Source organism: Sarcophilus harrisii, chromosome 1 (genome assembly GCF_902635505.1).
Source record: "Sarcophilus harrisii chromosome 1, mSarHar1.11, whole genome shotgun sequence".
Classification (NCBI taxonomy): domain Eukaryota; kingdom Metazoa; phylum Chordata; class Mammalia; order Dasyuromorphia; family Dasyuridae; genus Sarcophilus; species Sarcophilus harrisii.
Genome location: NC_045426.1, coordinates 367,514,085 through 367,658,263, shown reverse-complemented (window position 1 = coordinate 367,658,263; position 144,179 = coordinate 367,514,085). Strand labels below are relative to the sequence as shown.

General features: G+C 36.5%; 2 protein-coding genes across 2 annotated transcripts; both read left to right on the top strand.

The window, feature by feature from the left end:
* The first annotated feature begins 74,345 nt into the window (after window positions 1-74,345).
* On the top strand, window positions 74,346-99,333 carry LOC100928703 (urea transporter 2-like). Its single transcript, XM_031946009.1, has 9 exons — window positions 74,346-74,793; window positions 77,405-77,582; window positions 79,628-79,817; window positions 84,539-84,667; window positions 89,800-89,992; window positions 94,498-94,645; window positions 95,423-95,557; window positions 97,252-97,301; window positions 97,752-99,333. The coding sequence occupies exons 1-9, from the start codon at window positions 74,620-74,622 to the stop codon at window positions 97,932-97,934; spliced, it is 1,380 nt and encodes a 459-aa protein (XP_031801869.1). The 5' UTR covers window positions 74,346-74,619; the 3' UTR covers window positions 97,935-99,333.
* A 5,792-nt stretch (window positions 99,334-105,125) lies between these two features.
* Window positions 105,126-142,537, top strand: LOC100934401 (urea transporter 2). Its single transcript, XM_031946008.1, has 11 exons — window positions 105,126-106,025; window positions 114,168-114,293; window positions 120,156-120,238; window positions 123,375-123,537; window positions 124,512-124,701; window positions 126,136-126,264; window positions 128,212-128,404; window positions 130,837-130,984; window positions 131,641-131,775; window positions 136,966-137,015; window positions 140,517-142,537. Exons 4-11 carry the CDS (start codon window positions 123,390-123,392, stop codon window positions 140,715-140,717), a joined length of 1,194 nt encoding a protein of 397 aa, XP_031801868.1. The 5' UTR covers window positions 105,126-106,025; window positions 114,168-114,293; window positions 120,156-120,238; window positions 123,375-123,389; the 3' UTR covers window positions 140,718-142,537.
* Window positions 142,538-144,179: the final 1,642 nt, after the last annotated feature.

The window sequence follows — 144,179 nt, the reverse complement described above, 5'->3', positions numbered from 1 at the left end:
CATACTACATGAGATCAGGCCAAAATATAAACAGGTTCAAGGAGGTTTGAATGTATTTACTGATTAAACAATTAATTTCAATATAATTAGGGGTATACTAGTAAGTGTTTAATGATTGACTTCTTGGGGGGGAGAAATGTCAGCATAACACATTTTTAAGTTTAATCTCTAAAATTAACAACTTTTCCATCACTTCCTTAAGTCTACATAATAAACAAAATATATATCAAGTCTGATTTGTAACATTTGCCAATTTCTGAGACATAAATACTTATACTGAAAATGTTAAAATTTGATCTTTGGATGCAATTTGAGCTGGCTCCAGCACACCCTTGAAAGTAACACTATAGAAAATGAAAATGAAGAAACTACATTAGATGAGATAATATTGATATAAATAACTCACCAAAAAGTGAAGGGATAATCAATCCAGAAGTATTTGTGGATCACCTACTCTTTTACATTATGTTAGGTGCTATATGCAAAACAATAGACATGTAAATCATAGCCCCTGCTTTCAGGAAGTGTATATTCCACTGAAGGTGGCATTTATACCTCTGAAGTAGTTAAAGAATCATTAAACACTAGGGGTAGCTAGGTGGTGCAATGGATAGAGCACCAGGCCTGAAGTCAGGAGGGCCTGGGTTCAAATCTAGTTTCAGACACAATGCTTTTTGGCTGTGTGACCCTGGGCAAATCACTTAACCCCAATCGCCTCAGCAGAAAAAAAAAAAAAAAAAAAAAGAGTAATTAAATGCTAAACCCATAGTGGTTATTCAGTCATATTACAGTCATGTCTGACTCTTCATGACCTCTTTAGAGTTTTCTTGGCATAGAAACTGGAGTGATTTGCTATTTCCTGCTCCAGATCATTTTAAGGAAACTGAGGCAAACAGGGTTAAGTGACTTACCCAGGGACACACAGCCAGGAAGGGTCTGAGGCCAGGTGAATCTCCCTGATTCTAGGCATGGCTCCCTATGGTGCCTTTCAGCTTGGTACTGACTTTTAAGTGCCACAGAAGCTCAAGCAAGAAAAAAGAATTCTGATCAAGGAGCAGATAAAATTCCATAAAGAAGGTCAGACTTGGGCTGGGCTTTGAAGGAAAGACAGGATTTGGAGAAGGAGCAGGAAAGCAGATATGAGGAATGTAGTAAGAAAAATCAGAAATGAGACTGTGTTTTGGGGAGAAAGGCAATAAAAGGAATTAGATGTTTGTATAGAGTAGTGAAGGAAGTAAGATCAGAAAGGTCAGGATGACAAAGGTCTTCATGTCCAGGCTCATCAGTCATGAGGGAGCCACCTTAGGGTCTAGGACAGGGAAGAGATAATGAAAGTGCACCAGGAGAAAGTACTCCCTTAGATCAAACAGTGGAGTCCACTAGAGAGAAAAGGGCAGGTGGTCCTTCTAACTCGCTGCTCACTTAGCATAGCAGAGACATGATCCCCTTTTCAACTCACAGTGTATAATCCCTCCAATGACCACCAGAATAAGTTTTGAATCATACCACTTTGCTTGTTATCTTTATTATTCCTCCCTATGCTAAAAAGTTGCTCAGATTTGTTATAAAAGAGTCTCTGAAACTCACTGCCCTCGGCACTTTCCAAAGGCATCCTTGGATAACTGAGTCCTATCATGTTTGAAAGCTAAGCCCAAGTGCCTTCCGGGCCGGGACATGGTGGTCCTAAAGCCCAGGTTCCTCCTCCTCCAACCCCTCTCCCCTCACAGTCATCCCATTTCCTAAAGATGTGGGGTTTCAGGAGCCCATCTCATCACCTTCCTTTTAGTCTCCTTGTCAGTGTTCCTTCCCTCCTCCAAGCGTTCCAAGGTAATTTTAAAGAATACCTCATTTAGCTTTCATTTGCTCTGGCCTGGCTTCCCCATAAATCAGAACTGAAGGAGAACTTGAGAGGACTGAGCTAATCAAGACTTCAATCTCAAAAAATGTTTAAATATAAATCAAAATAGTTGAAGGCTCTCCAGAGCTTCAATTTTCTTTGAAAGCCTAGTTTGTCTTGCTTGCTTTTTTTCTGCTCTGAATTTCATTCCAGCACCCTCAGTGACATTTCCTAAGTATTTTTAGAAGTTTTCTTTGAGTGGAGCATGAAGCAATACAAAAGTGACGTGTCTCTTGACCCAGGCTGGGGAAGGGAGGGTCTTCTGGTGTCTCTTGGGAACTAGAGAAACTTCATATTTCAGAAATTGCATCCTGACAAAGCATGAACTAATGGAATTCAAGGGAAAGAGTTCTGGCTCCAGAGTCATGGGACTTGGCTTCAAGTCCCCCTCTCTTGTCTTCTTGGTCAAGTCACTTAATTTCCCGAAGTCTTTGTTTGTTTATCTCTAAAAATAAGGGATTAGACCAGATGAACTCTGAGATTCCTTTCAGTTTTGTGTTTAAATTTGGTTTAGGTTTCATTTGGTTTTCAACTGAGGAGAGCCTCAACAAAACATGACTTTTGTTATCTGTCATATAATAAATCCTAAGCAGTTTCTCCCAGTTCTTTCCTTCCCTCTAGCTTTAGAAGCCATGACTTTGTGATTGGGGGTATCATTAAATCTCTTAGTGTCTTCCTTTTCTTTTTCCCCCTCTCCTTTCACACCATGTTTTCTAGAACACTTCTCTACAATGGACCTAAAACCTGGACTAGAAATTTCCAAGTATTGGAGTATAAAGAACAAAACAATTCAGTTTTTAAACCAGTATCCTTTTAAAACCTAATTAAATTTAACCCTTTTCCCCTGAGAAATTTAGAAATGAAGGCAAGAGAGATAAAGATAAATATAACATAAGCACAGGTAATCTTCTCTGCTTTTTTTAAAGGAACAGAGGGAAATAAATTATTACATCATCACATATTAACTGAGCACCTACTGTGAGCTCAGAAATGCACTAAATCCAGTCCTAATCCCTGTTCCTAATTCTAGCTAGATGGGGCCTATTATGGGCACACTGAATCCTAAATAATCAAGTGGTTGATTTGTGTAACTTGAGAATGTGTTCAGGTAGCATCTTTCTAGGAATGAACCGTTCAATAGCACCCTGAATAGACCCCTGTCTGTGGAATTGAAAGGAAGAGTAAATTGGAGGGGGGAAAGGTGGAGAGATATGAGAGATTGAGTCTCTCTATCCAAAGTATTAAGCTCTTTAAAGTTTAGTTTAAGAAATATGATTCTAAAAGTCTTCTGGGTTAATTTCTATACCAGTAATAGGACTCTTTACCCAGCATGACTGAAAAGTGGGTTAACTAGCAAAAATATGGTACATTAGTAAATTAGATCATTTAATGGAGCCCCTGGAGGCAAGTCTTGAATTTTGGTAAAACATTAACTATAGAAATGTTAATAAGAATTTTCACTGTGTCCATAAACGTTACATAATCATATATAACTATATAAAGTATTTGACAATTTCAAAAAGAGTTTAATATAAATTGTCTCATTTAAAATATTACAATAGCTGTATAAGATAGACAAGGCAGATATCAATCCCATATAACTGGAAAGAATACTAAGTCTCAGTAAGATAAAAAGTTAAGTAACTTCAATAAAGTTAAGGAATTTGTCCATAGTCACTCATCACTATTTTGTCAGTGCTAGAAGGTATATCTCTCAACTTGCAGTCCAGCATTCTTTTCTATTTGACCATGCTAACACTTTGTGTGGTATTTTATAATAGGCATAGATGTTTGCAAATAAACCCTTTTTGCCTCCTAACTCATAACTAAGTTTGCCCAAAACAAAAATAAACAACAAAAATAGAAATAAAAATAACCCCTCCTCTCCTCAAAAACCTTCAATGTGTCTCTATTACTAACAAGAAAAAGTTTATATTTCTCACATTAACATTCTTCCCAATCATATCCTAAATCTGCCTATTGCTTTGACTAGATTTGAAGGAGACAGTCACAGGGCAAGGGAGGAAGAAGGGGATGGTTATGGGATTAAGAACTATATGAAAAGAAAAAAGATGATAAAATAGAAGCTAGAGGACATCACAATTTTGCTGTGGGCCAATTTTAACTTTGTACAATATTGTGTGAAATACAATATTTTCTTTTGAGGCAAGATGCTCTAAGAGATGACAGCAATCACTTTGGTTTTTACCTAGGGGTTTAGTGGAACACATGACCAGTGGTTCATGCATATGATATTTTCATTTTCATCTAATCCCAGGAAACATGGCAACCCCAGATTTTAAAAAAAAAATTTTTTTCAATTAACAAAAATTATATTTTCTATTCTCCCATCTCCAACTTAAAAAAAAATGAGAAAGCCCACTGTAGCAAATATGTATAGTAAAGCAAATCAAAATCTTGCATTAGCCATTTCCAAAAAGAAAAAACAAACCAAAAAAAAAACCATTTCTCATTCTGCACCCTGAGTCCATTATCTCTTTGTAAAGAAGTGGGATAACTTACTTCAACATCAGTTTTCTGGACTAATTGATCCATTAAATTGGTCACTGCATTGATCAGAGATTTTAGGATTTTCAAAGCTCTTTGTATAGTGTTGTTTATTTTATGTATATTGTTCCCCTGTTTTTCCTATCTCATTCTGTATCAATTCATATAAGTCTTGCCAGGTTTTACTGAAACCATCTATTTTATCATTTCTTATGGCATAATAGTATTCCATTACATTTCTACACCATAACTTTTTCAGAAATTCCCCAACAATGTACAATCCCAAATGAAAGAACACAAAATAACTCTTCCTAGTGTGCATTGTAAGTGTTACAATGACAAAAGATAGATCATAAGTGGTTTCACATGTCTAGATCAAAACTATTTTCTGGGTTATCGAGTCTCAGCTATTGATCAAATGCTTATATCAAAACAGAAACTACAAGATTTCAGATTCAAAAGAAATTTCCATCTGTTAGGAGTTTCCTTGTAACCCTGCCTGAAGGCAGAGGAATAGTCAAGTTGGCTTTTTAAGATTCCAGTCTAGCTGTAGGATTCTGTGATTAAAAACATCTGACCTTATCCAGGAAATGCTCAATAAGCAGAAGTTTTTATCTTTCTTCCTGCTTACTGACCTAAAGTATGTCTGCAATATGGACATATACAGCATGGAAGGACAGAAATAGCCTGAGAAACTAAGAAAGCCAACTACCTGGTCAAATGTCTGTGCTACCAAAGTCAAATGATTTTCCAGTTCTTGTTCCCAGGAGACTGTGAATTGTGACCTTAAGTCAGCCAAATGGCCTTTCTCTAGCAATGGATAAATAACAAGCACTGTACTAGGCACTGAAATCTCAAGGGCCTTGCAACACAAAAGCTTATGACTGGGGGAGATGCTGAGAAAGGAACAGGCTTGAGTCCTACCTTCAAGGACCTCACACTCAGATGGAAATGTGAAAGAACTGCTGAATCTTTCCCAAGCTGAGCACAGAAGTGCTGGGGGTGCATATTACCAAGATGAATAGGACAATCAAAGCCAGATGCGGTTGATAAGGGAAGATTCCATGACGAAGGTATTGCCTGAACAGAGCTTGGGAGGAGAAGGGATCTAGTTTGATGCAAAGAGAATAAAATCATTCAGACATTACACAAGCTGCCAGTCCCCCAAATTTAAAATCCCTCTTCACCTCTGCCTTTTGTATATAACCTCTCACTCTCTTTGAAGCTCAGCTCCTTCAAGATACCTTTCTTCTCCCCATTGTTAGTAATTAATTCCCCATCATCCCTAATCACTTTGTCGTATTTGTGAATAGCCAGTATTGGCTCATCTGTGAGCATCCTATACCTCTCTACCCATCCACCCCAAATCCCATTGAAAAGAAAGCAATTTCATATCAGGGATTGTCTGACTTTTGTTTTTGTGCTCCCCAGTCTATGGAAAGGTGTCTGGCACAGAGTAGGCACTTAATGAATGCTTGATTGATTGATTTATTGATTCAGCATGGAAAAGGTTATGTTGGTGGATGAGGGCAAACTTGGGTTCCAGTCAGTAGGAACTAAACAGTGCTTAAATATTTTGTAAATCTTCCATCTTACTGATGCAGTCACCAAGGCAAGGTCTTTACCTTTTCAAAGGTTCTAGTCCTGATTTTGTTGCTTACTAATTGTTTGATATTGACAAGTCACTTAATTAATAGCTATTATGCTTGACAAAGTGCTTTCTTCACAACAGTGCTATAAGATTGCTATGGGATTATAAACCTTGTCTAGATGGAGAAAATGAGGCTGTGAGAGGTTAGGTGATTTGCCCAAAAGAGCACAGGTTGTTTTTCTCGGAGTTGGAATGTGAATTCAGGTCTCTGTGATTTCCTCCAGTTTTTCATGTTTGTATTTTGTTTGTATTTAATTGTTGCATATTGTCACTTCATTAGATCATAAGTACTGTCTTTAGCTTTTATTTTTATTTCCAACACTGTCATAGGTCTGGAGTTGGGTAAACCATATCCCAATTTTTGAAAGGGAAGAGAAATTGGACTTAGTAAACTATAAGACCAATGCTCAGCAAAACATTCAAGTGGATTATTAAAAGTATGGTTTGTGGAGATTCTGAAAGGTATTCATCAACAAGTAATGATAAATAATGTAAGAGGAAACTTTTTTGACAATTACTAGACTGATAAATCAAGGAACATCTACAGATATGGTAGATCCACATTTTAGCAAGGTTTTTGACCATTTCTGCACAGCAGTATCCTAATAGAAAGGCTGGAGAGGTGATAGATAATAATGTAGTTGAGTATTCAGAAATGGTTTGATAACTAGACCCAAATTAAAGTGATTAATAGATTCTTATCACCTTGTAAAGCCATATCTAGTAGAATCCCAGTAAAGTGCTACTGGATTCAGTTCTTGAACCTGTGATGTTCAACATTTGGTTCCTTCCAAATCTGAAATGCTGTTATTTCAACAATTTTAGTACATATTAATACCAACTAGCTATGTGATCTTGAACAAATTATTTACATACTATGTGGCTTTTTCTTCATCTGCAAAATTATGCATGCAAGAGACTAAAACATAAAAGGTGCTCAAAATCTCGCTTGGGAATATAAGACATACATACAAGTGCTTAAATTCTTTAATAGATGTGGTTACTAAGGTTAAGGTCCTTAATTTTTAAACCTGTATATCTCTTACGCATGATACCTATACATTCTCTATGTTCAGAGGAGGGAAGGACACCAGCTCTCCTTAGTAAAAGAACTAGAAGACTGGATGTAGAATAAAAAATTCATTTTTGGACATGACCAATTTAGGAATATATTTTGTTTGTGCTTACTGGAGTTCCTTGCATTTCTTTTATTTTCTGTCTTTTCTTTCTTCTTTCATTTTAGTTAATGAGAAAGAGAGAAAAAATGTTTGATAAATAGAAAAAGTAATTGAAAAAATTTAAATTCTTGATAATAAATTGAATGCTTGAAAATAATTTAAATAAAAATTTAAATGCTTGATAGTAGAAAAATAATTTTGAAAATATTAAAAACACTTTACAAAGAGCATCTCTCTTCAATAAAAAAACCTTATGTAGAAAACTATTCAGTGACTACCTCTTCTCTATAAAAGACAATTCCATTTCTTTTCCTGGCCTGGAGTATCTGTACTCTGACTTCAGGCTGCTGACTCGGTCTGATTTTTATCTACTCTTCAAAATATCCCTCATCTTCAACAAGGTTGATCACTACTGTCTCTCACAAACATATCATGCTCATAACCATTCCGTTCTAATCTTTACCTTCTTCTTTTCAACCACCTGTTTTAGCAATCAATAAATCAACAATTTATTCAATTCCTACTGGATGTCAGGAACTGGAGATAAAAGAAAATAATTCAACAGTCACTTCCCTACATTCTATTAAGCCCACCTCCACTATGAAACTTTCCCTGAAAAATTTATTATGTCAGCCCTCATTTCCTCTTCTCTGAAGAAAATTGGGTACTGAAGATACCACACAAATTTAGTGCTTAATTATGAATTTTCTTGTAAATTTGTATGGTTTATCATTACTGTAGTTCTGTTAGTCTTATCTCCCTAGCAAACCTCCTTGAGAGTAGAAATCCAGCTCTTTCTCTCCCTCCCCACACATGCACAGTCCCTAACAATGGTAAGCATATAGTAAATGGTCAAAAGATACTTATTAGTTGATTAGTCAAATGTACTAATTATTTGAAATTTAAAGAAGCATATTCCATATAAGGTACAGAATAGAAGGCTCTAAAATAAGAATGAGGAAGACATGAATTCTAGTGTTAATTCTGTTTTTAGCTAGTTATTTGACATAGACAAATTAAAACTGAGCTAATAGATCCCATTTATATAGCACATGACACTTTACAAAGCCCTTTCTTCACAACTGAGGCTCTGAGAAGCTATTTGCCTAAGATTGTATTTCTCAAGGTTGGCATCTGAATTCAGATCTCTATGATTCTCTCCAATTTCTCCTATATGTGTCTTGTCTGTACATAGTTGTAACATGTTTTCCCTCCCATTATACCAGGAGATCCTTGGAAGTAGACACTGTTTTTTGCCTTTATTTTTATCTTCCAATACTTAGCACAGTCCTGGCACATAGTAAATATTTCATAAAGACTGATCCTCCTCCTCTTCCATTCCAATCCAGGGTTTTGTCCATTATGCTACACCAAATTTCAACTCTCAGTCTCTTTTCTTATTATCAAAAAGTAGTTAATAAGAAAACATAGGCTTCTTACTTCATCGGAATATTGTAAGGATAATTTAGGATATTAGGCTTGGAAACCTTTTGGAAAGTCTAAAACTCTGTGCAAATTCAAGGAATTAATGTTAGCTACTATCCTCATTATCATTATTATTATATAAGAGACATTCAGCTCTTGGAGATAATGATGTTCTGTAGGCTTCAATTTTATGCATCTTATTTAATCTCTAGTGGGTTTTAATATTTACAATCATGTTTAGCAATGTTCCCTTCCCAAGGACAAAAATAACAACAACAACAATAATAATAATAAAATGAAATGAAAATGGGATAATAATGATAAAAAATAGTTCATACTTGTATAGTATTTTAAGGTTTGCAAAGCATCAAACAGATGTAATTTCATTTCAATGAATGAGATTAGATTTATGGTCCAAAGTACCCCTTTACTTTCAAGCGAATGCTGAGCTTTAAAGATATTGGGAATTTGGAAATGGTCTAATTATCCAATCTACTCTAATAGATTATTATAAAGACTTTAATACCAAATCTAGCCTCAAGGGCTGGGTATGATGAAAGGGAAGTCATGAGATCTATGCTCTTACCTTCAAGTCAACATATATAAGTTGCTCCCAGAATGTTAGGACAGTTAGGTGACACAGGAGATAGAGTACCAAGCCTGGAGTCAGGAAGATTCATTTGCTGTATTTTAATATGACTAAGGATACATACTAGTTGTGTGACTCTGGGCAAGTCACTTAACTCTGTTTGCCTCAGTTCCCTCATCTATAAAATGAGCTGGAGAAGGAAATAAACCACTCCAGTATCTTTGCCAAGAAAAACCTAAAATGGAATCATGAAGAGTTAGACACAGCTGAACAACAACTGAATTATAACAAGATTCTCAGGACCCTTGTGTCTAAAGTTATTCAGAAAAATTTACTCTAGTCAACCATTTCAGTGTTTACCAATCTATTCTATCAAGTTCAGTGTTCCTTTAAGATGTTTTGGGGAGCAATAATTCCAGAACTTTACAAGACTTTGAGAAGGTACTGATGTGCATAGTTTCTTAGCCTCAAATGCATTTTTGATCTGATGCCATGATGATTCCATATTTACTGAATTCTATTCTCATTCTCTCTCTCCTCTTCCTTTCTCTTTACCTCTCCCTCTTTTTTCTCTCCCTCTCTCTTCCTCTTTCTCTCCTTCTCCCTCTCTCTTTTTTTTTCTCTCTCTGTCCCCTATCTCTCTTTCTGTCTGTGTGTCTGTGTTTGTGTGTCTGTTTCTTTCTCTCTCTCTCTCTCTCTCTCTCTCTCTCTCTCTCTCTCTCTCTCTCTCTCTCTCTCTCTCCCTCCCTCCCTCCCTCCCTCTGTCTTTCTCCATATATATGTGTGTTTCATCTTCACATCTGTCTTCTTCTCTTATACTCTGGGAAGTATATTAAAACATTTTTTCTAGTTTAATACCATTTTATAGAAAAGGAAAGTGAAGTGAAATGATTTGTCCAAGGTCATATAAATGGTAAGTGGAAGAGCTAGAACTGAAATCCAGATCTGAAACCAATTGCTTTGTTCTTTTCACTCTACTTCCCAGCTTTTCTGACTTTTTAAAGCAAGTTTTCCCATCTGCCTTTCTCTTCCTTGCCTCAAATTTCTCTTCTGGTTTGATTGAATTGGTGAAACATCTACATACACCATGGCCTCGGTTTTCCTCAGCTTTCATCACTGGAACCCTGGCTCTTGAGCCCTCTGCTTTGGATCTTTTCCCTTTGTCATTCTGACACCTTTTTCAATCATATCCTTCCTGAAATACCTTTCCTTTCTCTAGACTCCACAGGAAACAGTTCAATTTCAACTTCATCTCACATGATTTTTTTAAAAAATACTAAATTATGATCCTACCAATTGGAGTCAGAAGACCTAGATTCAAATCCAGTGCTTAGCATTAAATTATTTAACCTTTCTGAGTCTCAGTTTATTTATATATAAATTGTAAGGTATTTTAGATGATCTCTAAAGTTCTGCCTAGCTTTAACTCTTATAAGGAAGTAATGTCATGGAAAAACAAAACAAGCAAACAAAACAAAAACAAAAACAAAACAAAACAAAAAGCATGACCTTGGACTGACAAATTCCACTTTTGACTCTTCTAGGTATCTGATCATTACCCCATCATGTACTTTTCTGTCCATTTCCTCATCTGTACTATGAGAGTCAGAAGAACAAGAGTATATACCAACAGCATTGGTCTCAAGTGAATCATGTATCATATATTGCTTTGCAGATTTGACAAACTGACATACAAATGTCAATTAATATGGACAACCAATCCTTTAAAAATCAAATGCCATCTCTTTCAGGAAACCTTCATTTATCTGATTTGGAGAAAGTTTTCTTCCTCAGACTTCACCTAATGATTTTGTTTTTATGTCTCTTTAAGGCCTTTATCACAATAAATTGTATATTTCTATTTTCCATATTTATGCCCGGCATATAGTAGTTGTTTAATACTTGCTTGCCAATTAATTGAATGATTGCTTGATTTACCTTATCTAACTACAAGATTGTAAGGTTCATCACTGACCATGTCTGGTGACCAACAAAGAGCTCTGCAGACAGAGTTGGTGATATTATAAACCAAACAGTTGTTTAGAATTTGCATAGGAAAGAGCTAGGAAATTAGATCTGGAAGATGGGTGAGAGGAGATTCTGTGGGCCATGCTACTGCGTGTCTTTGTAAAGAGCCAAGAAGAAGACTTTGTCCCATGAGTAATTGGGAGTTATTAAAGTGTTCTGAGCAGGAAAGGCAGACAAACCAATTAAAGCTAAGCTTTAGAAAGACTAAATTTGTGACCCTGTGGAGGACGTTGGTTGGATGTGGGAGGGAAGTAGAAGACTAAAATGAAAAGGCAGAAAGCCAAAATGAATAAGAGAAACATCTGCAAGTATCTACAGGTTAGGAGGCAATTTTCTTTTTACCCACTGATTCATAAGCAAAGAGAAGTTCCAGTCACATAGAACTTGAGAAAAATAACCAAAGTGGCCCCATGTCCCAGTCCAGATGATCAGCCAGCCAAGCTCCCACTTGTCAGCCTTTAGAAAACACAATGCTATCTGAATAGACACCCAAGATGCTTAGAGAGTCATAAGGACAGCTCCTGGACCTTTTGGGAAAAAAGAAATCTCAACTTCCCTAACGTTCATTTTTTAACTTTTTTAACGTTTTGCTTGCAACATGAGATACTTTTTTCTGCACTTAAAAGTCAATAGAACTTTGATTCTTGTCCAAATTCTGTAACTATGCTGTGATCTCAATAGTGTAATCCTATGTGGAAAGAGTAATGGTTCTGCTGTCCTAGAATCCCAACTGGATTCTTAAGCCCTTCTTAAGCTAAACCCCCTTTTGTCCACCTCTATTCTTATATTGTTCTCTTGCACACGTACTCTTCAATTCAGTGACACTGGATTCTTGGCTGTTTCATGGACAGGATACACCATCTCTCAGCTCCAGGCAATCTCTCTGACTGTCCCCTATTCGTACAATGTTCTCCCTTCTCCACTCCAACTACTGACCCTTCCTGACTTTCCATTAAGTTCCAATTAAAATTCCATCTTCCATAGGAAGCCTTCCCAAACCCTCTTGATTCCAGTGCCTTCTCTCTATTAATTATCTTCTATTTATCCTGTATATAGCTTTTTTTGTATATATTTGTTTGCATGTTGTCCCTCCCACCATTAGATTATAAATAAGCTCTTTCAGAGTAGGGAGTGTTTTTTGCTTCTTATTTAACATTTATTTAACATAGTACCTGGTATATAGAAGGTGCTCAATAAATATTTGTTGAGTTGAATTGATCCTGTCACTACAACCTCTTTAGAGCTCAGTTTCTTCATTTGTAAAAGAAGAGCTTTGGGCTAGCTTTATATGGCCAGAAAAGACAAATCATTCTCTACCCTTCAGAATCTATTAAACTACTTACTCTCTCAGATGCCAAACTTCTGATCTAGACTTTGTTTTTTAAAGCATGAGGCAGCATTTTAAAACGGCACCTTTGGAGTAAAAGTGAGGAATGTGTGTGGGTTTTTCTCCCTGATTAAGGCCTCTGACTCATAAAAAAAAAAAAAAAGCCAGAAATCATAAGCCACATATATAAGGAACAATATAGAGTGATGCTTTTTATTTAAAAGAAAACCAGAAACATAAAAATATTCTAGTCATTCTGAGTCACTGTCACAAGAGTTCTAATGCTGGATTTGAATCTTGCCGCAGTTATCTATTAAGATCTCAAACAAGTTAGTTAACTGCTCGACGTCTCTATTTTCCTATCTGTAAAATGGGGATAATGATGATATTTATACTAGCTACTTCCTAAAGTTATTTTGAGAAAAGCACTTTTTAAAATTCTAAAATACTATTGAAATTCAAATTATTATAATCTGCTGAACCATTTAGATGAAGAAACAAAATCTGATTCAGTAAATTATCAACTGAATAGAATAATGGGATGTTTGAAAGGGACCTTAGCTATATTCAAGTCCATTAGTTACAAAGTGTGGTCCAGTGATCCCTGAAAGTCCTGGAGACCCTTTTAGGAGGTCTTGGAGGCCAAAACTATTTTAAAAATAATACTAAGAAGCTTTAATTTCTAACATGGAAACTGTCCAACTCCATTAGACTATGAACTCTTTGAAAGCAGGAACTGTCTTTTGTCTAGCTTTCTATTCCCAGAACAGTGTCTGGCATATGGTAGATACTAATAAATGTTTATTGACCAACCAACAATGTATTTTTCTCTTCTGTTAATTCTATTTCTGTCCCTCCTATCTCTTGCATTAGTATGCAAGTTCCTAACATCCCAGATTCTTTATTTAATCTTAACTTTGAATGTTGTTGAAATTGATGCTTCCTATGGGTTTAAAACTACTTTCTACTAAATTAGTAAAATTCTGAAGGTTTGAAATCATTCTGTTCTCTCTACCACTATAACAGAGGTGTGGTTAGTTTACCCTTGGTGCTTAATAAAGGAATCTTGGGCCTTAGAAATCAGTACAGACTAGTACCCATAGTCTGATCTCATTAAGTGAGGTATCATGATTCAGTGGACTAGGAGTTAGGAGACCTGAAATATAGTTCCAGTTTTACCTCTAATTTGTTATGTGATCTTAGATAAAGAAGAGAGAGAGAGAGAGAGAGAGAGAGAGAGAGAGAGAGAGAGAACACTCTACCAAGCTACTTCTAGGAGACAAATATAGCCTTAATATCTTTTTAAAAAATGATTAAAGGACTTAGACCCATATAATTAACAAATATTGATTCAAAAATCTTAAATAAAATTTTGTCAAACTATAGCAATTTATTTTTAAAACCATTCATTATGAACAAGTTAGATTTATACCAGAAGATTCAAGATGGTTCAACATAAGGAAAACAGTCAACATTATCATATTTTTAAAACACCCCAAACCACATAATTATCTAAATAGATGCAAAAATAAAAAAGCCTTTGACAAAGTACAACGCTTATTTATGCTAAAAACCCTACAAAGAATAGACTTAGAGGGATCTTTTTTAATATTATAAAAAAGTATTTGTTTCAAATCTCTAGGTCTTAATTCTCTCATTTGAAAAAGGGAACTAACAGCACTAGCATTTTCTACCTCAAATGATTGCTATGAGATTTAAAAGAGGCTGTGTATGTGAAAGAGCTCTGTGAACTACGATTCAAATGTAAGATTGTATTTCAAGTTGCTGCTGGGTTTGAAGGAAGGTAGCATAAAGTATAATTCTGTACAATGTTGCAGCAAGAGGTAGTGTGTTGTGGTAAGTAGAGAAGCAGTTTCTGAATCAGAAAGACTTGGGTTCAATATCTTCCTTTGATATATACTAAGACATCATCCTAGACAAGTAATTTAATCTCAGTTGTCCTAAACAACTATCTATGACGTTAAGTTGAAGAGCAATTGTCTATCTATAGTAGATGGAAAGGTTCCTCATATCAAAGTAATCACAGTTCTGGAAAATAAAAATTGGAGGCATAAAGATTCATATACCCAAAACCCACTCAGAAGACAGAAAGAAAAAAGAGACATAGGGAAATAGAGATAAATCTATATACAAATAAACATAAATACAAACAGAAAAGATACACGGAAAGAGGACAAATACATGTTCAAAGAATAATGTCTCCACCTTGTGGCTATTTAGGATTTCACCATCAATTACTTTTAAAGCTAGGATGCATTTTCACAACTGTAGGCATAAATGGATATATCACCTCTAAGAGGATGTCCCAAAGACAATATGAAATTAAGGTGAAGAGAGGATGTAGTACTACCTTAACTGGGATTACTATCTCCTCTCACCCACTGAGCCTTCTCTTTCAGATCCTGTGCCACGTGCATCAGCTTATTAATTACAACATATTCTTTCCTGTTTTCAATACGTTAGAATGAACGCAACTAATGAATACCCAGCTGCACTTTTCCCTCTGCTCCACATAGCAATTTAGCATCAGAAATTGCGCTCTTTCCAAACCGGGAACATTTTCCTCCTATTATGTGGCTGCTGGAGAGAGTGCTTCAAGCACAGATAATGAGGCTTGATTTTCAGAAGCTGGAAAGGAATTGGATGTGTTCAGAGCGGCACGTTTTGATTAACCAGAGAAGTAAACCATGACATAAGAACTCAGGACACATAATGTAAAACTTAGAGTTCCATGTACTCCTGAACCAGGAGTCTGGATCCCTACTTTCCTGTCCTGGTGCTATTGCCAGTTAGCTGTGTGTGGATAAGTCATTTATTGGACCCAAAAGAGTCAGAAGGCCAGGCTACAATTGGCTCCAACATTGGCTCCAATGTTTAGCAAGATATAAAGCATATTTATCATAGTAAAGAGGCAGTTTGTTGTAGTTCGTAGAAAGTCTGCTTCTGAATCAGGGGGGACTTAGGCTTAAGACCTTTCTTTGATATGTACAACAATGTAAGGCTGGATAAGCTGACTAACCTGTTTGGTACTGGTTACAGGAAAGCTTTTATTTCTACAGACAAAAAGTAATTTTAAAATGATAGAATATTGAAGCAGAAATGACCTTGAGAGATCATTTTGTCTAGTACTCTAATTTTACAGATGAAGAAACTGAAGACCAGAGAAAGTAATTTGATCAGTCATTGACTCTTATCAAGTAATGATACTATTCTAGATTTTGAACCTTAATTTTTTTAATCGTAAAATAGGATTATCAACATTTGTATTGCTTCCCTCATAACATTATTGTGAGAAGAGTACTTGAAAGACCTAAGTATACTCAAAAGGCCTAAAATTATTGCAGGAACATATCTTATTTTTGTTGTTAATAATAACAAAATGAGTTAATCCCTATAGTTTAGTTATATAGTTTATATATATATAATATATATATACTCACATACCTATAGTTATATGGTATAGTCATAGATTTTAGTTTCCTTATCTTTTAAATAGTTATGATAGCACTTGGCATAAGAATTAGGGCTTAAGAACTGTCATAAGGGCAGCTAGGTAGTACAATGAATAGAGTATTGGCCCTGGATTAAGGAGGACCTGAATTCAATTCCAACCTTGGACATTTCATAGCTGTGTGACCCTGGACAAGTCACTTAACTCTACCCCCACCAAAAAAATGTATATTTTATTCTTACTTGAGAAATCATATCTTCAAGGAGTTTTAGAAAACAAAAAATTCTGGACCAAAATAGAGAACAGGCAGGCAGTAGAGCAGAAAGAATATTATACTTGTTCTACACCCAACCAACTGTGGGTTTTGGACTTGGGTTTTGCCACTTAGTATCTTTATAACTGTAGGCAAGTGATTTAATCTCCCTAGTCCAAATTTTCTTCCACTCTAGAAGGGCAGGATTAGACTACAAAGGACCTGAAGTTTTTAGACAGTAGTTCTAAATCTAGAATCCTATGGTTTTCTGGTCTGAGTTAATGACTTTGATAAAATTACTTCCTCTCTCTTATCTTCAGTTTCCTCATTTGTAAAATTAGAAGATTAGATAAAATCATCTTTCCTTTCTGCTTCAATATCCTATCATTTTTATTACTTTTTAGTTATAGAAATAAAAGCTTAAATTAAATGATGTTAAGTTATCTGATTCTAGAGATTTTCTTGCCCTACAATCTAATCGTGGGTCAGTGTGGCCTGAATCAGTACTCTAAATTATTTCATCTCTACACATCTGGCAAATCAGTCAACCCACAAATGTTAATTGAGTGCCTTCTGTTTGCTGAGCACCCTTGGGATACAAAAGAGATGCAAGCTACAGTCACTGTTGTGAAGGACATCAAAGAAAAGAATGACAAAAAATGAAGGACAGAATATAATTAAGAGCCAAATTAGGTGGCAATGTAAATCTGTTAAATATTGTAGTAATTTAGAGAAGAGAAGGTAGATAGTGAGAGCTAACACAATCAAAGAAAAGACCTGATGAGCTGCTGCTTTAGCTGGGTCTTGAAGATGGGCAGAGGGTTTTGGAGAAGCCCATTGGAGGGGCAAGGGAAGAAGGGTATGAGCTGAACCATTGAGGTAGGAAAGAGCACAACATGTGCAGGGAACAGGACAGATACAAATTGGATTTCACTAGAGCTTTTTTAATTATAATAATGTTAATTATAATAATTAATGTAATAATAATAGCATGCATATCATAGTTTAAGGTTTGCAGAGTAGTTTAATATTATTTGGTTCTCTCAACAATTGTAAGAGATAGGGCCTATGATCCCTATTTTACAAGTAAAGTAATTCAGGTAGAGAGAATTTAAGTTAAGGATCTCTGTGCAACCTAGCTGCCTAGGAATATAATCATCTTTCACTGGAAGCATAGTCATCCTTCAGGGTGTGGGGGTGGGGGGGGTTGGGGAAGAGGAGTTTGGAGTACATAGTGTGAGAGACTTGGGATCAGGAAAACTTAAATTCAAATCTTGCCTCAGACATTGCCAACAATATTATCCTGGGTAAGTCATTTAACCACTGCCTTAATCTCTTCATCTCAAAATGTGGATGATAATAATAGCACTTACCTTACAGGATCATTATGAGGATCAAGTGAGATAATAAATATAAAGTGCTTTGTAAGCCTTGAAGAGAATGCTTGTTATTATCATTATCCACATCCTTATTACAATTGCTATGGTGTAATAATATTATTCCCTCCAGAAACTTAGAATCTCATCTTATCCATTCACTTTATAAGGAGGTGAAAATTGAAGCTTAAAGAAATGAGGTGGTTTGTTCAAAGACACGCAGTAGTAGTTTGACAGGACTAGATTCTACCTCTTTTGGGGACCAGGTCCTACACTTTTTCCAGTGCGAAAATGCATTTAACCTATGATCTTTGGCCTCTCTCTCCTGCTTTCCCCCATTCCACCCATTATTTTTCTTAATGCTGCCATCCTTATTGGTCTCTGTGACTCTATTACTATCCCTCTCTCGGACTGTCTCTTCTCTGTGAAATTGGGGTTAGAGTAGTTGGCTCAAGGTCTCTTGAAACTCTAGATTTATTATTTTTGCAGAGAAGGGACTGTCTTTTGCCTTTTGTACCCCTTAGGTTTTTGTACAGTTCCTTAGTATAGTAGGCAGTGAACAATGTTTATTGCATTGAATTCTTTGGGTCTCAAAACTACTTCCTAACTAATTTAGGGAAACTCCAAAGGCTTAAAATTAAGCTATTTTACCCCATAAGCAGAGACAGGAGTAATTCTCTGTCCTATCTACCTTTTGGCCCTTGATAAATAACAATACCTCTTAGTGGATCTCGGCCCATCTTTCTCTGGATATTAAATTTAATTCAAAGAACTTGGATAAAAAATAATTTCAAAAAAATAGCTCCAACCTGAAAATAGCTTACAGTGTATATGTAATCTTTTATGAACATAATTCCAGATTTGTAGGGAATTTAGTAATATGCAGCACAGCCCTGCCTTTTACCCAGGAGTAAGTTACCTAGAAGTTGGTCAAGAATTGAGTTGCATCAATGATCATTTGTTCAAGTTGTAACAGCGAGTATCTGACCATCATTTGACCACTCACTTCCATTTTAAAGAAGATCAGTTGCTTTTTCTCAGACAACCAATCTCCTGGGCCAGGCTCACACAGACAGTGAGAATCATACTACATCAAAATTGACATTGCTTGACTAGGCGTTCTGTAAATTGATTAGTTCAGTTGGCACTAGTAATGGGGAAAGATGGGATTATCATCCTCCCTTTGAGATGTAATGCAGCTAGTCCTCCAGTAAACATTGAAGCAGGGTCAGTCTGAGTTGCAACCATAAAATTGACATAGGTTGTCTTCAGTACCTCCTTCAGTGACCACCCCCAAATGACAACAGTGGATATTTTCTTTTCTTCAAGCCCCATTGCCCTCCTATCTACCTCCCCCTATCAAACCCTGCTCTCTAGAAAAGAGCTATCTCTATCATTTAATGCCTTAGGAAGTCACTTGTGACCCCTTCTGGGGGCATTTACCACTTAACCCTTTTTTTTTGCATTCTAGGATAAACCACCATATTCTCTGTGCTAGTAATTTGAGACATCAGGTCGTGCTCCTTTTTGGGGTACCTCAGGAATCAAACCATGTCACAGCCAGCCCCCTTCTCTTTCAAGTTAGTCTTGTGTCTGAAACAATAACAATAATAATAGCTAATATTTACATGATACTTTATACAAAGTACTTTACCTATATTATCTCATTTAATTCTCATAACCACTCTGTGAGGGAGATGCTACATTATTATCCCCATTTGACAGATTAGGAAATTGAGGCTTTAAGAGGTTATATGACTTGAACAACATCACACAGCTAGTTAATGTCTGAAGCAAGATTATTCAAATCTTTCTAACTCCAAACCCCATATTCCAGCCTCTGTGTCACCTAGCTTCCAAATCAAATCAACATGATTTACAAGTCCCTGATAATCCTCCATAGTGCCCATCATCCCTTTGGGGAACATAAATAAAACACACTAACCACCCTGAAGAAAAAAAGCTTACAAGCTAGTTAGGAAGACAAGGTATAAACATTCTTCTCCTTCATCTGAATTACTAATGTAATTCAACTATATTTCTTGTCTTTTTGCTCAGGGTAATATTAATAATGATAACTCACATTATGTAGCTCTTTAAGATTTACAGAACATATTCTTCACAACAATTCTTCTAGACAGGCACTGCAAATATTATACTAGTATCACTTTATAGATGAAGAATATGAGGCTCAGGGAGGTTAAGTAAGTTGTCCAAAATCACACAATTCAGTTCAGTTTAAGAAACATTTATTAAGCCCTTTATATATGCAAGGGACAATTCTAAGCAATAGCACTAAGAAAACAGAAAAAAAGTTCCTGCTGACAAGAGCTTAATTCTGCTCAAAGGAAACTGAATGAGTGATGGAACAAGTCTCCTGATTCAGCATGAGTTAGTAGAAAAGAACGTGGTTGATTTGACTAAGTCACCCATTTTACACATGAGAAAACAGAGACTTTGAAAAGTCAAGTATACTACCAACAGACACATAACTGGAAGTGTCTGAGACAATATTTGAACCCTCATTTCCTAACTCTAGATACAATACTTTATCCACTTTAAAATTCTTTTTCTTTCCTGTTTCCCCTTCCCATAACCTTAATTTATGATTGTCCCTCATATACAACCAAGCCCTCCCTATCCTCCAAGTCCTAGCTTAAATACCACCTTTTCCATGAACTTCCTTCTCTGGTAACTTCTCCAAAGGTTCCCATTATCTTTTCTTATTAACTATTTGCATTTGGTATAATCATATACAATGGTATAATCATACCATTGTTCCTTAACCATTCTATATGACCTCAATGCCATGTTAAGTTTCTTGATGACAGGCTCCAAATCTCCTACTTCTTTTGAAATCCTTGAAGCATCCAGCATGTTGTGATCCCTTAATTTAATGTTTATCTAAATGGGCATAATTACATAGAATTTTACAGCTGGAAAAATACCTTAGAGATCATCTAGTTCTGTCCTATTTTGCAGACTGGAGATGGGAGGAAATTGAGGCCCCCAGAGAAAAAGTTTATCTAATATCATGTAATGTGAAGTTAGTGAAAGATTTAAGACTTAAAACCAGATTTCCTAACAAACACTTGATTTATATTCTTTTTACTTCCCCTCCTAAAAATATACCCAAAACAATCCATTCAATTCTTTAACTGTATATCAGGGTCAGGAGAAAAGGAAAAGCATTTGGGAAGGGATACAGAAAAAGTGAAAAAGGACAGTGGAAAAAAGAAGAAAAGTTTGCATACTTTTTGCTTGGAAAGGAAGATGTCTACTTGGACAGGACTGATTTACCCATCTGCAATGATGTCCTCACAGCAAAAAGACAATGATAAAGACATTATATCTCCCCTATGAGGGCCTTCAGGCTTACCACTTTTGACAGGTCCATTCTTTGAGATCACTCACAAATTAAAAAAAAAAATTCATAAGGGACATCAGTAACCATCTATTCCAGTCTTCAACTGAAATTGATCCTTTCTTTAACATCTCCAAGAAAGAGTCATCTAGTTTTACACTGAAAATATCTTAGAGATACTAAAAGAGAAGTCACTATATTCCAAGACAGACAGTCTGCTTTTGGACAGCTCCTATTCTTAGGTTTTTCCTAACATCAAATATGATTATGTCTCTGCCTCTTCTACCCACTACTCTTGATTCTGCCTAGGGTTAGATACAGCTAATCCTTCTATGTGAAAATCATTTAAATCCTTGAACAAAACTTATCATGTTCCCTATGATTCTTCTCCAAGCTAAATACCTCCAGTTCTTTGAACTGATCCTCAGATGGCATAGATCCGGGGTCCTTTCAACATCCTGGTTCCTCTCTTGGAGATGCTCTGTTCCTAAAATGTAATATCCCAAACTGTACAAACTCCTCTAGATATGGTCTGTCCAAAGCATTCTACAGAGATATCACCTGCTTGTTTCTGGAAGTTAGGATTTTCATTATAAAGCCAAAAAATGACATTATCTTTCTTTCCAGCCACATCACACTAATGCTTATTCAGCTTGTAGTCTATTAAAGCCTCCATATCTTTTGTTTTTGTTTTTGTTTTTTAACTGCTATTTAAATATCTAATTTGGTTTAACTGCTATCTATAGCAGCTCTATAGAATGCTGGACCTGGAGTCAGGAATACTCATTCTCATGAGTTCAAATCTGACCTAAGTCTCTTACTAGCTATATGACCCTAGGAAAGCCACTTAATTCTGTTGGCTTAAGTTTCTTCATCTGTAAAATGAGCTAGAGATAGAACTGGCAAACCACTCCAGTATCTTTCCCAAGAAAACCCCAAATCAGATCATAGAGAGTTAAACATGACTGAAAAACAACCAAATAGCAACAAAAATGTGTTCCACATATTTTACCTTTTTTTTGCTTTTTGCAAAGGCAATTGGGGTTAAGTGACTTGCCCAAGGTCACACAGCTAGGAAGTATTAAGTGTCTGAGAACAGAATTGAACTCAGGTCCTTCTGACTTCAGGGCTAGTGCTCTATCTATTGCACCACTTAGCTGTCCCATGTATTATACTTTTGAAGTTGAATTTTTAAAATCCATTTAAGACTTTAATTTATCTCTACCAAATTTTATTTTATTGGGTGATCAATTCAATACACTAGCATGTCAAAAAAATTTTTTTTTCATTTGGCATCTATTATGCATTGTATTAACCATTCCTCCCAGTTTGGGGTCATTCCAAAATTTGATGTGCATGCTATGTTTGTCTTTAACATTTTTATCAAGAACTAGGATAAACAGCATGTACCAAGCAAAGATTCCTGAATAAGTCATTTAACTGGTGTTTGCCTGAGTTTCCTCCTCCCTTTACTTCCCAGGCAAATCATTCAATCTTTGCCTTAGTTTTCCCAACTATAAAGTGAAGAAAATGATAGTTCCTGTTTCCCAATATTATTGAGAACATAAAATGAGACAATTTCATCCTCTGAACTTTCTTCACTTTGCCTTTTCCTATATTTTCTCCACCTGTCTTTCAGCTTCTTTTTGTGTGTTACCTTTCTTCATTCAAAGATAACCTCCTTAAGGGAAGGAACAATCTTTCTTTCTCTTTGTATTTATATTCCCAATTTAGCTGTGGCATATAGTAGAGTTTTTAATAAATACCATATCATATATATATGGGGTTGATTTCAAGTGTTCTTTGGAAGTCACATGGAAAGGTTTCCTTAGACATTGGCATATCAAGGTGGTTATATTTCAGTTTGAGAGCTGAATTGAGCATGAGATGATCTGAGCATGAACTGCAGATTTTCTGCTGCTAATTTCCCTCACCTCCAATCGGACCGGGTATTCTCTGAGGCCCCTATCTGTATGGACTTGGGTTAATCATTTAAACTCTCTAGACCTCATTTTTCTTATCAAATAAAAGGATTGAACTAGCTAGTGTCCAATGTTCTTTTGGCTCTAATACTTTGACCTGAATCCCTTTCTGAGAGCAAGTTTTTGAAGGCAGTCTCAACTGAAAACAAAAGAAGGAACACACAACAGGGAGCATACCAGTAACAAAAATGCTATCCACTCACCTTCCTTTAATGTTTTCAGGTTTTACAAAATCCTATGACATAAACATTATATAGGTATTTACGTATAAAGAGGTAAATTTACATTTATAGATATCCAGGTCTCAAGGGCTTAAGTGATTTTCCCAAGATGACACATAGTCAGTGTATGATGCAAGATTCACATTTAGGTCTGCTCATGATAGATTCAGCATGTTTTGCATAATCTGGTACTGCCTCTCATATTTTTGACTGATTCCATTATTTTGCCTAAGTTATGGTGAATTGGAACCAAGTTGATCTTTGGCCCAGACATCACAAAGATACCAGGAGAAACTTTTGAGATTAAATATGGCTAATCATCATTCATTCATTCATTCACTGTTTTTGTCCTTCTTTCTTAGAACCATGATATTAGGGAGGTCATGATTTGACATGAAAGTGAATTAGATTTAAGTGAGGAAAGGCTGAGCAAAGTCACCTACATCACTTTCTCTTCAGAACCATCTGGGTCCAGTGGCCAGATATAGATCATCACCACCCTCTAATTGTAGCAGACCTCATATAGCTGATAATCCTCTAAATATGGAGGTTTCAAGGAAAAATTCCTCCTATACAGTCATCAAATATGACAAATAACAGCTCAATCTTTGCTGAATTCAGCATAGTTTTCTATAAAACAGTATTGGGATGGGAAGAGAGACAGATTGGGTTCTAAAAGAGTTTAGGAAGCAGAGAATCTTAGTTCAAATCCCAGGGCTATGTCACCTACTATTTCTGAATCTGTTTCCACATTTGTAGAATGAGGGCATTGGTCTAGATTATCTCTGAACTCTGATAATTTTCATTCAAGTCTGTGATCCTATGGTCTATTTTTTTAAATGTCTAAAATTCATTTGATATTATAAATGAGCACATTTATAATATCAAATGAATTTTAGACATTTAAAAAAATCCATCATACACCAGAAGTCAGTCCTTTTTACAAAGCCTTGATCTTTGCAGCTGAGTAAAATATTATGTTAATGATGACCAGTTCAACCTGAAATCTAAAGGGCCTGCCCATTTTACATTGAAAAGATTCTCTAGAATTATTATTCATAGATTTGCATTTATTGAAAGCTCAAAATAAAGGCAGCCTGATTCTTTCTCTAAGTGATTACTATGCTGTAAAACTACACCAAGTGCCACAAACCCAGGAATGACTTGAGAAGGCGTGAGTGCTCAGAGAAATGCATTACCTTCTCAATATGGGGGGGGGAGGGGAGTTAGAAAAGGAGAGAATTTAGAACTCGAAGTTTTAAAAACGAATGTTAAAAATGTTTTTACATGTAACTGGGGGAAATAAAAAAACTAAATAAAAGAAAAAAAGGAATGGGGCAGTTGGCATTAGTTTCAGAAAATTGGAAAGAACTTCTCAGATCTCTTTAACATATGAAAATTTTCCAAATTTTTCCATTCCTTTGAAAGTTCCTCCTGTAAGACTAGAATCAAGACAAAAAACGTTTTAACTTAAGTTAAAAACACTTAGTTTTAGAAGAATGTTATAACTGCAAGTTTTTCCATTCTTAGTGATATCTAAGAACATTGATAATAGCAACATTCAATTATGAAATGCCTACTGTGTTCAGAGCACCAATACAGGAACTAAAGGAGGTACATTTTCAAGCCATCTGGTTCATAATTCCTGCCTTCATGGAGCTTACAATCTGGAATGAGGGGTATGGTATCCATGTCCCTGGAGTACTTTACTGGCTATGATATCCATGGACCAAAACTCCATGTAATTTGGAGGCAAGAAGATAGACAACATAATTCTTGGAGGTCCCTTCCTGCCCATCTAGATATAATTCCATGATAAAACTATTAAAGGACTTGAGATGGTTTAACCTCATTTCTCCTATTCTAAATCTTATACATATATTATATGTTTAAAAGAAAAAAAAACTCCAGCTACTTTTTCCAAATCCAAACCATCATTGCTTTGCAGAAAAGTGAAAGCCAACAGCTACAGGGCACTTTCATCCAGAGGCAGTAGGTTTGGGGGTTGTTGGGAATTTGGGGGGGGGGGGTTTGGGGGGTGTCGAGGGGAATATGTTGTTTGCTTTGTAGCTTTTTTTTCATTTGGGAATTTATCTTGGGGAGGGGGTTTGGAACTAGGGGATGTAAAGTTTGATGAGTGAACAAAAACAGACACCTAAAAAGACCCAGCTACAGTTTTCTGACATACAGAAGGGTAACCCGAACTCCTCTCATTACGGAGCATATTTATGGCAGATCATAACATTAAATTACAACTCAGCCGCCTCAGCCAGGAATGTGTAACTCTCCCCATGTGCTTCTAATTAAGCCCGTTTGAAGTTGCTTTGGATATTTATTTGTGGGGGATTTACTGCACAGAACGATTAAAGTTTGTTCTTATTAGGAGTTCGGCCTTGTTTTGAGGAGGGAGAGGGAGAGAGAGAGAGAGAGCAAGAGTGAGAAAAGCTGCAAACGAACTCTGAATTAATATGTGTATATATACATACATACATGCATACATATATGTATATATATATACTTTTTTTTAATACAAGAAAAACAAAAGGGCCCTTTGTTTTCAATATGGTTAGAGTCCAAAATCTTCGACTGTAATTTTGTTTATAGGAAATCCTTTATAATGCAAGTTTAGTGTTTCCATATGGAATTCTCCTAGGACATTTCCCCACACCCCCTTCCCCCTCCACTTTTTTTATTTGGATAAGGCAAGAGAAAAGTGACTGTACATTCCAAAGATTCATAGTCATTCCGGATCAAATTCAATGGATTTTGGCAAGAGTTGAAAAACACAGATGCAGCGTTTTTGGTCTCCTGCTGAGCTGCCTCCAGCTGTGAGTGTCTGGTGGAGGCACTTTGTAAAATCATGAAAACCCTATTAAATTCATGAAATATGATATACTGTATTTTCAAACTAACTTTCCATTGAACTGTCCACGAAGATAGAATTTAGCTAACTTGCTTAAGAAGGGGAGGTACAAGGGTGGAAGATAGAGGAGGGAACCCAAGAAGTGTCGGGAATATTTTTTTTAGTTGTTGCAAACATTTCTGTGTCTGGGTATGAGACCTCCCTGAGCCCTTAGGAGAGCCAGACTTTGATTCTGCTCTGACCCAGGGCTGTCTTTGTTTTTCTCCTCCTGTCATGTTGTTGCAAATCAGACTGTGACCCCCAAGTGCCAGGATGAGTAGAATCATAGATCCTCAAGACTGAGGAAGTTCCTCAGAGATCCAAGAGTGGAAACTACCACCAAGGATCATAGGATTATTAATAGATAAAGCTAGCAGGGACCTCAGAGGCCAGCATTTTACAGAAGAGGAAACCAGGGCTCAGGGAGACTTACTAGGTAGGAACTGTACTGCTGATTTTGGGATAAGAACAAGAACTAGAACCCTTGTCTCCTAATTCACAGCTCAGTGCTCTTCCCACCACACCACATGCCTCCCCTGATAATAAAAAATGTTGTTTTACATTATAGTTATTAATTTATAACTTTTTTCTACTTTGACCCAAAGTGAGAGAAGAAAAGAAAGAAAATAATGCTTTTCTTCACATATACCACTTTCTGTCGCTCTGCCTCTCTCTCTCCATCTCTGTCTGTCTCTGTGTCTGTCCTCTCTCTCTCTCTCTCTCTCTCTCTCTCTCTCTCTCTCTCTCTCGTCTCTGTCTGTCTCTCTCTTGTCTCTCTTGTCTCTCTGTCTTTGTCTCTGGTCTGTCTGTCTCTGTCTGTCTCTGGTCTCTCTGTCTCTGTCTGTCTCTCTGTGTCTCTATCTCTCTCTGTCTCCATCTCTGTCTCTTTGTCTCTCTCAATCTCCCTCTCTCTGTCTCTCTCTATCTCTCTCTGTCTCTCTGTCTCTCTCTCTCTCTGTGTGTGTGTGTGTGTGTGTGTGTGTCTCTCTCTCTGTCTCTCTCTGTGTCTCTGTTCTCTCTGTGTGTCTCTGTTCTCTCTCTGTCTCTGTCTGTGTGTGTGTGTGTATGTCTGTCTTTCTCTCTCTGTGTCTCTGTTCTCTCTCTCTGTCTCTTTCGTTCCTCCCCCCCTCCCTCTCTCTCTCTCTCTCTCTCTCTCTCTCTCTCTCTCTCTCTCTCTCTCTCTCTCTCTCTCTCTCTCTCTCTCTCTCTCCCTGTTCCTCCCCACACTATGGAACAGACCAACTTAAAGAAGTTGGATAGTCTTAGTTCATTTCCTATTGGGCTATAATTCACATCATAAAACTATCGCATGTTTATTTTCAAACAGAGCAGGGCAAGGGCTCCCTGGAGGTGAATCGGGTTTGTTTTCTGGAAACATCCCCAGGACATGGGCAATTGCAGGCGCTCACGTGCAGAGAACACAGCCTTGCCTGTGGCGGGAATGAGATAAGTCCAGCTTCCAAGAAGTCCTGCAGGGCCCCTCTGTTCCATATGTCTTGGCACCCCAGTGACTTAAAGTAGCAAGCCTAGTAATGGAAGGATATACATGGAGACTATGAATCACTGGCTTATTGTCACAAGGGCCCCTTAAATGGGAACCACACACACTGAAAAACATATATTCCCCTACATCCTCCTACCCAGGGACAGCTTTAGATGTAGTCAGAGCTGGGGGAGGGTAACAGCAAACTTGTGCCTATGGGAGATGGTCTTTTGGGGAGAGTAATAAACTTTACCAAGTCTTCCTTTAAACCTGTAACATTTTAGTTTGAATGCGTTTTATCAGATCATATTAGTCTACTGGGAAGAGAGAAGATGAGGTAACCTTCAAAATTAGCTCAATCTTGGGATTGATGTCCAAAGCAAGGGAAGTGACCATCACAGTATACTCTGTCCTTGTCTCTACTCTGGAGAACTACTGAGGCCATATTTTGGGGGCGAGAACATTTACAAACTGCAGAATGTCCTGAGGAGGGTGCCAGGATGATGAGGGCACTGAAGGCCATGTCATCAAAGAATTCATTGAAAGAACTAGAAATTATTAGTTTGGGAAAGAAAAAATCCAGGGAAGACATGTGTGGATCAGGGTTTCAAAGTCAACAATAAGCATTTATTATGCACTTATAATTGTACTCCTACCCTTGGATTCCTGTCATAAGTTTTTCCTGGCCCCAGTGGACAGAATTAAAAGCAATGGGTTGAAGTTACAGAGAAAGTGATTTGGGGGTTAAAGAATGAGAAAAGGCTTGCTGACAATCAGAACTATAAAAGAGTGGAATGGGTGGGCATGTAGAAGTATTGTGCTCTCTCTCAGAAGCTCACATCTCTAAAGCTAGATTTCTCTAAAAGGAAATCTAATTCAACCACTTTATTTTACATAGGAGAAATGGAGCTTCTAAGATTAGTGACAGCCCTAGGATACACAAATAAGAACATTCAGGTACCCCAGATCTGAGGGGAATGAGAAATGTCATCAAGATCTATTCAGCATGAACAACATTACATTTACCTTCTGAAAGAGTATAAGCGTGATGGATTATTGTTCTGTTTCTGTATTTGTTAATGTACATTTTGGGTCACAAGAATTTTCTATGGTATAGAAAATAAGCTACTGCCCTAGACCTGTTCTTTTAAGAACTTTTTTCTAGAAGGAATCATGTTACTCACTTTGGAGAGACTCTAGATATTAGGAGAGGAAAAAAAGGAATAAATATTTATGTAGCACGTACTATGTGTCAAACTAATTGCTTTACAAATATCTCATTTGATCTTCACAACAACCTACAAAATAGATGTTATTATTATTATCCCCATTTTGCAGTTGAGGAAAGTGAGAAAAAAATTAAATGACTTGACCAACATTACCCAATAAGTAAATATCTAAGACCATATTTAAACTCAGATCTTCCTGATCTCAGGCTCCAGTGCTCCATCCATTGGGCCACCTAACTATCTCTGAGTTATGTATAAGCCATCCCTATGTGCTATTTTAGAGGTTTTCAGTGGAGAAGGTAGACGGCACAGTGGAAAGAGAAGCAGACCTAGAGTCAGGATGATGAATTCAAGTGTGATCTCAGAGACTCACAAGCTATAGAAAACTGAATAAGTCACTTAACTGAATTTCCTCCTTTCTTTCCTTCCCAGGAAAGTAATTGAGTCTCTGCCTTAGTTTCCTCAACTGTAAAGTGAAGAAAAGGATATTCCTGCTTCCTAATATTATTGAAAGCATAAAATGAGATAATTTCATCCTCTGGACTTTCTCCACTTTGACTTTTTCCATTTATTTCCCCCATCTGTCTTTCAACTTCTTTTTGTGTGTTCCTTCCTCCATTCAAAGGTAACCTCCTTAAGGAAAGGAACAATCTTTCTCTTTGTATTTATATTCTCAGTTTAGCTGTGCCACATAGTAGAGTTTAATAAATATTCATTGGCTTTATTCCTCGATAAGGACAAGAATGAATGAGAAAAAAATTTTACTTTCTTATTTGGGGTCAATCTCCAGCTCCATGAAAGTCCAGCCCTAGAATCCCTTTTGGTGGAGGGGGCCCAGTGGGCTGACAGTCACACCTTGGTAGCAAAAATCAGGATTCCAACTCAGATCTGTGACTCCCAGTTGATCTCTGGGTAAGTTTTTCCCCCCACTATTCTATATCATTAGGGGTCTTCTAGTAGAGGTTAAATGACCACTTTCAGGGATATAAGAGGGGAATCTTATTCTGATATATAAATTGGATTAAATGTCCCTGAGGTCCTTTGCAACATGGAGATTTTACCATTTTTGAACAAATTATCTCATCAGTGACCTTATGAATAAAGCAAACTTGTTATTATCCATATTTGCTTTGGAAACTGAGATCTAGAAAACTAAAAAGTAACTTACATGGGTTCATACAGCTATTAGCAGACTCCAGACCATATGACTTTGTTTCTCATTCATTACCCACTATTCTTTCCTCAGAAATGTGAAGTCTATACCAACAAAAGTCAAACTCAAATAGAAACACAGCTACTAAGCCAGACATAAGGATCCCTGCAAGGGGGCAGGAGGAAGCCTCATATAAACTTAAAAAAACACATGTTAACATTATTTACATCCTATTGTGTTTTATTTTGCTAAGTATTTCCCAATTACATTCTAAACAAGTTCAGCCCTACTCAGAAAGCCTCATGTTGGACACTTCTGGTTTCTACCAAATTAATTGTATGTACCTGGACTCTCTAGTTCCTTAGCTGGGGGTACCCTGCAAATACTCTTTTCCTTTGATACCCTTCTAATTTTTTTAGCTCCACCCCCCACATCAGTACCTTGCCAGTGTTGTTGCTCAGGCTAATAAGTAGTCTGCCCCTGTCTATCTCCCTAAAAACTAAACCTCACTCTGCCAGCTGCTTGAAAGCATTAATTAATGAGACAGCTCTTTTCCTGACAAATGAATTCACCTGAGTTAAGAGAGTACAGTCTTTCCTGATTGGTGAGAGATGCTCATTGCTAGCCTCCCCTGGACCTTGCCATTCTGTACTCTGGATATCTTTCTGCCATATGACCAATCACTAGATAGATAGATAGATAGATAGATAGATAGATAGATAGATAGACAGATAGACAGATAGATATTTTAAGAGAGGGGGGAGATCTTTATGCCTCTTGCTCTGGAAACAATAATCAAATCAGAATTAACATTCCTTCATATTCCATGTTGCCACTCACCATCCCTGTGATTTCCCAGACCAATATATCCCTCCCGGGCCATGACTATCTTCCCCTGTTAGGATGTAAAATTCCTTGAATCAGGAACTATTGAACTTTTTATGTGTGCTGGAACAGAGTAAGTACTTAATCAATGTTTTTTTTTTCATTCCATCAATAAATCAGTCAGGCAGGTTAGTCTGAAGAGAGGCATCCATGCTGAGTGTTATGAAATGCTACATAGAAGGGAATCAAGAAACCTCCCAAGATAACTTGTGGCAAAAACATGATGTGCTCTGGGAGACTGTCACAGAGATGGAGATTTTCACTTCATTGATTGATAAGGGTCCCTACCTTACTTTCAAACACTCAGCATATAAAGATCAGAGCTGTAAACTCTTCCTCATGCAAAATTACATTAATTAATACATAAGAAAGCCATGGAGATATTTGGCTTGACAGGTCCTATATATAATTTCTTTTTTTAATTTTTAATTTTTAAAATTTATTTCTTTTTTAATTTCAGAATATTATTAGAAACCATAAAGGTTCACATACCTATCAAAATTAAACTCACTCACTGGACTCCCCTCCAGAAGAAAAATGACTTTGGCTAATAAAGGTATCTTGAAGATAGAGCTGTGTCCATATTAAATATCCTGAAAATGTATTTCAAACCCTGGTAGGGTAGTGAGGAGAGATTAGAATAAAAAGGAAAGGAGCTAGAGATAGTCAGAAAGGGAATTTCCATGATGGATTAAAGCCAAGGGGAGCAACAGAGGAGGTGGACAAGTGAGAGGAGATCATTTATAATGGAAGAGGTGGGCTGTCTCATCTAAGGTTTCCCTGAGAAAAGGCAGTAAATCCTGCCACAACATTTGTGTGTGTGCAAGCACGCAAGCGCATATGTGTATGAAGGAAGGAGCCTGAACTCTTGGGACTCAATGATCTTTCACTGCTTGTCACCATGCGACACTCAGTGACAAATGAGGAAGGAAGGTGCTGCAAGAGACTGAGACCAGGTGCCATGGCCATAAATAGCGGGCACTGGCTGACCTAGCAGCAGGTGAGGGAAACGTTACATATTCTCTTTCTCAAAGGGAGAAATCTAGACTAGGAAGAAACTGCCGTAACTCTTCCTACTACTGTACTGCAACAAATTATGAAGGTCCTTTAGTTTTTCCTTCCTCCATACCAGAACTTTTCTCCTTTGTCTTGGCATCTCTCCTTCCTCAAACCCCCAGACCACAGCTTATTCTAATAACTCATATATTTCTTTGCTCTAATCCCACTACCACCAATTTAGTAAAAGCTCTCATTAGTGACTATCAACAAATCCTCTAAGGAGCTGATAATTAGCAATTTAGCTAACAAGACATAATACCTCCCATGGGCATTTCTGTCTTAATAGAATATTATAGTTGAGAGAAACCTCAGAGGTCATGATGTCCAACCCCTATCTTCAGCATCTTGACAAGCAATTATTTGGCCAAGGGCACATGAAAGCTAAGAGGATACCAGGACCTTAAGGAATAATCCTCAAATGATGAAATGAAAGCCAGTAGATATTTGGGAGGAGGGAGCTCAGTCCACAGATGATCTCAATGTATTCATTCAGAAAGTATTCCTGGATGTACAAAGTACTGTCCTGAGAATGGGGGAGGGTGGAAAAGGTGATAACAGACACATGTAAAATCTTTGAGGGGCTAAAGTCTAATCAATGAAATAGGTCATTAATCCACCTAGACCTCCATAGCATTTTTCCTTTTAGTAATGTTCTTTCTTGCTTAAACTTCTGATATTCATTCTCTCTCTCTCTCTCTCTCTCTCTCTCTCTCTCTCTCTCTCTCTCTCTCTCTCTCTCTCTCCCCCACTACTACTCCTGAATCTCCTTTGTCAGCTCCTCATCTTCTTCCCAACCAGAGTAAGTCAGTATTTCTCCCGATTCTTAAACCTTTTTCTTTCCCTTTCTTAAAATCCTCTCCCTAGTTAATTTCATCAAATTATATGGCATTAGATATTTTACATAGTATGGGAATTTCTAAATCTACATCACTTCATACAATAGTTGTAAGGATATGATAAATCACTAATTCAATTAAATAAGCATTTATTAAGAACCTTTACTAAGTAGGCATCAGGATAAAAAGGCAAAAAGAAAACCAAAAAGTCTGCCTCAAGAAGCTTTGATTCTAATGTTACAAAGCACTTGGAAAATATTAAAGCATTATATTAATGTTATTATTATAATCATTATCAATATTACCTTAGTTTTATCTTCTACAAGATTTAAACAAAAAAAAAAGTCCTGGAAAATGTCATCATTGTTTTTATAATTTTTTAATGTACTACAAAGTATCTTGCTATTGGGTTAAATAACTGCTTTTTTTTTTTTTAGTTAAATAAAGCATGAAGCTATAAGTTCATCACCTCATTGAAATCATCCTTGCTTGGTACAATCCAGGATCAGATAGATCAATAAGGATTATATACATCTCATCCTACTTTTTTGTTGTTGTTTTTCTGACGCTTCATGTTCTAATTTGGGGTGTTCTGAGCAAAAATACTGGTTTAATTTGCCATTTCCTTCTCCAGCTTATTTTATGGACAGGGAAACTGAGGCAAACAGAATTAAATGATTTGACCAGGGGTCACACAGCTTCTAGGCTTTTGAGACCAGATTTGAATGCACAAAGATGAGTCTACCTGACTGCAGACCCAGTGTTCTATACACTGGACCACTTAGCACCTTTTTTATTTCTTCTCTACATTTCTGTATTTTGAAAGTATTTTCCCCCATGATACTTGGAGATTACAAGTATTTTAAAGTATGGTAACATTTGTTTAAAACATTATTCTTAAGTGTTTATGGATAGGTATTAGTTCAGTCTATGATAATGGTCCAATTCCAGTATAAATAAGTGGTTAAGTTCTCCAGGATATTCTAAGATCTCTATTTATAGTATGATAATTTGGCATCTATCAATCCATGAAATACATATTTTAATGCAGAATTCTAGATACTAAGACAAGTTTTGCTAAGTATTCTGTAAGTGCTAAGATTTTACAAACTGTAGGGAGGGATATGTTCAAGTTTCTATATTTGCCTTGAATCTTTAAATCTTACTTGATCTTTAAGTACTGGACTCTTTAAGGATAACCTCTCTGTAATTTCTAGTCCAGTGATTTGATCCTGAATTACCATCATAAACTCCTCCATTTCCACAAACAAGTATATAGCTCAGCCATTTATTCAGAGCCTCTTTGTAAATATATTATAGATTGAGTTCATATAAATGTCACCCCATGATTCATTCTTGGATTTTAGCCATTTCATAGATTCTTTAGACTTAAGACACTCTCTGCTGTCCTCAACAAATTCTATGGCATAGATCAATTAACAGCTTTTATTGCTGTTAGGTCAACTGGTGTTTTCTTGTTCTGACTTTTTTGTTTCTGACCTATTTACCTCATGCTCTAAGAATTTTATCATGTCTTCCTCCTTTGGAAAAAGAAATTGTTCATCTTCTTAGATAGAGCTGCCTTGAAGAAGAGACTAAGGCATATGTAGGAATTATCTTCATCCACTAATTCAGAGTGACCTCTAGATTCAAGGATGAAACTTCTCCTTAGTATGTATAAAGAATTTAGCAATTATTGATGCCAAATTTCTGCAAAATGAAGGAGCTGTTTAATTTGTTTCTCACTAATGCAACACCATCCATGGATATCAAGTGATTAATAAGATGTCTCAGTTCAACTCTCTCTATAATTTGGAGCCCATATAAAATTCTATTTAGTAGAGAAGTCAGTTGATGTAAATCTTAAAAGAACCACACTGAGCTAAAACTCTTTCCCCTGAGAAATGTCACATTTTATATCTATTCTTCTTGGCAGAATATGGGCAGAATGTTTCAAATCAAGAAGTTTCCACATGTGCATCAAATGTGTTAAGGTTCTCAATATGCTTAGATAAATTTTTCTATAGCTATAGATATAGACATGGACATGGGTAGATATTCACAGGGTAAATGATTTATCCATGAGTGCGGAACTGAATCAAAGACTGTGATACTCAAAAAAAAAAAAAAAAAAAAAAAAAGCAATGTAAATATTTTGATACTCTGAGACAACTTATTCATTAATTACTAAATTGATAAGTTATTCATTATTGTTCTTCATAACCTACCTCACCCCCTCCACATACCCTTCAATCCAGTGACACTGATATCATTCTTCGTGTTCCTTGAACAAGACTCCCATCTCCTGACTCTTGACATTTCCCATCAACTGTACCCCCATTCCTGGTATGTTTTCCCTCTTTAGATCTACCTACTGGCTTCCCCAACTTCCTTTAAAGCCTAAATAAAGTGCCTCCACAGGAAGCTTTTTTTGATTCCATTTACTTCTAGAGGCTTTCCTCTGTTTATTAATTCATATGTACCCTATATATACCTGGTTCGTACATAATTGTTTGCATATTGTTTCCCCACCAGATCAAAAGTTCTTTGATATTAGAAACTGTCAATTGCCTTGCTTTAAATCCTCAGTGAATAGCACAGTGTCTTGCACATTGGAGGTCAAAACATCAAGTTTGTATTGACTAACCAACAATTTTGCCACATTCTATTCACTCCTCAGTCTACTGTTTTCTTACAAGTGTTTATTGATTTTAAAAATGCATAAACTACAGTGTGCAGGTATTGAAATGTTTTCAGTGTATTTTTTTAGTGATACAACTCTAAATTATTTGTACAAAATACACAAACATTATTTACCTATAGCTGGAATAGTCACTGTGGTTTCACATTTTGATTAATAGATATGTGCCTACCTTTGCTTTAGAAATTTGGTATCAACCTTGTGTCTAAAGAAAGGTGATAAATTGACTTTCCAGCATGTACTGTCAAACATTTGAACTAATAATTATAGATCTTCTCCAGTCTCATTGCTTTTCAGTTTTTTTCTGTTGTTTAAAAATTTTCTTTATTCTGAACTTAAACAACAAATAAAGTGGGCATTTTCATATACATACTAGGATAAAATAAGAGTATTGTACATGAAAATGCAAATCTCTATTAAATAAGTTTTGCTTTTCTTTTGTTTTTACAATTTTAAATTAATAAAAATATTTTTCTCTCCCTCTATTCCTCTCTCCCAACACTAAAAGAAAAAAGACATGTATAGTCATACAAAAAAAAAAAAAAAGACCCACATGGGTCATGTCCAAAAAATAGATATCTTAATCTTTTTCCTAAATCCATCATCTCTCTGACAGAAGATATATAGCATGATCTATCAGTGATTCTGAGGGACTATGTTTTCAAGAATAAATGGAGTTCTTAAGTTTTTCAGAATTGCTTTGTTTTATGTTAAATTTATATTGTAAAGGATTATTGTCCTGGTTCTGCTCCACCACTCTAAATCAGTACATAAAAGTTTCCCCATATTTTCTGAAGCCATCTCTTTCATTGTTTCATATAGCTTTCTATTACGTGTACACATCATAATTTGTTCAATCATTGAATAATGTTGATAATTGATGCCTTAGATTCTACTTCTTTGCTACCACACACATATACATGAGTAGTCAGTATTTAATATTGTTTACAAATGAGTCCTTTTGTTCTCTAGTCAATTTTGGGGGGCACACTAGTAGTGATATTGCTGAATCATTTGGGAGCATTGTTTAAAAATGCTTTCCAGAAAGGCCAGCCTAATTCAATTTCTCTGGAATATCTCATTTTCTTTTTTTGGTTAACTTTATCAAACACATGAGTATGAAATAGAACCTATGAGTTGCTTTAATTTGCATTTCTGTAGTTATTAGTGATTCAGGGTATTCTTTTTTCATATGATTATTGATAGCTTGTTTTTCTTCCTTTGAAAAGTGCCTATAGGTAATTATTGACCACTCATCAATTGGGAAATGTGCTTCCCAATTCTTCAGAAGCTAGAGTTTCAGTCATTTTCCTTGACAAAATTCTTCAGTCATTTATCACGTTAATAACCTACAAGCTTTCTGTTTTCCATTTAAGGCAACTGTGGTTTTGTGTTGGACTTCACAAAACCATGCAGACAAGAAATTTTCCATACCTCCTTTATCTCTGATTTATTTTTCAAACATCTGTAGTAAAGGTTTTGACTGATGCTGAATAAATGATTTTGTTCTTTGTACTACTCAGACTCCTTGTATCATCTTAACCTTTAAATTTTTTTTCTTCAATGGAAATTTACAATTTCTGTTGGGTTTTTGTTTTGTTTTATTTTTTAGATTCTTTTCCACATGCTTTTTTTGCTGACTTACTTAGGCAATATGGCATTCAGATTTTCTTTTGGGTATAATAGCTAGATGTTGATGTAATCTTTCAAAGTCTTTTCAAAACTCTTCAACTGCATTTTTGAATTACTTTCACCATAGCAATATTTGACCCCCTACCCTTAAGAGGTATGCTTGCATTGTTCTGCCTTTCCTCCTGTGGTACTTATTTTGGAAATGGTTGATACATATATTGTTGTGTATATATTCTGCAATATTTTTACATTTCCTATTAAATGCTGTGGGAAAGCAGGTTCATTTATGATGATTATAACAGACATAATAAGTTAGGTTAATAGAGTGTGATTCATTCATCTTTCCATGTGGAAAAGGTGGGAAGCCTGATTCTGGAAGAATCATGAAGACATGTAAGGGGAAGTGACTTGGAGAGATGTGTAGCAATTCTGTAACTGGCTTTGGTTGTCTAATGACCTGTTAAAGAGGATTAGCTTTCAGAGGCATTGAGAAAGACCTGTCAGCTCAGCTACCTTCTCTTTTCTCTCATTTTCTTTTGCTTTCTTTCATTAGTGCCTTAGTTCATAGTGTCTAGTAAAAGACCATGATGATATTGGGAGTTACTAAAGATTGGAGAGTCACCCATAAAAATCTGGGACTCGGAGCCTAGGCAAGATTTCCCAACTTGCATAGCATCAATTCCCCAAGCATCAAAAAGCTTTAAGAGTGTTTTTAAGTGTGTTCTTCAAGACACTAGCCTAGCAGTAGCTGAGATGTGGGTTCACCAACAGTTGTGTTGTATCTAAATGTAAACTTTTTAGGTACAACAATATGTAGAAATGGAGCTAAGGGTCAATCTACTTCCCTAAGACCAAGATGGCATAAGAAAAAGTATATATGTCTTAAGTTTCATGGAGGAAAGTGGTTTGTATGCTTGTTCTTATGTCTCTGCAAAGCTTACCTAATATTAAATTGCCAAAAGGAACTAGAGTACTAGTTGTTATCCCTCTAACAATGGGAAAAACTCAATCAATGAGAGCTCTAGCTAATCATACACACACACACACATACATCTATCTACACACACATATATACTCACATGTGCATTCATGTACATACAGAATACTCCTGAGAGGAAAGGTACCAGCCTTAAGGTCTATCAGGAAAGGCTCTTTGCAGTAAGTAGAATTTTAGTTGAGACTTGAAGAAAGTCAGGGAAGTCAGAAAGCAGAGATACAGAAGGAGAGATTTCAGGCATGGGTAATTGTCATCCAGTGAAAATAACTGCAGTTGGGAGATGGAATGTCTTGTGTGAAGAACAACAAACAGAACAGTGTCACTGGATCATAGAGTCTATAGAGGATTATAAAGATATTGAAAAGGTAGAAAAGCACCATGTTCTGAAAGGCTTTAAAAATCAAAAAGATGACTTTATTTTTGATCCTAAAGCTAATAGGGAAACACTAGTAAGTATTGCATGGAAGGGTAACATGATCAAATATTACCATGATAACAGTTTGGATAATAACCTGAAGTAGGGAGATATGAGGTCTCGTGGGACTCATAGCATTATGATTTATTATCAGTAAATGTTTGATTTTTTTATCTATCTTATATATACCCAGGACCATGTAAAAATTTCTTGGGCAAAAAGGGGTTGTGAAAAAAAGGAAAATATTTAAGAAACCCTTATATAAAAAAGATGTTGTGAAGGAAGAATTAACAAATTGGATGTGAGAAGTGCAGGTAAGGAGTTAAGAATAACACACATTTCAAATCTGGCTAACTGGGAGGATGGGGATGCCCTCAAAAGCAATAGCAAGGTTAGGAAGGGGCAGAGGGAAGAAAATGAATTTAGTTTTGGACACATTGAGAATAAGATGTCTGTAAGACCTCCAGTTTGATATGTTCAGTGGTTGGTTGAAGATGAGAGACTGGAGGATAAAAGAATGATTATGGCTAGATAAAAATAACCTGAGAATAAATAAGCCACAAGTAATTAACTTTGACCATGGAAGTATAAACACAATTCAAAGTCTTGAATGTTCTGTGTTTTTCCTTCCTAGGAACATTAACCCACTTCTTTAGCCTCTGACATGCAATACTTTTCTGGATACACCTCCCCATCTTTTCATCCCAACTTCTCCCAGTGTCTTTTATTTCTAAGATTACTTCCCATTTTTACTGCATTGTACATAGTTATTTGTATGTTGTCTCTTCCCTTAGAGAGCAGGTTCCTTGAGAGCAGAGACTGGAGTTTTGGGTTTTTTAATACCACCCGCCCCCCCCCACACACACACACAACTTAGCAGAGTGCTTGGCATATAATAAGCATTTAATAAATGCTTGTTGACTGACTAATTTGGGTTATTGTTCAGTTGTTTTTTAGTCATATTCAACTTTCCATGACCCCTTTGGGAGTTTCCTTGGCATAGATACTGAAACAGTTTGCCATATCTTTCTTCAGCTCATTTTAGAGATGAGAAAACTGAGGCAAACAGAGTTAAGTAAAAACTAGCCTAAGCTCACACATCTAAAAAGTGCTTGCAAATTTGCCTAAAATGTAGATTACACTTAAAAATGTATCATATGGACATTTTTCCCATAGAGTGGGATGTTAAACCTTTACCAGCATACTCCTAGTTATTATATAGCTTGCTTTCTTGTGGTACCAGAACATGAAGTGTATTTCTCACTACACTATCCTCTGTGTTAAACCAGTCATGTTGATGGTTTTGAGTAGGGGTAGCCTGCAACCTAATATCATCTTGTCATTTTCATAGATTCTTAGGAGCTGGGTGCTAACTAATCGCTGGTATTGCCAGAATCCAATTGGCCATTATTTCAGAGTCCCTGTCAGATCTTCACAGCTATTATAATGTCTCAGGGAATAGCTTGTATTGTACCCCACCAGCCACCTTAGTTGGCATTCTCTTTCTTTTCCTTCCACTTGCCCCACCTCAATGCACGAGTGACAAGTTTGGCTTTATTATTGTTATCATTCATCATCATCATTTTCTTGTCCTTATCTTTTTACATAATAGTTCAGACAGAAACAGCATTGTTATCCTGCTATTTCTTTTTATATTTTTATATTAGTGAACTATTGTATGGGTAGAAAAAAATAAGTGCTCTTTGTAATCGAATAAAAACCTTGCATTGTAAACCCATTTTCTGCAAGCCCACTGAAATCATCTTCAGGACTTATTTTTATTTTATTGTTGTTGTTGAGTTGTTTTAGTCATATCTAACTTTCCATGACCCTATTTGGAGTTTCCTTGGCAAACATACTGGAATGGTTTGCCATTTCTTCCTTCAGCTCATTTTAGAAATGAGGAAACTGAAGCAAACAGGGTTAAGTGATTTGTCCAGGGTTACACAGCTAGGAAGTATCTGAGGCAGGATTTGAACTCAAATTCTACTAACTGCAGCACTGGTGGTCTATTCACTGCACCATCTAGCTGCCATTATTTGTATGACCATTACTGTTACTATTAACAGTATTATTATTTTGATTGAACCCATAATTTTATCAGTATTAGGAACTCCCAATGAGAAGCCCTATTAATGCATAGTAGCACCTTCTCTGTACCATGCAGGTAACTGTGAAAGTGAATGACTTGCCCAGAATAACAAGTATGTACCTCTTTGTATGTGTGTGTGTGTGTGTGTGTGTGTGTGTGTGTGTGTGTAGATGTACATATCCAACTGAATATTGTCTCCTTGGTAGGGAGGAGAGCAGACAGGGAGGATGTATTTCTCTGTGCCAAGATGTCCTGGATCAAAACATATTTGTAGTGGCTCTTTCAGAATTGTCTCGGGTACATTCTTTTGAAGGTCCTCAGTGGAGGCAAATCTTGCCATTTTGAAGGTGACTTTGTCTTTGAAAGCAATCCAAAGTCCCCCAGGCCCAAAACTGGTAAGGCAGACAGTCAAGCTGGGCCACACCTTTTTGGATCAGAAACTGGGAATGACCCATAAAATAATGAGGCTGATTCTCTGTAGCTCATAAAGTGACCCTAGAAGCAGTTTCCAGAAACAATTTCTGAGCAAGAGCAGCATCAATAGAACACACCTGCCCAGCCTCCCAAAGGGGGGTCTCAAAGGACAGCAGCAATGTGCCCATCAGCTGTTAAAAATGTGAGCCATTACTAGATATGTATGCTTGTTAGAGAAACTTTCTACTAACATTATAGTTATATTTTAGTTATAAGGGTGAAGAGAACCCAAACAGGTTATTTTTCTCTGACCTTCTATTTTTTATCTGCAAAATGAAGGTGCTATTCTATAACCTCTTCAAACTCTACTGATTCTAAATTCCATGGTCCTATAATATATGCAAAATAAGTACCCTCTTTGGTATTTTGTATAAACTGAGCTTCTATCAATAACTTTCAGAATCTGAAATTACAAAAGCAGAATCAACACAACTTGATCATTTATGGTCATCATAATGATTCTGATGCCTGATCAGTCAGTAAGTATTTTCTAAATCATCAGAATTAAACTTTAACATAGTGTTATGAATAATTTACTGTGTTCTCATTCTTTGAAAAGTGATAGTTCAAATAGGGCATCTATGGTAACTTTCTTCTTTAAAGAATATTAAGTTAACCAGGACAATCTTCAGCCATACCAGATAACAGAGATGGAAGAGTTGGATCACAATTGTTTTCCCATTTTATGCTTGGGAAATCTAAGATTCAGAAATGGAAAGTGACTCACTGAATTTCTCACAGCACATAGCAAATGAAAAGTTAGAATCAAGGTTTCTGAACTCATTGTGCTTCCTTTCCAGGATTCCATAGGAGTACTGGGATATTTCCTGGTTTAAAAAATGAAGGTTTAAAAAAAAAAAAAAAAAAGCTGAGAGAGAAGCAGAGTTAGATCAGTGGTATCAAATTCAATTAAAAACAGGGGCCATTAAACAATACATAAGGATCCCTGCAGAAGCATATTGACTTAGAAAAGCACATATTAACAATATCTCTGTTTTATTGCATTTTTATTTTATTGTATTACTTATTTTATTCTATTGCATTTTAACATATTTTTATTTATTTTGTTAAATATTTCATAATTACATTTTAATCTGATTGGGGCCACTCTGGAAGTATTTTGGTTTATATGTAAGGACTGAGTGTCTGACATCTCTAGAGAACAGGAGGTCCAAGCTATACTAAGGCCTAGGGATACCAGGACTGGAGGATATCTCTTTGGACAGAAAGGAAAGGGAAACAGTTGACACAATGAAAAGAGACTTGAAAGAAGGTCTAGTTTCAATTTTGCTGCTGATTATCTGGGTGACCATGAATTTCAGTCTCCTTGCTCATAAAAATGAGTGGATTAGATAAGATATGATCTCTAAGACCTATTTGGATTCTAAGGACCTAGGACACAATGGAAAACTTGGTATTAACCAGGTTTCATTCACCTCTTCTTCTCTAACCAAATATGTTGTTCATTTTTCTCTCTGAGTCTCCTTCTGCCCTGCCTAGAATTACATGCCGGGGTGTGCAGCCACCAATTGTGGAGGAGCGGCCATAAAACCATAATGAGCCCAGAGATGCCAAAGTGAAAATGATAAAGAGAAAGTCATAAACATTCAAATAAATATATAAATATAAATGCATCCATAAACTGAGCCCTGGAGGTATTTTAAACACATAATATGGCTGTTCTATCTCTTACTTTGCCTGGAACAGCTTTCAAAAGGAATTAATTTAATTCTCTTGTTCACCCCACCTCAGCCCCTTACAGGGGTAATAGCTAATAACGAATACAGATAGACTCTCCCTCCCCCTCAGATCCAAGGACCATTCAAAGCCTCCCTCTTGCATTCATTACGATAAAGGAAATGCATTGAATTCACCCTGGCCAAGGTCACATGACTATACACCTCCCTTCCCTTTCTGTTGTACAGATCTAAATTAGCCCAGGCTTCCACCCTGAGACTTGCTGTGGTTTATATGGATGTGGCTACCTCTCTTTTGCCCTGATTAATGTAAAGGGAGGACAGGGGGTTAGTAGAAAATCATGGATAATACACAGCTAGATAGTTTAACAGCTGGGCACCAGGCAAACCTCTTACTCTCTGCGCTTTCTCTTCCTCCTGCCACAGGATGACATCTGGATTGAATTATAATACTCACATTTATAAAGTCTTTTTTCAAAGTGCTGTATGTGTGTGTGTGTAAAGATATATTCTGTATTGAAGATATATATACATATATGTACAAAGATAGATATTAACATATATTCAATACATATTAAAGAAATATATACATATATGTGTAAATATTTTGTGTGTGCATTATATATACAATTATACTATATGTATTCGATATATACATCTCTTATATGTATACATAATATGAATGTATATGTATACATCTCACATATGTAATCTTTTTTCCCTATTCTTTTTACTATTTCATCATATCTGTGCCTATATGTGTATATATATATATATAATGAAATAGTAAAAAGAACAGGAAAAAAAGATATAAACATACATATAAACATATATAATATGTGCAATTATATAATATATGTAATGTAGCAAATGTATTAGATACATTTGCATATTATTATATAATATATTAGAGATACATATCTCATATGTATTTGATATATATTAAAGATATATATAAAATGAAATAGTAAAAAGAAGATATAAATATACATGTGTAAATATATGTGTTGATTATATATACAATGTATATGCAATTATACAATATATATAATGTAGTAAATGTATTAGTTATGTGTATATTATATAATATATCAAAGATATATATATATATATCTCATATATATTTGATATTAATATGTATGAATTTGACATGTATTAAAGATATATATAAAGAAATAGTAAAAAGAACAAGGAAAAGAGATATAGAGACACATGTATAAATATCTAATATATAATATGATAATAATATTATATGTGTTTATTATATATACAATGTATACACAATTTTGCAATATATATTGAAGTAATTGTATTAGATACATTTATACATTTATTATTATATAATATATTAAAGAGATGTCTATATATACATATATAGAGCAGTACATTTCTCTTTAATATATATATACATGTATAAAAGCATGCATAATCTCTTTAGATATATATAGATATGTATGCATATGTATATATTTCTTTTATACATTATACACATTATATCTCTTTAATACATGATATGCATGTATTTTTATACTTTAGTATACTTATGAGTACTATAGTACATAAGGTATATATATATATGTATATATATACATAAGATAGATACATATAGTACATAAGATGTATGCATTTGCATACATATGTATATTTATATGAGTTGGATATACCATATATAGATTTATATACTTCATGGCTTTATGTACATTGATCTTTCAAGTGAGGTGCTATCATTATCTTCTTTTTAAAAATGAGTAAATTGAGGTTTAGAGAAGTGATTGTTCTGAGTTACATATCTAGTTAGTGTCTGAGCTGAGAGTAAAATTCTAAGTGTAGCAATTGATCCATGAAGTCGAGTTGCTTTATCAGTTAAGTGAAAAAAGCAAAGGACTGGCAGTCAGAAAATTTGAGCTGTAGTCCAGGCTCTGCCACTAATTTAAGATATGGCCTTGGATTTAAACAAATTTGCCCAACTGACCATCTGCTAACACAGAATTATAAGGTAATTAGGAACCTTAGAAACTAGGTAATGTAATGTTTTCCTTTACAGATAAGAATCTATGACCAAAGAAAGAAATGTTTCACCCAAGCTCTCATAACACAGCTAGCAGCAGAATCAGAACTAGAACCCAGAGCTTTTGACTCCCTGTGTGTTCTCACTGCTCTATATCAGTGAAGTCAAGCTCAAATAAAAACATCTCTCTAGGTCATATATTGATTTAGACAACTACATATTAATATTATTTATGTTGTATTTTTACTTATTTTGTTAATCATTTTCCAATTACATTTTAATTTGATTTGAGACTCATGTATTAGGCTAATAGCCTAGAAAAAGTAACAGCTAGAAAGTGGTGGGTTTGACACCTGTGTTCTGTACTGTTAGTTAAAAAGTTCAGCCATGAATAAGCTGTTGCTGCATAGATCCATACATAATATTTACCTTTTCTATTTGTTTTGGACTTGGGACATACTTGAGGGACCACAACCTACTCAATTCTGTATGCTGAAGACCAAGATCATACTTGAGCTGTTTAACATCACCCCTTTTGGATTATTCCAATTGGAATGCTCAACCTCCCCATTTTAACTCACCCTGTTTCATTTCATTTCACCCATTCATTTCAAGGTAGTAAAAAGGAACACACAGCTGCAGGTTGCAGTTCTCTCTGTTGTTTAGTATACATTATTTAATACATAATAATTTTCTGCTGTTGTTTTGGCATTTTTGAGAACTTCTTTCATTGAATTATCACTGTAGAAAAGAAGGATCACAGATTCAGGACTTAGAGGAACTTTAGTGGATATCCAATCTTTGTTGTTGTTTAGCTGTCTTTTGGTTGTTTCTGATTCTTCATGACCCCATTTGGGATTTTCTTGGCAAAGATACTGAAGTTTGGCATTCCAATTCATTTTACAAATACAAAAAACAAGGGGACAACTTGCCAGTCACTTAGATAGTAAGTGTTTTAGGGATTTGAACTCAGGAAGATGAATCTCCTTGACTCTAAGCTAGGCATTCTATGCACTATGGTGCCACCTAGTTGCTATCAGGTTTTTATAGAAAAGGAAATTCAGACCCAGAGAGTTTGCCTCAAAACAAGCAGTAAGTGATATAATTAGAATTTAAACCCAGAGCCTCTGATTGCAAATGCAACATTTTTTCCACTGTAGGACAGTCCAACATTGTGTGACATTCTCCTATCACCTGTCAGAAACTGAATAAGCTGTAAGTCAGAATGAGGTCAGCCAGCAATGGAAAAATACTCAGTGCAAATCTTTGTATATGTAAGAAGAATTTAAGACCAGTGTCCACGTTGTGTATAAAAAACAATAAAACTCCCATTCACACACTTATGTATGCTCTTGGTCCACATCACTGACCTTGGCTAAGAAGTCATATATTAAATGAACTTAAATGACCTTGGTTTAAGTCCTTATTCTCCTCCCTATATGCACCTGGACAAGGCAAGCCATGAGCCTCAGTTTCTACATCTGTAAAATGGATGGATTGGATTTGACTCATTCTAAGGTCCCATTGATCCTTGTCTTAAATCTCAACCTTTGCCTCAGAATATTACTTGCTGCCTAATCTGATGTCTCACTGATACTTTAAGAACCTTTCCCATTCTCTCTGCACATCTCTAAGATTCCTCGTAGCAGTCAGGAGCTTCAGAAAGAAACCTCTGCATTGTCATTATCATTAGCGAGTGCTAAATAATTACATAGATGAAAAGAGGCATTATATTGTCATCACAATTTTATTCCACTAGTGTGCAATTATATCCCATGTTCAACTCTTACCTGATGTTCAGAGTCAGATTCAAATTTTCCAATTAGAGGGAATGACTATATACAAATAGAAGGATCCATATATAGTATTGTAGACACTCCAGGGGGGTGTCTGTCTCTTTTTAACTAGGTTCTTTTTCTATGCAGAGCCTAGCAAAAATAAGGCAAAATGATTTGCTTTGCCCTTGAATTTTAAGGGCTAACAGAAACTGGGCCTGTTCACTCTGCATGGAAGAGAGGAAACTTCATTAATTAAATTTGTAGAGAGTTTATAATCTCAGATACTAATGAAAGAAACAGAGATGCCACACACATTAAAACTGTTCAAGATAAGAAAAGGCTATAATAGAACAAAAACCATCTGAAGGAACCAGAAGGAGTAGATGTTTTCAGGCACCAAAGCCAAACAGATTATAATGCTCTGGTCATTAGTTTTATGGCAGAATACAAAGAAAAGTAACAGATAGTGTTAAAGTAGTCACCAACCAAATTAAGACGTTCCTTAACCAACCTGATGAGTTTACAGAAAATGGGACATTGTTTAGAACCACTCAAGTAGAATTTTCCTATGAAATGTGATCCTGTCATTGTTTTTGCCCTTTCTTCTTGAAAACGACCATGACATCAGGGAGGGCATGCCATGACATGCAAATGAATTGAATTTAAGTGAGGGAGGGCTGTAGAAGGTCACCTGCCTCACTTTCCCCTCCAGTGCCATCTGGGTCCAGTGGCCAGACATAGATCAAGATGACTGGAGATGGCCCTAATGCAATGGGAGACCTTAGTCTTTAACAGGTCTCAGTTGGACTGAGGCAACACCTAATCAGTGATTAAGGCTGAATAATAAATGAGGCAGAGAATAGTCTCTTTTACACGCGTTACACACATTACACACATATTACATTAGAGTTATCCCTTCCACATTGTGGAGGGTTAGGATGACTGGCGCCCCTTGCAATCTGGAAAATATGCATATTTTTGGCCCAGCCTTCATACAAGAGAAATCTGAATTTTTTTTTTCTTTTATGGAGTGTTTATAGTATCTTCTTGTAAATTTTGGGTTGATATTATACAATACTATACATATATTTTATGCATTCCTGAGTTTCTAAACTTTTTCTTTGTCATCTGCTTGTGTGTTGTCTGTGGCTTCCACAAAAACTGCCAAAAAATTACCATTTTATTTCTTATACTCAACTGCAATATATCAAAACTACAAAGGGGAAAGTCATGATGTAGAAGGGACACCTGCAATTCTAGATTAATTACGTCTCAGAGATAGAAGACTGTGCTGATGATAGACTCACAAACCTTCAGACATCCCTCTTTGTGTTCTAAAAACATGAGCTACTCCATCAACAAGATTTGGGAAAGCTACTTACCACTGAGGGTAGGATACCTAATGAATGTTTCAGAAACAAATGTCCAGCCAAGAAAAGTATGAACATTCCCTGACTGGGGGAAAGGGGGAGAAGAAAGGAGTCTCAGAATTAGAAATTCCTACAGTAAGTAGGATTTGAAGTGGGTTTTAATGGATGGACAAAATCCATAATAAAAAAAAAGAAAAAGTCCTACTGATGATCCAAGAGGTATTATTGAGGCAGTGTATATATAGGGAATTTGTATAGGTAAAAAGGAATGAAGAGGGCAATTAGGTGGTACAATGAATAGAGCACCTGGCCTAGAGTCAGGAAGGCATGAATTTAAATGTGACTTCAAATATTCAGTAGTTGTGTGATCCTGGACAAAGCACTTAACCCTGTTGGCAAACCACTCCCGTATCTTTGCCAAGAAAACCTCTTATGAGGTCATGAAGAATTAAACACAACTGAAAAAAAAAACAGGATAACAAAAAAAAAGTGAGGAAAAGTAGGAAATCTGGAAAATGCAGAGATATAATCCAGTATTCACATCATTTTCAGCTAAGGTATACTGCTCTCTTCACTAATAGGCTATGTTAGTTTTGAAATACATTCCTCAAGTTCCCTGCCCATGAGGAGAAGCTTTCCTGAATCCTGATTTAACCTTTACTTTAGAGCAGGGACTTAAATTTTTTGAATCATGGATCCCTTGAAATCTCATGAAGACAGGACCACATTTCAGATGTGATCATCCCCCACTGATAGATGATAATAAAAAATGATAATTACTAATCCATAATATAATTTGAAAAATGGTAACTAAGTCCCCTTCATTTCTCCTTTTCTTATTAGTCCCCATGTTTTATTATTACTTTGTCTAATCTGAGAAAGTAATCCCTTAGTACTCCCTATAATCTTTAAATGAATTTAGGTAATATATTTTTCTTTTTTTTTTTTTTGGCCTAACTATGAACAATAAATGTTTCTTTTATTTCTGTAAGGGGTTCTTAATTATTAATGTATTTCTATAAGTCCAAAGTATATCTTAATAAGTTAACTCTACAGGTTTTTTATGTATTTGAAGTTATTTTGAATACAATTTCTCTATTTCTCTTTTCCTCATAGTTTTGGAAAGAATTGTATTAAAATATTGCTGATACTTGTGCTTATTTTGTATCCTACTACTTTAAAGCTATAAATTGTCATAATTAATTTTTGCTGATCCTATGGGGTTTTCTAAGTGAAGAATCATGTGATCTATTAGAGATACTTTTTTCCTGGTTTATAGATTTATTTTTTCTCTTCTAGCATAAATAGTAGTAAGGAAGGAAAGTATCTGTGTTTTACTCTGTGCTTACTAAGAAAGCTTCCAGTAAGGAAGCTTTTCCAAACAATACTAGTTGTTTGTTTTAGATATGTATTTTAATTTTATTATTATTAATTATTATTATTAAAATATATCAGCATGGAGAACTCTTCACCTGTCCATGATTGAATAGCTAAATCTTAGGGAATTGCCTGAGGCAAATAACAAGTGACTTAGAGTCACAAAAATATTAAATGTCAAAAGTAGAATTTAATCCCATGATATTCTTAATCATCCTATTCCATTGATACCACTATTGTTCTGTTGTTGCTAATCATAATAATAGAAATTATCCAAACAAAAACCTGTACAGTATAAATGAAACTCAAGGTCTATCACCCAATGATAACTATGGAAATATGAGGGAAGGAAATGATAAACATTCTTAAAGAATATGACTAAAACAGAGTTTCTTTTGGAACAAGAAGATATCACTTAATATACCATTATATTTGTCAAACATAACTGAAAGGGGTTTAGCTCTAATGGAGTCTGTAAAGTAATTACTCAAGGATGGAATCAAAAAGCCACCCATAGGCAACATCCACATGAACTCATCTAACAGTATGTCAGCAAAGAAGCATATATGTTTATGAAAACCTAAAGGTTTATAATAACAATTCATGACCAGGTCATTGACACAAAAATTACAGAAGTGCTATCCTCAAAGGACCATAAATGTAGTGAGCAGGATAAATAATGCAATAAATGATGGAAATAATGCAACACTTCCCTAGGCTGTAAAAATTTGACAAATAAGAATAAAGCATGTAACTGTAAGAAAATTATTGATTCTGAAATCAGAGTAAGACCTGAAGTCACAGAGTTCCAAATTTAAACCTAATCTCAGACACTTACTAGCTATGTGTCCCTAAGTAAATCACTTCATCTCTGTCTGCCTCTGTTTCTTCAACTACAGAATGAGGATAATAATAATATCTATATCCCAGGACTGTTGTGAGGATCAAATGAGATCTTATTTGTAAAGTACTTAGCACAGTGTCTGATACATTTTTTGTTACTCAGTCACATAAGTCTTGTCCAACTCTTCATGATCCCTTTGAGGATTTTCTTAGCAAAGACACTGGAGTGGTTTACCATTTTCTTTTCTAATTCATTTTATAGATGAGGAATTGAGGCAGAGTGAAATTATTGCTCAGGATTGCACAAGCTAGAAAGTGTCTAAGACTGGATTTGAACTTATGAAATTGAGTCCTCCTGACTCTAGATCAAGCACTCTATCCACTGTATTACCTGGCTGCGTTGCCTGGAACAAAACAAACTCTTAAATGCTTCTTTCTTCTCTGCCTGCCTGACTTCCTTTCTACCTGGTTTGAAATACTGTTTCTGATACTTAGTACTTATGTGACTTTGGACAAAAAACTACCTTCTCCCATGTAAGATGAGACTGTTAGACTAGATGATTTCTGGGATCCTTTTTAGCTTTAGGACTTTAATCCTATGAATACTTAACAAAATATGATCTACTGTCATTAATTATATATGAGAAAATTCTACCCATCATATACCTATATCTTTCATTGAAGGAGAGACAAGTCCCAATGCTACCAAAAAAAAATCTTAAATTTGCATGAGATACTCAACCAGTAAAGTATCCAGACCAAAAACCAGATCAAAGTATCAGCCACATTCTCCTGAATAAAATTTCAATCCATCAAAATTTAAGAATAACATTTTCAATGGAACTCCTATTCCTAATGGTCACATTCTACATAGTTATTGAATTTTTTTAACTTATCAAATTATAAGAGGGTCAAAATCACATGGGAATAGTATAAGGTGCTTCTGTTATCTATTGTTGGTGGCAAACCAAGGATGCTCTCAGTGAGTCAAAGAAGATGAATTTATATTTTAATACTTTTAGTAATTACAAAAAAAGTATGTTATCTAACTGTGCAATAGTTTGTAGAAAAATAATAATAATAATAACAATAATGGTGTAGCAAGTTTTCTCAGAACTATTTTTTATCTGAAAACCACTGAAAAATATGCAGGTAAGACAATAATAAAATGATAATAACAACTCATTTTACAAAGTGTTTTAAGAGTTATAAAGCATTTGCTTCACAGCAGCCTTGTGGTTGGGGTAAACAGTCCAAATATAATTTCCCACATTTTATATATGAAACCAAGGTCCCAGAAATGATTCACCTGAGATCTGGCAGCTACTCAGCTAATTAACAACAGAGCTTATAGACTAGAAATATATTCAGATCATATCTGAAGAATTGTATTCTATTATGGACAACATATTTTAAAGATGACATTTACCAAGTAGAGTGTGTTCAGAAGAGGATGACGAATATGATGAGGAGTATAGAGAAATACCCTATGAGAAATGGTGTAGTAAAATAGAAAGCATGACCGGTAGTCAAAAGAGACCTGGATTTGAATATTTCTTCAGATACTCAATTTTCATGTGACCACAGGCAAGTCATTTTATCTCAATTCCTTTAGTTTTCTCTTCTGTAAATAGGAATAATTAGCAAGTATTGTAATACCTATCTGGCTGGGTTACTGTAGGGATCAAATAAAATGATAAGTTTAGAACATTTTGAAAACCTTAAAAGTGTTATATAAATATCAACTATAGTCTATGACAATCATTTTTAAAAACTGCAATTGTTTAACCTGGAAAAGGGAAAACTAAGTGGAGAGATGATAGCTGTCTTCAAATATACGAAGGGCTGTTATGTACATAAAGGAACAGACTTGTTCTATTTTAATCAAGAAGCTGGGACCAGAACCAAGACTCAAAACTTGTAAAGAAGAGAATTTTGGATCCACTGAAGGATGAACATTTTAACAATTAAAACTAGCTAAAAATGGAATTGGCTGTCTCCTGTGGTCATGGACTACCCAATGCTGGAGCTATTTAAGTAGAGTTCAGAACTGTCAGGCATATAAAAGTGATTTTTCATTGAATGAGTGGTAGAACTAGATGATCCCTAAGATCCTTTGCAACTCTAAGGGGGCAGGCAACCAGAATTTAAATGCCTACTATATAGCAGGCATTTGTACTAGGTGCTTTAGAATTGTCATTTGGTCCTCCTAGTAACTCTGAGAGGTAGGTGCAATTATTGTTATCCCCTTTTTTATTTAACGGGAAAGTGAGGCAGGCAGGAGTTGATTGGCTTGTCCAGGGTCACACAGCTAGTAAATATTTGAGGCTAGATTTGAATATATATTTTCCTGACTTTAGACCCTTTGTTCTGTCCACTGAACTACGTAGCTTCCTTTAAGTGATTTTAGAAAAGCATGGTTTAGGACACGGGACACAGACCTGGAAATCACATTTGAGTACTAGACCAAGTACAGACTCTTCCCTACTCTGGATCATGTTGTTATGCATTCGTTTCAGCCATGTCCAACTCTTGGTGGCCCCATTTGGGGTTTTCTCAGCAAAGACACCAGAGTGGTTCACCATTTTCTTCCCCAACTCCTTTTACATAGAAGAAAACTGAAGCAAAAATATTAAGCTACTTGCCCAGAGTCACTGTTAAGGCCAGATTTGAATTCAGAAAGATAAGGCTTCTTGATTTCAGGTCTAGCACTTTATCCACTGCACCCCTTAGAAGCCCACTCTGGGCCATGATTTCTTTTGATTGCAAAAAAAAAAAAAGGAGAGAATGCAATAGAAAGAATGGCACATTTGAAGTCAAAAGACCTGGACTAGAATTTCAGTTTTGCTCTATATCCTTAGACAAGTGATTTTATCTTGCTGGGTCTCAGTCTTCTCATCTAAAAAAAGAAAAGGAATCAACTTCCTACCTCTAAATATATGATTCAGTAACTGTACACCTTTTAAGGCTCTTTCCTATTCTCAAATACTATGATTCTGACCTATCATATCGGTTCTTTCTACTATGAAGCAATGGAATTTTATGTTTTATATATATATCAATATATATGTATATATATACACACTCATACATGTATACATACACACATATCTATATATTCATATACACATATACATATATATATACATATGTGTGTGTATATGTGTGTGTATATAAAAGTCTTATTAGCTAGTAGAGGTCATAGAATCCAAAACACACTCAAAAAGAATCCCCTCTATTCTATTCTTGACAAGTAGCCATCCAGGCCCGTCTCAAACATTTCCAGTTAAGGTTACTCTACGGACTTACATATAAGCTGATGCTAAGTGAAGTGGGTAAAACCAATAGAACAATGTACACAGCAACAATAAGATTATGTGATGACCAATTGTGATGTATGTGTCTCTTTTCAACAATGGATTGATTCAGGGCAATTCCAATAGACTTGTGATGGAGAGAGCACTGTAAGATGGTACTAATTATTAGAAAAGATTTCCCTATGTCAAGTCACAACCTGCTTCTTGGTCATTTCCTTTCAATGCTTTTCCTAATACTCCCCCTCCCTCCAATTATCAAGTATTATTTTATCTGCCCTTCATACTGTACCTTTCCACCCCATTTGGCATTTTAACAAATCTCTTCCCTTTTGATCTGATTTTCCTTGTGCAGCATGACAGATATGGAAATTTGTTTAGAACAATTGCGCATATTTAACCTATATCAGATTGCTTGCTGTCAGGGGAGGAGATTAGAGGGAGAAAAATTTGTTGAAAACTATCTTTGCATGTATTTGGAAAAACAAGATACTTTAAAATAAAATAAAATAAAAATCTCTCCATACATATATTTACATAATTTGGCTAAATAAATCCCCACATTAGCTGCATCTGAATTTTAAGTTCACCACCTTTCTGTCAGGAGGTCAGCAACATGTTGAATGAATTATTTTTTTTCCTTCTGCATTCATGGAAGATATTGAATAGATCAGAGTTCTAAAGGCTGTCAAAGTTGGGTGGGGTTTTTTTATTTCTAAGTTGTCATTGTATAAATTATTTTCCTTGTTCTTCTCATTTCACTTTGCTTCTGTTAATAAAGCTATTCCCTGTTTTCTCTGAAATTGTTCATGTCATCATTTCTTACACCACAGCAACACTGCATTGCATTGATATGCCACATTTTGTTGAGTCATTCCCCAACAGGGGAATAGCCACTTTATTTACAATTTTGGGCTACCACAAAAAAAGTCTTAAGTCAAATTATCAATTATCCATGAGACATTTCACATTGGATGTTCATAAAAACACCTTAACCTCAACATGTCCAAGATGGAACTCATTTTTCTTTCCCCACATTCTCTTCTCTTTCAAATTTCCCTAATTCTCTTGAAGCCACTGCCACCCTTCCAGTCTTATCTCACTTCACTCCATATCATTTCATAAAGGTCATGCAGTGATCTCTGAAATTGTCCATCTCATCATTTTTTATGGTACAATAATTTTCTGTTACATTGATATTGCTTAGTTATCCCCTAAGGATATCCCCTAGTAGGAGAATACTACCTGAGGATACCATAAAAAAATTATAAATATTTCCAATCCCTCTTTCACAAAATAGCCCCTCAAGTACATGAAAATAACTACCTTGTGCTTCTATGTCTCCTCTTTTCCAAATTAAATATTCCCATTTGAGCTTATCCTTTTATGGCAAACTACCAAGTCCCTTCATCATCCTGGTCATCCTCCAGCTTTTCAATGTGCTATCACTTCACTAATCCTGGGTACTCTGCTTTCTGTAAATGTTGCCTTTAGTTAGAAATCCAATAAAAAAAACTTTTTTTTCCAGTGGACTATGATCTAGCCATGCCTTCTCCATCTTGTACTTATGAAATACATTTTTTAATCCATGTAAGAGTCTACATTTCTTTCTCTTAAATTTTATTTTATTAGATGCAGCCCAACTTTATTGTGTATCAATATCTTTTTGGATCCTGACTCTTCTTTCCAATGTTAGATCTTCTTTCAATCTTTGAGTCTAACTTGATAAGCATCCCATTTGTACCTTCATCCAAGTTATTATTTAAAATATTAATGCAGAGCCAAAGATATTACCGAGCCACTCCATTAGAGATCTCCTTCCAAATTGTCCTTGAATGAGTGATAACTACTACTTGGGTCCAACCATTCAATCTGTTCCAACAGCACCTAATTATACAACTGTCTGGCCCACATCTCCATATTTTTTTCACAAAAATTACCCAAAAGACTCTGTCAAATGCTTTGCTCAAATCTAGGCAAACCACATTGATAGCATTCCACTGATTTACCTGTCTAGTAAGCCTTTCAAAAAGGAGAATTGAGGTCAGACTGACATGAGCTGTGCTTGATGAAACCAGGCTGGCTCTTTCTGATCACCCCTTTGTTTCCCAGACATTCACTAACTATTCCTTAAGTAATAGATTTCAGAATCTTGCCAAGAAGCAAAGTCAACATCACATGTGTAAAGTTTTCAGACTCCTCCTTTCTTTTTTGAAGACTAGTACATTTGCCATTAGACTGTTCTATGGATCCTCTTCTGTCCTATGTGATTTTCCCAGAGTAGTTCAACAATCCCATCCAATGGTTCTGTGAGATATAGTTGATGTGAGCTTTGAGATCACTGGTAACTGGAAATCCACATGGTTTTTAGTGGTTTGTGAGTTATTGTACAAGAAGACAAGGTCTAGCCTAGAAGTCCCCCAAGAGTCAGTGAAGAACACATATTATTACAGCTCTTTGTGGAAATCTGCACAAGGATCCTTGGGGTTATAAAGCAAAAGGGAGATGAGGAGATGCCTTGTAGTAGGAAGAGGTGTCAGAGTGGATAGATGATGAGAAAGGTCAGTATTAGACTTAGGGGTTTATAAGTCATTTTCTAGTATATCATAATTAAGACCGCTGTTGAATGTTAAGGGAAAGGGACAGATCACCCCAGACTAAGTCTTAAAGGATAGAGAAAGTGGGAAACAGGCTCCTGAGAAAGGAATAGAAATTGTATTGGGAGGTTCCCCAGGAGGGCAAAATGCTTCAGTCACCAAATCTAATGGTCTTTTCTAGTCCTTATTCTCTTTGATCTCCTTCTGTAGGTAACAGTCAGCCACCCCTTCTTACGAGAAACATTCTCCTCTTTTGGGTTTTCAATGTCTTTTGCTCCAGTTCAATATCTATTAATGCTGCCTAACCATGATGGCTTCCCACAAAGTCCGATCCTAGTCCCTCTTCTCCATCTGCATTGTCTCTCTTGGAATGTCATCAGCTCCCATGAGTTTAATGTTAGACTCGCAGATCTAATATCTAATCCCATTCTTTCCGCTGAGCTCAAGCTTCATATTATCAACTGAGTTTGAAACATTTAAAATGGACATCCCAGAGATACTCTATATTTTACATATTCAGAACAGAATTCATTATCTTTATCCTAAACCTTTTCCTTATTCAAACTTCCCTATTTCTATTGAAGGCATCCTTATAGGATCTCAGGTTTATAATCTCAAATCCTGCCTCTGCCTCACCCCATATAGATAATCAGTTGTTGCATCTTTTCTATTTCAGCAATATCTTTCATATCTGACCCCTTCTTGCCACTCTATTATCACCTTAGTTCAAGTCCTCAATGCATCTTGCCTAGATTATTGCAATACCCTATTAATTCATCTCCCCATCTCAATCTCTTCCTACTCTGGACCATCCTGTACATTGCTGCCAAATTAATTTTCCTCAAGTATAAATCTGACTACTTGATGTTCTACTTAATAAGATCCAGTGACTTAGTGAAAATAGGATCTTCAATGGATAATATAATTTCCCCCTTTTAACTTTTTTATTTCCTATACAACTGGATCCAAATCTATCTTTCTAGTTTCACTGAAAATTATTCTCCTACATATTTGGAATCTTCCCTGATGTTCTGCTAGGCACATGATGATTTTTTATGTTTTTTTTTCTTTTTCTGTCTTTCTTTTTCCATTTTGTTTGTTTTTTTTAAGTTTTAAGTAAATAAGTACACTTAAAAAAAAGAAAAGAAAAGAAAAGAAAATTAATCCCCTTCCCAAAGTCTGTGGCCTAACCAAACTCTCCTTTTTTTCGTCACACATGACACACCATCTCTCATTTCTATGTCTTTTCACTGACCATCCTACATGCCATTCTCTTCTTCCCTCCAACTTAGAGTCCTTCTCTTCCTTTAAGAGGTAACTAACTCATTCATCATCTTCTGCATGAACATTTTTTTGATCTTCCTAATTACTAATGCCTTACTTTCTCACACTGCTTTATGTTTAAATACTTTGTATGATATATTGGTTAACATTATATTATTTGGCATAGATGTATTTAAGACAGAATATGAAGGGCAAGCTGAGAAAGTGATAGAATCAATGAAAAAACTCAGTATATATTGTATATGTAGAATGGAAGTTCATTGGGAGTGGGGATTGTTTCATTCTTTATTACTTGTACCTCCATTGACTAACAAGGTGCCTGGCACCTTAATGATGGGTACTTAATAAATATCTTATAATTAAATGATCTTACCTCAATTATATATGTCTGAACTAAACCAGGGAGAATGGTAACTCTCACGCAACATTACTAGCTGCTGCTCTCTCTAGTGTAGCTGTAAGTCATAACACACATATTCTATCCAATAGCTTATTAAAGGGTAAAAAAAAACATCTTGAACTGTTCTGTCCTATTTAAGTTTTTTATGCTCTGGATCAGTAAGATTCCCAGTCATCCCAACAAAAGACTGGATAATCAGAACCATTTCTTCAAGGACCTCCTAAGGATTCCTAAAGCCACAACTTTCCAGACAATAAATCAGCCAATGCTGAGAAAGACCAGTCCAATACCTACACAATATTAGCATAAATGCCTGCCAACTTCTCCAGCTTGGCTAAGGAAATGTTCCCACTGCAATGGGGTGGGGGGGAGGAAGGGTGATGTGGTTTTAAAATAGCTTCTGTTGCTCTCAGAGAAAGGAGAGAGGCTGGGAAATTCTGGCAATGTGGTACTGTGGAAAGAGGAATGAATTTGGAATCTGCTTCTTATTACCTGGACTTGTTGTCACTTGACCTCTATCTGTCTCAGTTTCCTCAACTGGAAAATGAATATAAGTACCTAACTCCTAGGGTTGTTTTGAAAAATCAAATATAATTTTAAAGACCTCAGCATAGTGCACCTAATAAATGTTTGTTCCTTTCTCCCCTCTCTTTTAGTACTCTGGGTCTAAGATGAAATATATATACATACATACCCCAAGCAATGAATGATTATACAACAATCTATCTCTTAGGAGTTTTTAGGAAAAGGAATAGAGGCATAAAGATCTTTTAAAGACTAGGCAATTCACCAAAAAGAATTTACTGTCAACTATGTGACAAGCACTATACTTGAGGTTCCCTGCCCTCAAGAAGCTTATATTTTATTATGAATGTATTGACTTTTATCATGTTTTATTTATTAATTTTATCATAATACATTATTATGAATGTATTTACTTTTAATTGCTATGTATGAATATGCATAGGTGGAATTTTCAGACTCCACCTATGCATATTCATGTATAGCAATTAATTGCAATATTTCAGTTGTTAAACCTAAATAGGAAAAAATCTGATTGCTCAGTCAGACGGGGCCAGATGGTAAAAGGCTTCCAGCAGTTTAACCCCAAAAGAGTGATTCTAATAATAACAACTTCAGGCATTTAGGACCTTTGGGAGACCCCTCCCAGACCAATTTTTTTGCCTTTGGTACTAGCTCTATAAAGACATATCCAGACTGATTTTGCTCTTCTTCAAAAGGAAACAAATATTCAAATATTCATAGTAGAGGTCATGAAAACCAACATGAATGAGCAGTGGGGAACAAATGGTTTGTCCCAAGATTGGAAAAGAAATGTGTATGAATGTCCCCTTCTTTCCTCCATTTCAGGATGGTTCATCTGAGTTTGGTAGCTCATAGAATTCTGGAATATTGGAACTAGAAGAACTCTCCAGGGTCATTCTAGGACAGTTTCTTAGTCATCTCTGCTGAGTATTGTCAATACCAGGGGAAAATACACTTGGTATTTTCAAGCATAAATTCAGTTGACAAAGAATGTTGGAAGCAAAATCTGGGCCTAGTTTTGACCTCAGTTCTCATAATTTGAGTTTCTTAGATCTGGTTTGTGTATTTCTAAACATCTTAGAAAGCCTTATTAACTAACTCTTCTGATATTACCAAAAAGAAGGTAGATGACCTCAGAGTGCTTCACAGCTGGCATATTGCTGTATAATGGAGCTGGAAGAGACCTTAGACAGAGGTCATTTATTCTAGAATCACACAGTCTGAGAGCTGAAATTTCCCTCAATGACCCTGTAGTCTATCTAGTCATTTCATCCTATAGATGAGGAAATTGAGCCCCAGAGATATAAATTTCCCAAAGTTATACAGATCATAAGTGACAAAATGGGATTTGAATGTGGGTTTTCTAAATTGAAATTGAGGCTCAGACAGTGGAAATGTATAAGACCACACAAGGAATTACAGATCCAAGGAAAGTAGAACTTCTTTTTGGTTATTTCAAGTTCAAATGCATCAGTTCTCTACTTAAATTTATATGTGTTCAGAATTAACCTAGAGGTAGCTAGGTGGATCAGTAGATAGAGCACTAGGCCTTGAGTCAGAAAGATTTGAATTTAAATATGACCACAGACATTTAGCTATTTAATCTCTGTTTGCCTTAATCCACTGGAGAAGAAAATGGCAAAGCATTCCATTATCTTTTCCAAGAAAACCCCATGGACAGTAAATGTCCATAAGATCACAAATGTTGGTCACAACTGAACAAACAGTAAGAATTAAACTAAGGGATTTCTTCTGGGCATCTAGAAGTCTGCACCCTTTCTACCTTCCAAAGACTGGAAAACAAAATAATGATCTATTTGGAGTCAGCTAAATGGCATAGTGCTTAGAGAATACATAGTGCTTAGAGAATCCAGCCTTGGACATTTGCTAGCCATTTGATCTTGAGCAAGTAACTTAATTAGCCATGGTCTGCCTTATTTTTCTCAAATGTAGAATGAAGATCATAATATCATCTACCTCACAGAGCTACTATGAGGATCAAATGAGATAATATTGATAAAATACTTAGCAACAGTGCATAGCACCTAGAAATACTTGATAAATTCTTATTCCCTAAACAGCTCTATTCCCCTACCCTCCAAATCTATGAACAGATTGGTGGGATGAGTACAAGTTCTGACTTGAGCATTTATTGGATATGTGAACTTTTGCCAGATCAAAGCTTCTTCAGCTGAAAAAATGACAAGAATGATTTTACACAGAGTTGTTTTAAATAAAGTGTTTTATAAACTATAAGGTTTTTATTGCTATTGTTACATTGAAAAGCACAAATTGTACAAGTCACTCTCCCAATCCATTAAAAGAATATTTCTTTCAGACACTGTTAAGTCCTACAGCAGTAGGATAGTAACTACATGGGGGCACGAGAGTCCATTTGGGACTAAAAGTCCCCACAGTAACTTACATTGCCCCACTACTATCTCTGAGCCTATCTTGGCAGAATTTTTATACATGCCCTTAAGGAGAGACCATTTTTCTTAATGACTAGAGGGGAAGTTTAGGCCCAAACTTTGGGAGCAAAAATGGAGCCAGGAAAGGAGAATGAATGACTTGATGCTTTTGTGGAGAAGTCTACTCTCCTCTGATTGTCTTGAGAGCAGATTATTTGAACAAATATGAGGCTAATCTGAATGGAACATTTTAATTCATACTTCTGAAAGTGAAGAAAAGGCATAATATGACAGGATAGCCCAAAAGATTCAAATGAAGAAATATATATTCTTGGTAGAGGTCTTTGTGTATACCGGTTGGCACTTGTACCTTGAAAGCCAACTTTGGGACATATATCAACCAGTAGAAAGATAATTTAGGAAATAAATTCATTGCTTGACCCTGACAAAGTACCCAGTATCTTGTGTAAACCTTTTGAAAAGTATTGTTTCAGTCAAACCAAATTTCATTTCTTTTTTTTTCCTCTGGCTCTCTTCAGCTTAAGAACAAAAGAAAGTGAAATTCCCTTTTCCCTTAACAAGGCATTTACCATGTCTCACTTCTTCCTGCCAAGGCAATAATTCTTCATTGTAATGTGATTTAATTCAATTAAGCAACCATTTATTGAGTGCCTACTGTGTGTGAGGTTATCAAATTCAATTCAACTGGCATTTATAAAGTGTTTTCTAACATGTTTGTAGACAATAAATGGCACAGTAAAAATAATGTATTTTGTAGAGCACTATAGAATATATTTTGTAGGTGCTGTAAAAAGTATGTATTTTGTAAAATGCTTTACAAACCAGAAAGCATCAAAACCATCTCAGTTGTTGCTGTTGTTGATACTTCTGTCCATCATCCCTTGCCCTGTCCTGAAGCATCTTACACATTAAGATGCACATCATTGCTTCATATGTGGGTATCAAATTGCTTACTTCTCTAAATAGACATGACTATGAAACTGATTGATTGTGGGCAAAACTATAGAAGCCCAAAGTTCCAGAGAAGCAACTAATATCAGAAAAAGCTTCATGAAGAGGGGGGCACAGTAGATAGAGTACCAGATCTGAAATCAGGAAGACTCATTTTCCTGAGTACAAATCTGGCATCAACTGGCTGTGTGACTCTGGGAAAGTCACTTAATGCTGTTTACCTCAGTTTCCATCTATAAAATGAGCTGGAGAAGGAAATAGCAAACTACTTCAATATCTTTGCCCAAAAAAATCCTAATGTGGTCATAAAGAATCAGAAACAATTGCAAAAATGACTCAACAGCAATAAAAAAAAAAAGCAACAGAGAGTCATGGAAGGATTTTTGAACAAAGTTGTGACACTGTTCATTTTATCTGTTCATTAGGAATATTAATCAGGCATTGATGGGCATGAGAGTTTGGAAAGGAAAAAGTTTGGAGGTAGGGGAATCAGTTAGAAAAGCTATTTGTAATAACCCATGGGAGAGGTCATGAAACAGTACTGGCACCAGGGAATGGAAACAATAAGACAAATGTTGAGAGTCATTTGGCTTAGCAGGAAAAAACAACAACATTTGATTTGAAGTCTGAAGATTTGGGTTCTAGTCTTATCTCATCTTGTTACATTGGCAAATCACTTATCCTCTCTAGTCTTCAGTTTTCTGTTCTATAAAATTATGAGGGCTGGACTAGATAATCCCTAAAACTCATGATCCTAGGAATAATTGACAGAACCTAGGACATAGCTAGATGCATGAATAAGGGTGAGGACCTCATGGTTTTGAGCCCTGATGAGGGAAAATGAATAAGGTTCGAAGGGAAGATGAATAGTTTGGTTTTGAAAATGTTGAGTTTGAGGTGACAGTGGGACATCCTGAGTTTCCATGGCAATGGTAACCTAGAAAAGATGAAAATAAGTCTTTGCTGGATAATGAAGAGAGAACTAGGATGAAGGACTGAACATTCAGAGTCTAATATGGCATCCTGTCACTTTGCTGTGACCTTGGGTACCTTATATTCCAAACAGTGCAAGACTAACCCTCAGGAGACCAGGGTTGTAATACTGGCTTTGCCGTCCAATTGGATTAGGTCCCTTAAATTTTCTGATTCTGTCTGCAAATTGGACATAATAATTCTCATTCACCCCCACAGAGTTATGAGGACCAAATGAAATCATAGATAGGAAGACAAATGCCACCAAATATGAAGGATAGCAACCATGTAACTTCTGAATGTTTCAATTTCCCCAGATATAAATGAAGGTGATAATACCCTATTGGTAGAATTCTGCAGACAATGAGTTTGTAAAAGAAAGTTAAAAGGTTTGACATTGTGCATCTCCCCCACTACCCATTCATGACTTCATGGAAAGGAAGAAAGGAAATTAATAATTATTAATAGCCTTTTACATACCAGACACTATGCTAGGTGCTTTGCAAATGTTATTCTATCAGATCCTCACAATAATTCTGGAAGGTTTGTGCTATTATTGTCCCCATTTTACAGTTGAGAAAACTGGGGCAGATGAAGATTAAATGACTTGTTTAGGGTTACACACCTAGTGTCTGAGGCTAGATTTGAACTCAGTTCTTCATGATTTCAGGCCCAATGCTCTATCATCACTTTTCTGGGAAGCCTCCTCTCATGCATGTTCTCACATTGAGAAAGCCATATTGATATGATAGAAAATGTGTTGGATAGAATCAAAGGATATAGATTTCAATCCTAGCTCTGTCATTTACTGATTGGATCACTCTTGACTTCTAGTTCTTCATGTGTAAAATGAGGGATTGGACTAGATTGCTTAGAAGACTTCTTCTAGATTTAAATCTCTGATTCTATTTCTGGGTCACATCTTCCTTTGAAGAGAACAAAATAGATTTGGAAATGAATTTTCAACTAGAATTTTTATAGAATCTGGACTCACCCATTTAGAGTCATGAAATTATAGAACTTTAAATCAGGAAGGGATTTTAGAAATCATCCCTAACCCAACTTCATTTTGCAAATAAGGAGACTGAAACCCAGAGAGCATGTTAACATAAATTCCTTGTATGCTTTTCCAGATAGTATCATCTGTTTGCTATCTTGTAAGACACACATCTTGATTTTCACTTTTTATCTTTATTCTTCATTTTTGAGAAGAAACCCTAATGGATACCCAACTTAAAAAGGAAATGTTTTTTTTAAGTGGACTAGATGCTATAATATCTCTTGGCCACCAGAGGGGGAACAACTACCAGAGTTCTCCAGGCAAATTGCAGCTCTGTTTTCTCTGGGTGCTGTCCCCTGGACATCAAGGTTGCCACTCTTCCCTCCAGAGCCCTAAAACAAAATCTTGTCCTACAGTAGCAAACTGGCTCTCAGAGGTCCTATCCCTGAGAAGTAGCAATGCAAGAAGATAGAAATGATCAAATCAGAAAAGTAACATTTCATCTTTCATTCTATTCTCCACCAGTTCTCATCCTCAAGTCCAATCACATTTTTAAAAAATATTTACTGATTATAGAAAATGCAATAGACTTTGCCCATAACCTTGTAGTTAGGAAGGCACCTGAAAAAGCCATCTCCATCTCCCTGCTTCCACTTAGTAGCTATGGAATCTCAGTTCAGCCATCTAAACTCTGTGTTTCACTTTTTTTCTCAATAAAATGGAGATGATGTTAACATCTACCTTGAAGAATTGTTGTGAGTATTAAATAAGATAAAACATGCAAAGCAGCTCACTAACCTTGAAGCGATTTATAAAATATTCATTATTGTGTTATGATTATCATTCCAAGCTGAGCCAATCTTAAACTATCCTCAAGAAGCAAGACTCTTATATTTGTAAAGAATTTAGGTTTTTAATAAGACCGTAGGTTTCTGAACTGGAAGAGATCTTTGACCTTATCTAGTCCAATCCCTTAATTTTACAGAGAGGAAAAAAGAATCTCAGTGGGGCAAGTGATTTACGCAAGTTGACACAAGAAGCAGCTAATAGAGATAGGATGGAAACCTGGATCTTCTACTATAAAAGCAGTATTCTTTTCACTATTTCTTATTGCCTTTTCTAAGATAGCCAAGGTTTTGTATTTAAATCCCTATGTGACCTAGTTAACTTTGTGTAGAAAAAAAAACGTTAACCTAAATTCAATTGCATAGTTACAACCCACTCTTCCCTCTCCCTCCAACACACATCTTTCAAAGCAGACAGCCCCAAGAGGGACTGAGCAAGGGACTACCAAAAGTCCAGTGCATTCTGTTCATACTGCTGAAAATATCTCAAAGTAGATCACCTCCTCTTGTGGATTAGAACAGAGTTTTTACACAAAAGGATAAACACTTTATGAAAGTAAATTATTCTTCAATTTTGTTTCTTACCTGTAGTTTTTTTTTTTTTTTTTTTTAGAATCATGAATTTAGAACTAAAGGGGACTTGAGAAATCATTTAGTCCAATTCTCTCATTCATTTTCCAGATAACTGAGGATCAAATAGATTAAGTGACTTGCCCTTCACTGCCAAGCCAATAAATTTCAGAAGCAGAATTCTAACTCTAGTCATTATCATTCTCTCCACTGTGCCATGCTGCTTTTTTTTTTTTTTTTTGGCAGATATCAGGTTTGATTAAGTGCCTAATAATAATATAAGTCCTATCATCATTGGGTGTAGCAACCAGATTGGATCAAATCTATGATTTCGTTTATCCTTATTGAACCCCCCTGATATGCACTGTCCATGGTGACAGAATCACCTGTACCTAAGCTTACAGACTAGTTAAGGTAAAGTCATCATTAAATTGTAGCTTTAAAAGTGGGAGTAATGTTAAGATCATCTAATAGAGGGCATTTATTTTCCACTTGAGAAAACTTAGACCCAGAAAAAGAAGTGTTTTCCTCCAAGTCTTCCTGAGTGGCTGTCAATTAGTATACACACTGGGGAGTAAGACATACCTCCCTGGCAGCACCTTGTACCTAAACAATAAATAAAGCCAAAACTGACCCTTCCTGAGTCTCCTTTTGGTGAGTCTCCAAAGCTACCAACTGTTGTCAGGTGATTTCTTTGCTTTTGCTTCCTGTTTTAAACTTCTCTCAGCCTTTCATCAAGTCAGCTTTCCCAGAATTAGGCCACAGAAGATTAATTAGGAATCAGGATAATAATAGGACAATAGGGAGTATGTGAGCCATACAAACCTAGCAGTTGCATTCAGAACCACCTTGTTACTTTTACCAAATCCAAAAAAAAATAGTAGCCAAAAGGAGAGGAAAGGGGAAACATATCACAAATATCTCAAAACAAAGTGAATCACACTTTATTTTAAACACATATATATGGCTTGACTATATTATAAATAAACTATCTAAAAATAAAATCTTAAACCTTGATAGAGGAAAAGATAAATCATTACATAAGGCTATATTATAAGGCAAGATATTGCCTTATAGCAGAAGTGAGAATGTCAGGCCAAGGGCTGTGTAAGGTCCACAAAATCATTTGCAAAATAAACCGCAGTTAATGATGAACTGAAAGCTAAGTACAGTAATCTCCCACTGCTTCAACTTTTCAATAAGTTGAAAATTGTGTGTGGCCCACAAATGATATTATAAATATCTAAATGGCCCTTTGCCTTATAGGCTAGGAAGGTTTCATAAAAGATGTGTCACCTGAACTAGACTTTGAAAGATAGATGGTGAGGAGGTAAAAAAACAAAAACAAAACAAAACAAAACAAAAAACTCTATGTTGCGGTCTCAGGAAAAATCCAGAGGCTGAAACATAAAAGGCAGAGGGCTCAGGAACAGGATAAGACATGATAAAACAGTCCCAACTATGAATGATGGGAATCGTGTGTGAGGGATACATTGATTTTGCTTTGTGGGTAATTCCCCATAAAGAGGAAGGCATTGGCTTTGGCAGAATGACTGCTGAAGAAATGAGGCAGATGATGATAGGGCTATATCTGATAAATTGAAATGGATTATTTGATTTCATTTTTTTTTCACACTCTTCTCTTTTTACATGCCCCTCCCCTCATGCCATCAAGTTGCTCTTGACTTCTTATAGACTTCCACAAAGGTACCCCCATTTGGACCTGTACCTCCCCAACCTCTGACTCTTTCTTCTTTCTTCCTCTAAAATTTATGGGACCTCTTTCCCCTGCCCTCAAGTTCTTACACCCAACTAGGACTCATATAATAAAGTAATTGATATGAAGATATTTACAGATGATAATGGCTTCATAAATTTCCTTTTTCCTGGCCAGAAATTAGGTCAGGGCTAAGATTTGCTATTGTATCTACCAGGCAGATAGAGAATGCATTGCCAGGAAGCTTTTTACTCAGGAATGGACACAGGATGGTCTAGGAGGAAAGGAGTTGATCAGTAAAGATTCCAGAGCATTGATTGTCAAAAACAGAACACAGGGTCCGTGTCAGAAGCATGCTTCATTACTGTGATCAGTAGCATCCAAGGAGAAAGAGAATTGGCTCAGTCTGGGGTGTTGGGCAAGAAGAATAGAGGTTTGAGTTTTTGTAGAACATGGAGTTTCTTACCTTTTCTATTTGCATCCCCAGCTGTTACTACAATTCATTTTACAACTGGGAAAACTGAGGCAAACAGGGTCAAGTAACTTGACCAGGGCCACAGAATAGTAAGTGTCTGAGATCAGATTCAAACTAAAGTAGATGAGTCTTCCTGACTTCAAGTCTCAAACTCACTTTCCTGCTTTTTCTAAATACGTTGTCATTGAACAGTTCTAAGTCACCATTGGGGGCAAAGGAGTTTTTTTACTAGTCTGAGGTAAGAAGGGGTCAGATATTTATCCTCAAGCAACTGGGTGGTATCATGTTCAAATCCAGTCTCAAATCTGTGTAATCATGAGCAAGTCAGTTATTCCCATGGGACCTCAGTCTACTCATCTGTAAAATGAAAGAGTTGGACTCATTAATTTTTAAAGCCATTTCCATTTTTGAATCTACACTATATAAGACATGAAAATTAAATAAGCCAGATGTTCAGAGGTTAGGTATTGTGCTAATGTACACTTATTAATGTGGAAACTAGCTCTGTAAGTACTTAATAAATACTGGTTGATAATTAGCAATTAACTTGGGTTCCTATGCCATCTATTCCATATGTTGCATATGGTTAATCTGAACATGATGAGATTGGAGTGGTCCTTTAATACCCAAATAGGATCAGGTGGAAGCTGGCAGCAGTCTTGAAGCTCAGTGCCTCTAGTAGTAGTTCTACAATCAGAGAAATTAGAACTCAAAGTAAAGGAAAAGGCCATACCTTAAAGGGACTGAGGAGGACACTCAGGGAAGAAGAAGTTCCTCTTTGACTGTTTGGCCAGGTGCAGATTGTGATTCATGGAACCTTAAGAGCCAGGATTTTTTCTAAGTTCTAAGATTCCTTCATAGGAAGTAGGGAAAAGTGTATCCCTTAAGTTCTCAATAAATGTTTAGAAAAAACCCAGCATGCTCTTTTTAGAGATGGGGGAGACAGAGATAGAGACAGACAGAGAGACAGAGACAAATACACAGAAAGAGAGACAGAGAGAGAGAGACTTTCTTTCTTTGTTAATCTCCAGGAAATGAAGGGAGGGTCCATCGGAAAAAACAGGTTACATAAATATTTTAAAATATCAATAAAATATTTTTGAACTTTTAAAAAAAAAATAATTCATTCTATGAGAAAATATGTGAATAATCTTATGGTATATATTTGATCTCAGTTTATGTGGAACCACATGAATTCCCTAACCAGTTCCTTACTGGACTCAACTGAAGATACCTTTAGCCTTTGTCTTACAGTCTTTCTTCATAACTTGTTTTTCTTTTTTTTTGTATATTTAATACTTAGTGCAGAGCTTAGAACTTAACAAATATGTCATATGCTTGTTATCTGACTGACATTGAATCCCAACTCAATATTCTGAGCCTCTTGACCTTTGATGGTACCAGAGTTTACTCATCTTCTTGAATTCAATGATCCACCACACTCAATCTCTAATTATCTTTTTCCACTCTTCTGCTACCACCATCATAACTCAGTACTCTGATCAGGCATTTTCTCCCATTTTTTTCCTATTCCCTATGCCCATAAAACTCAAAATTATAATAACATATTTTATAGGATTTGTTTTCTAGAAAAAGGAAATCAAAAAATTCAGAAATAATACACCAAAGCAAGATAATTAAATGTGCATATGACATCAAGCTGTCAATAAATTGACAAAATGGGGAAATGACAAATGCTGGAGGGGTTGTGGGAAAATAGGTACATTAATATACTGTTGCTAGAACTAGTTCAGCTATTCTGGAAAGCAACTATTTCTACAAAACTATTAGCTCTTTCACCCAGTAATACTGCTCCTAGATCTATACCCCTAAAGAGTTCAGAGAAAGAGGAAAAGAATCCTTAAATACAAAAATATTTGCAGCAGCTCTTTTCATGTTATCAAAGAATTGGAATTGGCCTATAAATTGGAGATGACTGAATATATGCATTATGTGAATGTGATAGAATATTGTTGTGTTATAAGAAATAATAAAAAGAAATCTGGAAAGATTTGTATGAACTGATGCAAAATTAAGTGAGAAGAAGCAGGAAAACAATTAATAAAAGACAAAAAGCTCTGAAAGACTTAGAAAACAATGACCAACAAAGTGACTGACCACAATTCTAAGAGGCTTGTGATGAAACATGCTATTCCCCCCGCTCCAAAAGGAAGAACTCAGAATAGAAATTTAGGCATATGTAAATGTACACACATATATGTGAATATATCTATTTATACAAGATAGAAAATAGATATAGATATAGATAAGACATTGCTAATGTGAGAATTTGTTTTGTCTATGCCTTTTGTAAATAAATTGTTTTTCTTACTTTTTCAACTTGTGGATGGGGGGTAGGAGAGAAGTTGGAGCTGAAAGTAAAAATCAAATAAAAAATAAATAAAATAGTCCACGTAAAAATTCATATACTTACTTCCAGATTAGGTGGTCTAAAATTCCTTAAGATATTAAATCTAGCTACAGCTCCTCAGATCACTGTGATTATTTCTAGATGGGATTTTTATATCTCAAATGAGATTTTTATATTTTACTTCAGAACACACCAACAACAACAATGAATTGGTATTCACCCATAGGCTCTCTGGGTCAAATTCATCAATACATTCTACGATTCTAGTCATCAGGAACCATCCCTAATCACATGATCAACTTTTGGTAACCTGTTTTTAATTCTATATAAATGACACAGCTAATGAGATATATTTTTGATATCCACTGAAATCCAGGTAGGGAATAGAAAGAACTAACCACTAGAATTCAATTTTGTCCATCTCCAAAACAGAATACAGAATCCTTGCAAAAACACATAAAAGCTAGTTCTTATGTCACAAAGTATGAAATGGTTTTATTTTCATTATGGTTAATTGGTATTATTATGAGGTACCTCTAGGGCAGGACAGTTCCAAAAAAAAAAAACATGGTGGGCATTGGACTTTGAGAGGAAAAGACAAAGCCTCTCTCTGACTATATCCCTATTTTTCCTTCCACCAGATGAAGAAACAGATTGTAAGTGACATTTTCCTTTTCCTTTTCAGAGAAGAGAACACATCTGTGCAAAAGAACTAGGATCTTCCTGTTAGGTAAGAAACCAGCCATGAAGACTATAAGGGAAAGAGAGGGGACAATTCAGGTTGATTATCACTCGGGGAATCCTTGCAGGAAATCTTCCCTCTCAAACAAAAGGTTTATAGATGTGACAGACTAATCAGAAATAAACAGTTCCTCTCATTTCCTCTATTCAATTATCCCTCTTTATTATACTTCATTTTTTATATGAACATTTACTATTTTTGCTGAGGCAATTGGGGTTAAGTGACTTGCCCAGGGTCACACAACTAGGAAGTGTTAAGTGTGTGAGGACAGATTTGAACGCAGGTCCTTCTGACTTCAGGGCTGGTGCTCTATTCACTGCACTCTCTATCTGCCCCTTTCATTAGACTTTACTAGACCACATTGGTTCAAAGCAAAACCATTTAATATCAAATAACAGAGCAATTTAATGACCCATTTCTCTTATATATGTATGGAATACACTGTCCCAAAACTTACTACCCCATCAATGGGGAAGGCACATATGTAGAGACCATGAATGAACAGGAAACACAAATGGGAAGGCACACAGAGCATACATGTAGTCAAGGAACCCATATGAAAGGAAAGAAGATACCCACTGGGAAATGAGGTTGTGTACATGGATGACGCAACTCATAGTGCTGAAATTGCACTCTGCTGATGGCAAACTATTTTTACCAGATGTTGTATCTGTGATTTTCACCTTTTTTTCATCCTGCGGTCTCCCAAAACTGCCCTCTGTGACTTATCTGGTGATATCCATTTATTTAGCCTCTTCAGGACCATCTGTTGTCCAGTTCTCCCAGAATAATATTGGAAGAAAGCACTGGGCATAGCAACTCTTAAGCCCTCTTTGTTCAAAGAGAGGGCTAAAGTTATTTTAGCACAAAGTTTATGGGTATGAACCATTATATCCAACCTAGTAACCAAAAAACAATAAAAAAAATAACAACAGATGTCTCAGTCAAAAAAAAATGTTTATATTATTCTTTTGACTGGCTTTTCCAGAAGCCAATTCAAAATCCTGAGTCCCGGCTAGAAATTTTCTCTTACTGGTGCCAGTCTCTTGGTCCTGGATCTGTATCTCTAAAATTCATTTCACAAAAAAAAAAAAAATCCACAGGAGATGAGGAGCGTCCAGATTTCTGTAATGTATTGGACATGTGAATGAACCTGGGGCAAAAAAACAAATGAACAAGAGGATGTGTCCTTTTTCAACATTTCTTAACTTTCTAGCCAGCCTCTGGGTACTAGCCTTTCTCAATATAAATAAACATGATACATATTTGAGAATGAATAGTTTAAAGCAGAAATCCAAACAAGAGGCTCTAAGAAAATTTGAAGAAAATGAAAAAACTAGAACTGAAATAACAACCAACAACAGATGAGAAATTTGATAGAGCAAAAGACAAGAGTATATGTATGTATGTGCATATGTATATGTGTGTACATGTATATGTATACATATATAGCAAAAAAATAGAAATCCATAGAGGAAGGAGGTAGCAAGTTGATTTCAGGTAACTATAACTAGTAGCAGCAAGTAAATTTGGCAGCAAGCAAAATTAGCGGAGTGTAAAGCAAAGTATAAAAAGAAAAATATCTTGGAGTCGAATTGTGAAGATACCACAAGAGACCGAGGAGTTTCTATTTTATCTGTGGAAGGCCACCTTATAATAGGGAAAGGTTTTGAACTGGGAGGGATCATGGTCAGGTCAGGTCTGTGCTTTTGAAAGATTATTTTGACATTTGTGGGAAGGGTGGATTAGAGATTTGAAAGGAAAACCAATCAATAGCCTGCCATGTGAACCCAGCAACTTACTGGAGAATTAGTAAGAGAGAAGAATCACAAATAAAGTTCTCAAACATAAATAGCTGAAACAATGGTGGAAATAATGAAGTTTGGATGAGATTTGAGTGGGGAGATGAGTTTCATTTTGAATGTTTTGCATTTGTGTTGTCAGCACAGGAATTTGTATTGTCACATTTGTGTCATCAATAGGAAATTGCAATGAAAGACTAGAACTGAAGAGAGAAAATTGAGCTTGTTATGAACACTTTAAAGTGATATGTACAACGATGATAATTGAAACTGAGACTGAAAGTCAGAAATGGAAAAGAAAAGATAACCCAGAACAGAGCTTTGGTAGACACCTAAAGTTGGGGAGCAGGAGATAGATGTTAACCCATAAAAGGAAACTGAAAATCTTTCTTTCAGTTAGGAAAAACCGGAAAGAGCAATTTCATGGAAGGCAAAGCAGGAGAGTTTATCCAGAAGGAGGAGGTGGTTAAAGTGATGAAAGTCACTGAAAAGTCAAGAAAGATGAAGATTGAGAAGGTCATTGGATTGAGCAATTAAGAAGTTCCCAGCAGCCTTTGGGAGAGCAGTTTCAGCCAAGTGATAGAATTAGAAGCCAAATAGAACTTAGATCAGTGCACGCCAAATTGAACAGTTAGTGTAAAATACCCATGAACAAGCAATAGGTAGCTTAAATGTTGCCACCCTAGAGTGTGAGTCTTCAGATTGATATTAACTAATCATTAGCCTCTCCTAGTATGATGACCCTTTTTAAAATTTGAAAAATGTCACAGATTCCCTCATAATAGCAGTCTTAATATGAATTTGACTGAATAAGAAGATAAATCATGACCAAAGGCTGCAATGAATTCACTAATGCTTTTGGAGCATTACCATCACCACAGCTTCTACATCTCTTTGGAAAAAATAGTACATCTATGTGTGAGACAGTTCAGTCTACAGATGGTGTGTTCGCCTATTCATCATACTGAGTCACGCTGCATATTTTGTTGGAGCTAAATAAAGATCAACACGCCAATGCTTGCTGAACAGATGGACCCTTTGCCATAACTCCATGGCCCCCTAGGGATTCTACAGGCACAAGTTGGGAACCACTGTCAAAGATTCATAAAACATGAGTGTGACAGAGAATTGAAACCATCCAGAGGTGGCATCTGGAAAGAGAAATATTCAAAAGGGATTAGTTCTCCAATTATTCCCATGAGTCATCCTTTTTCCATTTTTTTTAAAAAAGAGTCTTCTTAATAAGGAGCAATGATGATAAATTTTCTTTCCTTTTTTTCAAATTGTTCTATAGTGTGCTCCAGTTTTCAAAACTCTGTGTCATGTGTTATCTCCTTGAATCTTCACAGCATTCATGTGATGTAGAAAGAGCAGGAATACTCTACTTTAAAGATGGAGAAACTTTTGAGTTACTTTCCAAGATCATATATTTATGACTTTCAGTGTCAGGGAGGTTCAAGACAACTCTACTATTCAACGCTATCTACAACCCACCAAAGATGAGGATTTTCTCCTCCAATTAAGTTTAATTTCTGTTTATTGGATTCCAACTCAGGGTTAAAGGCCAAAGGAATAAATTCAGTCTTTGTGTAGAGCAACTCTCTCTTCTCTGGTCCCCAGCTAGCCATCTCTCGTGTGAATGTGGCTCCAGTAATGAGATAAGGAAAAACTTTATAGAAAGATACAAATGACTCTCCTTCATGAACACAATGTTTCATCCAAACTGACCTACTTATTTCTCAGATATTCCACTTCTCATTTCTATACTTTTGCATGGGCCATCTGTCCTTCATGCCTAGAATTATTCCTTCCTCACTTCAAGCTCTGAGAAGGCTCAGCACAAGTAGTGCTTCCAACAGAAGACCTTTCTTGATTTCCTTAGTCATCAGAATCCTCCCTACGCCCCTGAAATTGCTTTGCTATGTCTATATATATTTAGCTATGTGCAAGTTATCCTTCCCCACCACCATCATCACATATGTACAATAGAATAGAAAAACAGAATGTTTGATTTTTTTATATATCTAGCACTAAGATAATATGTGGCACATAGTAGGTACCTAATAAATGCTTATTGAATGAATGAATGAATCAACAAATGAAAAAGTTACTTTTAAGCTGGCCCCTTGGTAAACGAGAAGGATTTTCATAGAGATGCAGGAAGGACATTTCAAGCAGATGGAATGGCTTAAGCCCTTTCCAGAGACATGTGGGAGAGCTATACAATTGGATTCAAGTCTCAGAAATGTGTGGATGTAAAACTGTCCCCCAGAGAACCAGTCTTATAATTTGCTTGCTCCTTACTCAGTCTCATCCAAAGTTCTTTCACATCTATTAGCTAACTGTGTAATTGTGTTTTTTTTTCTTTTTTTTTTCTATTTATTAATCACAGAAGCAGAATGAGCAGCCAGTCTCCAAAGGACATGTCTGAGACCCACAGCAGTCCCCTCCTAGTAGACTCTCTCTCTGACAGATGCAGACTTTATGAGTCAGAGTTCATGTGTCCAACATGGACCCCACGCTCCCCAGACACCCATCCAGGTCTTCCTCTCCTGGAAATGCCAGAAGAAAAGGTATACAATACAATTCTCTCATGACTGGTGGGTAGAATAGAATGGTTGTTGAACTAAATACAGGTAGATGTTCCAGCTTTACCTGAAGACAGCATTCGGAAAGGATGGGAGAGCACCCCTAGCAGCATTTCATAGAATCATATGATGTTTGAAGTATTAAAAGGGCTCTTTATAGATGAGAGTGATTTGCCCAGTTCAGATGGCAAGTTAGCAGCATAGCTATTATGACTGAACAATAGCCAAGGAATCACTTCATATAGCCAGATGGGAGAACATTTGCTAAAAAGTCCAAAGAATGTCTTGTGGCACACCTGCCTTTCATCCTACTACCCTCTCTCCTCAAGACCCTGAAAAATGAAAACAACATAGTTTTTAAAAAATGAAAATTACTAAATGAAATGAAATGAAATAATGAAATGAAAAAATGAAATGAAATAAATGAAAATTATTAACCACAGTCCCTTTTGTCCAAGATTCTCTGGTTAAGGCCCCAAGAAACTACCAAGGGAAGGGTAGTGAGAGGGGGGTCATAATTACCCTGATGTAGACATTTAAAGATTGGGAGCTTGTCCCAGTCATCATCAGCTCCCTCTGATCTCTAACCTAGTAGAGCTCATAGCCACATATCTCTGAAGACTCATTGGTAAGCCTTTTAACCAAAAGAAATACCTGACTCCTGTCTGCCCTGTGAATCCTAGTATAATAGAACAGATGAGAATATTCTAATATAGAAATCAGATATCTCGGGAACCTCTAGGATCCCATTAGAGAGCTGGGGGAGGTGGGGTGGACAGCCTGAGAATGATTGATGAAACACGTTCCTGAATGTAGATAAATCTTATATTTCATAATGTACCATCTCTTGGGGACAATAAGTTTTCCACACTTCATGCTATCTGATGAAGGATGTCCCCTAAAGAAGGTCACAGTCAGATCACAGTCCTGTTCTCCATCCCCTCTATGTTTTTGTTGACCCTAATCCTCTCAAACTTTATGTCTACACACTGAAGAGTCTTCTTAGCCCAAAAAATAAATGGAGGCAGCATGATACAGTTGAATGAGCACTGAATTTGAGGGCAAGAGACCTGGATACTAGATCTGGATCTTCCATTAACTAGATATGTGACATCATTTGATTACATCTATGATTTTCTTCTTATGCATCAACAATATAGATAGCAACCTTGTGGGTCACAGTCATTAACATATGAATCTCAGTTTTTTTACCTGCAAAATGGGGATGAAAAACAGCGATCTTGGTTAAGTTTCCTCCTCTGCTATCTAATGCATATGTACCTCTAGAGAAATGATTCAAATTCTGTGTCCCTGCAATTAAAACTACAAATTACAAAGATTACAGTGGTATCCAACATTGATAGGTGGAGTTCCCTAGACCAGTGAAATCACAAACTCAGTAAAAAAAAATTAATTTTTAAAAAAATGACTTAATAAGATAATCACTAAGGTTCCTTTCATTTCTGAGAACCTATAATTTTAAGGCGGGAGTCTTTGCTCCTTGCCCATTAGGGAAAGGTTGTTTACTAAGTAACAGCCTTAAAGAGTGAGTGTGACTTCCCAAGGTGTCTCAGGTGGCCCATGTGCTCCCAAGACACCTACTGGCCCCCTTGGAAATGTCAGAGGAAAAGGTACAAAGCTTAGCTCTTCTATGACTTTAGTGGATGGAAAAGGAGGATTGGATTAAAAAGAGAAAAGACTGAGGGAAGAGAATGCCTAGCACTCTAGGAAAAGCTCTCCCTCTGTCCATAGCTGGCCAGGGCTGACCCCACAAATGTGAAGAGTAGGCAACTAGTTTACAATTGTTCTTTCTGATGGGGAAAAAAATTCTCCCTTAACATTTCACAAAATTACCATCATTAGAGACTCCTTTGAATTGAGTTGTATTCTCCAGAAAGGTCTATTAAAAATATAAATGGAATATAATAACATAGCTTGGCTATGTTTTTCAGACTCCTTAGCTTCCATCCATCAAAAAGCAGGTCCTTGAGGAATTACCCAGAAATCAAAAGTTTGATGAAGGGGAGTTTGGAAAAGATCTAGAAAAGGGCACATTACATCCAGAAAGAGAACTATGGAGATTGAATATAAATAAACACATGCTATGCTCACTTCTTTTTTCTGTGTTTTTTTCTCTCTTGTGGTTTTTCCCTTTTGTTCTGATTTTTCTCTCTCGATATGATTCATAAAGATATGTATTTTTTAAAAGTTAACATGTATAACCAGAAAAAAGAAAGCAATTAATAAAAAAAATAATAAAGATCCTATCATATTCAAAAAAGAAAAAGGAGGTATTGGTTGGGGGGGGGCATAGGACAAATGGTGTGATGACTTATATAAGTACATAGGTGCATCTATGGATAGTGGAGAACTATAGAACAAAATAAAGCTTAAATTTAAAGAAAGGTTTTAAATAAAGCTTGTCCAGAGTATCCCTATTTTATCTCCAGTTCTTCTAGATCCTTCAGCTGAGACCAAAAAGAGCGTTAATCCCTCATAGCAATCCCTATGCCATCTCTTAATATCTCTGAACACATAGAGAATGATTGTCATCTTGTTTAGTGCCCTTTTCTCTACTTTCTCCTCATTCCAAAAGGGTCTCCGGTCAGCCATGGAGGACAGTCCCATGGTGAAAATTGAAAAACCCAAGAGAGAAAGAAGAGAAAACACCACATCCTATCGGAACTCAGCCTTTCAGGAGAGCAACATCAGCCTCTTCACAGCAGTGGGCTACCTCACTGGTGAGATGAAAGAGTGCGGCAGCTGGATCAAGGGTAAGATGAACCAAAGAACATCAGATATGACCTTGGCCCAGAGGACCTTCCTTATCCCTCAAGCAAGCTCTTTCCAAGGGCAGGTCCCATTTCCTAGTAAGAGAGAGAGATTTTCTCTTTCTTCCTGCACTAGCAAACTTAATCACAAATGTTCTCTTTATCACATCTCTTCCCCCACCACCACATAGACGTACTTATACACTAGCCATGGGGGAATGAGTAGGGAAATGATGCATCCTACAAAATCTTGGAATTATTTGTGTCCAGTATAATTTCAGCATTGATCATATTTGAAAATAATAAAGTCATAAATTTATAGCTGGAAGTGAGTTTAGAGATTACTTAATCTAATATCTTTCACTTTGCTGTTGAGAAAACAGCCTCAGAAAAATGACTTGCCTAAGATCATTTAGGTAATGGTAATATACTCCCATTCCCACCTATCCACTGCTTGAAAGAGCTTGGAGTCACCAACTACAATCCTTGTAAGATGGAGGACCATTATAACTTACCACTTGCCCTACCATTACACCCTTCAAATTCTCAAGTATTGTTATTTAACCTCTCACTGCATCTTAAGAACCCTTGAACTTTGGAACTTATCATTTTCCCTTCCACTAAATTTTCATGTAGTTATGCTTGGTTTAGCCGACTAACTAGCTGTGCTACCTTAGACAATGTACCACTAGGAACCTCAATTTCTTTTTCTGACCTAAATAAATTCTAAGATCCTTTCTACTTTAACCTTCCATGGATCTATTAATCTATATGAATCTAAATCTAATTCTATGAAATTATGAATTAGTGAATACCTTTGCTTTTATCTAGTCAAAAGCTCTTTAACCTTGAGTTTGTGAATTTTCTATAAATATATATTTATATGCTTGGATAACTATTTCAATATAATTAGTTTCTTTTGTAATGCTATATATTCTATTTTGTGCTTCAACTATAAACTATAGTTTATAGTTAAACTATATATTCTATTTTAGAATATATAACTATATATTCTATATATAATTATAAAACTATAAATTTTTATAGTTAAACTATATATTCTATTTTATTTAATAACATTATTCTGAGAAGGTGATACCACCTTCACTAAATTATCCCTTCCATGAACTTTGGTGTGGAATGGTCTTAACATTTACTTACTTGTTTTTTAACTCTTTTTTTAGGCTAGGCCAGCATGATGCTAATCATCCAGTTATACAATTTTTTGATTCATATTTTCATGGGATTTTCCCTCCCTTGTCTTCTTCATCTTTTCTCTCTTTCCAAATTTTTTCAGTTAAAGAAAAAGAAGTATCTGGTATAGCAAGTATATTCTAGAATTCTTGTTACCATTCCATCAAATTCTATCCCAAATATAGACTGCCTTGACAATCAAACCAACAGGAAGGACAGATAGTCCTTCTGCCTTTGGGCCCTGCTGTCTGATTTTTTATTAGACTACCTGTTTGTCTTCCCTGCAGTCCTGGACCAATGCTGATATCGCTGCTTGAGAAACATGGAATTGTTTTTTGTTTTTTTTTTCCTGTTATTTAATTCTCTACCCAACACTCTTTTCCCTGCAGGTGACTTTCTTTCTTGCCCAAAACCTAACTCACAATTAAGTTATACAGTACTACAGAGAAAAATATATTTCTTTCTTCCCCTACCCATTGTCTCTGCATATTTGTCTTGAAATGTCCATAGGACATATTTACCAACTGAGCCTATGACTGGAACCTCAAGACTTGACTTCCTCTAAATTAAATGCTAGGCTATATTTTCCCTAGGAACTGATAAGATAGCAGTCATAATGATTTTAATTAGCATTTCTGTAGGACTTTGAGATTTAACAAAATACTCGCTTCACACTAACTTTGAAAGGTATTATTATCCCCATTTTATAGTTGAGGAAAGTGAAGCTCATTGGGATAACACTAATACACTTGTGAATCCTCTGCACTCATCTCAGCTTCCTGCAGCAGGGATATGTAACTATAGGAAAAATATGAGGTGGATTTCAGTGCCTTAGTCAAGTGGATCTCTTTCAGATAAGCCAATGGCTGTCCAGTTCATCGACTGGGTCCTGAGGGGGACGGCACAAGTGATGTTTGTAAATAACCCAGTCAGTGGAATCATCATTTTCATTGGACTCCTCATCCAGAATCCCTGGTGGACAATCACTGGAGGCCTGGGGGCGGTGGTTTCTACCTTGACTGCCCTTGCCTTGAGTCAAGACAGGTAAGGTCCCTTCCTGTGGCTGGCTAGACAAAAGGGAAGGGATATTTATTATACTTGACCATGTCCAATCAATGAAGCATTTACTAATCAATTCCTATATGCCCACACTGTGCTAAGAATCATGAAACAAACTTACAAGACAAAAGGTCTGCTTTCAAAGAGCTTCTTTTTTAATCTAATTGTCTTTTTAAAAAAAAAAATGCTAGTATGAGATACAGTAAACAATAAAAATATCCAAATATTAATAATGCAAACAATATATATTACAGAGTACCAAATTGGGTTAGACTGGTGAGAGAAGAGTTAGTGAGCTGAATTATTGAGAAACTGAGCACCTTAGCAGAGTGGTGTAGGAAGGGTCTTTTAGTCAAGAAATCCAAGTTCAAATCCCAGTTCTGAAACTTATTAGCTATGGAATCCTGGAAAATAAGCCTAATTTTTTATTTATAAATATTATATAAATTACATATATTTATAAATATCATAAATTATAAATATAAATAACAAATTATTTAAAAATAAGAATAATAACACATGTACTACCTATCACACCAAGTAAGAAAAATGCTTTCTAAATCATATAAATCTGAGTTACTATGAAAAGTGGAGATAATAGGGAAGGCTTTCCAGGAGAGGAAAGAAGAACAGGAGGGGGAACAATGAAGGAATGTGCGGTGTCTATGGGAACAGTGAGGAGACCTTCTTGATTAGCACAGAAGGCTGGAGGTGGAAGGGAGGGACTATTGTCAGGGTGGAGAAATGCAACATGTGCAGCGACCCAGAGGTCATTTTTTGGGTCTAACCAGAAAAGGTGGGGAGTCAGTGAAGCTGAAACATGAGGTTTCAGCATCAGTTGTGTTATAACTAAGGTTTCCAGGACCTTTAAGGTATGTCTTACGTCTGAGATTCCATGCTTGCAGCTCCATGGAGAAATGACTTTAGCACCGTAAGCCTAATCTTTAAAAGGGGCCATTACCATTCTCCTTCTTTATACCTGAGTCAACAGCTCCTTAAAGATGCCTTTAGAGCAGGAGAAACAGAAGCCATTCCACTGTACAGAAGGATCCCATCCACCCGCATATTGACTTAGTTTAAAATGAACATTATCTGTTTGGGGGCAGCTAGGGGGTTCAGTGCACATAGTGTTGGGCTTGGAAACCCAGCTTCAAACACTTACTAGCTGGATGATCCTGGGTAAGTCATTTAACTCTATTCCCCTCAGTTTTCTCATCTGTAAAATGAACTGGAGAAGGAAATGGCAACCCATTCCTGCCGAGAAAACCCCAAATAGGGTCCCAAAGAGTTGGATACAACTGAAATAACTCAATAAAATTATCTGCTTTATTGTGTTTATTTTGTTGAATATTTCCCAATTACATTTTAATCTGGTTCAGGTAGAATTTGGGAATGTTGTGGATCACATGCACCCTCTGACTTAAACATAATAGATTGTGACTCAGGGAATCCAGTATTGCGGAAGGTTTTGCATTAAAGATTTTGTTACAGACAAAAAAACTCTGGATATGGACCTGATTCCTATGAGGGAACGTGTCATCATTGGGTCAAGTGGCAGGAGAGATTATCTAGTCCAGTCCCTTCGTTTTTCAGATAAGGAAATTGCCTCTCAGAAAACAGGAGTGATTTGTCCAAGATCAAACTAGAAGGAAATCACAGAACCAGAATTTGAATCTAATTCTTCTTACTCTAGAACCTGTGTGCTCTTGCCACTATACCACGTTGTCAGGTACAACCATTCATTAAAGACTATATGTGCCAGACACTAAGTGCATCTTAGTACCAAGTGTTTCATCATCTGTGGGCAATTCTTAGACACAAGCCTTCCTCTCTCCCCCCTTGGTATAAACCAGTCAAGCCCCTCTGCTAGGTGCTAGAGACTCACCAAAAAACAAAAACTCTACTCTTAGAACTTACGTTCTACTGGAATGATATGTACATATATAAGTTTATACAGAGCAAAATCAAAATTAAAACAAAATAACTAGAAGATGTTTATGGAAGAAAGGCTATGTCCTCTTAACCCTAAGGGGCTCAGGAAAGATTTCATGTTGAATGGAATCTTTAAAAAGTGAACGATTCTGTGAGACAGAAAAAAAGCAAAATATGCATTCTTGAAATGGGGAATGGCCAGCACAAAGACACAGGGGTGGAGGGCCATATTTGGTGAGCAGGGAGAAGGCCATTTTTTTCTAGATAACACAGTATTGAAAAGAATCAATATATCAAGGAGCCACAAAGATAGGTTGAATTATAAAGAGCTTATATTTTCTTCTGAGGGCAATAAGGAACCAATAGATTTTACTGAGTACAGTAGTAATATAATCACTAAAGAAATTCACTTTATTAGATTTTTTTTCCTTTTTCATGCTTTTTTCCCTTTGATCTTACTTTTTTAATGCAGCATGACAAATATGGAAATATATTTAAAATAATTGCATGCTTGACCTATATCAGATTGTTTGCTATCTTGGAGAGGGAGGGAAAAGAGGGAGAAAATTTTGGAATACAAGATTTTGCAAAGGTGAATGATGAAAACTATCCTTGCATATATTTGGAAAAATAAAATACTATTTAAAAATTTTTATGAAAGAAATTTGCTTTAGCAATTGTGTAGAGGATGAATTGGAATAGAAAGAGACTTGAGTTAGGGAAACCAATCTGGAGGATATTGATGAACTAAGATGGTGAGTGTATGAGTATGTAGAAGGGGTCAATCATGAGAAAGAATGAGAAAGAGTAATGTTGAAATTATGCAAAACTAATGGTGATCTTAACAAAAATAAGGAAATTCAGATGAGGGAAGTGGGGTTTGAGGGAAAAGATTATGGATCTTATTTTAGATGTGTTGAATTTGAGTTGCATCTAAGTCATTCACTTTGAAATTTCTGAAAAAGCATTTCACAACCGGATCTCAAGAAAGAATCAAAAATTAGATATATAGATTTATAAGTCATCTGCACAGAGGTAATAATTAAACCCAAGAGAGCTAATGGGATTAGTAAGAAATAGTCTGTGGAGAGAGAATATGAACATGAAGAGAATTAAGAAGAGAATATGAAGAATATCTTCTTCATTCATCTTCAAATTCATCTTCAAAATAGAGATAATATATATAGTTAATGTGTATAATATGGATAAATCAGAAAAAAAAAGACCAAGAAAGAAGGATCAAATAGGTACTATAGGAGAACCAATAGAAATCATTTTCATGAAAATCCAGAGAAGAAGATATTCAGGAGAAAAGGCTGCTTAACCATATCAACTGCAGGAGAGAACTCAAAATAAGGCCTGAGAAAAGATCATGCAGATTTAGTATTTAAGTGACTATTGGTACCTATGGAAAGAGAAGTTTCAGCTGAGTGATTAAGGTCAGAATGAAAAATGTTGAAGAGTGAAATAAGGGAATAGAGGCAATTAGAATTATTTCAGTTTGGCTGATAAAAGGGGAGGTTATATAAGATTATAGCTTGTAAATGACAGAATCTAGTGAAGAGTTTTTCTTTTTTAAGGTAAGGAGATATGAGTATATTTGAAAGCAGTGAGAATTACTGAAAGGAATTAGTACTTAGGGACTGTTTAGATTCTTTTTGTCCGACTCTTTTTGTACAGCAAAATAACTGTTTGGACATATATACATATATTGTATTTAACTTATACTTCAACATACTTAACATGTATTGGTCAACTTGCCATCTAGGGGAGAGGGTGGGGAGAAGGAGGGGAAAAGTTGGAACAAAAGGTTTTGCAATTGTCAATACTGAAAAATACCCATGCATATATCTTGTAAATAAAAAGCTATAAAATATAATAAAAAAGAGACCATAAAGCAAATTCATAATAAACAAGAATTGGTTGTATATTAAATAAATGGGGCAGCTAGATAACATAAGGGATAGCGTCTGGACAAGGAAGTGGGTGAGTCAGTTCACCTCTGACTCAGTTTCCCCATCTGTAAGATGGAGATACCACCTTCCACGGTTGTTGTGGGGACCATATGAGATGATAATTGTGAAACACTTAGCACAGTGCCTGGCACAAAGTAAGCGCTATAGAAATGTTATCTATTATTATTATATAGAAGAGAGCTAGGTGATCTGTAAGTTTTCTAGAATGACTCAGTTGAGTCATTTTACTTGCCTAACAAAATCAGAACATTTGATAAGCATAGAAAATAAAATTACACATGTAAAAGTGCTCTATAAATGCAAGTAAGTATTATTTTCATTACCAGTAATTATGCTGAAATTTGTCCTGTAGGAGTAGTGAAAAACTGGAAAATTAAAGAATTGCTTGCAACAATTCAGTTCAACAAATATTTATTAAAAAGTTTAAAATGAAAAGAAGAATAATTAACATTAGCTTCATCAATGGGAAAGAAAGAGTTCAGAGCTCCTGCTGGATCTAATTTCAAGATTAAGTGATACAGGAGATAGAACACTGGACCTGCTTTAAGATAAACAATCTGAGTTCAAATCCAGCTTCAAACACTTAACTGTGTTACCTGGGCAAGTTAGTTAATCTTTGTCTGCCTGGGTTTCCTCATCTATAAAACAAAAATAATAATAGCACCGATTTTCCAGCATCATTGTAAGGATAAAATGAAATATTTGTGAAGTGCTTTGTAAAATGTAATGTACCTTATAACTTCTAGCTATTATTAGCACTTATCACTATCATCATCATTATTATCATTTATCCCAAAGGTCTGCCATTGCCTCAGGACTACATGGGTACAACGGTATCCTGGTGGGACTACTGATGGCTGTCTTCTCAGAGAAACTAGACTACTACTGGTGGCTTCTCTTCCCAGTTACCTTTACCGCCATGACATGGTAAGGAAAATTCATACTCTTGGCTCCATATGTTTCCCCTGAGACCTAAGCTAAAGAACCTCAACCTGTTTATTCTTGGGCAAGGAAATCATCAAGGGTGATTTATGATATTACCTTTGTTTTAGGTTCCCCAACCCCCATGGGGATGGAGTCAACATATGTGCAAGTGATTAGGGACAATTAACAGCTCAGGTCACACCATGATCCAAAAGAGTAACTAAGACACCATATTAAGGTCAAACCAAAGAATACAATAAATTAAACAAAATCAAAGGGTGAGGTAAAAGACATGAAATGGAAGCCAGAACAGTAAGCCAAAGTCTGGAAAGGGTCAACACAGTCTAGTACAAGCTATTAGTGAATGGAAGTTTGTCTCTCAAAAGTTTTCTATTTGAAATACCATTATTATGTGGGTAAGGTAGAATGGTTATACCCATCTTCCTCAACTCTGCTCCTCACAAAGAATACTTCATGTTCTAGGGCTATCGAAAGGCTAAGGGCTTATACAAACCAGGTGCTAAAACACTTCATGTCTTTGGCTAATCCTCTCCACCTAGAATTACTATAATTACTACAAATATATTCATGGTATAGCTCAGATCTAGAATATCCCAAATGTAGATAACAGAACCCCCAGTAATTGAGAGAAAATGGGGTTGAGTATAAAACAATCTTTATTTCGCCCTATAGAAAATATAAAAGATATAAAGGACTTATTTGAGGCTGCACTGAAGTATAGAAGTACAAGAGAAAGAGTTCTAGATTTCATGTTAAGGGACATCAATTTAAATGTTGCCTCCTCCATTTATTACCTATTGTGACATTGAAGTATTTAGATGGCTCTGGTCCTGGAGTCAGAAAGACCTGGCCTCAAATGCCTACTAGCTGTAAATCTGGGCAAGTCATTTAACTCTTCCTGCCTCAGTTTCCTTAATTATAAAATTGGGTTAGTAATAGCACCTACCTTCATTATGAAGATCAAAGGAAATGAAGATTTTTAAAGCACTTAGCACAGTGTCTGGCCCACAGAAATTGCTAAATGATGCTTATTTACTCTTCCTTCCTCCTGATACTCTCTAAGGCTGTCAGTCAGCAAACTTAAAATTTTCAGACCAGGTTCTTTCATTGCTTTACTGTGTTACCTTAGACACACCTTAGACAATTAGACAAGGCTGACTTTACTGTGCTTTCAGCTGCCTCACATGTACAAAGGGGACTATGTTAGCAGAGTTTTGCATGACCCATAGAATTGTTGTAATGCTAAGATAGAGACAGAAAAAGAGACACAGAGAGAGAGAAAAAAGAAAGAAAGAGAAAGACAAGAAAAGAGAGGGATGAGAGAGGAACAGAGAGATAGAGGGAGGAAGAAAAAGAGAGGGAGGAAGGGAGAGAGGGAAAGAGACAGAGAGAGACAGAGACAGAAACAGAGAGAGAGAAAATATTAATAAGAATATTAATCTGTCCTATGAAATTAATGAAACTGAGGGAATTGAAAACCTCCTCATGATCAGGACAGAGATTGCTTGGAGCCATTTAATTCAATAAACATTTATGAAGAACTTCAAGACTTTACAAATATTGGCTCAATCCTAACAACCATCCTGAAAAGAATAAGTGCTATTCCCCCATTTGACAAAGAAACTAAGGCAGGCAAGTAACTTGTCTGGCACAGCTGATAAATGTCTGACGTTAGATTTGATCTCAGGTCCTCCTGGCCAAGGTGCTTTTGTCACTGATACATGTCTTATTTGCAATCTAGGAAGGCTACTAATTTAAAATATCCACAGTACTAAACAGATTATTGGATCTAAAGTAGATGCTCAATACATACTTATTGGTTGATTGATATACTGTTGTTGTTGAGTCATTTCAGTCAAGTCCAACCCTTAGTGACTCCAGTTGGAGTTGAAGTTTTCTTGGCAAAGGTACTGGAGCAGTTTGCTATTTCTGACTCATTTTACAGATGAGGAAATTGAGGCAAAAAAGGTTAAGTGACTTGCCCAGGGTCATACAATTAGTAAGTATATAAAGTCAGTTTGAATTCATTCAAGTCTTTCTGATTCCAGGCTTGGCACTATGCCACCTAACTGCCCAGATTGATATATTATTGGCAATTAATAGCCCAAGGATAATTGCCTACATCACTTATATGCAATAACAAAAGGAATAACAGAATAAGAGATCATCAGAATATAATAGGTTTTCAGATGTTATCTAGGTCCCATACACCTAGTCAAGCTGTGATCCAAAAGGATAACTAGGGTTTTTACTGAGATCAAACCAAGGAGTTCACTGAATTAAACAAATTCAGGATGTAAGGCAAAGCCATGAAATAGAGAGCAGAACAGTGGCCCAAAGTCTGAAGGAGGTCATTTTACAGATAAGGACTTAAATCCAGAGAAAGAAAGCCATTCCGCCCAGCCAAATAGCTACTCAGGGGAAGGACTGGAACTAGAAAATCCATATCTCCTGGTCTTGTGTTTGCCTTTTATCAGCACACTGTCCCTGCTCCCAGTCAGTTCTAAGGAGAATAATTTATGTTTCACATCTTTAAAAAGGAAATCTCTTTTATTTCCATCTTGTGAGGCTTTTAAAACAAATTGGCTTAACTTGGCTTGAATAGTATTTAATAACTGCCCAGAAGCACTTCAAAATGTGTTATAACATTTAATATCCTGAGTTAATTACTTTGCCTTTCAAAGCTTTCTTATCCTGCCCAGGAAAAAATAGGTGAAGTCCTGATCTCTGTGGGAATTTTCTTAAAGGCTTTCACATTCAAGAGAATGAAAGCAAGAAGACCTGTGTAAATCTTAAAGTTTGTGCATGAAGAAAATATATCTAAATAAACCATGCCATTAGAACCAACCTTATACAAAATTGTGAAGTTCTCAAAGTTTGTTTTCTGGGTTTCCCCAAATCTTCTTTTTTGAGTATTTCCTTTCCTTCAGGCACCAGTGTTTTTCAAGATGCCCATTATTCCCTCCTGTTCAGAAAGAAAAATAATAAAAATAAAGTAATTCATACTAAGATGCTTAGGACTTCATGTATTTTATTTTCAATGAAGGTTTATATTTCAGAAGGAAATATCTAGAAAGGGAAAGTTTTAGTTCAATAAAATGAATTTTACTCATGAAATTCCAGATCCTGGAAAAAGATAGTGAGACATACTTTTAGCAGCTTCAGTTAGTGAATAACAAAAAGAAGTAAGAAAACTTTGTTGAGACCAAAGAAAATTTACTTGTCCAGAAGCCTCCTCAGATATTCTGGACAATTGCATGTATAAAAAGGCAGTAATTTAAGAAATAGGGACAAAAGTGACAACAGAGGAAAAGCTTTTGAGAACTCAAACTAGTTTGGTCCAGCTCAGATATTTTGGAAAACTGTTGAACACTATGTTGCTGAGTCATTTCAGTCGTGTCTGACTTTTTGTGAGTCCTTTTTGTGATTTTCTTGGTAGAGACCAGAGTGGTTTGCCATTTCCTCTCCAACTCACTTTATAGATATAGACACTGAAAATAACAGGGTTAAATTAGTTGCCCAGGTTCACACTGCTGGCAAATGTCAGAAGCCAGATTTGAACTTAGGAAGATGAGCGAGTCTCCCTGATTCCAAACCCAGTGCTCCATGCACTATGGTACCATCTAACTGTATAATTATAACTGAGGAGAAAGATAAGAGATTTAAGATGTTACAAGGAGAGTCTTTGGTTTCTTTCTTATACTTGCTACTTATTTCCCAGAATTACCTACCCAAAGACACTGGGCATTCACAAATCAGAATCAATACTCTAGGCTAAGCTCCCAAAAGAGCATTTCTTCTATGAAGCAACCGCAGAGAAAGTAGAAATGACTGAGGCAGGTGGATAGTGCAATACTGTCCCAGGTCTAGAATCAAGAAGACCTGAATTAAATGCTGGACTCAAATACTCACTAGCTGTGTTCCTGACCAAGTCACTTAAACTTTCTTCATATTAAGTTTCCTTAACTATAAAAGAGGGATGTTATGAGGATCAAATACAGCCTTATCTCTAAAATGAATATAACAATAACACCTGCTTTCCGGGATTGCTGTAAAGACAATTATAAAAACCATCTAAATATTTAATAATAGTAATAATAACAAATGACAGTATTTGTAAAGCATTTAACAAGTACCTGGCACATAATAGGTGCTTTATAAATGTTTATTCCCTTCTTGTCCTGCATTACATCATTACATAAGAGCTCTTATTTTCCATGAAAAAGGTTATGTTCAACATCTGTTTAAGAATAAAGATTTCCAGATGAAATGACTGTATTTCTTTAAAGTTGTGACAGAAATATAAAAAATTTACGTGAACTGGAAAGTTTGTTCATGTCTTGGAAATAAGGAATTCCTTTAGTGACAGATGGAGCAGAGAGAATCAGACTGGGCTAGAACATTTACTAACTGTGGGACCCTGGACAAGTCACTTAATCCTGTTTACCTCAGTTTCCTTATTGGTAAAATGAGTAGCAGAAGGAAATGACAAACTGTTGTAATATTTTTGCCAAGAAAACCTCAAATGGGGTCATGAAGAGTCAGACAAACAAGTAACTGAAGAACAAACAACAGAAAATGAAAAGGATAGGCTAAAGAAAAAGGTAAATCTGATTAGAACACATTTGGTGATGAAGAAATGTAGTACAAGTGGTTAAGAATGCTATCTCAATAAATGTGGAAATATGTTTAGAAGAACTACACATTTCACTTATATTGGATTACTTGCTACCAAGGGGAGGAGGGTAGAGAGAAGAGAAGGAGAAAAATTTGGAACACAAGTTTTTGCAAGGGTGAATGTTGACAATTATATTTGCATGTATTTTGAAAATAAAAAGCTATTATCAAAAAAAGAAGAAGAAGAAGAATACTTGAATCAGGATTCTAGGTTTGAATCCTGGCTCTAATCTATAATAGCTTTATGACCATGGTCAAGTGACTTAACCTATCTGATCCTCAATTTCCCTATCTGTAAAATAGAGACAATAATAATTGAATCTCATAAAGTTCTTGTGAAGAAAGAGATTAATAAATTTTAAAACACTCAAGAAACATAAACCATCATGAATTTGTGGGTGGCTTTGATAATTTTTCATAAAATGACTTTTTTTCAGCCCAGTTCTTTCCAGTGCCTTAAGTTCCATCTTCAGTAAATGGGACCTTCCAGTCTTCACACTGCCATTCAACATTGCTGTGTCACTGTACATGGCAGCCACGGGTCATTACAACCTCTTCTTCCCTACAACTTTGGTGCAGCCCATCACCTCAGTGCCCAACATCACCTGGGATGAGATTGAAGTACCTCTGGTAAGTGTCTCCAAGATTACTTGGTGTTCCTTGATCACCCCAATATTGTGACTGATTCCGCCTGTTCTAAGTCAGGAGCATATTTCACAACTACTCTCCTGTGTCTACACTCTCTCATTTTGATTGTATATTTTCATATGCAGGATGTATATAACATACATACAATTATGTAGCTATGTATATATATGGTATATATGTGTACAGATTGACATGTACATACATATATATATTTATATGTGTGTCTATTGAAAGTGTAAGTATACACAGCCATATATGTCAGCCATCTGTGTATAAGTATATGTTTATATATATAAATGTGTCTAACATATATAATAGATAATATTTAAATATCTATTTATAATTGTATTATTTATTTATTATAATTTGTATGTTTTATGTAGTTTATACCTTTTATATAACATATAAAGATAAAATATGTATAATATATAAAGGATACATATATGTGTGTGTGTGTAAAAGTATAATAAATATACATCTCTATATACACTTATTAATTGTCTCTCTTGCTAGACTGATCTCCTTGAGGTCGAAACCTACTTAATTTTTTTTTTTTTTTTTTTAGCATTTAGCACAATTCCTGGCTAACAGTTAAGTGTTTAATAAAAGCTTGTTGATTCATTAAATTGTTAAAGTGAAATAACCATCTGATATTTGTTATCAATGCTGATTAAATTCATTAATTCAATCAAAAAAAGAATGTGACCAACACCATGCTAGATACTTTAGCAGAGAGAATTGGGGGGGGAACTAAAGAAATAGAAGAGATGTTTGCTATTCTCAAAGAACTTACAACCTAAGTGATCCACATGTACCTGTGACCAAGTTAGAAAAGTCATAGATCCCAGAATCCAAGTATTATGTTTTGTGAACTAAAATTTTAAATGCAAGGTGTTAGTGCAGAATCAGAGACATGAGAATAGAGGTATTTATCTCTTTGTGAGTCTACTAATTGTTGGAAATTGTCTATTCAAAGTATAACCTACACTTCTACCCAACTCAAGCTGCAGAACATTTCCTTCATTTTAGTGATATAAAAACAACTCTGCCACTTTATCCTACTGTAGGCCCAGACTCTACTTCTACCAGACCTACAATGCCAGACTAGATGGAAAAGTGCAACTAACATTTGTCTTTCTATCAGACAATTTGGACCCTGAACTAGAGGGAAGCAATATAATGTGACATTAAAAAAAAAATTACTAGATCCATACCCAGAAATCCTAGGTTTGAAAACTGATTCTTCTCCCTACTAGCTATTCGATGTTAAGGAAATCACTTTTCTCTGCCTCAGTTTCCACTTCTCTGAGATGAGCGGGTTGGTTTAAGTGAGAGCCAGGACTCTCTCTACCTCTCATGAATTATCACATGAAATATAACATTTTTGTGCGCTTTCTCTCTGGGAACTTGCTCTGTTTTTTCTTTGTGTTTTTCCATCTTTCTTAAGCTGAGAATTTTTGAGGTATAGAGTTAGGTATAGAGGGAAGGATATTATTTGGAAAGTTAGTAGTGTTCAGTAAATTTCCAAGATACACCTGGCTGCCTTTCACACCAGGGTATCAGGGGTACCTGGCTGGGAAGAACAATCCCCTGATACAGCTGACCAGTCTGAAATATGAATTACAATGGAGGTGACAAACACAGGCTCAGTTCCAAAGCAGCTTGTCCTCTCATTCTTCTCATTCTTGCCTGCTTGGGCTTAAAACCTCATAAAAATCTCCCTTTCCAGCTCAAGAAATGAATTTTGGATCCCCTCTGTATCCTACATTCCTTGGACATGGGCAAGGTGTTGGGAATATGGGGTGTTTATTTAGTAGATTTCCAGACTATTCCTCGGGCTTAATCCGGGTTCCTCATTATTGTACATAGTGTTTTCTTGGTGCCAGGAAATAGTGTTTGAATATTGGAAAGCTCCCTAGGTCAAGCTTGCCAACTAGCACAGGCCTGTCCAATAGAAACTCTAAAAGAAATTAAAGAGGCCTTTAATGAAAATCAGGCTTTAGACTCCAAGGAAATCATGACACCAATTCACAGAGCCTGTAGTCACGGGTCAGCAAATACTTGTCCATCTTTTCCAGCCTTTTTGCCCATCCCTCCTCTTCACACACTCTGTTATGACCAAGCTGCCCTTCTTGCCTTTTCTCAATTTCCTGTCCATGTGCAATGGTACCCATTGCCCCCCATACCTAGAATGTACTTGCTCCTTAAAATCTCCAATACCCTTTCACCATTTGAAAGGTCTATCTACAACCTATCCAGCTCTACACTATCCCTCTATAATAAGAGGAGAGGAAAAAAAGGAGGAATGGAGGACCCAAAGTCCTTGTCCCTAGAGTGTTTCCAATCTGATTGTGTAAAGTTACCTTATGTAGTCCAAATGGTTCATTTTACCTAGGTAAGGAAACCTGTGGCCCAGGTCACACACCTGGTGGGGAGCAGAAATAGAATCAAAGCCCAGCTCTCAGAAATTCCCAATCCATTGGTCTTTGCATCCAGGGGTCCTCAAACTATGGCCTGCAGGCCAGATGCAGCAGCTGAGGACGATTATCCCCCTCACCCAGGGCTATGAAGTCTCTTTATTTAAAAGCCCACAAAACAAAGTTTTTGTTTTTACTATAGTTCGGCCCTTCAACAGTCTGAGGGACAGTGAACTGGCCCCCTATTTAAAAAGTTTGAGGATCCCTGTTTCCCTGAGACAAGCCCTCTTCAGGATAGAAAGCAGGCTGCAAGAGTATATAACTGAAATTTCTAACTTTAAAAAGTGAATAGGAGATAAATCAGAATTTTTCAAAAAATCACAAGAAAGCAAGATAATTAAAATCTAGATGGACTATTACAGATTCTAAGTTCTGTAGAAGTCCTGGTGATGGAGTATGCATCATTTATGCATGTACTTGTATACATGTGTGAATATGCTAGGAACCTAAAACACATAAAAGCTCCATCTTATTTACTTAGATCATTTAGTAATAACTATGGGCAGAATTTCAAAAATCTTTCTTTCTGTCGGCTTCTTGAGTGAAGAGGTTTATTCAGGAAATAATGAGTTCCCCATCAATAATAGCTTTCAAGTAGAAGGTAGATAACCACTGTTGAAGATAGTATTGAGGAGAAGATTATTCAGTTATATATTGAACTAGATTCCCCAGATCTCAAGTTCTATTCCAATTCTGATATTTCACATTAATTTTTTCCTCAAAATATCTCTTAGTCATTTCTTTGATCCTTAGATTTTCCCATGTCAGTTTAGCTGTTCCTTGCCACATTCTTGTATTGCCACTATTGTCTCTAATTGTCCTTATTTCCCAATCCAGTTCAGCCTATTCACCTTCCTAATTTCCATCCTGTCAAGCTCCACCTCAAGAACTATGGAATGCTTTCTATCATCCTTTCTATCATGTGTTGACTTGACACGAGTTTTGTGAGGGAAAGAGGGAAGTCTTTATCTCTTGTATACCTCACAGAATCCAGAACTAGCCATAAGTAGCTACGCAATAAGCTATGATTGGTAGTTAATCTTGGCTCAATTAAGAGGCTAAAAGGGAAAAATCACGTCAACAACATACATTGATTAAGTACTTACTATTTGCTAGAGATTCTATTCAATTGTAAAGATATAAGAAGGAAAAAAAAGTCAAAACCATCTCCGCCCTGCTGAGCCCTGGGTTCTGGCATTGGCACTCCTACCAGCTATGTATCTTTGGGCAAATTACTTCACTTCATTTTCCTTCCCTATAAAATAAAGAGGCTGGGTTAGATCAAAGCTTCTTAAACTGTGGGTCATGAGAGAGTCACAAACTGAATGTAAGGGTCATGAAATATTGATTTATTATCAGTCTGTTTAATTTGTATACCTATTTTATATAATTATATACCAGGATTGGGTAAAAATTTCTTAGGTGAAAAGTGGTAGTGAATGGAAAAAGTTTAAGAAGCCCTGGATTAGATGATCTCAAAATCCTCTCCCAGTCAAATAACTCCCCAGGTATCAAGTTTTTAAGGAGATTCTTCAATGCCTTAGAAGCTCTATCATATATCATTGAACTTTCCCTCTCAAGATGAAAGTCCCAAAGACCTTGGAAACTTGCCTTCTAGTATTATACATGTTTAACCTATATCAGATTGCTTGCTGTTTTGGGGTAGAAGAGAGAGGAGTTTAGAAAAGAAAATCTTTCAGAAATAAATGCTGAAAATTATCTTTACATATTTGTGGAAAAATAAAATGCTATTGAGAAAAAAAGAAACTTGTCCTAAAGCTCCTATGCTTGGGCTGGCTGCCCAGGAATCATGCCTAGGATATGGGAATGTCCCGCCACTGGCAGAGGGAAGAGCTCTCTCCCTGTTAGCTAACTCCTTTTTCCCACAAGTGGGGGCCCATTGCCACCTTGTTCCACTTCATTACTTCCCCAAGGTGTGGCCCAAACAACACACATGTGCAGCAGTCCATGCTCCGTGGTGACCTGCCGTCCTTTCTGTTGATTTTGCAGCTCTTACAAGCCATTCCCGTGGGGGTCGGTCAGGTGTACGGCTGCAGCAATCCCTGGACAGGCGGTGTGTTCCTGGTGGCTTTGTTCATTTCCTCGCCACTCATTTGTCTCCATGCGACTATTGGCTCAGCTGTGGGCATGCTGGCAGGTAGAGTGAATACACTTTACAACTTTAGGGGATTCTTTTTACAAATGGTTGTTCCTGCCCCTCATCCCAATTCTCTGAAGAGTTATCTATAAAATCATGGGTGAGGTTGCCATTTCTTTTCTGTATTGAGTGACCAGTAGATACATATTAGGTACCACAGAAGGATGTGAAACTAAATGAAGATGGACTCTCTTCCTTTAAGAAGCCAGCTATCAGTTTGGAGAGGGCACACATAAACATAAACCATGGGAAAGAAAAGATCTGGAGACTTAAAAAGTTTGTACTAGCAAATTTAGTGCAAATGGAACACATTAATGTGTAGAGGAGGCTTGGGGACAAAAAGGAGAGTGAATCTAGAAGGCTTCCTGGAAAGTGGAGTTTTGAGCCAAGTTTTTAAAATGAATGGAGATTTATAGGAGAAAGCAAAGTATTGTAGGCAGGAGAGTGGTCTGCAATAATAATTAGAATGACCCCAAATTTGGATTTGATTTCAGTAGAAAAAGTTTTGATATAAAACATTTTCATAGAAAAGATGAATTGCCATGTGACCAAGAAAGGACAATAAGTAAACAGAGGCAGACCACGAAGCTTAACAGGAAAGTCATTTGGCTTCTTTCCCATGTCCCATTCCCCAATTTCTAGGTTCTTAAGTTAGGATGACCTTTGAATTTATTCCTGTGGGTGTTTTTGTGGTGGTGAAGATGGGGATGATGGGACAATCACACTCATGGAATTTACTACAAGGGCCTAATAAAAATACTCCATCTTGCTCCACAGCCCTGACAGTGGCCACACCCTTTGCAACCATCTACATGGGCCTGTGGAGCTACAATTGTGTCCTCTCTTGTGTTGCCATTGGCGGGATGTTCTATGCCCTCACCTGGCAGACACACCTCCTGGCACTCATTTGTGGTAGGTATTCTAGGATCTCAGGGCCAAGGGGCTCTACTTATTCTTAGTCACAAAATACACACTTAAAGTCATAGATTTAGATGTTGAAAGATTTGTAGAGATTGTACAATCCAACTCCTTCATTTTACAGATGAGGGAATTAAGACCCAAAGAAATTATACTCGCCATCTATGTGACTCTGGGGCAATTGCTTCAACTCTGTGGGCCTTGATTTCCCCATTTGTCAAATGGAGATAATACCCATCCAACATACCTCCCAAAGAAGTGATATAGATGAACAAGGCAAAATATTTGAAAGCACATTGAAAACATTACCAGCAATAAGAATATTTAAGGCATCATTCCAATGGAACCTTGTCTCATCCTACAGACACAAACAAGATAAAGAACATACTTTGTGACATTCAGTAGGCTGCAAATATATATTGATATCTACTGTATTATCAGCTTTCTGTATGCTAGGTGCTTTAGGGGATACAGAAAGAAGTGGAGCTTGGGTGGATGCTTGAGGAAGAGCAAGACAGTGGGAGAACTCCATGCAGGAGAAATCCATGAATAAAACTGCAGAAATAGTGATGAAGAAGTTATGTGCTAGGGGCAGTAAACACATGGTGGATGGTGATTTGAATTTCTATAGCAATTTAAAATTAGACAAAATATTTTCTTTGCAACAGTCCCATGAGATACATCTTGAAGGTATGATTCTCATTTTATAGATTAGGAAACTGAGACTTATATCAAGAAATCTCACCCAACCTCATTTAACTGCTCTTTGAAGACCTCTAGTTATAAGGAAATCACTACCTTAGTCAAACAACCAAGCTACAAGTAGTTAGCATCACCATCTCTGTACCCAGCTCCATGCTAGGGATGGAACACATTTCAAAAAGCATAAGCCACAGTTCCTGTCTTCAAGAATTAGCTTATAATCTAATTAGGGAGAGAAGATATAAAAGGGAGAAAACAGAACTAGCAACAAAAGGCAACTATAATATGAACCAGGGAAGGAGAAAGGGAGAAAAAGGAATAAGAATTTATACAGCTCCTGCTATGTGCCGAGCACTGTGCTAAAAAATAAACCCTTTACAAATATTATCTCATCTGATCCTCACAGCAGCTTTGGAGGTAGGTATGATTCTTGCCGGGGCAGACAACAGTTAAGTAGCTTGTCCAGGATCACCCAGCTAGGGAATGTCTTAAAATTTGATTTGAAATAAAGTTTTCCTGATGGTTTTTAAAATATCTTCCTCACAAAAATCTTGTGTCCTATATAAGTAATACAAATTATCATCATGCCCATTTTACAGGTAAACAAACTGAGGGTCAGATAGGTTAATTGATTTGTAGATGGCAAGTATTACAGATCACAAGCACAGTGGAAAGTCTGCTGGATTTGGAGTCAGAGGACACAAATTCTAATCCTGTCTCTGAGGCTTGCTTTTATGTGATATTAACCAATGTGGACCTCAGATTCTTCAACTGTAAGATCAAAGGGTTAGAATGGAGGTCTTATCTGCCTCTAAATCTATGGTTAACAAGGGTTGAAAAGAAGAAATATGTACCTTATGTCAGTGTGTAAGGAGAGGGGGCCAGGGTTGCAAGCATCTGCCTCCATTCTGCAGGAAGGACTTGTAGATAACTGGATCTCCTACCAAGGGCTCCCTCCCTCTGACTGATTAATCTTCTCTTCCTAGCATTATTCTGTGCCTACATGGGAGCAGCTCTCGCCAACATGATGTCAGTGGTAAGTATGGAATTTCTTGGGTAAATATGTACTTTTAATATTAATGGTTGTGTCCATGTTTCTGTTTAAATATATAAATGAGTCATATTTGTCTCTGTACCTCAAAAGGGTTCACATGCATGTGTGTGGTATGTATGCTATGGTCGGAAGAGAATGGTATAAGAAACATTTCTCTGGAGTCTCAATAAAGTGCCCATGTAAACAATGAGCTGAAAAATCCCGGGAAACAAATACCCAAAGGCACCAGGACCTTAGATCTTATAGCAGAGTTCTTCCAAGCCTGAATTCTGATAGGTCCCATTTGTCCACTGAAAAGAGTTGAGATTTACTCTTTTTTTTTCATATCCTTCATATATGTCTTCTGTGGATGAACCCCCATTCCTCCATTCCCATCAGAAAAATCAAAAGATTTGACAGTGAGCCCCCAAAACCTGATATTCTTATTTTCAGATTGGCTTGCCACCTGGTACCTGGCCCTTCTGCCTCTCCACCCTCATTTTCCTGCTTCTGACAACCAACAATCCTGCCATCTACAAGCTGCCACTCAGCAAAGTCACATACCCAGAAGCCAACCGGATCTATTACCTGACAGTGAGAAACATAGAAGAAGAGAAACGCCCCACTGGTGATTAGTCTGGGCCCCATTTTTAAAAAAAAGTTCTTTTTTCTGTGTTCTCCCATGTCATCTCCTTCCAATGTTAAACACATGCAAATCATCTATTACATCCCATGATGCTAATCTCTCTTTACCATCTCATATTCGTGTAACAACCCTTATCCCCACCACCAAAAAAAATCTGTAACTCACTTTTCATTGAAGATGATTTTTTCCTCCCTCTTTCCCCTTAATTCCCATAGCCATTCATCATCCTATATTAGTGAGAACTAGTAATGAGCTTGCTGTGGTTAAAATTAAGAAGGGCATTTAAAAGTTCATTGACTTAAAACAAACATTATTTTGTCTCTGGAAAGGTGATTAAGACATAATCCTATTGGAGTATTTAACTGGATAATAAATGTTATAAAATCAAGCTTGATTCTCTATCTATATGAAATCACTAGGGAGACAGTGGTACACATGTCAAGATAAGAAGCATATATATGAATTTCAAGAAAAGGTTTGTCCCTTAAAGGGAAACATTCCATCCTGGTCCATATGTTTTAAGCCAGAACTGGGTGATTTTGCACAACAGATCTGAGCCAGGAAGAGAATCTAAAAATTCAAGTGATTTTACATATATTCATATATATATATTAATTTTTTTAAGAGATGAGCATTAAAGATTAGCCAACTCTCAGTAGCAGAAAGGAAAGCAACAAATCCATTAATCAGAATGTTATTTATATATCTATTCAGGATGTTAATCATTTGTTAGCTTAAGTCAAATGTTTGGGTGCAGTTGTCAGTCTGAGAAGTTGTTGACCTAGTCTAATAGGAGGAAATTCAAACTGACTTAAAGAAACTCACATTTTAATCAAAGGTCATTAGTGATTGAAGAAAGAGGTAGCATCCCATTTATAACCAAAGAGCAGCCCAGGGAAGTGTGCTGGATATGATCAGATAGCTTGAACTAAAAATTTAGCTTACTTTCCCGTGTGACCTGAGGCAAAATGCTACCTCTATACACTCAGTTTCCTCAGCTGAAACACACACAAAAAAATTGGAGTAAATAATCTCTAAAGTGCCTACTAACTCAAAATCTGCAATCTTAGCCTTAACACTAAACTTTCATTTATTAATTTTATAATTGTTTTTCCTTGCCATTAACCAGAATTTAATCTTTACTTATATCAAATATGCAAAATGCAATGGGGAGGGAAGGGGGGAAACCAGGCAGCATTCATTCTGTGGATCCAGCAACATGGTCTGAAAGTCTGGCATCCATAACAATAAGTCTCATTTCTAAATATGAGGGCAAGGAATGAATCAAAACTAAGGCAGTCTCATACCATGGGTAATTGAATAGACATTTTTAAGAAATAAGAGAAAGAAATAAAAATAAATAAATAAAATGTGCCTGTAACAAGGAAGGAAGGAAGGAAGGAAGGAAGGAAGGAAGGAAGGAAGGAAGGAAGGAAGGAAGGAAGGGAGAGAGGGAAAGAGGACAGAAAGAAAGAAAGAAAGGGAGAGAAGACAGAAAGGAAGGAAGAAAAGAAAAACAAAAGACAAGAAAGAAAGAAAGAAAGAAAGAAAGAAAGAAAGAAAGAAAGAAAGAAAGGAAAAAAGAAAAAGAAAGGAAGAAAGGAAGGAAGGAAGGAAGGAAGGAAGGAAGGAAGGAAGGAAGGAAGGAAGGAAGAGAGCTCCCCATCAATGAAAGTGTTTCAGAAGAAACTAAATGACCCATTACCAGGGATGGCACAGAATATTGAGATTAGAGATTCAGACACAACAGGAGTTCCATCCTTGGACATTTACAATTGTCTTACCTTTTGTGGACTTCAGTTGAATGATGATTATGTTGCACTGAGCATACAATATAGAAGGAAATACTATAATATAGAGTACAATACCCTGGTCAGCACCCCAAAGTTCTTCACTACAAATTTGCTGCAAGACCTTAGACAAACTACTTTGTGGTTCAATTTCCTCATCTGCCAAATGAATATACTAATGTGTGTCTGACCTGCCCCTCTGTTAAGTATTTTCTTGAGGAATGAATAAAATATTAAATGTATAAGCATTTTTAAAAGTATAAAATACTACTATATTTTCTCCTCTGATATGAATGAGAAAGTCTGTACCTGGACTTGAGAATAGTTTATTTCAGTGCCAGCCTACTCCCAAGTCTAGCCATGAAGAAAGAAAAAGTTAGAATTGGGAACCTAATATTCTCCTTAATCCCTCACTCAGCTGTATTCAAAAATTGGGAGGAAAGGAAAGAAGAGAGCAAGTTGTTTTTTGTTTTTGCTTTTTTTTTTTTTTTAATATCAACTCCTAAAATGACAGAACTCCACAGAAGGATATCAGGGTTCCCAGCACCAGGGATGGCCCTCAGGTGAATTATGAGTAAGTGATTTTTGTCTTAGGTGCCTTCCAATCTCTCTTGCCAACATCTCTCCTTCAGGACAGTCCTATCTTTTCTTATGCATCCATTGCATCCGCAGTATTACTGTTGAACAGCTACCAACCACTCCTTGATAAGGTATTGCTAGATTTGAGATGTCAGTCAGGTAAAAACAGCATAAGGTATGGTCTTTCCCAGGTACATCTGAATCTGAACTAGGGATTCTGGAAGACCAAAAATCCTTGAAGAAGCAAAGGAATGAAGATATTAACATAAGATAGACAACAAGGAAAAGAAACATTTTTATGCAAGAAATTTCGAAAGTCCAATCCCAAAGTCAAAGTCCTTTATCCACCTATTTATGAAGCTAGATCACTGACAAGGCCTGATAGCCTTTTTGTAGTTACGATTTCTCACAAGGTGAGAAATGGCACTACCCCTTTCAGAGCAGACTTAAGGCACTTAGTCTGAAATGAAAGTTTTCTATTAGTCATGCTTTTTAATAGGTTTCTAGACCATTTTGATGGGAAACACTATATAAACTCCTTTGGGAAAAGTCATGATCTGCCCTTTCACCCTCTACTCCAATGCTACATCCTTTCCATTCTCCATCAATAATTTTTCTTTTTTAAGGCATCATGTCAGATGCTTGTTTGTTATTTCAAGCTCTCTCTTCAATCTCAAACAAAAACAATTCAATTCTTCAGGAAAAAAAGATGAAAAAAGGCAGAACCTTTGCCTTCAGAAACCTTTCAGCATCTCTCTATATAGCAGGATTATATATACATATATGAACTCAACCGTAGGATTCTTTAAGCATGAATATGTTGATGATGGGAAGAAAGTTGCCTCATAAATTTGTTAGATGGAAGGACAAACTGACTAGGCTGTTGGATTGTTAGATAATAGCTTGACTTGCCCCCCCAAAAAATATTATAATGTTTAAAGGGTCATCTGGAAGGTAGGATTCATTTATATTTCTTGGGCAACAAAAGGATGACATCATCTAGATAATGTTCTCTCCCACATAGGATAAGTCAGCTTCTTCCCTAAAGATCAAACTCCCAACAATATAGTTGCCAACAATCTAGAGCCAAGAAAACGAACTTCCTGGAATTGGTGGATTTCCATTCAAAATCATTAAGACCTCCTCCTCTCACTGCTATCCCTTATCTTTGTGATGTGATAGTCCCACAGCCCTCCCATTCCTCCAAATACCCTTAGACATTTAGAAGTTATCCTCCCTTACTCAGAATCCAGCCTTTAAAGGAGATCTCTTTCAGGAGATGTCTTCCCCAGATAGACATGAGATATATAGTCAAAGACCTATTGTAGATTTTTCTGAAAGAGAACACCCATAAATTGAGCCTTCTAAAGTCTACTTTGTGTTTTCATTCATTGAAAACCATACTTTAGGGAAAAGGACTAAGTTACCAGAAGTCTATCTTGACTACTTTCTTATTAATGCTCCCTAATTCCTGAAAAATCAATGAAACCCATTCAACAATTTTGACTGGACTAACCCATAAAAACGGTTGCTTGTGTAGATAGAGTAGGCATTTACTTGCTTATTGTAAATGCACAGGAGTGCCTTCTGTTCTCCTAAAATGATCCCATTTTCTCATGAATTCTTCATGATTAGTTTTATTTCTTGGCTTTAAGCTTTGTTTCTGTCAATATACAAATATTCATGGGAAGGGTAATAAATTAGGCATTATGAATCCTTTATACCTTATGATGAAAGAATTTATTAGGCCTTTTCTCAAGAGCCAGCTTTGATAAGGAAAGGATAAAAGGAAAATAAGGATATTAAAGTATTTAGTTCTGGGTACCAAATTTCAACTGGAGCTTAGCCAGAGCAGGATGGTAAACATACTATTCTAGGAGAAATCATTCACAGAATTGAAGATGGTTAACCTAGAAAAAGGAAAACTAATGAGGAATATAGGTATATTTAAATGGATACTTTCCAGAAAAGGAATTAGCCTCATTTTATGTAACTCTAAAGGGTAGAACTTAAGATCAATGTGTGGAAAAGACAGTGGCAGGTTTCAGCTCAAAATTAGGAAAAAAGAACGTCTTTATAATTGAAGCTATCCAACTGGAGAATAAGCTGCCTCACAATGCTAGTGAGCTCCCCATCAATGAAAGTGTTTCAGAAGAAGCTAAATGATCCATCACCAGGGATTCTATAAGAGGGATTCCTATTATAGAGTCCTTTTGGGGGGATAAACTTGAGATTAAAGCATCTCTAGGGTACCTTTCACTCTGTGAGTCCATGATTTTTCGACACAAGATACTAAAAGAAAAGGGACAGGTAGAAGCCACCGCTTAAATTATAAGAAAAGGCACAGAAAAGATTGAGAAAGACAAAGACAAATTTTTATTTCACAGTTTTTCTCAGGGACTTCACATGTGGTTAAGCCGAAGGACTTTTTAAATCAAAACAATTAAAAATATTATGTGTATGCAAATGGGGTCTTGCCAATAAAATTCCTCTTTTCCTTCTCCCATCCTGCCCCCTCCTAACAATAGGATTTGTAATTTCTCTAACATGACCACTCTAGAGAAATATCAAAAAATATATATATTAAAGTCTCATCCCCTTTAAAATATTAAAGTCCTTTTAAGAACTGTCTTCCTAGCATGTATTGTTATGATTGCTATAAATGGCTTATGATTTATTGACTTGTTTATTTTTCTATTTGAATCTGCCAGTTACCTTGGTGGGTGGGAAGACTGTGAGGAGAATCAGTGTCCCAAAACTTTGGTGGGGCTGGCCACTTCATTGTGAACATGATTTCCACCCAATAAACTATAGTCTCATTTAGCAACTTCAAAGGTGTTTGATTTTTGTGCAAGCTTTTAGACCATTTTTTTATTTTCCTTTGGTTATTCTGTTATGAAATGAATGAAGCCTTCTTTTTCCAAAAGGAAGCTCTTGTCTCCCAAAAAAAAAAAAAAAGGCCCTGAAGGGGGAAAGTTCAAAAAAGCCATCTCCTTCTTAGTATCTTCAAAATAAGTTCTCCCAGGAAAATGTCCCTCCTCAGTACTTAGCCAGTGCAAAGGATACTTGGAGGTATTTATGGCCATGAAAAGAAGCAAAAGAGAGTCTGACCCACACTGTCTCCACTGTATTTTACCTTTTCATAGTCAGCCCCATGTAGAAGTACTAGTATTCAACAAAAGCAGGCACCTCCTACAAGTTTAGAGGGTTTAGCCGAAGAGGAGAGTGCAGTGTTTAGGTAGGTCTCAAGAGATGTCAGATAAAATGGTGCTGAAGCAGGTGCACAGAAATAGAAAGAAGACTTGATCTAAACCTAGGAGAATCAGTTTGCATGCCCTCTCTGCCAGCTGTGACTTGTGTAAACTTGGACAAATCATTTTACCTCTGATCTCCACAATGTCTTCATCTTTGAGATAAGGGACTTGGGTAAGATCTCTAAAGTCCCTTCCAACAAAGAAATCTCAAGGTTCTATTTAAAATTCAAATGTCATTTCATATAATACTTTAAGTTGGCAAAGTGTTCAATACTTTATTTAAGTTTATTTATTATTAAAACATTAGTTTATTTAAGCCTTACCACAAGCCTGTAGGGAAGATTTGGTGAGTAGTATTAACCCCATTTTATAGATGAATTAAGTCTCAGAAAAGTGATTTCCTCATAGTCATACAAACTAGTAGGTATCTAAGGAAATTCCTTAGGTCTTTCTGACTCTGTTTACTACAAGATTTCAGGAGTAAAGAACTTAATATTCCTGGGGTCAAAACCTCTCATTTGAGCACAAAAGTTTTCAGAGCCTTCTGGAGAAGGGATTCAGACTACCCTCTACTCTTTCCTGCTCAACTTTCCACTGACCAGGCCCTGCATATTTTATATCTAGTAGCAACCCTGTTCTCTTCAGTCCAGGAAGAGAATCCTTTAATCCTTTGAAATTCTCTAGATTACTTTTCTGAAGGTAATTATTTCTGACCTCTTCAAAAGGCTTAAGTGCCTTCCCAAGTGGCTTCCCAGAGTCCCTGCTGAGAGTGAATGGACTAGTTAAAAGGCAACTGGGAAAATGACCCACCTCCATTGCCAAGTAAGTCTCCAGAAGTGAGTTAGAATGAGGGCATTGCCTCAGGTGTCAGAATAGGGTGAAGAAAGCTGAATCCAGTTGGAAAATGGCAGCAAAGACAGAAGGAAAGATCACAGCTAAAAGGAGCAGGGTACTTCTGTGAGCTCAAAGGTAACTAGGTGGCTCACTGTGATGTCTCATAGGATAGTGGATCTGAGTGACTGCTAAAGGCTTCAAGTGGACTAGGATGCCCCTGGATCTCAGAGCCCCTGGACAATGACTTCAGATCTAGAATAAATGACATGGAAGAAGCTTTGCCACTGCCTTAAGGAAGCTGGACCAACACAAAACATAGCTCTCCTCCTTTCCTCAGATTGTCAGATCCGCATTAGGTCCTTCCACTTTGTTTATTTTTCTTTCTTTCCATGGAATGTCCCCCATACCATGCTCCCTCTTTTCAGTAATTCCACACGAACTAGTGAAGTGGTGGAAGGGACTTAAGCGTCAGCTCAGAGGTTGCCTGCTCAGGTGTATCTAATGCCACGTCTTCAAACCTGGTGGGCTGCTCTGCTCCCGATTATTGCCACGTTCCCAGGCCCCAGGCAGCTGATGCGTGGCCCCGTAGAGCCCAGGAAGCTAAACAAAGTTTGTTTAGATTGGGGCCTCACCTCAAAATCCACAGCCTTTGGGGAGCTTGGAGGATGAACTTCCCTAATATAAAGATCTCTAGGACACTCTTTCCTGAGGCACGAGACCTAGATGCCCCCTCAGGAGCCAGTGGTGAAAGCCTCCTTCATAAAGATTCAGGAGTCCAGTATCCTGGACAGCTCTCTTTAGGAAGTGATAGCAGTAGTCAGAAAAAGAAGAGGGCTGAAATTTTCCATAGTACTCGATGCACCTTAGGGATAGGACTGGTTAGAAACTTCCACTGGAGACAGGAAGGGGAAAAGAATTAAAGGAGATTATTAAGGTCGGATATTGATCCCCCCCTGAGGTGGAAGGGGAGAAGAGGGACACTTAGATAATTGCCTTCAAGGCAATTACTAGGACCAGCATCATCCCGAAACCCTTTGCTAGCAAAGAAAGCAGCCAGGATATAATCTACCAGCAAGAAATGGCACAGTCAAGGGCACTACCCCTTTAAGAAAATCTGTTTGCTCAGCAAATTACACCAATGGGGAGACCATGGTAACAAAAGTCTACTGTGCCAGGGGAGTTTAGGAAATTATCATTTGACAGAAAGGCTAGAGAGAGAGAGAGATTGAGAGAGAGAGAGAAGTAATAGCAAGCCAGTGAATTGCAAAGAGAACATTTCCCCTCCTCTTCCTCCATCCCCTGTTCTTCTTCCTTCCCCTTCTCCTTGGTACCCCACATCCATTGGCAGGGATGCTCCATAAGTGAATTTAGAAAATGCAAGGAGACTTTTAAGTTACTAAGGAGAATGAAATAAAGTGATTCGGGGGCAAGGGAATGAGAGTCTAGGGAGAAGAAACCTGGAAACTGCTGGAAGGACCACCCTCATCAAGGGGAAGGGTGCTCTTGACACCCCAATGATCTGGTGGTTTCTTGCTGAAGGGAACCCAAGAACAGGGTCTCAAGAGAGAGAAGGGACCCACCTTCTGCCAGGACACTCCAACTCACCAGCTGGGGAAGGAGAAAGGTTTGTTTCTTCCTATTAACCCTTTTTCCCTGAGTTGCATTTAAAGAAATCTTGGGCTTTGGGGACTTGCAGACAACTTCAAGGAGAACCACATACCACAGAATTTGAGAACTGCATGAGAACTTAAGAGCTCATCAAATCAAACCCCTTTCCTGAGGCAACTATGTTGTGCACCAAGCCTAGAGTCAGGAAGACCTGAGTTAATTCAGCCTCAGACATTTCCTAGCTATGTGACCCCGGGTAAGTCATTTGCCCCAAGACTATTTTTCTCCCCTGCAAGAATTGTTGTGAGAATCAGATATTTGTAAAATGCTTGACTACTAGCCAATTATTATTACTGTTGTTATTATTATTCTATAAAGGAGGGAACAAGGCCCAGAGTAGTGGAGGCAATCATCCAAAGTCTCACAGTTAGCTAATAGCAGAACTGAAATTCAGATCTTCTGACCCCTGTCCAGCACTTTCTGGCTCACTGAGATGTCTCTTGGGATAGTGGATCTGATGAGTGTTAGAGGCTTCAAGGGGACTAGGATACCCCTAGATTTCTTCTAATGTGCTTTAAATTCTTAGGAGTCCCCCAAATGCCCAGAGTCTTCTTGAACTAAATGTTATCTTCACCATAAGTTTCCCCCTTCCTATCTTCCTCTCATCTTAATCCAGACAGACTCTGAGGATCATTTAACTTATTCCTTTTATCCTAAGGATTTATTAAAAGTGGTCCCCGCATCCATCACTGGTTTGCAAGATTTTAAGTGGATATCACATTCTTATCACTGTGTATATATATCATGATCTAAAGAAAGAACTAGATTAAGGAGTCAGGGAGTCTGGGTTCTACTCCCAAACCTGTCCCTAATTGTTATACGACCTCAAACAATTCAGTTCACCTTTCTGGTCCTCAGTTTCCCCATCTGTAATATAAATAGTTGGACCAGATAATTTCTAAAGTCATTTCCAAGGTTAATTTCTTGTTTCTCTGATGTTCTTCCTGCTTTACCGCCTTATATTGGACATTTAATTTTAATTTTAAAGGGGTCCTTTGACTACTGCCTAAAATAGATCTATAAATGATTTGTTAATTTCAATAATTGATATATTTTTCTCTCCTAGAAAATGTGATAGAGCATAATAGGAGTATTGGCCTCCATGTCAGAAGACTGAGATCCAATACTTTTATGGTCCTACACTTTTGTGGGTGCTGTGAGAAAATATAAGATAAGGAGAAGTCACCACCCTTAAAGAGTTGATAATCTAATTGAGGAGGAAGGGGTAACATAAAACCACTGGTGAGCTTTGAAAAGAGTGGTCTCGACTTTAAAGCAGTACCACAAACTTTTCCACAACTGTAAGCGCTGTCCAAAAGTACAAATGTCTGCCTTGGGAAGAAAGGAGTTCCCTGATGTAAGAAGTCTTTAGACAGATGTGAGATGACTACCTATTAAGCATATTGGGTAGGGAGGAAATTCATATTTCACATTGGGATCAGAATCAATGATTACTGAGGTCTTTTCCAACTCTGAATATGCAGAGACCTGAGAAACTGCTGTGGATGACAATGAGCAACTCCTATATCCCTAGAAGGGAGTGGATATTTTCTTATTCTCATAGAAGATACAGAAGTTGGGTTGGGAGCAGAAAGACAGGGAGGATTTAGATGAGAAAACAGACAATGACAGGATGATTTATTCAAGTTATAAAATGATGGAGAAATGAATAAAAGTAGGACAGGATTTATCATGTCAGTGAAGAGATCTGCCAGATGGGAATGAAGAGTTTGTATAGTAGATGAGTTGGAAACAATTTAGATAAAACCTCCCCCTCCTGGGGGGAGGAAGGTGGTTTGATATCTAGGTAAAGGAATTGGAATTTACAATGCTAGATGACCAGAAAAAATTTTAACTTTGTAAACAAGGAAGAATGTGATAAAAGTTGTGTTTTGGGATGAGGAATCTAACAGGGTGTGGGTTATATTAGAAAGGGAAAGTCAGAAAATTTAGTCAAAAAGTTTTCTGGAGGGTTTTTTCCTAATAATGCAAATACAAGGAGCTAAGGGGTCACGGGTCATGACTGTAAGAATAGAGAAGAAGGGAAAGATATGAGAGGTGTTGAAGAAGAAATTGATAGCATTTCATGATGAATTGGCTATATTTTTTTAAATTGGTTCCTTCTCCTTCACTCCATCTTTCCCAATGGGCATAACCTATAAAAAAAGTTGAAAATCAATCCAATCAATTATTCTGCTGATGAGCAGCTGTGAGAAAAGGTACAGGGGTAGAAGGTGTGAACTGGTAAGAAGGTTAAACACTATTGGCTAAAATCAGATCTGTGGATTAGTCATGGATTTCAATGATTCATACTCTCTTTCCCCCAGAAAGAGATAGTAGGAAATAACAGAAGGAATAATGGACCCAAAGTCAGAAGTCCTGACTCTAATGGTTCTCTGCTATAAATTAAGTATATGACTTTACTCTCTGAACCTCAGTTTCATCATCTGCAAAATTAGAGAATAATAATACTACCACTATCTTTGAAGGTTTTGATGGAGATAATACTTGGTAAATCCTAGTGTTAATGAGATTTTTGAGTAAATCCTAACATAGCACTGTTAATTATTATGAATAATTAACATTGAGAATTGACTAATGAGTGATTAGATGACAATGATTTAAAATAGTTCACTTCCTTGTACCCATGTTGACATGCTTCCAATCCCTTTCCTCAAGTCTCCCATTTTCTTAGGTTTTCTGGTTCCTTTTTCTTCTCATAGGAAATGGGAGCCATAGTTTAAAAGTCAGAAGGAGCAGCCAGGAAGACAGACTCTAGTGTAGAGTCAGGAAGACTCATGTTTGTGGGTTCAAATTTGACCTCAGATGTTTCCTAGTTGTGTGACCTTGGGCAAGTCACTTAACCCTATGTGCCTCAGTTTCCTCATCTGAAAAATAAACTGCAGAAGGAAATGACAAGCTACTCCAACATCTTTGCCAAAAAAACTCAACATAAGGTCATGAAGCGTCAGAGATGACTGAAAATGATTGAACAACAATATTCCAAACTTGTATCAGTGCTTTGCCACTGACTAATTGGATGACCTTGATCAAATACTTCCTGCCTCTGGGCCTCAGTTGCCTTATCTGTAAAATGAAAGGACTGGATTGGTTGATCTCTTTGTTTCCTATCAGCTCTAGCATTCTATAACTTTATGATATTCTGAATAATAGCTTAAAAGAATATGAGTTTAACATGAAAAGAGATGACTCTTTTCTCAACAACAACTCCTCTTTACAAGGCACAAGTGAATAAATGTTTGTAGAATCAAATTGAATTCTATGCACAGGCCATTGAGCAAGATGCTGAAAAGACAAGAATAAAAAATTATGTTTCCCTTGTCTTGATGGGATATAAAAATCTATTAGGGGCAATAAAATTTACAAATCAATATAAATCAAAGCAGAATGTGACGGAAGGGAAGGAAGAAAACAAATATTTATTAAGTACTCACTATGGACCAGGCAAGGGCTAAATGCTTTACAAATATTATCTCATTTAGTCCTTGCAACAACTTTGGGAAATAGATGCTCTTGTTATCCCTATTTTACAACTGAGAAAACAGAGTTTAAGTAACTTATCCAGACTCACCCAATTAGTAAATGTCTGAGGCTGGATTTTAAACTGAGGTCTTTTTAACTTCAGATCAGAGGCAAAGAAGTAATCCAGAAAAAAAAATGTTCTAACAATATTTGAGAAAGGAGAAGTCATCATCAGCTGAAGTTATCAGCTAAGGCTTTGTGGGGAAGGTAATACTTGAGCTAATTCTTGAAGGAAGAGAAATATCTCAGTAAGGGGTAGCGGAGATATATCCTAGACTCATGGGCACATGGATACCTGGAGGCAGGAGAGAGGAAGACATTTAAGAGATAAACCGCTAGTAGAGTTTGACTATATTGGAGGGAAAAAAACTAGAAAGGTATGAATATATGAAGAAGATGAACATAATATGAGGTCATAAAAGTTAAATAGGAGCCTGACTGAGGAGGGACATAAGTCCCAAGCCAAGTAATATACATTCTGTCTTATAAACAATAGGGAGTCACTAAATGATTTTGAGCAAAGGAGTGACCCCATCAGACCTGTGTCTTTAGAAGGAAAAAGTGACGGCTGCCTCCTTTAATGCTGGCAAAATTGCCTTGGATTGAATGTGAGTGTATAGAGACAGGAGGCCAGGAGGTCAGAAGCAATGCTGAGGTGATACTGAGGGTGTGACTAATGGATCAAACTGTAGCTACATAGATTATCCACAGTGTGAGCTCTGCATTGTTCTTTGTACAAATAATGTGGAGGCAAAGGAAAAAAAAAAAAAAAAAAAGCTCTGGGAGGTAGGTTTTAAGAGCCACATCCAAAACCCAGTAACTGAGGGAGACGTCTTGCAGACCTGCTGACCGTTAGAGCAGATGGCTTTGTATCAAAGAAAATCTGAACCCTTTGTCTCATCTAAGGGACCTTTTTTCCCCCTATCCAAAAGAACCATTTAGAAGTTACAAAAGGGAAGGAAACACAGACCCGGCTGTGGCCTGCGTGTTTATCTACAAGACTCAAAGTGGACTTTTTCACCTTTGACATCTGGATGGTTGGCATTTTACGGGATCCCTGCTAGAAGTCAGGTCAGGTTTGGCTACTATGGGAGGGCTACTCTTCTGGAAAAGCGTTTCCTAGCAAATCATTATCCCTCATCACTGCCTCTCCCTTACCTGTAAGCATTGCTGGACCCTGACATGGGAAAACACGGCTAAGTCTCCCGGCTAAGGTACCCTGTCCTGAACTGGACCTGAGCGACATCCAGCCCCTGCCTCGGAGCCTAATGAGGCTGCTGGGGAGGAGTGTCTAGCTCCAGGCCCCGGTGGCACACCAAGCACTTACTGAACTCCTGAGGCTTTCCCCCAATTGCAGAGATGGTGAAGAATGTGAGCGCTTTCTAGGTGCAAAATCCGAGCCTGGGGGCAATGAGGGATTCCTAGACCTAATAATGAGAGCAGCTTAGATTGCTTTGTATATAAGAGAGGCAATATTGCCCAGGGGAGAGAGAATAGCCTCAAAGCTAGGAGGATTCAAGTCCAGCCTCTGACACACAATTAGCTGGGTGAGTTCTCCATGTTCCAGATCAGTGGTTCTCAAAGTATGGTCTAGAGAATCCTGGGGATCTCTGAAACCTTTTTAGGGGGTCTACAAATTCAAAAATAGTTTTTATTTCCAATATGATAAGTGTCTATAAACATAATCCACATAAACAAAAACTCTTTGGAGAGATCCTCAATAATTTTTAATAAGATAAAGATACTGAAAACAAAAGTTTGAGAACCACTGTGATCATTTTCTGAGATTACAAGCTGCAGAGAAGATGCTCCCTGGGAGTTTCCTCACATGAGGAGTTCATCATATCTATGAAAATTATAAGTTTGATGGCTCTCATCAACAGTGAGGTGATTAAGGCCATTTCCAATGATCTTGTGCTGGAGAGAGTCATCTGCATCCAGAGAGAGAACTGCAGGAACTGAGTGTGGATCACAACATAGCATTTTTACTCTTTTTGTTGTTGTTTGCTGGCATTTTATTTTCTTTTGCATTTTTTTTTCCTTCTGGATCTGATTTTTCTTGTGCAGCATGTGGAAATATGTATAGAGGAATTGCCCATGTTTAACATATATTGAATCACTTGCCAACTGGAGGAGGGGTGGAAGGGAGGGGAAAAAATTAGAACACAGGGTTTTGTAGGGGTGAATGTCAAAATTATCCATGTATATATTTTAAAAATAAAAGGCTATAATTAAAAAAAAATTACAGGTCTATCCCTATATAGGAAAAGACCTATAATATATAATCCTGCCTTGGGCAAGTTAATACTCTGAATGTAAACATATAAAGTATCTCACTTTTTTCATCTGTTAAATGGGGATAATACCTGCCCTTCCCCAACTCAGAGACCATAACAGATCAGCAACCTTAATAGTGTTAAAAGCATTATATTAATGTGAAATTAAAAATTATTAGTATCAGCTGGAGTCCAGGAAGCCTCAGGTGTTGACTATGTAATTGTTCCCACAGTACCAGGGGTTTAAGGCAACAAGTTACAATCTAATCTAATACAAGGCTATAGTATTACACAGTTGGAAGCTGAAGAACCCAGCTGATAGTGATAACTGACCTGTAATTCACACTGGCCTAAGGACATATTATAGAAATGATTCATGTAAAGTGTAGTTGATTAAGATGCAGAGGATAAAGACTAAGAAGTAAGCAAAGATTTCTCAGAGTCTTCAGAAAGGGACATAATGACATCAACCTATCACGGTCTTTTCTCCAATCATGGTTTCTAGGTCATAAGTCCAAAAGACCACAACCAAAAACTTTTTTTCACCTTTTTTTATTAAAGCTTTTTTATTTTCAAAACATATGCATGGTCAATTCAGCACTGACTCTTAAAAAAACCTTGTGTTCCAAATTTTCCCCTCCTTCCCCACACCCCCTCTCCAAATGGCAAAACAATCTAATGTATATTAAACATGTCCAATTTTTCCATACATATTTCCACAATTATGCTGCACAAGAAAATCAGATCAAAAAGAGAAAAAATGAGAAAGAAAACAAAATCCAAAGACAAAAAGAGTAAAAATGCTATGTTGTGATCCACACTCAGTTCCCACAGTCCTCTCTCTAGATGTAGATGGTTTTCTTCATCACAAGACTATGAGAACTGATAACAAAAAGCCTGAGCTAACTGATGACCAAAACCTTGAGCCAATAAGCAGCTTCCCTTGTTCTACTCAAGGCCAACCAGTAGGCAAAATAGTCACTTACATAGTATGGGTTGAGAGCAAGCAAGAATGGCATTCCATCAAAGAACATTTTCTCCCTAGCATTTTGTGCTTGAATTTCCATTCTAAGAGAATCTTCCTTTTAATAAAGGCATTGCTCCCTCTTTAATCAGGAAGAATAAGTCACCAACACCAACCCAGGAATGAATACTTGACAAAATTATAACACTTCTTATTTTCATATATACATTTGGGTTAGGTTAAAAAAAAAAAAGAAAAACTTAAAAAATAAACCCTCTTAACCTTGATTTTGCTTTTTATTCCTCACCCTTCCAAAACCTGCTTGAGCTTTTGCTTCTCTGAATACTGCTTCCTTACTAATTGAGGTCAGTTGAGTAATATTGTTTTTCTTCCTTCCCATAGTTGCTGACTTCCTTATCAGGAACCGTGCTTTTAGCTTCATATTCTTTGCCCCTTCTAGATTTCTTATTTGGAAAAAGAAGGGATGTTCAGTGGGTTTGGGATGGGGGGGCGGGGGGGAGGAGGGGAAGTAGGATGGTTGAAATTTAAGAAATAAAGAAGTAAGGCTTTTAATCCATGGACAGAAAAATCAAGATTTCTCTAGAAAGGGAATACTAGATAAGCAAGATAGTAGTATCTTGTAGATACTAGTAGATAGAGAGCTGACCTCAGGGTAAGGAAGACCTGGTTGGAATCCAATCTCTGACACAATTAGGTGTATGATGTAGATAAGTCCTTAACCTCTCAATACCCCCAGGCTATTCTCCAAGAATTTATTGTAGAACAGAACCCATCTTCTTTGGTAAGGAGGACTTCCTTCTTAAGAGTTCCCTATACCAAGGAATCATGAGCAGACAGAGCTCAGAGAAGGACAATTCACACTTAATACTTTAAAAATGACAAGCATTGTCCTCACATTAATCCTGTAAGAGAGGCAAAGTAAACATGATCTTCATTTTATAGATAAAAAAGTTTAAACTCAGGGAGATTACATGGTCTTGGCCACATCAACTAAGTGTTAGAGCAGGGATGAAATCTGTGTTCCTTCCATTGTGAAGTCTAGCTTTGGTGAAAAAAGCACGTAAAATGGTGAACATATAGGCCTGATAATAACCAAGAGAGGAAAGAAAATGGGATGGTGTCTGTTGGAGACTTATGGAAGTAAGATGGTATGCCCAGTGACAAGTTGGGTTTCAATCTTTTTAGCTGTCATATTTGATTTTTATTTCCCATTGCTCCCTGATTTCACCCTCTCTACTCAGAACACAATTTGGGCTGACTTGAAATTTGTCTCTGATCTTGTACCCCTTGCCAGGTGGAAGTGAGGAGCATCCTCCCAAGGTTGAAGAAAAAGCGGATGAGAACCTGGAAACTTTTGTTCCCAGGAGACGGAGTATATTTCACATTGAATGGTCATCTATACGGAGGAGGAGTAGTAAAAGTGAGACTGATGCTTATTCCTCTTTGTCACTCCTTGTCCTCTCTTTCCATTCTTGTCCTCTCTTCCACTACTGAGGTGGGATGGGGTCTAAGGATGGCAATGAATTCAGCATAGGATAGAGGTTTTCTGAAGATGAATTTTCCAGAATCCAAACTTTCAGCAAACTGACCCATTCTGCATCCTGGGAACCCTCTTCCTCACATCTGTATCTGTATCCTAAAATGTGGTACCCAGAACTCAACTTAATACCCAGATTTGACCTGTTCAGGGCAAAGTATAGAATAACTGTGTGTGTGTGTGTGTGTGTGTGTGTGTGTGTGTGTATGTATGTGTGTACAGAGAGAGAAAGAGAGACAGATAGAAACAGAGAGACAGAGACAGAAGAGAGAGAGACAGAGAGAGACAGAGAGAGAGAGAGAGAGAGAGAGAGAGAGAGAGAGAGAGAGAGAGATTAGAGACAGACAGACAGACAGAGACAGAGAGAGACAGAGACAGAGACAGAGAGACAGAGAGAGAGACAGAGAGAGACAGAGAAAGCCCCAGTGTATGAGATATCAAGTCTTCTTATGAAGCTCTAGAAAGGATCTCAAAGATGATTTAGTCTAAACCCCTCCCTTTATAGATGAGGAAACTACTCAACACATTTATGAAGCATCATTTATATTGCAGTCATTGTATTAATTTCTAGAGGTATCTTATCACCAAACTTATGATTTCACCAATTTACTGAACTCCCAAAGCAGTAATTTCCTCTACCAATACCAATACCAATACAGTATTTCACAATACATGGAATTGAGAGTTGCTTAGTTAAGTCACTAAAAGGTGAGGTGATTTGGTCACCCAGCCAATATACATAAAAGTTTGGCTTTGATCCTGACTCTGAGACTGATTCTATCCACTATACCTTTCTGCCTTTCATTCCAAAAATAATACAAATAAAATAAATACAAATTAATTGGAGGGGATAGAGAAGGGACTAACAATACAGAAGGTCAGGAAGGGCTTTGTGGAGGAAAATTTCTGACTTTGGAGTTTATTGAGTCAATGAAATCGTAAGTTTGTTGATAGGAGCACATGTCTATGAAGAAGTTCTCCAAAAAGTAACTAGCTGGGTGGAATTCAAAAGAAGTTATTCTGAGTCCAAATCAAGAAGCTCAGAGGCACAGGAGTTCTTGGACTTGGAATCTGGAAAACATAACTTCAAATCCTACCTTAAACACTTATTAGCTCTGTGATCCTAGGCAAGTTCAACTCAGTTTCTTCACTGGTAATATGAGAATAATAAATCTGTCTCCTATTGTTGTGACAATGTGAAAAGTGCTTTGCAAATCTTAAAGCACTATAAAAATACTAGTCTATCCTTCTACTCCCCATGTGGGACAGCATCTAAACTAAATGGAAGCATTCTAAAAGATCTTTAAAAATACATGAGTTTTGTTAATAGCAGGCAACTCCATGGTTCTTCAGATCCAGGATTCTGTCTCTGATGAGAGCAAGTAAGGATGATTTAGAAGAGGGCTTAATGGTTCTGAAAAACTAATCACAACCCTCATAGAAAAGGGGCTAAGAGATAGGAATAGCAGCAGTATTATATGTGAAAGGACTTAATGAAAAATAAGATATTCCAGAATAGTATGGGAAGGCTTGAAGGAGGAGACAGCCAGGAAGAACCTTTGCACTGCAAAGAAAAATAGAAAGGAATAAAGATATAACATATTTGCTGAACCAACAGTCTCTCACTCCTTCAAAAAGCTTGGGAACTATTTTTTCCTTGTTCTTATAATATCATTTTCCAACTCAACTCATGATTACAGTTTTAATTTCTTAGAAAACTACCTATCACTGCAAAATCTTGGATGTTTAGCAAATGGGTAAAATGAAAATGAGAAAAGAGCCAAATATATTCTAAAAATATATTTATTCTAAGGGACATGTCGTTATTCCAATAATTAACCAGCAGAGGGACCCAAAGAATCAGAAATGCAATATTTCGGCTCAAAAAAAAAAAATAAGGTTTTATTAACTTTTGTTTTAGACAGGAAAGGCAGCTAGGTGATGCAGTGGATATAGTTCTGGTCTTAAAGTCAAGAAAACTCATCTTTCTGAGTTTAAATATGGCTTCACTCACTAATTGTGTGATCCTGGGCTAGTTACTTCTCCCCATTTGCCTCAATTTCCTCATCTGTAAAATGAGCTAGAGAAGAAAATAACAAAGCACTCTAATATCTCTGTCAAGAAAACCCAAATGAGATCACAGAGACTTGGACTGGACTCAACAACAACAAATTGACAAGACAGACCTGCATTCAAATTCTCACTCTGAAACTAACAATTGTTCTTATTGGAGCAATATATTTCTATATGTGCTATGCTTTTCTATATAATTCTATAATATACTCTACTCTCTTCTATATAATTCTACTCTTCCAAGAGACAAGCTACCAAATAGATGAAGACAACCATCGTGTCTCTTACCAGGTTTTATCTTCTCTGGGCCAAATACCGCTAGCTTTTTCAACAAACTCATATGTCATAATGTTAAAGCCATTCGTTATCCTGATTTTGCTCCTCTTCTTGGTTTCCACAGTACCCTTCGTAAAATCTGGTACCTAAACAATATTCCAGTTATGATTTGACCAGGGAAGATTACCTATGATCCCATTAGCTTTTTTTAATGGTTCTGCTATGTTGTATTTTCAATTCAGTGACTATACAGGTATCCCTTTTACATTATGGAGGGAGGGGGTTAAGAATGCAAATCACCCCAAACACATGATCTGGAAAATTCACATAAAATTCTTTTGGCCTCCCTTTATACCAGAGAAAAAGGCTGATTTTTTTCCTTTTTCTTTATGAGGTGTTTATAGTACCTTATTGTAAAATTTGTGTTAATTATTTGATCATAGGCTATATGTAGGTCAACATTAAGTAAACATACTTATAATTTTATAAACTATATATATATAGGCATATATTTTGTGTATTTCTGAGTCTCTAACTTTTTTCTGCATCATCTGCTGGATTTCATGTGTCATCCATCTGTAGTTTTCACAAAAGTCCCCCAAAATTCCCATTTAATTTCTAACGCCAACCCTTGAGATATCAAAACCAAGATGGGAAAATCAAGATGTGAAAGGGAAGGCTGAACAGTACAGTGATGTCAAATTCAAAGAAAAAAGGGGCCACTAATCTGTATATAAAGACCTCTATGGGCTGCATATTAACCTAGTCCTAAAACATAATGTAATTTATATTTTGTTGTATTTTTATTTGTTTTCGTTAAATATCTTCTAATTACATTTTAATACGGTTTAAGAGCTAGTGTTGCTGGCCACATGTGGCCTCCTCCAGGCTACCAGTTTGACCCCTTGATTTATCCCAAATCCAACCCTTATTTTTTTTCTAGGCAAATTATGTGGCTTCCTTTATTATGTTTATGAGTTAATTTTTTTATCTCAATTTTAAGAAAATACAATTTATCTCTATTAAATGTAATATTGTTAAAAATCAATCTAATATTCTTATTGATACAAATGTAGGCCTTTATTTAAATAATAATAAAAATGTTAAACAACACATACTAGAATATACCTACTTAGAGTTACAATCAAACTATTAATGTCTACCCTTTGGGGCCAGATATACAACTAGCCCTGAATTCACCTAATTATGCTTGCATCTAACTCACACTTCTCCATTTCTGCCATGAGAATAATTGTGAGACTTTGAAAAATGCTTTGCTAAAATCTAGGTAATTTACATGTACAACATTCCTTTCTCTACTAGCTAATAATCCTGTCCAAAAAAGACTCCCTATGGGACTTATGTAGAAACAAGCATCTTTTTGACTTGACAAAAAGACACATTGATGACATGAAGATCGATGAGTATCTACTGCTAAGAACGTCTCTGTTAGCTTGTTATCATAGACATTTTAGAAATCCCAACAGATCACTCATTATTCCACACGGGGTTTGATGACTGATTAGCACATTAAAAAATTCAATAAATATAATTACACTTGGAGTCAAAGCCTCAGGGTTTTATTATCCATCTGTCTTATTTTATTCCAGTAGACCATAGATGGAACAGGATCAGAAAGCAGGAAAATGATAGATTTAAAGCTATAAGGGACCTCAAAAACCATCTAGTTCAATCCTTTCATTTTATAGGACAAGAGATTAATGCCCTTGCAGATTAATGGTGACATAGGTATAATTGTCAGAGACTAAATTTGGACCCAAAAGCTCTTACAACAGTATCATAACCTCTAATTCCAAGTTCTTTATCCTACATTTGATAAAGGCCCCAGAAATCAGAATACCTGGGAAATGGGAACATTCAAGTCACTTCAATTGCCTAAGTAATTTAGGGTTGAGTAGAAAGACATTTTTCTTTCAAAATTTGTTATTGAAAACTCTCTAATTTGTTTTACCCACTTGATCAAGTCCTGCTTGCTAAATCTACCTTGATTGATTGAGAATCTTGTAGAATGCTGTGGTCCCATTCCTGAGCATCACTGACCACTGTTCAGCCTTTGAGATAGAGACAGAGAGGGGCTGGAAGAGGGAGATGGACCTCTGCTGAACACAAGATTTTATCTGTGGTGGTTTTATTGCTGCTGCTTTTACTAAATCTCATTTGTCTCCTTTTCTAGTGATATGTTACCTCCTCCTCCAGGGAATGAGAGTAGGACAGAAAAATAAATTAATTGTACATTGTGGTTAATTGGATTTCAAATAATTAAAGTTTTGGTGACCCAATCCCAGCCACTCTGTGCTGCTCAATCTTTTAGTAAAAGCTAAATGACTAATATGGTGGTATAGAAAGTACCTGGAATTAAAAAGAAAGACTTGAATTCAAATCTGACCTCAGACACTTAACACTTCCTAGCTATGTGACCCTGGGCAATTAATCCCAATTGTTTTAGGGGGAAAAAAAATCCCAGCTCTCCTATTGAACTTTTCTGGATCTTAATTTCATCATCAAAAATATTAGAGATGGGAAGGGATGGGAGGAATACTCGATGATCTCCAAGCTCACTTTCTAGCTCTAATATTTAATTTTGTGTGTTTCTTTAAATTGATTAAATAATATTGAGCAGGATCAGAGGGTTTAGAACTAGAAAGCCTCACAGATTAATTAGTCTGATTCCTCATAAAGGAAGTAAGGTTCAAAGAGGTTGTGACCTGCCCAAGTCACACAGCTGAATAGTAGAAATATGAGTTTTACAGTTGGAACAGACGTTAAAAGACCATACAGGCAGGCATTCTCATTTTACAGATGAGTACTCTTGAGGCCCAGGAAATAGAAATGATACAGGCAGTAAGTAGTAGGTCTGGGATTCAAATTGAGGTCTTAGAATTCCCTGTTCTTTTTCTACCTCATCCCAGTGCTCATGCTGCATCCATCTTACTGAGAAGATGTTCTATGGAAATACTAGCAAATAGATACTGCCCTTCAGGGATCAGTTTAAATCTGCTTTTGCTAAAATGCCAACTGCACCCAGAGAAAGAAATGATTATGTCTGAATACAGATTGAAGCGTTCTTTCTCTCTCTCTTTCTTTATAACTTAATTTTTCTTGATTGTTTTTATTTTAATTAAGGTGGGAGGTCTATGTTTTCTTTCATAACATTTTTATGGAAATTTTTTGCATAACTTCAGATGCATTTTCTTAATTGTGGATAGGGATAAAAGAGAAAGTCTAAAATTCAAAAATTTTAAAAACAAATATAATTTTTTTTGTTTTGAATGTAACAGGGGGAAAATATTAAATAAAATTTAAAAATTAAAAAAAAGGAAATACTAGCACAGTGGTGTCCTACTACCAACATTCTCTTTCTTTTTTTTTCTCCAGTATTTGGAAGACCTGAACACCAAGAGAGACAAAGCAAGGATCAGTTTCCATATCCCTACCGAAAGCCCACTCACGAATTTCTTGTGAGTATTGAAAGATACCTCTTAAAGCATGAGAAAAAGCCAAGAGAGAAGTAACTCCCATCATAGAAGTAACTCCCATCATTCAGCCATATCCAACTCTTCATGAAATCATTTGAGGTTTTCTTGGCAAAAATACTAGAATGGTTTGCCATTTCCTTCTCCAGCTCATTTTACAGATGAGGAAACTGAGGCAAATAGGACTTGCCCAGAGTCATACAGTTAATAAATTGCCAGATTTAAACTCACAAAGATGAGTCCTTCTGATTCCAGGCTTGAAACTCTATTTATTGTGCTATCTAGATGCCCCCATTATGGAATTAAACCAATAAAGTTACTAAGAACAAGATTGGGAAAAGTTGATAGCTCCCAGTTCCAAAATGAACAATTAGTACTCTGTTTGGGCACAAACTGAAATTTTCAATTTAAGGTATTTTCATTTTTCAGCTGAGCCTATGGTATATAAACTAAATAGAACCCAAGGTCATTGGTAGCCAGGTGTAGGACAATAGTCAGTTATATGGTAATAGCTCATATTGCTAGAATTCTCTAAGCTTCATAGAGGCACTTAAGTAACTCAGTAGATAGAGGATGGGGCCTGGAATCAGAAAGACTCATCTTCATGAGTTCAAGTCTGGGCTCAGACACTTATTAGATGTATGACCCTGAACAAGTCACTTAATCCTGTTTGCCTCAGTTTCCTTAGCTGTAAAATGAGCTGGAGAAGAAAACAGCAAACAACTCTGGTATCTTTGTCAAGAAAACTCCAAATGGGATCATGGAAGAGTAGAATACAACTGAAAAATGACAAAGTTTCATAAAGTGCTTTCCTCCCAACCTATCCCAATCTTATATAGCTAAAGAAACTAAATCTGGAAGATTTGATAACTTATCCATAATCATAAAGTTAAGTAAACCTCAGAATCACTTGTCCAATTAGCAATATGGTGGGGTATTTGACAAAGCATTTAGGTCCTGGGTTCAAATTCCAATTCCACCATCTATACCATCTGTGTAATGGAAAAGTCATTGGATTTGGATAGGCTTGAGTTTCTTTGATCTATAAAATACTGGGAGGGGAAGCAGAAGATAAACTGCCACACTGCCTCAGAAATATCTATCCCATTTATAACAACATACTCTAATGCAGTATGATTTACTTACCACAAAGATATCAGAGCAATCTAGGAAGATTAGCATTATAAATCAGATAGACATCTAAGTAGCTAGAGAAATGCATACATACATAATTATATAATAAATTTTTATCATATAATGTATAATATATATGTTTAGAGTTGGAATTTACATGTCTATGTATATGACATATTACATAAACGTATAAATACATATAGATATAGAAACACTCACAGAAACATATGTGTATTTGGAATATAAATATAGGTAAAGACATTCATTCAATTTGGCTTCAACTTATTTGAAGAGATTGCAGGTCTGATGATCATCATTACTAGATTTCCCATATTGAAGAGCCTTACATTTTGTATTGCCAGAGTTGAGATAATATAACATTTAGTTGGTGCTTTAAGGTTTGCAAAGTGTTTTACAAATATTTTCATTTGAAACTCACAATAACCCTGGGAGTAAAGTGCTATTTTATCCTCATTTTACATATGAGGAAACTGAGGCAACTAGAAACTAAGTGATTTGCTGGGTAAATTATATAACTAATAATTGTTTGAGGCTTCATTTGAACTCAGGTCTGACTGATTCCAGTCCTGTGCTCTATCCCCTAAAATTGCCTAAATGAAAGGAGAAAGCACTCTTTCCTATAGAAAAAGCTTCGGACCCACTGTGAGGATCAATAGCTTCTTTAAAAAAAAAAAAAAACACAGGAGATGGAAAATAGAAAATAGTAACACTGCTTCTATTGATCAAGCTGATTCTGATTAGTAGCCTACATTTTAGACATTAACAGTACATTGCTGGACAGGGTATCTATTGTTGAGGAAAAGAGGTAAGAGTTCACTGCTGATTGTTATGTTATGTGGTAGAATCAACTTTTGCTCATCTTAAAATTCTCAAACTTATTCTTAGGATTTAAAACTGGAAGAGACTGTAGTCATTATTAATTCAAGCCTACCCCTTACCCCCACATTATTCCATAAAGAAGGAAACTGAGGCAGACAGGTTAAATGTCTTGCTGGAAGTCAAGTAAGAAGTAGGAGAGAACAAATCTAGCGTAGTTTCAGTTATGGTATCAGGTAGATAGCAAGTGGCTAAAATGCCAAGCCTGAAGCCAAGAAGATCTAAATTCAAATCTATCCTTAGATATGTACTAGCTACGTGACCCTGGAAAAAGCCATTTAACTTTTACCTCAGTTTCCTCAATTATAAAATAGGTATAATAGTAGCAACTATCTCCCAAGGCTATTGCGAGGATCTAATAAGATAATATTTGTTGAGTGCTTAGCACAGGGTCTGGAATACAGTAATCACTTAATAAATGCTTATTCCTTTCTTTCTGCTGGATCTTCACCATACAAAAAGAAAGGTGCATATGTGCAACTCTACATCAGAACTCTTTTCATACATCAATCTGCATTTGATTTTTACCAACACATTCATCCTATCTTTGGGATGTTCTTTGGACTTGTACACAGAAACACAGATCCTCAATCTGAGCCAAAGAGATACCAAGGGTTTTTTTTTTCAGCACCACTCAAATCAAACTTCAGCTACAAACATTGTCATCCAGAGCATTCCATCATTTCCCTTCCCAAAAGCAGTCACAAATTCTTCCTCCTTTCAATACTTCCTCCTGCCTCCTCCCTCACTGTTCTCACTTCCTCCAAAGTTATCCCAATAATGTCACTTTGGTTTTTGTTTTTTGCTTTTTTTTAATGGCACTTTATATGTTTTGTGACATCCTCATGAACATTGCTTTTCCCTCACAACAACCCTAGATGATGGAGAAAGCAAAAATTATCCCCTTTTGACTCTGAGGCACAGAAAGATCATCTATCTATATATACAGCAAGGATGAAAATCAGCAACAGAATATTGTTTCTTGGCTTTTTTTTTGGGGGGGGTCCAGTAAATTTTCTATCATACCCCACTTCAATGGAAGAGTTAAAGTTATAAAAATCTGTTGTCTTTCTGCCATTCCCTCATGCAGGATCTCAGTAACAGCATGGAAGACAGTACTGAGATCAAGGTGGAAACAAGCGTGACCAAAACCTCTCGGATCCAAAATTCCTTAGCCACTGGTGGGAAAAGACTCAGCAAAGCCTTCAGCTACATCACAGGAGAAATGAAGGAATGTGGAGAGGGGCTTAAAGGTAAAGAATCAGCATGAACAGTCCCACTCAGAAAAGATTATCTCCTACTGGCACTCAGAGGAAAAGCAAAGTCTTGCCCAAGAAATATGACTCAAACAATTACCTAGTCAGAGATTAGGGTTTTTCAAGAAAGGCTCTGTGACTCTATGTAGCAACCCCTAAATTGCCTAAAGGGAATTATTACTGTATTTTCCTTCATGAATTTATATGTTGTAAGAACTAGAAGGAACCTTCTGATCCGATGCCTGTATTTGATGGGTGAGCAAACTAATGCTAAGAAGTGATGTGGTTTACCTGAGGTCACACAGATAATGGCTCTGGAGACCCAGGTTCAAACCCTGCCTTTGATGTCTGTAACCTCAATGACCTTGGATTAGGCACCTCATCTCTCTAGATCTGTTTTCTTCTCTATAAAATGAGGATATTACATTAGACTATTTTTGAATCTCTTTCAGCTCTAGTTCTATGATAAGCTGTGAGCTAGATCTTCTAAATCCAAGTCCACAGGCCTTTATCCAACATTAGAATAGCCATTTAACTCAGGAATTCTCAACTGGTATTTATGAATCTGAAAAAAAAAAAGTTCAACTTTTTTTTAAAAAAAAATCTTCTAAAATCAGAAAAATTTGGTTTCTTTTGTAGTTCTATGTATTTTGTTTTGTGTTCAAAAACATTATTCCGAGATGGAATCCATTGACTTCCCTTGACTGCCAAAATAATCCATCCATTTTTCCATAGGAAAAATAAAGGTAACAAACCCCACCCCATCCCATCCTCCAGGGCTATACAATGGTTTAAATGTGTACTAAGTATAAACCCTGCTTTAGACAAAAGAGAAATAATATTTCCCCTCTGGTGTATCCCTCCTCCCAAATGCCTAATTCAGTATTAGGGTACAGTGTTAGTCAATGGCTTTGCATGCATTAGCCTGGCATTCCTGAGAGCTCCCTAAGGAAACTGTCTTCCTCTTCCAGACAAGTCTCCAGTATTCCAGTTCCTGGATTGGATCTTAAGGGGCACGTCCCAAGTCATGTTTGTGAACAATCCTCTCAGTGGTCTCATCATCATTCTTGGCCTCTTTGTCCAGAACCCCTGGTGGGCCATCTCAGGCTGTTTGGGAACCATCATTTCTACTCTGACAGCCCTTATCCTGAGTCAGGACAGGTAAGTCCTGAGAGCTACATAACCCAGCAACCCAAGGGCAGGTTTCCTAAGGGTGCCATCAGAAGGTAGGCTTCAAGTTCAAGTCAGACAGCCAATTGCACATTTTTCTACAGCAATTCAAGGTTTCCAGAAAAATGTTTCCAGAGTTACCCTAGGAGGCAGGCAGCACAAATATTATTAATCCTATTTTACAGAATGGAAGACTTTGTAATTTCAATCTTCTCTCATCATTCCTTCTATCCTTAGAGTGATAGACCTGATTTTTCCCTCCTAAAAACTATCTTCCAATGAGATTTAATCTAGAAGAAAATCCTCTAATGACATAGTTAAAAGTTCAATTAAAAGACCAATGATGATTTCCTGAATATATAGGGAATTAACACAAATATATAACCAATATATTCTTCAATGGAAAAATGGTCTCAGGATACAAATAAATACTTCTCAAAAGAGTTACAAACTCTCAACTACATGAAGTATTGTTCCAAATTCCTAAAAATAAGAGAAAAGTCTACATGAATTTTAGGGTGTGGAAAGGTAATAAATAGCTGGTAGTCCAGTGTGATAAATATCTTGTGGATAAACCTGAGGAGAAATTTTTTTACTATAGGCAACTCCCAAGTGAGGAAATTCTTTCTACTAATGCAGATAGTCACTTATTCAGCAACTCACAGTTTTGGAAAGTTGACTAGATTCCTAAAAGGTTATCTTCTTGGTTTATCTAAAGTTACACAGATGATATATGTCAAAGGCAGAAATGGAATGCTTCCTAGCTTCCAGACCACGCCTCTAGTCATCCTCCATCCCCAAGTTTTCCCCATCCAGCTTGTTCTCATTGGTGCCATTTGGCACTCCACACCTTTCTTTTCTTTCTCCCTCCCTTTACCTATCTCTCATTTCATTCCTTTAAAGACCTGCTTTCTTCTATAAAGTTATCTGGCTTGTCTGTACTTCAGTTTCTATCATTTTATAAAATGAGGCTGTCAGAGGTATGTGACTTTCCTAAAGTCATACAGTAGTAAATGACAGAGCGGGATTCATATCCAAGCCTTCCAAACCCAAGTCACAGATCATAGATTGGGGATAATCAAAACCCCTTCATTTTAGAATTGAGTAAATTGAGGTCCAGAGAATCCAGACTTTTTAACTTCAAATCTAACATTCTTTCCATTATGGCACCTGTGTCAATAATCCTTCAAGGGTCAGTGATTTAGAAAAGAATAATAATTTACTCCAGGAATACTCGCATTGTCCTAAAGGACTTTAGGGGCATTTTTAATCTCAAAGGACATGAATTTCTGATGGCAGAAGTTCAGACTCTGGGAGAAGCTAGGGGATTGAGGGAAAGGAGATACGCTGGTCTCTCTCAACAGGCCATGGAGGACTCTACCTTCACTATCCTCTCACTTGCATCCTGTGCTCCTCTATCCCCAGGTCATCAATTGCAGCAGGACTTCATGGCTACAATGGGGTACTAGTAGGTTTGCTGATGGCTGTGTTTTCAGAGAAAGGGGATTATTACTGGTGGCTTTTGCTCCCTGTCATTGTTATGTCCATGACCTGGTAAGTTCTATCAATAAAGTTATGGGTATAAATTAAATTCCTCTCTCTACTACTCAAACACATCCTAGCTATATGACCCCGGGTACATGACTTAGCCCTGTTTCCTCAGTGTTCTTATCTGTAAAATTAACTAAGAAGAAAATACCAAACCACTGCAGCATCTCTTCCCAAAAAACCCCAAATGGGATCATGAATAGTTGGAAATGACTGGACTCAACTGTACTCCCCAGGTCCTTTCAAAGTCTCTTTTCTCTGCTTGGGAGGACCTAAACCCTAAATCCTCCTGTCCTGTCCTGTCAATTGGTTATGAACTCCCAAACCTTCCTAGCATCCTTATCTACCCCCTATCCTCTGAATTGAGAGGTCATTCTGCACCCAGTGTAGCCAGTACCACAACCATTAACTCTGAATACTTGCCCACTATGTGAGACAACCCCTTCAGCACAGACTGTTTGGGAGCATGGAGCCCCTTTGGTTCTTCTTCCTCCCCCAGGGATACAGACAATATGGCACCATGGGCAAAGCACTAGCTCTGGAATTTGAGGATCTGAGTTCAAATCTTTCCTCTGATGAATACTATTACCTGTACAACTGCAGGCAAGCCACTTAAATTTTTTCACCTCAGTTTACTGTATTGAATAAAAATGGATCAGATGACTTCTAATGTACTTTCCAACTCTAGATGTGTCATTCTATGAAAGAGCAATGGCTCTGGAATCTCTGCCCTCTAAGCGTTTCCAATTCAATGAAGGAAGACAGCACAGAAAAGGAAGTGGAAAAAGGGAGGTGGGGAGAGAATGTTGCAATTTGTGCTGGTGGAAAAAATACCTGTACTTGTGACATCTCAGATTCTTGAAGTGTCAAAGAGGAAACAGCTTTCTCTTCAGCACACAAAAGCCAAACAGCTTTTTCTATGATATGTCTACACTGATAGCTAGAATGCTTTCTATCACTGGTTACCATTGTTTTAACTCAACCTGACTTTGGGGTTCATGAAACGTGTCCAGGGAAATATTTGTAAATGAAGAGAGTCTTTTGGCTCAAAGTGCACAGCCCTTGCCCCTTTGCCCAGTTATTCTTTAAAAAAAAATAGTTTTTTTTTATTTTCAAAATATATGCAAAGATAGTTTTCAACATTCATCCTTGCAAAACCTTGTGTTTCAAATTTTTCTCTCTCCCTTCCTCCTATCCCCCTCCCCTGAATAGCAAATAATGGAATTCTTCTAAACATATTTTTACATTTCTCATGCAGCATGAGAAAAATCAAATCTAAAAGGGGAAAAAAAAGCAACTTTTCCACTATTCTTAAATCTGATATTCTAGAGCAGGGGTACTTAAACCAATCCACAAACTTGCCTTTTTTTTTTTAAGAGGGAAAGAGAGAGGTAGAGAATTGCATTTAACTACATTTGGTTTCTTTATAATCTTACAAACTTTATTTTATTCATTTCTAAATATGAATCTGAGAAAGTGTCCATAGCCTTCTCCATTCTATTAGAAGTTTCCTCCAAAAGGCTCAGAACTGTTTTCAAGTCCAAAGGTGACAACATAAAGCTAGGTACTCTGCCTCTTTGTCAAAGACTTCTGGCACTCTTCAGTGTGCTCCAGCCAAGAAATTCCTAGAATACCAAAGAGGTTCCAGGATGCCCACAATTGGCTGCTACGGGGTCATTAAAAAGAGCAAAGGAAAGAAGGGAAAAAGTTTGACTAGAGAATCAGATGAGACCAAGCTTGACACAGAACTACTGGCCTGAGAAGGGCAGAAAATCCCTGAAGGAGACTCCTGGAGCAAGGATTCCCAGTTCCCTGTTTGGTCATTTCCTAGAGTCCATAAGAATAAAACTATGTGCTTTTAAATGTGCATACACATACGGGCACACAGACACACACACAAAAGACAGAAAGGTTAATTAAAGTGAATTCTTAAACTCTCCTTTCCATTCCCAGCCCGATTCTTTCCAGTGCCCTGGGCACCATCTTCAGTAAATGGGACCTCCCAGTCTTCACACTGCCATTCAACATTGCGGTGTCGCTGTACATGGCAGCCACAGGTCATTACAACCTCTTCTTCCCCACGATTCTGGTGCAGCCCACCACCTCAGTGCCCAACATCACCTGGTCTGAGGTCCAAGTGCCTCTGGTAAGTGTCACTGAAGGCAGAAGAGAAACCTTACTTTAAATTGGTTTTTGAAAACAGTGTTTACTTTCCTGGGAACACAGCTCTCCCCACAACTGTGTAATTGCATGGTTAAGCTATTATGTACACAAACTTTTTTTTATTTGTCTTGTTTTTATTGATACTTTTTGGTTTTATGCTCCCTTTCATTGGGAACACATTCCTCTCCTCTCTCCTACCCAAGGAGCCATCTGTAATAAGATTTTAAAAGGAAATGGAGAAAAAAAAATAGAATAGCAAAACTAATGATCCCCGTGTAGCAAGCAGTACATATAGCATTGTATATCCAAAACAGCTCACCTCGGCATTGGATTTTCTCAATTTTTCTCCGGGGCCAAGCTTGTTCATTATAATTATAATGAGTTTTCTTTTTTATGGCTGTTCTCTTTAGTTATGGTTGTGGTCATGTATATATTGATTATTCCTTATAAAATAAATTTTTAACAAGTCAATTTAACAAATATTTAATATTAGAAGGTTTCTCCAAAAGGTTCAGAACTGTTTTCAAGTCCAAAGGTGTCAACAGAAAGTGAGGTACTCTGCTTTTAGGAGAAGCTAGACACTGTACACTAGATGCTAGAGATATCAAAAGATAAGGGGAAAAAAGAGAGAGCCTTTAAAGGCAACATTATTCTTTGGGGCTATGATGAGTACACAGAGAAGTAAATACTAGTCAGTTTGAAAAAGCAGCCAACATTTAAAAAAAAAAAAAAAAGTAATTACTAGAGTTTGTCTTGAAGGAAGAAAAGTATTTTGAGACACAAAGATGAAGGGACAATGTATTCCAGACAGCCTGTGAAAACTCACAAAAAGAGGAAAGGGAATGTTAAGTTCCAAAGAACTGCTTCAGTCTGGCTGGAGCCAACAATTCATAAAGGAGAATAATAAGAAATATCTGGAAAGATAGATTGGAACTAGAATGTAGAAGACCAATTGAAGAGTTTGTGTAAGAGAGTCAATAAGAAACCACAGAAGGTTTTTGTGCAGGGGGAAGAGTTGAGAAGTCTAACATTCAACTGACTGTCAAAAATAATCAAAGAATTTCAAGCTGGAAGGGGTCTTTGGTTGATCAATTGAAACAGATTGCTAGCAAATTCTAATTTGGAGATTAGCCTCAAAGATGAGATAAGAGATAATCCCTCTTCCTGCTTCTTTGCAGATATGGAAGCCCATACCCCTGCATATAAGACTTTTTTTTTTAACATGTTGATTGAAGTTTTTTCCCTTAGTTTTTGTTCTTTATAAGCGATGGCTTTCTGGGAGGAGACAAGTAAGGAACACACTGGGAAGTATCTTTGACATAAAATCAAAAGGGATCAATTTTTTTTTTTAAAAGAAAAAGGTTGTGATAATCGAAAAAAAAAAAAAAAAAGCAGTGGGATTGAGTTACGGGATGCAACTGGAGACAACAGCCAGAAGCAGCAAGAGGATGACCTCTTTCCCAGATAGGGCTCTATTATTCCACTATGGATAAGTTACTTTATTATTTCAGTTTCTCATCTGTAAAGTGAGAGTGTTAGAGAAGATAGCATGAAACTGCTTTCAGCTTTAACATGCTTTGATTTTGAGTGGTGTAATGTAACACAAAATCCTTAAGTTAAAGAGTTCCATTCATTTTGGGGGAGGGAGTGGACTGTGGAACTTACTACACAGCCCTTTCTTTGTATTTTTTACATCAAAGATGTCAAATTCATGTAGAAGGTGCCAATACTCTCCCTAGTGGCCTGAATTGGATTAAAATATAATTGGGGAATATTTAACACAACAAAAAAAAAAAAATAAAGTATAATGAAAGACAGCTAATATTACATATTAAAACTAAGTCACTATGCCACATTAGGGTTTCTTTCTTATTCATTAGTGGCCTCTTTTTCTACTCAAGTTTTACACCACTGCTTTAAATGAGAGACCTAAGCATGTAAATCCTCCAATAATTTGAGAATAAAAGTTTGTGTTCTTATTAAGTTTTATTTGATTGAAATAAATTAAATAAACCAACTCTGAAGTCGAGAAGATGAGAGTTCAAATCCACCCTCAAACACTTATTAATTGTGTAAGCCTGGACAAATCACTTAATCCCAATTTCCTTCTTCTTCCCCCCCCTAAAAAATCTATATGAAAAATGATAGTGAAATATGCCATTCTAAGTCATAGATATTTTAAAAATATTATAATTTACCCTCTCTTCAGTTTGAAGAGGAGAAAAATTAGGCTCTGAGAAAATGACTTGTCTAAGGTCACACACTCTTTGGTGAGGAAGTCAGACCTAGAACTTGAAAGTCCAGCCTTCTAGTTTAGTAGAATTTCCATTTTATTGTGAGTCTTCTTTCACTGTGATTTAATTCTGCTATATCATCTACCTGCATAATAAGCATGTTATTGTATGATGCTTACAGCTTTTAAGAGCCATTCCAGTTGGAATTGGTCAGGTGTATGGCTGTGATAACCCCTGGACTGGCGGCATTTTCCTGATAGCTCTTTTCATATCTTCACCACTTATTTGTTTGCACGCTGCAATTGGATCTACCATGGGGATGTTAGCAGGTATGGTCTCGTTGTTCACCCTTTACCAATAATCAGGAAGAACATTGGTACCCAGGGTAACCCTTTAACAAAATTGTAAGGTTAGCGATATTCCCCTTTAACATCCCAGCCTCCAGTTTCTTTGGATATTCGTTCTCAGAGAATACCTCCACGATTTCCACTTCAAGTACCTAGCTAGTATTCAGGTTGTATAGCCTTGTCCTTCCCCCGTTTTCAGTATATATCAGTCACTTACAACTTAGTATAATTTTTTATTTCTGAATTGAAATCTTTTTTCTCTATTTATAGAATAAAATGGTATCTTTCAGGATTACAGGAATTTTTAGTGATCGTATCTCAAATAGGACAAATCTTTTGGGGACCAAGAAGCCTTATCTATATTCCTGAAAGGTTACTCTGTGGGCAATCATGGTATATGCCAGTCCTTATAGAGCCCAGTGTCAATTGTTCTCCCTTCAACTGCATTTATATTGAATGAAACCCCAAACTTAAATTTCCTAAGGTGTCACTGGCTCTGGAATGTGCAAAGAAAAACAAATAGAAAAATAATAATAATAAATTGTTCAGTGGCACTGCTCTATTCCCAAAGTGGCCCTAGATGTACCAACTGTACCTAGATGTACTAGATGATATAAATATCTGTTTTTTTCTTCCAGCCCTCACTCTGGCAACACCTTTTGAGTCAATCTACTTTGGCCTGTGGGGATACAACAGTACATTGGCCTGCATAGCAATAGGAGGAATGTTCTATGTCATCACCTGGCAGACACACCTCCTTGCAATCACCTGTGGTAGGTACCTCAAACCTAATTCCCTTTGTGGGACTGCTGTATGTAGGTGTGTGTGTGTAGTTATTTGAAGTATGGTGCTGTACAAAGAAGAGTGGACATGGAGGCAAGAAGCCACTGACCAAACTCAATCATGAATGAGTCCTTTGATCTTTCTACAATTCAGTTTCTTCCTTTGCAAAATAAGATTCACAAGATTCTATCCTACCTACCTATATGAGCAAAGCACTTTTCAAACTTCAAAGTGCTAAGTAAACATGGGTCTTTTAAATAAATCTGATTTATACAAGTCCTCTACAGATTTCTCTACCTGGGAAATGACCTGTTCTATCCTGCCTACCTTATAGGGCTATTACAGACCAAATTGGTGAGGTCAGGGTAACAATCCCTAGTTCAAAATAAACATGTAACAATGATGTAGCATATTTGACTTAGCTTCAAAATATATTACTATGTATCTCATCATACTTTTATGTATTTTGTTAAATATTTCCCAATTACATTTTAATTTACACGAAAGTTCTTTTGGGGAAAAATTGCTTGCTTTACAAAGAGATTCTTTCCTTTCCAAAAGAATTCCTGATAGCATTGCTTTAAAGAGCAAATTCCTCCAGCACATGGAAAACGTGATTCAGTGTACAAAAATGAGCTACAAAATCATATTAAATTATAAGACATACCTGTTTGTTTTTTTACTTGTTTCAGTTATGACCTGATTCTTCATGACCCTTTTTGAGGTTTTCTTGGCAGATATACTGGAGTGGTTTGCCATTTCCCTCTCATTTTACAGATGAGGAATCTGAGATAAACAGGGTTAAGTGACTTTCTTTCCTGGGGTCACATAGCTAGTAAATTTCTGAGACCAAATCCGAACTCACAAGGTGAATTTCCCAACTGTAAGTAAGCCCAGGGCTCCATCCACTGTGCCACCTAATCTGGAATTAGCCCTTTGGACTAGGTGATTGCTGAAGCCTAGAAAGACCAAATGATTAATCCAAGATATAGATGGGATATGGGATTTAGAAGCATTGAATCCCCCAAAATATATTGGGGTTTAGACACCCCTCCAAGGGGCCTAAGAACTTGAATGACAACAAAATTACATCTTTATTTTCACTAACTTCTAACTTAAAATAAGTATTTCCTTCAATTATTTTATTTTTAAATTGTTTAAAATATTTTTTATTAATTTTTCCCCCCTTAACCTGTAATTCTAAGAAAAGGGCTTAGGCTTCCCTAAATTGCCAATTGGAACCACAACACACACATACACACACACCACACACACACACACACACACACACACACACACACACATACATACACACACACACACGATCTGATCCAATTTTCCCATTTTACAGATAAGGAAAACAAGGCCCTTCATATCTAAAAACTTGAAAAATAGTCTATCATTGCACCTCTGCCTGAATAGTTGTAGTTACAGCTATTGCTTTCTAAGGCAGCAAATACTATTGAATAACTCTATGGTTAGGAAAATTTTTCTGGTATTTTTAGTCACAAAATACCTCCAACCAGAGTATTAAAAGGGTCCATTGATAGAAAGTTCTATTTTCTGACTGGCCAAATTTCACTGATCCTTCAGAATACAAAATGCAACAGGCTAACCTTCCTTCTCCAATTCAACTTATCCTCTTAACCATACAAATCAATAATTATTCATTCATCACGTCTTCCTATTTTCTGCACCGCTCTTCCACTGCAGATGTTCCCACTATCTTCAAAGGAAGTTGAGTCACTTCGTCCTGAAAAGCAACCTAATTCAAGGCATAATTCTTCAAAATTAGACAGCTTCCATTTATGAACTAGGAAGCTACAAAGACAAAATTCTTTATTATCAATCCTTGTTAGGACCAGATACCTAAACTATGGTTAGGCAAGAGAGGTCAAACCATATTTTGATCCTGGAGTCATGAATCTTCTCCCTCATCATCTTATCTCCTCAGTTAGAATGAGGATAAATGTCTGGCAATATAGAAAAATAAAAAGGATCTGCAATCGGGCATCAGAAGATCATGGGATCCCTAGAAGTATAAGTGATCATTTGGTTGAACACCTTCATTTTGCCAGCAAGAGCAGTCAAGCCCGGAGAATAGAAGTAATTTACTCAATATCCCATAGATAAGTGACAGAGCCAGGATTTAAATTTGAGTCCTCTGAGCCCAAACCCAAAGCTCTTTTCATTTTGCCATGTCTAGATTCTAGTTCTAATTGCCCATACCCAATATACAGTATAATGATTTATGTTCCCTCTATGGGTCTTAATTAAACATTTGAGTTTTCTAAATCATTTCCAACCTTGACATTCTATAATTTGAACTGTATAAGTCTTAAAATTATGTCTAAAGAACCATCTAATGGATAGATACGTCCTCCATACTGAGGACCTATCTCAGTACAGCCTTAGATACTTATAAGCTGTGTAATCTTGGGCAAATTACTTAACCCTGATTGGTTAAAAAAAAAAAAATCTGAAGTCTAAATTTATGTAAAAGCTTTGAAAAGAACTTTCCCTCAAGTTTGAAACAAATAACCTTTCTTGTTGAATCTTTTAAGTGGGCCACAGCAATGACTTGAAACTGAGATCCATAGCCAGTTAATTTATCAGATAGTCATTTTAAAAAGGTCCTTAACAAATATAAATGCCATATTTAAACAGCATAAAAATTTATCTGCACAGTACTCAAAAGATTTCTAATCTTTAAAGTAAAGGGACTCATCAGTTTTCTGACTATAATTTTTTAAAGAGTGGAGAGAGGAGTAGATGGGGTGGAAGGGACTGGGAAAAAGATGATGGCACACTTTAACAACCCAAAAGACCTGGGAGCAAAAAGCAGTAATTTGTAACATATACTGAAATTAAAGAAGGAATGTAACCTGATGCACTGTTTAAAAGAACCCCAAAGTGTAGCTACTGACCAAGGAGCCCCTGCAAGTATTGGTGGAGGAAAGTATAGACAATGGACAAGAGATAAACTAGGAAATCAGAGAATAGGGGTTATAGCCATAGCTCTGTAGCTGTTTTATGTGAAGTTTTGCTAAATTCAGTAAGATACTGGTACAAGGAGAACTCCAAAAATTGCTCCATTTCTATACAATCCCATTTAGAGAAATTCCTCTGAATTTCTAAGAAGCATCCCCTAACAGAAAATGACTCATTCATTTTGTAAAGGATTAAATACCCCCATGGTTCCAGGCTGCAGATAGAGCAAAAAGCAAGAAAAAACAAGTGAGAACCAAACCCTGAGCCATGAAAATGACCCTTTGAGAAGCTTCCTTTGTTTCCCATCAGAACCTCCAATACTATCCAAGGAAACTGCACAGAAGATAGGTTTGAGCTCTGTGTAACTGGGACTTAAAAGAATTTTTTTTTCATTTGGGACATAGGGAGGGTCCAAACTTGTGACTTCATTGATTTAAAAGAGCCTAAGGGGAAAATGTCTAACTTCCAAGTGAATCAATAACCTTTATACAATGTATTAGCATTGCCTGGGATTCAAAGAGGTTAAGTTTTTGTCTCCATTTATTCATCTTACATATTGTCAGAGGCATGCTTCTTAACTTTAAAGCTAAAGCTCTATCAAGTTTCATAAACTCTCTCTTATTCCAACAATTACAGAGACTAATTTTTGCATCCCAACTCTTCCCTTCCTTCCTCAGCATTTGGATCTCAGTCCTTATTATCCCTTTGATAAATTTTAGCCAAGCAATCTGAATGAATAAATGCCTGAGCATGGTACAGTGAGAAGAACACTGACTCTGAAGACAGAAGACCTGGGTTCAAATCTACCTCTTATGCTTATTTATCTCTAGGGTGCTAGGCAAGTCCTCCCGGATCATCAGTTTCTTTTACTATAAAATGAGGTGATTGGACTAGATAGTCCCTGGGGCTCCCTTTTAGTTCTTTAAAGAGATCAATTTACTCTTATTTTAATGAAACTTCCTAACCTCCTTCCCATGACCTTCCTACGCTACAAACAGGAATGTTTTAGATCTAGCTAGAACAAGCTATAAAGAGTTGATTGTTTAATTTTCAGTGTGAGGATTTACATCTTGTAAATCAGGAAACACTATAAATCAGTATTTGAGTTATTATTTTGTTAATTTTGAAAACTTGGGAAAGTCATAGGGAAAATGTTAGTAATTCAGATTAAATGTGAGAGTAGCCTGTATCCTTTTGTCTCCCATAGAACTGGTTGTTAAACATTTATTAACCTATTTCTGATCAGAAACCACTCATTTTGTGTTTTTAGTTTATTTCTTATGGATACCCTAGCACTGTCTTTGGCATATCCCTGACTCATAAGTCAGGGAAAGAGAAAAAAAGCAAGGCTACCGACTTGGATTATGAAGAGAACTATTTTAGTAATCTACACTTTCACTGCTGCTACTATTTTTCTCTGAGGTTTATAGATATGGATATGTATAAATATATATAGTTGTGTAAATAACATTCATATGTATAATCTATGTTAATAAATGTATTTCATATAGTCATATACTATATTTATATATTAATATGAAGATTATATTAGTATATTAATAAGCCTATTTATATATTAATAAAACATATAGCTTATTAATGGTTCCTAATAAAGGATTCCAGCTGAGAGCCCTGGGATCCATTTACCCTTACCATATAATAAAATTTTTACTTAGAGTTGAAGCTGTTAAAAGTGCCTCTAAAAGAATACAAAAAGGTGAGACCTAAGAGAGCTCTCACTACTGAATTTGGGACCTTTTAAAAAGTGAATATGACTTCTTATCAAATTTACCTCTTTCTGTGTAATACAAATCTTTTCAAAGTTGCCAAACCAAAAAAAAAAAAAACTAGGATCCTTTTTTTTCTTTCCTTTTTGGTCTGGCAAGAGAAATAAAGCAAATATAAGGAAAAAGAACTAGAGTCCATGAATATCAGCTCTATATCTTATCTGTGTGACTTAGGGCAAGTGATTTCATATCTCCCAACTTTAGATCTCTGGAAGCCTCAATTTCTTCATATGTAAAATTTGGCTACAAATTTTATCAGTATCATTTTATCACTAAATTCTGTCAGCCTCAGATCCAATGAGAGTCAATGCCTTTGCAGATGTTGGGAAACTTTATTCAAAAACTAGGGCCAGAGCCAATGAAACATTTACTCATCACTTTTCCATTCTCATCTTTTCTCAGCATTGTTTGCAGCCTACCTGGGAGCTGCCCTCGCCAACATGTTATCTGTGGTAAGTTGATCTGAGATCAGCACAGTCACCTGGAATGTCCTACCTCAAACTAGTCTCTCCTCTGCATTCATTCTGACCTTTTCCGTCTTATGTATTACCCCCCACCCCTGCTTACTTCTCATCACCTGTATTTCCCACACACACACACATCTTCAGCACATGTATATTGGTGTGCCCCCTCTCCCCCCCCCCGCCCCCACCATACAGCAGACACACTCCTATACTTTCTCTAATTGAATTTTTGACCAGATTCCATTTTAAACACAGCAGAACAACCTATTTAAATCCAGTAGGAAACTCTTTTCGAGAACAGTCCATCACTCTTCATTCCTTAATTCCTTAATTCTAAAGTCACTCCTTAATTTGTCTTTTCCTTAAATAAAGATTTGAATGTATTGGGTTTGTTTAAGGTAGGATCCACCTGAATTCATTTCTCATTGTTTCTCTGGCTTCTGTAATAGAAGGCCCTTAAATCTCAAACTCCTAACAGTTGTAGTTTTGAGAAATAAGCATTCCCTCTCAATCTTTGCCAACTCTGAGAGGGAATGCTTCTGTTCTAACTATAAATCCCAGAATGCCTTTAAGATCATAGATCCCTTTTACACTTCTTAGCTATAGTCTTTCATTTTTTCTATTCTCTCCCTACATTTATACTACTAGTATGTCAGGTGTACACATACACACACTCATTCCCTCCCTTAGGTAGCAAAATGATGAGGTATTGTCTACAGGGGCTTCTGTTATTCTCCCTTCATTCTCCTAGAGGACCAATGACAACAGAAGGGTAATATCTTGACTTTAAAGTAAATTGGATTTATGTGAGCCAGAGCTGCTCAAAGTCATCAGTCTCACTCTCTCCTCCAAAGTCACTGAAGTCTAGGAGCAAGACATAGATCAGGACAACTGGAGATGGTCTCAGATGCAGCAGGGGATTTTAGTCTTGCTAAGCTAAGGACTTTCCCAGATCTCAGTTTGTATGTGACAACAACCATTCAGTGATTCAAGGATGGGTAAGAATTCCAGTACAACCTGCCCACCTCTGACCAAACAAAAGGGTGTGGGAGAATAAATTGCAATCAGCTATCTCCATTTGAGCCCAAATGTTGAAATAAAACATAGAGCTGTAGCCAAAGCCCCCCAAAAAACAACTCCATCTTGGGCAAGAACAACCTATCAAGAGCAGCTTAGGTGAACTCATGGGCTGCCTTAAAAGGAATGAGCTTTTTAATCCATAGCTCCCCAAACTGATAAAATTACAGATCCCCTCAAAAAATATGTTTTTTATGAATGCAAAAAGTTCCCTGACCTCAAAGAACTTATATCTATATCTGCAGTGCCTTATGATTACAATGAGCTTTTACATCCATTCTCACATATAATTCCCATTGCTTCAAATTAGGTAAAATGAAATTATTAGTGTCCATTTTACAGACATGAAATGATCCCAAGTTATCAACCTGTAGTTAGGAAGACCTTGTTTCAAATTCCTACTCAAGACGTTTGATCCATGTGACTATGGGAAAATCTTTTCAACTGTTTTAGCCCCAGGCAAGTCTTTAAGCTTTCTAAATTATAGATTGGCAATCCCCAAATTGCCAGAAGCAAGTATATATTTACAGAAGAAGAAACAGCTTCAGAGAGGTTAATAGGCAGGGTCACAGAGATAAGACTATTAGAAGTGAGCCTTGAACCTAGGTTATCTAATTGGATTCTTCATTTAGCATTCTTTCTACAATATCACCTTGCTTCACAGATATTAATTATATCAACTTTCTTTATAGATATTAATTGAATACCTACTATGTGCAAGAAAGTTTACTAAAGACAAAGAAGTTTAAGACTATAGTCTGTCCCTCAAGAGTTTTAAAATTAATGTGAAAGACAGTATGAGAAATTGAGAAAAAACAAAATAAAAAATCCACAATAGAACAGAGCTTTGAATTCTGTTTTTGAATTCTGTTTTTGAATTGTTCTCTAATTGCTTCATGCTATTTTAAGTTCCATTTTATCCTTATAATCCTTTATATTTCCCAGAGTTCCAGGACCAATCCTAGTATTGTATCCTATAATATTGTGATATAATAATTATAATAAATTCTTATTAAATTAGCTACTGATTTTCATTAGTGGAGCAAGTTTCCTATATCAATAAAACAGAGTTCCTATCTTCATCCTACCCCTAAATCAAACACAAGTAGATATTCTGTGTAGGGATGTTGTTGTTCATTCATTTCCAACTCTGTGTGACCACATTTGGTTTTCTTGGCTAAGATACTGGACTGGTTTGCTATTTCCTTCTTCAGCTCATTTTACAGATGAGGAAACTAAGGCAAACATTAACGGATCTGCCCAGGTCACACAGTTGGTAAATGTCTGAGGTCAATTTTGAACTCAGGAAGATGAGTCTCCTTAATTCCCAGGTAGTGCTGTATTTGAGTCACATAGTAGGGATGTTGCTGGCCACACACTGGTAATTTTCCCTTTTTCATAGAACTTTTTGTCTGTTCTCTCCTATCATCCTTGGGCCTCTCCTATTATTGATTAATCATTGTTTTCTTTGCTCCAGATCTGTACTTTCCTAAGTGGGAAGAACTCCTGGAGTGGAAATTTCCTTTGCCAATGTAGATAAATAACATTCATAACATATTTCAAAGAAATGCCTTGGGGGCACTGAGAAATTAAAAATCCCCCAAAAGGACCTATATGTAAATGTATGTATAATATATACACATATATACATATATTATAATGTATACACACATAAACATGTATTCATATATTTCAAACAGCTCTTTTTGTGGTAGCAAAGAATTAGACATTGAGGGGATGCCCATTAACTGGAGAATGGTTGAACAAGTTGAGATATATGATTATAGTTGAATACTATTGCTCTCTAAGAAATGATGAGCAGGACAATTTCAGAAAAAACTGAGAGGACCTTTATGAACTAAGACAGAATGAAGTGAATAGAACTATGAGAACACTGTATGCAGTTGCAGCAATATTGTAAGGATCATCTGCTATGAAAGCCTTAGCTACTCTGATTAACACTATGAACCAAAACAATTCCAAAGGACCCAAGATAAAAAATATACCTACCTCCAGAGAGATAACTGATGACCTCTAAATGCAGACTGAAGCATACTTTTAAAACATTTTTATCCTTATTGTTTTATTTTCTTTGTGTTTTCTTTTGCAAAATAGCTAATATGGAAATGTTTTATAGAAGCAAAACCTAAATCCAGATCTTCCTGATGATGCATGGCTTTTTGTCCACTACTCCATGCCCTTTCTTCACTTATTAATGAATATTATTAATTATTATTATTATTATTAACCCTTGTGTACATGCTTCTTTCCTCCTCCCAGTGAAAGCTCCTTGAGGGTGGGAATTGTATTTTATGCCTGCATCTTCAATGTTAATCTATATTTATTGAAGTGAAACATGAAGATCAATGAAAATAACCTCATCCTTTTCTTTTTCCCATTTCTCCTCTCCAGTTTGGATTGACCCCGTGCACCTGGCCCTTCTGTCTCTCAGCACTCACCTTCCTATTACTGACGACCAACAACTCCGCCATCTACAAGCTACCACTCAACAAAGTTACTTACCCAGAAGCCAACAGGCTCCACTACTTGTCTCAGGAAAGGAACCGGAGAGCCTCCATCATGACCAAATACCAGGCCTATGTAGTTTCCTAATCTGCCACAACACAACCACAACAAATCTCTTGTTCTCCAGAGCCAGATCTTTTTCCTATAGAAAGTCCATTCCACCAACCCCTCCTGGGCATTCTATGTTCCTTTGCAGCAAGCAATCCATTATAATTAATTTTAATCGCTAATCATTGTCCAAGAAACAAGTAATTTTAAACTATGTGATATATAATCCTTATAGTACTATTAGTTAGACCTTCTGTTTGCCACAAACTAGATTTTGAAGACTTCAATTTGGGAGATTCGATTATCACTCTATCCACCCCCCTGCCCCCAAAAATTCAGTTTTAAAATTCAAGGAGGACTCTTCAGTCTAAGGACACCAAGGAGGAAATAAGCCAGTTTCAAAAATCTAAAAATGAAAACCCATAGTAGTAATTAGTCATCAGGAGATTACCAAGCGCCTACCTGTTCTCTCCAATTTAGGGAAGCAGTGAGGCACTAGACTGGTATTCAGGAGAAGCAGGTTCTAGTCCCAGCTTTACTCAACCTTCTTAGGTTTTCCTCAGATTCTTTATCTCATGCAATTAGAGTTGAGCTCCTTCCCAACTCTAAAATGTTCTGATTCTGAGCTTTTTTATCACCCCAAACCAACAGTCTTGTCCAAAGCATGAGGGTTTTAAATCATGTTGGAGATAAAGAAGTTCTATAATACCTAGGCAATAAAAATAACACTTTTCAAATGGGAGAAGCTCCTTTAAGCCACAGTTATGCTGGTAACTCAAGGCTGAAACACTGATTGAATCCATTGTGAAAGCAGGTTTGTCTGCACCTCACCTGGGATCCTGGAACCCATATCACAGGATTGCATTTTCTCTAAGTTGAACCATATTGCAAATTTCTGAAGGAACTTTGGGAATATAGGAAGATCCTATATTCCCAATTTATCCTCCAATTTATTTGTCCTATAAACTAAGTCAACAAGAGGATGGGTTTTCTAAAAGACCAGTCCTTTCTCCTCCTCTCTCACCTTTCCTTCATCCTCATTTAAGCATCATCTGCTTCAGGTTATATCCACATTTTCGGAGCGAAATAGAGGTTAGATTGAGGGCATGTAACAATATCTGTTTGGTTGGCTGAAAATTTGGATATTTCTCTTGGGCACAAAAGAATATATTTATGGAAAAGGCTGGTTTTCCTTTTCAATTAGAGTTCTTTATTAAAGAACTTATAACCTGCATGAGGCTGGAATGAGGAAAACCTGAGTTCAAAATCCAGCCTCAGACACTTACTAGACAGGACTGAAAAACCACAGTAACTTGGCGTTAGAAGAGCCTCACTTCTCGCAAACCCACAAATTACAGACTCACTTCCATGATTCCCTCTCTCCCCTCTTTCCTTTTCATTTCACAAGGTGCTGGGCTTGAGGTTTTGCAGGAACAATCCCAACTCTAGTGCCAACCTTTGACACATAGCAAACTTCCTGTTAGGCAAATGGCTCATAAATCACCCAAATCCCTTTTTAAAAAAATAATGGCTTCAACTTCCTCCTCACCTCCTCTGCATATCACACAACATACATGGGTAGGAATATAATCTGCACCTGTGCCATTTCTCCAATGTGACCACTCAGCTTGTTCTCCTGTACACCTCCCACTTTGATCAGTTTAAAGAATGAAGCAAGAAGCAAAGGAGAGAAAGACCCTCCCACTAGTGGTCAGAAGCTTGGGTGGGGAAGGGGATGCATTACAATATGCTGAAAGTGTACTTGTTTCTGCTGGAATCATCATTCTATGTTATTGCTTTTTTTAAAAAAAATGTATTCAATGAGCACTTAGAAGGCTTTACAGAATAAATAAAATGAATTGTTTCATTAATGCTGAGGATGTGTTCTTGCTTTTCTAAATGTGATATGGAGTAACTGAATACAAATCTCATTTGGGAAAATAGGCAAACCTCCTCACATCTGCTATTTCCTTTCCTTAGTAAGCTCAATTTTAATCACCCCATCTCCTTGTAAGCCCACATCTCTGATTACTTGCATCTGTCCAAAGAAAACCAATGTCCTACTTCTCTTCCGGATAAGATCCAGCTGGTTGTATGCATTTACCAACAAGCATTTATTAATCGATTAATTCATAGAATAGTGAAAAGAGTAGTGGCTCTAATGTCAGAGGACATGCTCCCTGTATGACCTTAGGCAAACTTTTAGGTTTCCTCATCTATAAAATGAAAGTATTCAACTAGATAGTCTCTCAGGTCCTTTTCAGCTCTAAATCTAGCATCTTATTGACTCCTTGACCATATCACTAGAAATATCCATTCCAACTAGGAAAACTTCCTTCTGACACCCTTGAACAAGTAATTAAACCTTGAGTTAGGAGGTGGGGGAGCCATTGTTATTATTGTTGCACTCTGTGGGTCCTGAGAAATGTCCAAGTAGCACTACCAGAGAGCCCTTGATCAATATGAAATGATTAAGGAGTTTACATCTAAGAATCATATTGGGGTTGACTTAGAAGAAAAAAAATTAGTCTTAAGGCATTTTCCTCTTTATAGTGAGCATTTAAATAGCACTGGAATTGTTTAAGTGTTTTACTCTCTGGACTTGAAAGACTTGACAAAAATTAGCAAGTAAATTAACTGGTGGCTGTAATAAAAGAATTGATGGCTGTGACATTTCAGTGTGTCTGTAAGATACCAAAACAAACAGTCTTTGACCAAGTCAAATCCATAAACCAATTGACAGGCTCAACTAAATTGCAATTTTCTCAAAATGTTCTTTGCAATAATAAAACATAGATTTACCTGTGTCCAAGTAGTAGGATCAGCCTAAACAGAGAAGATCAAAATCAACAGCCTAATAAGTAGGCTATTAACAATGCGGAAATGTCATTTTACTTCTGCAAGAGATCCACCCAAGCAGTGAGTATCCTTGATGAAAATAGTTGGCAAATACTCTGTAAAAGATAGCATCTTTACAGTTGTGTAAATGACTAAAAGATGTAAGGAACATACGATTCTATTGTGTCTATTATCTGTAAGCCTTTTGCAAGCATTTTATTGAGCAGAAAAAAAATCTAGTTTCAAATACTCTCTTCAAACAAGGTATGCTAAATATATGGATGAAAATAATATAAAAATCTATAGAAAATGCAGCTAATAATGATAGCTAATGCATATAATGCTTTAAACTTTGCAAAACATTTTTATACGTAAGTTGCCCTCTGTCATCATAGGCTTCGAAAACCTAAGATCATATCCATTGTAGGTGTTTTGTTAATCTCAGTGATGTCCATCCATTGAGTTCTAAATCATATTCTCCTATGATTTGATTAGTAAAATATCATTTGAAGAATCTCATAATACATAGGTGATGGGTTTTTTTTGGAAACCATATTTTGTACATCCCCAAAACACAGTTCTGATGATACAGTGGAAAATAAACATTTGTTTTGGCTTATTGTGGGCTAGTTGTTTTTTGCTTTTTAAGAGAGGAGGAATTGC

Excerpts from the sequence above, each read along its gene's own strand:
- LOC100934401 (XM_031946008.1), top strand. The coding sequence starts at position 123,390 with ATGGAAGACAGTACTGAGATCAAGGTGGAAACAAGCGTGACCAAAACC. Across the intron at positions 123,538-124,511 it reads ATGTGGAGAGGGGCTTAAAG|ACAAGTCTCCAGTATTCCAG; the intron begins GTAAAGAATCAG and ends TTCCTCTTCCAG. Across the intron at positions 128,405-130,836 it reads CTGAGGTCCAAGTGCCTCTG|CTTTTAAGAGCCATTCCAGT; the intron begins GTAAGTGTCACT and ends TGATGCTTACAG.
- LOC100928703 (XM_031946009.1), top strand. The coding sequence starts at position 74,620 with ATGAGCAGCCAGTCTCCAAAGGACATGTCTGAGACCCACAGCAGTCCC. Across the intron at positions 89,993-94,497 it reads ATGAGATTGAAGTACCTCTG|CTCTTACAAGCCATTCCCGT; the intron begins GTAAGTGTCTCC and ends TTGATTTTGCAG. Across the intron at positions 95,558-97,251 it reads CCTCCTGGCACTCATTTGTG|CATTATTCTGTGCCTACATG; the intron begins GTAGGTATTCTA and ends TTCTCTTCCTAG.